We start from the raw sequence: 129,376 nt of genomic DNA on the forward strand, positions 1-129,376 counted from the left end.
CACTCATGCAGAGTTAATTAGAATTTGTCCATATAGGGAAAAAACCCCTGGGAAAATTCGATAACACTTTTCATGGGCAGTAAACACTAGTAGGTGTTAGTCATTTGAGAAAATTATTCTTAACAGACTATGCAAACTCTATAGTTAGAAGTGTTGCCTGAAAAGGGGTGTATTAGCACGTGGCTAGATCCACTGCAGGAATAGATTTTATTGACTAAGGAACTGTATCCTTCTGTACCATAACCTCTCTTTCAGTTTTTTCTTTCCATTGAAGAAGAGAATATATTTTGATTCAGTGCTTGGCAATCCACGCTGGGTTATTGAAAATAATATTCACTTGGAATGTGCTGAGTGTAAAATGATATTTTTAGAGTAGTTACTTTTATACAGTATTGCAAACAGACATCTTTAGTTTCCCACGTGTAGTACAGAACTAGTTTGTAAAGAGTCTTTAGACTTCTTCTTCTCCCAGGTAAGCGGCAAATAACTAGTTGTCACTGACACATAGGGCAACAAATGGATAAAACAAGCATGGATTCTGAGATCTATAATTTTTAATAATTTTTAAACTAGCTACAAAATGTCAATCACTTCACAAACTGACAGGAGACATAAGGAATTTCATATTACATGCTGTAAATTATATTTATCTCACAGTTTATCTAGAGTTCATTCATTTAGGTTTTTTTATTATTTTTTAATTAAGTCAGCTACTAAACATCTCAGCGATTTGGTGTGCATAGCTCTAGGTAAGCAACAGAGAACTGTACCGATAACAAACCACATGGGGATAGCGACTAGTAAGAGAGAGCCTTATAAAAATTAAATTTCTTTGCACCATTTCATATGGTAGTCGTTTCCTCCAAAAGATAGTCTTCAAAAGCAGCAGACAAACCCAATATATTACACTTATTTCATTTTGTCTTTGACATAGTTTCAGCCAAGCTTTTATTTTGCTGGCAATGGCTAAATGGTGAGTGCCAAAACCCTCTTTTTTCATAATTAAAAAAAAAATGATCATGATTAATAACTATATATATATCAACAAGAAAAAAGTGGCACAACTGCAAACTTGCTGGTATAACATAGTCCCAAAAGAGTCCGAATACTGAGCATGCTTTTGTTGTCATTGTTGGTGTGCTACTGCCATGGGAAAGTTCTTGTTTAAGTAGGAGTCTAAAAGTCTATTTATTCCTCATGCATAAATGCATAAATCACATCACTTTTTAGTGCAATGCTTGTTATAGTAATATAATTTCACATTGTCTAATCATGAAATCATAACAACAGATAATGGCAATGAAGAACTGAAGACAGCAGGTTTAAGTGCTTAAACATCATGATACCCAAAGACAGGAGCATGGCAGTAGCTCTGTGGAATGTCACAGTTTTACAAGAACAATACTGTATATTTAAAGGTTAACAGCACGTTTAGCATTCCAACAGTGTTGTCATTCAGCAAACATCATTAAAAAAAAAAAAAAAATGAGGAGAGGGGAAAAAAGGAAAGGAATCCAAAACAGAAACAAGGAAAGGAAAAATCCCAAAAAAACATCATAGTGAGCTATAGCCATCAAATCAGCACTATGTACAACCTTTGGAAAGAAAGATATCTAGAAAAAAATAATTACAAGTATCATTTTTGGAAAGCTGACAAACTACACAGGACAACATTTACAATGGGGCTGATATGTGCATGTGTGCAAACCTAGTAGGTAAATACCATGATAAAAGCATGAAGGTACTGTCTTGTTGGACAGCATTAAAAGGAAATGCACTTCACTGCATTTAACCACTGCCCAGCATCTTTGTTGCACGCTGGTTGGCTTCATCAATCCTGGTTTTGTTGGAATCAGCCTAGGGAAACACAAAGGAAAGAAAAAGATTAATGCGGGGCAGAAAGAGAACATCCACAATGTGTTGTGGACACTTCTCTAGTTTCAGTTAGGTCAGGGAAAAAAAAAAAAAAAAAAAATTCAGCTTGAAAATACCGGAGAGCTGTTTTTTATAGTGGTATTAGGGACCCACAAGGAAATTACAAATTTGCTGGTTTTGTGACACTTCGGGTAGCCTTTGAGTAGAGCTTTTATGTTTGTGTTCAGCTTCACTGAACTCATGTGCCAGATCTGTAGCTGGTGCTATCGGTAGTGCTAGTGGTATTGGTGGTAATGGATGACAGGATGAGAACTGATGGCGTGCACATGGATTTCACTGGGGAAAAGCTTCAGTGCCCTCTGAAATTCAGTGGACCTGGGCTCTGTTCTAATTTAGATCACCAGGCATGCAGGCAAAACTAAAGTTGTGGTCAGTGTAGAGAATCACTGGAGCAGGGAAGCTAGCTCATCTGATGTGGGGGATGCTGGCAAAGATAAATTTATTTGAAAATACATCAGTCTGGATCTCTTTGCTCTACATGTGAAAGGAAGGGAATAGATAGGAGTGATGCCATTATTCCTTTCTCTCAACAAAGTTCACCAGTGTAGTTGCAAGAGAGAGTAACCTCTCGCATTGGGCAGCAGCATGAACAGGAATTATGAAAAGGCGGCGATTCTACTGTTGTTCAAAGCAATCAAACTGGACTTTAGTCCAGCATAGGCTGAACTGTTAACTTCACTGTCTTCCACGGAGTAACACTTGCCATGATTATAAAATGACACCACTTGGGAGGTTGAGGAGTTCTCTTTGAGTGGCAAGACCCTTTGATCACGGCTTTCTGTAGCTCTGCAGAAGTTAGTTTTGGAGACCAAAGACATTGTTTTAGCTGACAAAAATTGGCAAAGCTCCATTCAAGCCCATGTTGCTATGCCGACTTATGCTAGCAGAGGGACTAAATAGAAAATGTTTTCAATTTTTTAAAACAGACCTGTGGGAAAGGTGAGAATTGCGTTACTGCTTTAAAAGCATGAACTCAAATAGCAAACTCTTTTCTGTGGTTTGACAGCTGCGTTTTGTTAGCTTTGGTGATTGTTCCCACATCTCTGAGGTGTATCCAAATTGTACAGCTTTATTTTAAATCTTCAATTTGCAAAGATGGAATGGTGAAGCAACTTTCCCACATACATTTAAAAATCTTTTAAAAATGGTTATACTGATATGCAATAAATCATTCTTAAATATCTTGGGCTTTTCTCCAGAATTGTTTGGCAAATGCTATGTAGATGTGTATTTTTAGTACAGTAGCATGTGCCAGATCCTCAACAAGCATAAAACAGTATAACTACTCGTTATAAACCACACTCCTTTATTTTAGCCATGAGCTTGACCTTGTCTACCACAGTACAGTTTTGTGTGCTTTTGCCAAAAGGCTACCTAAAAAGAGAGTTAATGATTTTGGAAGCAGTTAGTTTTGTCACGAAACACATGAGTATTGATCGAATATTGATGAAGCATAATGTTCCTAAATAGGAATGCTAAGGTCTAAATCTGGTGGATGAATTTGCATCGAAGTCAGTGGGAATCTTTGTACAGACGTTCCCACCTAGGTCAAGACAGAATGCTTTGAGCCCTTCCTACTTTCCTCCCAGCATCCTATTTATGGTTCATTTTAGGGCCAGGGTCTTCTGGTTATGATGTCTGGGCCACTTGACCTACTCATCACATTATCATTTCAATTGCTGTCCCTTTCTCTTAGATCTGTGGGAAGGATAAAGCGTTTTATTCATTGCTATCCTGATTACCGTGGATAGATCAGATTATATCACTGAATTATGAGATTCTCTGGTTTGGATGCATGCATCCAGTTTAACATAAATGCTTTAGGAGCATTTGGGTTAGCTTGGTGATGCACCTCAGCTTTTGCAATGTGTGCCAGCCAAGAGTCTTTCTAATTATCATAATTGATCAAAAGCACAGTGCTCCAGCTGGTCAGGAAAAGAAAACAACTCCAGCAATGCTATACGCCCACCGCTAGCTAGGGACTATGGTCTCTTGACATATTTTATTGCAAAATGGATATGTATGCATTTGTGGTTTCAGTATTATCCAGCTAACCGTCATTTCTGTCTTTTGTAGAGGGTTTTCCTAATATGTTGTGTTTCTTTTTCTAGTATCTCATTACTGCATGTCCTTACTCTTGAGAAATTTGGCAGATTTTGACTAAGACTGAAGACTGTCTTGTTTTTGTGCTGCTTTTATGACGACTCCTCTGTGTACACTGCAAGTCCATCTTTCAGAAACGTGTCACTGTTCTTTAGCCAAGGGCTCTGCCTGACGAGGCATGCCTGTGAGGCTGGATTTAATGAATCACGTTAGCAGGCAATGTTGGTTTTCTACGGCTGTATGAAATGCCTAACTCCATAAGAAGACTGCATAGATGTGGAGGGCCAGTCCCTCGGTTAGCCAGCTGCAATCAGCGCGCACTGCCTAGAGATTTGACCCACGTGCTTCATGTGCACAAAGGGCCTCGTCAATGTTTTCAAAATCCAGATGTTTGCAAGCCTGAACTGATTAGGAGAACAGTGTCTTGTGAGGCTTGCTGTAGTTTGCGATAGTATCCTGCAGGCATGGATAGGATGCAGCTGAATTCCATCCACAGAGCATGTTTCCTGCCACTACGTTATGTCATGAGTAGGGCAGCTGGTAATATGTAATAGTGCATGTCTTCATACTTGCTCTGAGAAAATGACCTATGTCCTAGACTTCTTATTTAAAGGTAGTTATGATGTAGGCTCTATAATCTTCTAGTCCCTTCTCGCAATGTAGATAGATGTGCTGCTTTCTAGTGCTTTTCATATGAATAACAGTATTAGATCCTTCCACCCCATGCTCCTAATATTCCCCAAAAAAACAAAATGCTGCGCAGTGGCATCACAAGAAATACCGTGCATTTTCCAATACAGTCAGACTAGCAGATGCTGCTTTATAAACCAAAACTATTGACTGATGGAAAGCCATGTGCTCTATTGTGTTATGTGACTGTCTCTCTGTTGGAGACAAACTTCTCACCCTTAAGACAATGTATACTGCACCCAGTTCTCTGTGGAATCAAGCTCCAATAAGGAAATCTATCTGAGAGTCCCTCAGTGCAGAATTTTTGTTAATTTTTTCACTAGGTTCTGATGTAGTTAATTGTCGTAAAAAATAGGCATGTGCATCCTGCTCATGTGAGAAGGCTTGCACATTTAAAACAGCTCAAGGGTATAAGCTCTACCACTTAAGGTCAGCATTAACTCTAAGCAGCACACATAAGTCCTTGGGTTAGATCCTCAGGTTGTGTAAATCTCAGCTGAAGTTGAATGTTGTATTGATTTTACACCAGATGAAGATCTAGCCTCTGATGTCACTTCAGCCTGCCTGGGCCTGTGCCTGGAGCTCTGCCAGCGCGAATGCAGATGGCTTGCAGATCTTGGGATCTGAGGATGGCAGTGAGTTCCCAGCCAGGTTTGGAGGGTGCTGCTATCTGATTCAGAAATCTGCAATGCAGGTCTGGCACTGGGACGGTGCTCTCTGCCTTTTTAGATGGTGATTTCGCAAGAGTAACGCTAAGCCTGTTATATATATATATATATATATATATATATATATATATATATATATATACACACACACATGCACACACACACACCGAGAGAGCTGGTAGATCTCTGTCCTAATGTGGTTATAAACAGGCAGCATGACAAGACTGTCTGCACTGTTACCATTTAGCAAATCCTTGCTTAACAAATCTCTATCCTCTTTTTTGGACTGGTCCTCCAAACATGCGATCCAATTCCCAATTGTTCATGGAACTTCCAAGAGAAGGAAAGTCCAGGAAAGCTTAAAACTTGCCAGGAAGTGCCAGGACATTCAGACCCAAGCCCTGCAGTTCTGCACTGCTTAGGGTGTTTCTCCTTTCCCAAGGCGGTTGCAGAGGGAGCCTTGATTTGTGCTAAGGGGTCACCTCACCAGCCTTTGTCTTGCAAACCCAACAGTGTGGGTTCCACCCGACCTGCATCAAACGTTTATGAAGACCCACAGCAGCAAGCTCTGCTTTGGCCCAGTGGTTTGGAAGGAGAAGAACAAGGAGCTTTAGCAGCTATTTCTGTCCCTTGTCCTCTGAGCTGAAAAAAAACTTCAGCGTGCACAGCCTCCGCTTGCAGATGGGGAAACCCAGCCCCTTTTGGGGTCCTCATAGAAATGTCATCTCTTACCTTCTCCATGATCCTGTCAATCTGGCGATTCTGTGTGTCGATCTCGTTGCCCATGTCCAGGGCCATGTGACGTAAGTTGCCAATGATGCCGCTGACCTGCTCGAGGTTCTCATCCATTTCATTTTCCCGGGCATCATTTGTTACCCTGGGAGAAAAAAAAAAAAAAACAATTTTTTGAAGCAGAGGCAGAGGAGGTTCCCTCTGAAACTCTGATTCACCCCAAATGTCCCCTGCATCCTCCTTCACTTGTCACATGAGGAGCGTGCTGCTGTGCTCAGCTTTGAAGAAAAGGGATGAATAAGTAGCTAGCCTTAAAAAATTTGCATGCTTATGTTTTGGTTGTTGGGATTAATTGCCTGGGTTCAACACTGCTCCATTTATACTGCTTGTGTCTGCTGCTCCTAGAAGTGTTGCTGTCTGAGCTTGTCTGTACCACGCACTGCATCTCTCTGCTAGTGATGGTCCTTCTCAAATGAAGAATGAAAGGGGGCTTCATTTGGACCCATGTGCCATTAGAGTGCCTGGGAAATGCCGGAGGGAGGTGGAATTGAAGCTATACCCGTTCCCCTCCTTGAACTACACATAGCTAATGGACACTGTCCAGTCCTCATACCATTGGGGCTCAGTGAAGGACAGGGGAAGAGCTGCTTCAGCTGTGAAAATCCTGCCCTAACAGCCTATTTAGTAAAATATGTTCCCGGTAAATGACAGAAGCAGCTTCTCTCAGATTTACTGGCTTTCGTAAAGATCCTTTGTCTTTCATTCTTAGCACCGTCTTTTTCAGTCGTTTGGTTTTCAGAAGAAATAGCTTGTGCTTGAGCCAAGGCCCGGTTCAATGCTCCAGTGACTGGAGGGGCATGTGGCGACTCACACTGGGAAGAGCAAGGTCCGTGGGTCCCACTCAGGAAACCGCTACTTTGAGCCTTGTGTGCAATTTGTGTTCATGTAGGTGCCAAAAGGGAGCTACGGGCCATTTGCAGAATTGTGATGGTGTAGCATAACTTCCTTTGCTGCTATTCTGTTACCATGCCCCAGACATCGTTTTGGTGGGGCTGCCATCCAGAAATTAAAAAAAAAAAAAAAAAAAGAAAAAAAAAGTGAATGGCAGACCCAGCAAACTTAAATGGCAGCTCCATCCCACGCTCCAGATTGCATGACAGCATTGTTTCTCTCACACTGATTTCCCTTTATCCCAGCAGCCAAAAAAGTAAGTGGATAATAGTTTTTGGAAAGATAATTACTTATTAATCCAGTGTCCTTAATCTTCAGAGATCAAAGCTTTGCCTACTGGTATGCCTTTATCCATTCAGCTGATAGCATTGTCATCTAAATACATGCTCTAGAAGCACTGTAATCAGTACGCGCTTATTGCTGGATCCCTATGTATTGCTGAAAGTTTGCAGTTTGGTTGCCGTTAGTACAGCTCTGTCTTTCAAACTGGCTTTCATTTGAGTGCACAGGGGTTGTCACTAAAGCATCAATGTTTCTCCACAGCTGTGGCTCTGCAGCAGCTGAGGACTGGGGCATCATTCCCTGTTCGGTGAGGTTTTCTGGATAGTCACAAGCAGGGAAGTGGTGTACCTCGAGTTAAAAGTGTGCTTCTAGTTCTGCGCTTGGCTCGGTGCTTTGGCAGGGAGCCTGAGGCTTTTTTCTTTTTGAAAAGAAAGGAAGGGTTGCTGGATGCCTTGGTACATCTTCTGGCAAGGATGGATAATGAGCACTATGTATCTTGAGACATAATAATAATAAACTAGTATTTATCGGACGCTTCATTTCTGGGGCATTTGACGACTGTCATTAACGAGACCCATAATAAGGCCCTCAGGAAAAGTGTATAGTTCATGCCAGGGAGCTGGAGTGCAGAGGACAGTGCTGACTGGCTGTTACAGTCTGCAACCTCACATTGCTGCTGTGAAGTACATAAATAAATATTATTTCTATTTTATTATTGCCCAAATCCGGGCGGTCTCAAGGAGGAAGGTTTAGGGCCACGTTTTCAAGCATCTTCTGGTTCTCAGGGCTAAGACCCCTCATTTCTAGCATTGCCAGCAATGTAACCATCCTTTGCACCAGCTCAGGCAAGCGCACCCAGGGCCAGGGGAAGTGAGTGGAGACAGTAAAGCCTTTAGTACCTGTCTTAATCGCTGTCAACCTAAATCTGAGCACCCACCATTCTGTGGAAAATACTGGCTCCATCGCATTACCCAGCACAACTGAAGGAGTTAATGAGCATCACAGAACTCATGACCATATGGAAGAAATCTAAATATATCAGTGATGAGGAGAATAGAGAGAAAACAGTGGATAAAAAGGCTCACCTGCGGATAAAGCCACCACTGATGGCCATCTGCTCCCGTTCATCTACGACACGTGCCGGCTGGCTGGCTACAACACCATCCTGATTATTGCCCCAGGCTTTTTTGTAAGCATCGCTTGATTTAAGCCTATGCAAAAAAGATGATGAGTAACAAAGCATCAAGTGGACAAGGACAAACGCAAAACTCTTTACTTCTCCAAGCTAGAAGCTGAATCAAGCAAATGAGTTTTCAGATAGAGGGTCACTGATTGTATACCGATATATCATAACCCTGAATAAAAGGAGGGGCTTGGGTTTTTTACTTTACTGCCACAACAACTGTGATGGTCAGAAGTTTTGTTTCCAATAGGGTGGATTGCAATTGTCAAGTCTACAACACTGCACACAGGTTTTTGGATGTTGACTTAGTTTCCAGAAAGAAGGCAAAAAAAAAAAAAAAAAAAAAAAAAAAGGAAAAAAGAAAAAGGAAAAAGAAGAAGAGAAGAAATACAGATAAGTAGAAAACATTGTTTCATTTCAGTGACACATATGTTTTGACATCAAACACAGAGAACGTACTGGCAGACAGACATAAAAACAGAACTGCCAAGTATAGTGTGTACATCACATCACAGCAACACACCCTCTTAGAGAAAGACGGATTTGGCTAGACTTTAATGTTTTACCATGCAGAAGATTGGGCTTCTGTTGATATTTTTTTAACATGTATGTGGCATAATAGGCATTTAAAGCCACTAACCCTTCCCAAGGTGATTTGGGGATGATTTTATCATAAACTTTATAGGGTTCGTTAGATTTTTCAAATAATATATCGGTACTTGAAAATAGTAATCATACATCGACAGTTGATGTACAAACCTTTGTCCACAGAGACAAAAAGTAAAATAGGCAGAAGTGAAATGAGTGCAGGAGAAAAGAAAAGATACGAGCAATCTAGCATCAGAAAGGGAAATTTTTCTACATTTTTCTTCATGCACCAGCTACAGGCATGAATAAGAAGTGAAGCATTCTCACTAAGCACAGTTGCCCCAATAGTTCATCATACTCTTAATGCATCAGCAGTAACAGCCTTCACAATAAGCAAGACACAGGCAAAAATGGATCATCACTTCCTTCAGGAGGTTTAAACCACAGGACTTTAAAATAGCCTAGCAACTTGTTATATTTCATGTTTATGACAGTTCCATTTGCTTTCAGAGAGCCATTTTTGACTGAGCTGCCGTGGATAGAAAATTAAAATCCAGGCATACCTTTAGTGGCAGATTAGCATGTGCAGCGTGTTTAGGGTTGCTGTCACTGGGGTCATCAGATGAGATTGAGCACTTCAACAGGAGAATGTGAGTGTTTGGGGTCTGTAGGTATAAGTTTTTGATTTTATTCTGTAAATGGAGCAGTTTCCAACAAAGCTATCAGGAACTGCAAATCTCTGTGGTTTCCCTGTTCTTCCACGAGTTCCAATCAGTCATAGAAACAGCCCTGTGGCTTGGATGTTAGGGGAGAAACTGAACATGCTTCTGCAGGATTTGGAGAGGACACAACAAACCCATCCCTAATGTTATGTTCTCTCCATGCCCCATGAAGCAGTTCAGCTTCTATTGAGCCTGCAGATGTATTGCATGCTCCAATATAGAGTTAAAATGTAGATGAAAAAAGGACCTTTCCTACTCATCTGTTTTGTTGATTATTTCCCATTAAAGTTTGTGAAGACTTAAAAAGATGATGGTTGGCTCTCCGTTCTCTGAAACTATACATCAGCTTTGGCATTTCTAGAAATGAGTGAAAGTAGTGCTCCTGCTGCACATACAGGTTTTTGCCTGTTCTTTAAACAGAGTGCAGAGTGAGACAGTCTCTGTGTTTGAGGTGAATGATTTTATACACTCAGAACTCTCTTTTCTTGTGGACTTCTCATTAAAGTCATCAGGTGAAGCCTGGGTCTGCTCATGGTCAATAGCAGTTGTTCTTCTGAATGCAGTCTGGTCAAAGTTTCATACCGTGGGCATTTTGGGTCTCCTAAGAATGTAGCATCAAGCCTTGTTGTGTTTACCCTTTATATCAACATATAGTTATGTGTGAAATGGTTAATCTTTTTAAAATATATGCCATTAATCTACCACCAGTCAGAAGAGCATTTAGGGGATCATGGTGATACTGATGCCCAGAACTGTATGGATTTCTCTCCCTCCTACACTCCACTTCTCGGAATATTATCTTAAGCGTAGCAGTTGAGTCCTGGCGTAATGATTCAAGGAACAGTCTCTAAAAGCATTATTCATCCATACCCTGTTTCTGAACACACTGACTGATCAGCAATGCTAGTTTATGAAATCTGGCTGCAGACTGGGAAGGTCAGAATGCTGCCTTAAGGCAGGAAAGGCACCTTTAAAAATGGCCATCCCCCACCTTGAATGCATGCAGTGTCTTTCTGTTCTCGCATCTATTGATTTCATGACACCGCAATCATAGTGAACGTTTTAAGGCCATGTGTCAGGTGCTAAACCCGTCTATGCCACAGGTCTGGCTGTCAGTTCTGAGCAGCTTTTCCTACAGTACAGAATATTAAAGCTGCTCTAAAAAATGACGATTCCTGCAAATTCCTGTGCACACCAAAGCAATACTACACAGATTCGGGGCAAAATGTTTACTCCAGCAAAGTATTTGTGGCTTGTTGCACAGGAGCAAAATGGATTTTTTTAAAGCTGAGGCAGTATCTGCATTGTGTCCCAAGGGAATTAACTTCATACTAAACGGTGACTGATGAGGCAGAAACCCAGTCCTACCAGTCCGATTTCGGGCAAAATACCCACTGAACTCCATGACAGCTCTCTTTCCTTTAGGCTTGATACTCATGGTAGGATCAGGCCCTGGCTGTGTGCAAAGTACCTGTGCCACACAGAAAGCCAGGATTATATTCTAATACTGCAGAACCACTGCACTCTGCTTTGTTTCCTGCACAATTTCTGGCCAACCATTTCTGATTATTTTCACTGTAACCCGGTTGCATGCCTAGTCACTGCCTGATGGATTTGCCATTCCTCAAGGACTTCTGGTTGGTCCACTTTGTCCCCAATTTCCTACACCCGCATAACCGCACATCACATTTTCATTTGGCATTTAAAACAAGCTTTGCATTACTTTGAGGACGGTTTCGTTCAAGTGTGATGGCATGCAAGCAAATCCAATGCATTTCAACATTTCTGCTTAGTGTACATGCTACCCAAACGAGAGAAATTTGGTGTGTTCAGGTTTTCTCAAATTTGTTGCCTATGGCAGGATGAAAACCATTCCAAGTTGGGTTCCAATTGTGAAATGTCATGTCTGTTTCAAGATCTCATCGAGGACTATTTCTGTTGAACAATGAAAAAGGGTGTGATTTTCATCCAGAATTTTGAGTACTGTTTATTATGACCCCGTCTGCATTTTTTCAGCTGTTTTGTTTTGTTCATTAAGCTTGTTTGTGAAAATATATTTCAAAATTTAGGGTCTTCAGGAATAAGGTAGCCCCAGTGTTTTTGTTCGCTGGAAAATGGAACCGCTCAGTACACTTTGTGTAAAATGTTGAAACTTTTACCATTAGAAGGTGTCAACAGTGAAGCTTTCACTGCAGTATGCCTGATTTTAATGCATCTACAGTAATTCCCAGTCAGTTGTCTATGCTATGAGATGAATGCATTTGAACCAGAATCGTTCTTTCTGCATGCCACATGCTCATCCTGTCCATGTGCCTAGCAAGGATGAGCTTCACAAGGCCTTTGGGATCAGCCTTAAGTGCTCAAAGAGATGAGGCAGGCAGCACCTACTTGTTACATGGACAGACACAAAGACCACAGAATTTTCCTAGGTCCGTCAAATTCTTTTCTGCTTCTTTCATGTCCTTATTGATTTGGTCCATTCCCTCTTCGATGCGTTCCAGTTGTTCTGATTAAACACAAGTATTTTATCCCCACAGAATGAAGCAGATGGAAAAGGACAAAGAAAAAAAAGACAAAAACTTCAGACATTCACTGTGACAAAAAACTGGACACCACATAGCAGAGCCGGTACCCAGTACCTACTTGTTACAAGGACATATGAAAAGGCCACAGCATTTCCCTAAATCTTTTAAATTTTTCTCGGCCTCCTTCATGTCTTGGTTGATATGGTTCATGCCTTCTTCAACACGATCGAGTTGTTCTGGTCAGGACAAAGGGATGACAGTGTGGAATGAATTGTTTTTTTGTTTGTTTGCTTTTGTCTTCAACAGAACATGAAAAATGACCATGTAGAACTGAATTAATAATGACATTACAATGCATTAATCTGAGCTGATGCATTGTGGAAAGGATGTATGCCGCACTGGATGCCGAAGATGATTGTCACTAATATGGGAAGAGTAAAACAAAGGAGGAGGATGTTTGAAATATATTAATTTAAACAAGATGTAATGATGTAGAAAGGAAGGGTTATAAAGTTCAAGATCCGGAAACATAATACAATACATCCACTTACTAAGACACCAATGACATCCAAGAGAAAGAAAGATAGTGTTATTATTTTGCATTTATGTACATTAATACAAGAGAAAAGTTGTCCTTCCACGGAAAACACTTCAGTTACTTACGCTTACAAATGTCTTGGCATTAAGTGATTTGGTGCAGCATAATTGCTTTGATTAGTGAGCGAGAGAGCTGGTGGTTACGGTACCAGAGATGGAGCGAGCTGTTAAGAGCCATGTCCAAGTACTCCTTTTTCCAGAGGCTGAGGAAACTGAGACCCGCCACTTTGATTTGCATTGGATATTAATCTCTAATTGGAGTATGGCCTCAGGGCTGGTTTTCTTTCTGGTATGGATGCTGCAAATCAGGAGTAACCCCAGTAAAAACAGAGCAATTACAACCACTCCAGGAGCCTGATGCTCACTGAAAGAGGACCACTGGCTGTGACATCCCTTGCCTTCTGTCCCCAAGGGATCTTATGAAAACAAGCATTGGGTGAAGACTCACGTTTTCAGTGGGCTCACTTCTGCTTTGCTCCAGGGCACGTTAGGAAGCACCAAGCCCAGTAACTAGCCACGTATAGGCACTGTCTCTCTGCCGGCATCAAACAGCATTTGGCTTATTTTCACCTAAGTCTGATGAGGATGTAGGGTTTTCTTAGTGACTTGGTAGCTCAGAATAATTTAATGTGTTAATTCCTTCACTACTGAAGCTGGGAAAAATGGCCTCGAGGAACAGAATGTCACAATGTAAAACTGAAGGAATGAATCCTCTGCTGATGTAAACAGGTATGGATCCAGTGGGATCAGGGGTCTTACCTGGAGTCTGTGGTAGCAACAGTGTTTTATAAGCCTCACCATTTGTTTCATGAAGGATATACCCAAATAAGTATTACACGGGATGAGAAAGTTACTTGGAGTGGTATTTCAATCCATTAAAAATTGTAACTTTACCTAAAGAGGTAAAGTAAAGCAATCAGAGTAAAACATAGATGCATCCCTATTCCCCATATTGAATACAAAAAAAATATAAACACAGAATTAGACCTGAGAGGAAAGGAACTAAGAGAGCACTGGTTATAGCAGGAGTTTAATGTCATCCCTGATGTTAACGGAGTCCAATCCAGAAGGAAGAAAAAAAAAAAAAAAAAAACAATAAAAAAGAAGGTATTTTAGACGAAAAATCATGTGAATATTGACGTCAGTAAAGAACTCCTCTTGACTTCTTTGGGAACATGAATAGGCCTAATTTATTACTTGGGTTTCTAATAATGTTTGAGGTTTAGATTTTCAAAGCTTTCTAGGGGATTTGGATACCCAATTCCCATTAAAATTAATTAAATAAAATTAATTTTAATGGGAAATGGGCATCTCACCCCTAGAGGGCCTTGAAAATCCTGGCCTAAATTATTCAAACTGAAATAATTGGAATATTGAACTTGTGCTCTTTGTTTAATTCTTGCATGAGGCTGGGCTTTGAGAAAAGAGGTGCCATGTCAGTCTTGTGAGCTGCATCTGCTTTTCAGCTATCAGTTTTCATTATCCTCAGCTGGACGTGCCTGTCTCTTGATACCGTGGGAGTTACTGATCCCAAATCCAAGGATACATTTAGAGGATCAGAGTTCCCTGGCACTGTCCTCTAAAAGGGGCACATATAAAGTGAGCAAAGGATCGAGAAACTAATAAGGAAACCTGAGAGACACCGCACAAGTTCTGCCAGATAAACTGCTGAGCCAAGAGCCAGAATTACAAGGTTGAATTGTTCTAATGCATATTGTAACTTTACGTTTTGGCTGGGAGGCTTTAGCAGGAGCCTTGGTTCACAGTTGTAGCCACTGATTGCCAGTCTCATCAGAAATGTGAGTATGCGGTAGAAGGCGATGCTCCTCTCAGTGCTCCTGCTCCTCGCTATCGCAGAGCCCTGCCTGGTGGGGCAACATTTGCTCTCGCTCTGGGCAGCAGCTGCTGGAGCGTGAGCTGGTTTCTATGCTGGTTGGTGCAGCAGGATGGGAATTGCTACATTTATGTCACAGATTCCCACCTCCTACTTGCAAGCGCTGTGTTTGCAAAGCCCGGCCAGTTTTCAGGGCTCTCACTTAAACAACGGCTATTCCCACATGTGTATTTTGACACTGGGAGGGAGAAGAGGTACTGACCTTTCTTCCACTGATTTTGCTGCCTATATTTCTCTAACCTTGGCTGACCAGTAGAAAATGCCAGGTAGACTGCAGGGATCAGTCCTAGATCTGGTACCATGGGTGACTTTGCGACTAAGCATGTTTTCTTGCTCAGATGCATGTGCTCTGAAGCTGGGTATGTAGTAGGGCCTTCTGAGCCTTCTTTCTCTGTTTCCTATTCTGCCTAAATCGATGAGTGCTAATTGAAGAGTATATTTGACATGACTCAAAGACTTGCATTTAAATTATAGCGCTCTCCAGGAACCTGACTTAATTTATCCTGCTTCAGGATTTGAGTGTGATGCCTATGCTATTTCTGAATGGAAAAGGGACCCACAACTAATTTGTCTTCCATTAAAGGAAACCTCATCAGTGTAAAAAGCCCATATTTGTAGCCTAGAAGTCTAGACAGCTGGCTGCTGGTCCTAAAACCATTTGCTAGTTGTTAATGTCATGGGCTGGATTGTTGACTGGTTTAAATCAGTGTAGTTATGCCGGCTTCCTGGAGCAACACCCATTTATACCTGTCAAAGGTCTGATCCCACAGGAAAGGAAATAGATTCGTTAGTCTAACCACATTTACCAAGGCATAAATATTATAGAGGAACTAACTTAATGGGGTCACTCTGGATTTGTTTTGGTGTAGCTGATACTAAAATCTGGCCCAGGATGAACCACTGCCGGTAAGAAATCAGATGGTGATCAAAAGGTTAATTTAATAACTGTTTTCATAGCTCTTCCCTATTCCAACTTTGCGTATTGTATTCTAGGTTTTAGGGAAGAGAGTCTGCTGGCATATACTGCCATGAACCTATGAAAATTCACACCAACAAAAGATCATGTCCTTTACCATTTAGAGAAGCATTTCAAGGTCTGAGTTTAAACATCTTTTGATAGTTTGCTGCAGTATTCTTTGAATATACTTCATCTATATATAGGTTTGTATATCATATATGGTATATAAGAGAACTGGCATTGTCTGGAAGCAGAATACACATTAGAGGTATGTTTCACTGAGATTTCCTTCTTTTTTTTTTTTTTTTTTCTGGGAAGCTCTACTAATTATTAGCCCTTTTGGCATATCAATACCCTCTTATGTCCAAGAAAGTCACTTTGATTCAAACATAGTGTCTGTATATCTTCTTCCAGATATTACAGCAAATTAATATCATATCTTAGGATACAAACAAGGATACGTTATTACCTGCATTGTTATACTTATGAATTACTTCTGTATTAAAACCATAGGCAACTGAGGGACCATAAGTTAGTCCTGTTTACCATAGTGTGGTGGCCCTTTGCCGCTGGGTCTTTGCCAGGATCTTCCATAAGGCAAATCCCTGTTCTGTGACTGATCTGGGGAAGTGGCTGGGAGAGGGAAGCTGTAGCAAGGGCATCCCTCAGCTGCTCCTGGGGTGTCTTGAGCAAACGCTGCTGCAAAAGCATCTCAACACGGTGTTGGATGTCGGACCAGGACAGGGCAAATGTGGGGTTGCTCCACCTTTGCATCCCCACCTCTAATTTATGACAACAGTTCCTTGACTGGTGTCCAGGATCTGGGGCCTGTGCTTGAATGTCAATTAAATGCCTGTGGAGAAGGGAACTTGCTCCTTTGCCTGGAGTATGGTGCAATGAAGCAATAGCCAAAAGGGACAATTTTAGTTAGAGAGAAAAAAAAAAAAAAAAAAAAAAAAGACAAAAAAGACATCTAAGAACACATTGTAATCATAATTGCATACAACAAGGCTGAATTTGAAAGAGAGTCAGCAGATTAACTATTTCCAATGATATTCAGTGATCCCATTTTCCATAAAGGAGAATCATGTCTGGGCACGGTACGTTTCTAGGACAGCCTTTTCAGAAATCCAAAGTCTTGACCTAGCTCTGCTCCGAAAGGCATTGCTGAGCACGAATGAAGAAAGTGGCGGGGAGTGCTCGTGAGCCCACGTGTAGCTGGGCTAAAAATAGCAGTAGACAAGGCACAACCTGCTTTTGTGGGGAGTTCATTTGTCTTCTGTTCTGCACTACACTTTCAACATAATTAATACCATTTTCCCTGTAAAATCTGGAATAGTTGATAGTTACCGTTTTTTTTTTTCGCTAATTAGCAAACCCTTTCTGACTGATCAGCTCAGCTCATAGGTGCTGTTGGAGCACCTCTAGCAACTCTGGTTTTGGCATCTCACTGCCTATCAAGTTTTGTGGTAGCTGCTAAAGATGAGATAAGGTGGGGAAGGTGCCTGCGCAAGGGGCCGTAATTTTGCTCTCTGGAAAGGAATAGTAATTATCTTTGTATTTACTGCAGTTGTTTCTCCAGTGCCGTAGAAACAGGTCAGCCATAACTCATACAAAACTAAAACTCACAGCTCCTGCAAAAACAGTAGAGGTCAGCTAGCACAGATACCATCACAGGGTGCCAACACTTTTGCTTGAGGGGTCGTCCAGTTATTCCAAGGTTGTATCTCCAAACTCCAGTTTGATCTGGAGTACAGATCTGCTGGGTAGAATAAGCTGCTGACCGTGTTCACTGGCATTGCTGGTTGTGCATTTGTTGTTGCTGTGGTGCAGGGAGAAAATGTCAATTGCATTGACATTTTCTTTGTGGCTTATCATAGTTGTGGCTATTCCTTTATCTTATCTTGGATGAAAAATGGCTGTGCTGCTACTGTTGTTATTGGAAGAGTTTCTCCCTTGCATCACATTTTGAATACAAGAACAAAATTCTTTTGTAATAAACTGCATGAGGACATCATCATACAAAGATGTCCTTGAAGGTCCAAGTCTCTCTCTCTGCTGATACTCCCAGGTGATGAGAGTTTACTTTGGATGAAGAGAGCTACCACTCTGGGACCCTTCCTGTGTCAGCAATTTTAGGTTTATCTTCATATCCCCACTTTGTACTATTAGCTTCATTTCTATGATCTGCTTTGAACCAACATGCATCCAAATATTAACGTTTTTCTAAGTTAGCATGTTTCAAAGACATATTTAGTGAGGCAGACCAATTGCCACAGCTCAATAATCCTTTGCAGCATGACATTTTTAGTTTAAAGTGGAAATATTTTAGTTTAGAGTGTTATGTACATATTTATATTTAAATAATTCATTTAAGGGAGCTTGACTCAAGGCCAGGTTTAAAAAAAAAATGCAAATATTATGGATGCACATAGGGTCTGGGAAAGACCTTCTCACTGATGGAAAAGAATCTCAACAAGGAGAATCTAACCTCCTAGCTCCTTCCTCCCCAGGGGAAGAACTGTGTTGGACTGGTTTGGGTGATGATACCAGTCTCAAAAAATAATAGCTCTTGTTATTGCAAAGGGACTACTCCAAAAGCCCCCTCAGATTCCCAGTGACTTCAAAGGGCACTGGAGCAGGTCTCTGGTTTTTATGGCAGCCCCATTCTCTGTGAAACAGGAGTAATGAAAGCTCTCGTGAAGCTCCACATCTCTGTAGGGTCCTAACAGACTCTGTGCTCCGCTGCGCGGCCAGCTGTGCTAAACGTTTAGGCAACAGGAGCTAGCCAGACTGGCTTTATTGTATAAATACCTAGTATTGTAAAATGACGTTGACTTGTTTCCTTTTATGATCCCAAGGACTTCTGCTTATTGATATCACAAAATGAGTTCTGCTTTGCGTTATTTAGATTGAGATCAGCTCAAAGAAGTTTTCCTTGTAAGGTCTCTTTAACTTCAAAGCAAGCAATTTTGTAAGGAAACCTAGAAATAGAGCTTCAAGCAACTGCAGAGATTAGATATTCTGCTTGCCGCCCACTGGAAAAATCGATGTCATGTTTTTTGTATATTTAACACCTAATAATCTTAAGTGACTTGTGCAGTCAGCTGAAAGGAGATCACATGGCAGTGTTAGCAAATTATTTCCTGAATCTGATAATCTGCTGAGACATCCATGAGTTGTACATATTGAACTAATTATAGAGGGTTCAAAGTCATCATTATTGTATTTTGCCCAATAATATAACGTCTTTTATCACTAAAATGAAAAAAATGAAAAATCAGGAATAATTACCCCTACATATGGCTAAAATGGACGAAACGTAATTAAACATTTAGCATAGTACAGCGGTTACAATATTCCCAGGGTTTGTAGTACTGTTACACCATTTTCCTTGAGAACCCCCTGCTGTAGTAACAGGCTAAATTTACTGCACCACTTAAGGCATGAACATAACCAGTTTAAAGAGGCTTTTAAATTACCTAATTCTTTCCTGTAAGTATCGACTAACTGCATCTCTGGCCATACAATATACATTTCAGGTTTCACTGTCAATAAGAGTTTAATACTGAGTTCCCTGGACTCCAAAGAGGTCTCAGGTCCAGCCTCAGTCCCTTGGCTCACACAGACCATTCTTCCTAGCAAGACTAGAGAGTTGGCCGAACAACTTTTGCATACAGGGGTTTAGCAATAGTAGAACTCCAAAGTAAAAAAACAAAATTCAGGGTTAAAACCAAAATAAAGCCACCTAGCAATCTGTAGAAAAATAACAATTAAAGAACAGAAACATACTTTCCCAAGACTAAACACAAGGGAAGTTACAGGAACCACTAAAGTTTCTGCTGATCTGCCTGTGAATTACATTGCAAGACACACCTAGGTATTTATGGACTTCCTCTGACAATATTTGTGATTTATTTTAACTGTATAATTCACTTCTGAAACAAACCACATTATTTAGACAGGTGCCATATCTGCTTCAATAGAAGTAATTTCTGGTTTTCTGTATTCAGTGATAGTTCTTTTACTGCTGCTATTCAGAAAAAAATTTTTGAAGACAACAAAATATTCTCTGTAATATTTTTCTTCTCAAGAGACATTGATACAACAAAATGTGGTTAGGTTAAATTCTTTTCCCTAAAGGGGGAGGAGGGGGTGTGTGTGGGGGGGGAAGCAATGAGACATACATCAAAAAGCAAATAGGAGAAAATACTTTCTGCTTAGGTCCTGTTATTACTTTTTATTCATTTTAGTGCCAGAGAGGCAGGGACATTACGGATGAAAAGGGCCTGTCAGGTTCTGCAGTCCTTTTCCCCACAATGCCATACCATTGCTTATAGTCATTGTCTGGGCTTGATGAGCAACACAGCATTACCTCTGTAGAAAACATTATACGGTTTTGTATCACGCCACATAGTAAATAATGACAAGGGCTTTTGGGGGGCTGGCTTGATGTAGAGTAGCAGAAATTTATACTTTGGTGATTTAACTTCTGTTTGGAGATGCCATTTTGCTGGTGCTGTGCGTCTGCAGCAAATGAAGATTTATTAGTTTGGGGGGGGAGAAGGGGGGAGCTGCCTACTTCTTTGTAGTATTACGAAGGGAAAAAATGTGATTTCCTGGAATGTATTGAATATATCTAGCTCTGTCTTTGTCACTGTCACCTACAGACAGGGACTTGTCTAAGCTTGAAAGCTCCTATATGGTCAATTGTAATGAGCTGATCGTGTCATAGCTTCTAATGTTAAATTCCTGTTATCCTCACTGACATTTCCATACAAAAAGCAACTGAATTTTACACAAACAAGACCCGGTTTACCTTCCCTTGAGATGCATTTATTGCATGCCTTTCACTTGTGGCTAAAAGAAGTGAGAAAATTACATAGCACCTGCATAAATAATGTTGGATTTTACACTTAAGGAGGCAAATCTTCTCATCATGTAGCTGGATCTCGACCCAAAGCTTGCTGAAAAAAATGGTAATTTGGATGCGTTCAGCCTGAAGCTCGCTTTGACATTAATGGGAAATAGATCAGAAGAAGCACAGACTTATGCAGTTATTGTACATTCCTCTGTCAGACAATGAAGCTAAAGACAAAGAGGTTTTGGGGTTCTCATGCACAACCACACATATTTTATGGCCCTCATTTTCAGGATTGAACACAGTTAGTACAGTACGTTGAGAATGGTTATACTTCCTTACTGAAGCAATCTGAACTTACCTCCTTGCTCATCCAACATAACCAAAGTCCTGATACCAGCATCTTTACTCTACATCCCAATAGTGGTAGCAAGGTAAGGAGGGAGAGGGGAGAAGAAAGAGAGAGAGAGAGAAAGAGAGATCAGTGAGGGAACACTCAGCCCTAGGTACGGGACATAGGAAGACAAAAGAAAAACAGTGAAAGGAATGACAAGGTCATAAGGGGCTGGTGGCACAGTCCAAAGACCTTGTGTGCCTGGACACTGTATAAGGAACCAGGTACTCTAGATTGTGACCTCGATCCTTCACGATTCACTGGGATACTGAACCACTGCAGAAAACAGAAGGTCCCGGACCTCGAGATTAAAATAATCACTTTACACAACAGTAATTTCTAAAATGAGAGGGTTCATCTCCAAGTTCTCTGAAGCAGGAGAAGGGAAGGAGGGGGTGTTGACGTTGCAGGTATATGTTCATCCCACGGGAGAAATTTCCAAGGAAAATAGATACAACACAAACATGTTTGGGAAGGAGACATGGTGATTTGTGCACAGCCCTTGCAACACAGAAGTCAGAAATCTTACCTACTTAGGAAATCCATTTTAGAGCAGGCTAATATTTAAAAGGGTTAAGCAATACTTTTTGGCTCAGAGATCTAATAGATATAGGTTTGAGCCAAGTTTTGATTCAGTCAACAGACACCTTTAGCATCACTAGACTTTGGATTGAGCTTTAAAGCATCTACATGCTGAATGCGGCCCTGCTCCCACAGGTTAGTGAGAATCTTACCACCAACTTTGCTGGATACAGGGTTTGAGCAAAGCCAAGCAATTCGGAGGTCCAACCTGCCTAAACCAGCAGCAAGGCACTTTTCACAAGTACAATTTTTGCATGCATTATCATCACCCTGGGATGAGATCAGGTGTCTCGGGTTTCTGGGTGCTGTGATACTAAGCTATATCACAGATCAGATTAACTCCTTTTTAATTACGAAGGGGAAACTAGCTCCATTCTGCTTGGAGCAGTGATAACATCTGTGAATAATTAATAGCCTGAACAATCTCCTGACTGTTGCATTTCAATAACAGATGAAGTAAGTCCTCTGCAGCCTGACACCTTGCCATTGGAGTTACCTGGACATGTGCAGCAGTAATTTAGGTGCTTCCATGAACATAAAGCCAACCATACCCCTGTGAAGCAGATGAAGTTGGTGATGTCGATTTTGCAGAGGGCGGGGGAGATGCCCACAGTTGCATGGGAATGCAAGGGGCAGAAACCTGGAGTCCTGAGAGTCCCTCGTGCTTTTCAGGCCATCTTCCCCCTCCTTGAGGCAAAGTAAGGACTTCATCTTATCCTTCCTCCCAACTGGCCTGCTCGCTGCCATTGTTCACCTCTTTTTCTGGGAGAAGTGAAGTGTCTCTGGGCATCAGCTGCCCAGTCCGTGCTTGCAGGGCAGGCCAGCAGCATGCTGCCCACATTGGCTGGGCTACCAGCCCGACTCTCTGCCACACTCAAGGGCTGTCTGGCTGGTGCAGCTGGTGCTTCTCAGCTTTGCTTCAAGAGGATCCTGCTCGGCTCATGAGGGATGTGAGATGCCTCTTGCTGCACTCTCGTCTGCCTCTCTCTGCACTCCCATGCTTGGCTTTAATGTCTACGTCACTGTAGAAACTGGGAAAAACATCAGATGTGTGTAGCCTGGTTTGCTCTCTGTTTTTTAAAAATCCCTGCGTGTGTTGCCAGGTGGAGAGAAAAAGCCTCCTGCCTCTCCCCACGGTCCGCTGCACCCTGCTGCCCTTGGGTCAGCTATCTACCAGGTACCTGCTGCTGCTCTCTCCCTTCAAGCTCACACTGCATTTACTTGAATCCCAGCCAGCTCTTATTTTTGCAGCCTTTAGAAACTTAGGGACCAAGGGTCATCTTAGATTTGCCTATTTAGAGTAAGGAAGGTGCCTTTAATTATCTTACGTTTTTCTGTAGGGCAGGTGTCAGATCTGATAAGCACTGGATGTGCAATAGCTTTTTACTGTGCTCTTTCTACGCTCTTGGTATGCAAGGATGTCTTCCCCAAAAGATTTATATGTATTTTAAAAAACATACCTCATGAAAACACAAGAAGGCTGCTTGAGTCGTGAGTCATCTTGTGTTTGAGTAAATATGGTGCAGTCTGACATGGGACCCTTCTAAATGTTGGACTCAGAAACCTGCAATTGGTGGTGTGATAGTTGTCGGCTTTCAGTGAGTCAAACATAGTCAGGCTGAGAAATGTTACTGATCCTTAGCTCTCTGACCTTATTTTCCTGCTGTTTTTAACATCTGAGCAAACTGCCTTTATTCAGCTAAGATGTCCAGTGACCTGAATAAGACCTATGCTGAGAGATGAACTCAGCATTTAGATCTTATGGTTTGTATCTCATATTAAATCTTTTCACAGAGTGAAAGACGTGCAATTTTCTTTTACTTGGCCATAAGTGCCATTTAATTTTATCAGGCAATAGCGTGTCTCTTAAGAGCAGCCTGCCACAGCATTAATACTAATGTGAAAATATGAAAGGGTGTGCATTGAATATACTTGTCTGCATCTGAGGTCTAATCCAAAGCATATTGAAGCTAATAAAAAGATGGTTACTGACAAAGATGAGAGGTGATCCGGACATCAAATGACAACCTCCTCCTGTTCCAATTTTCTATTAAGCATTAATCTTCAGCCTTTTCACAAAAAATTAGCCGTGTCAAGTCAATTAAAAAAAAATTTAAAAATTACATCTGTGCATTTAAAACAGATCCAGACTTTCCTAAAAGTTCAGTATTTCCATTGTGACTGATCTTTTAGATAGCTTGAAACCAAACATGTCTGTAAGACAGAACTGTTCTAAAAATGTGCTCATCATCCAGATGTCTGAGCAGGAGAGAAACACTCGGTAACTGGTCCTCAGTGACAACAGACTGAGGCATCTCTGGAAACTACACAACCTCTTCATTTAAAGGAATATTGAGGAAGAAATGTGCCAGACAAGTGTGTTTGGGGCCCAAACACAGGCGATGTTGGCATTTTCTGCACTAAAAGTATCACAGAAACTCCCCTTGGTCTCAGTGGGAGCAGATGTCAGCAGACACACTCAAACTGGTTGCTTAGAGAGTGTGTAACAGGAGGTGACAAAAGCTGTGTTTGTCAAGTGCCAGCCCAGAAGAATATGTTTTACAACCGATCATAAATCCTGGGTAACAGGCTCCCAGAAGAGCCACGGTCTCGGCAGGGGCCCTGTGACCATGCTTTGATTTGTCTGCTCCTGAGGGCTCAGGAGGGGTTCCCACCCACATCCAGTGCTCACCAACAACCATGAGATCCTACATGGGAAGTCATGAATGGGTAGAACTAGTGAGGTCCATCTTGCTATGAAAATGTGTGCTAATGCTACCCTTTCCCCAAGATGAGAGCCTTTCTTTCTTCCTGTGCAATGGAGGAATTTCTTAAGACCCTCCAGTCCTTGCACAGGCAATCCTCTGTTTAATTTGTGGCAAAATAAGGATTCTCAAAAAATGGGATGCTTAGGGTAGTTCAGATCAGAGAGAAGAAAAATGCATCTTTCATAGGATCCTACACAGTCCACAGAGCATGTGCTCTCTTAATCCAGCTCTTAAGTCTATAACAGCCTTCTCTCTCCAGAGTTACTTCTCACTCTCCTTGTCTTCTTGTTGCACTTGAGAGGAGAATTTGGACTGCTGGCTTTTGCCGTGGTACAGCAAACATCTCACACTCCTTTCCTTTAGAAGAAAATGGCACAGCATGAATTGCTGTAGTTGAGGAATTAAACTGACAACTCTGGAATTCCTCTGTTTATCCATAAAGCCAGTATATTGCAGACCGTAAAATATATAATCTTTCCCACTGAGCCCTGACTCTAGGAATTGAGCGGGTTGATTGGTGTGTCCTCCCAGACTTTGATTTCCATGGAGACTGCTGTGGGTTGCCAACCATTTTTCTGCAAAGATCTGCCCAATTTCACACACAAGATGACCCCTCAGAGCAGGAGGCCATCACTTTTGACTTAAAAATGAATCACATTAGGTGAAACAGCATCATGAATATAGACCCCATAAAGTTCATGAAAGTCAGTGTCCTTCAGCCTTTAAGTAGTGCTAAGCTCTACTGTTTCGATAAAAACAAACCAACAAGAAGCACTGGTTTGGGTTCAGCGTGCTTTCTGTGAAGCACATGCCGAGGTTCTCCACTGGACCACTGGCTAAGCTCCTGATCAGAAAGCCAGAATATATGATTTCAAAACTCTGGGCTTAACTCCGCTCTTAGTCTGTCAATACTTCAGTGAAGCCAGTTTAACAGCATGACTGGGAACCTTTTTGGAGGCTTTAATATACATTATCCTCAATCTTCTGTAAGAGCTTTTTAAAACTTTTTTTTATGAGGGTCTCACTCAGAGCAAGTCAGTGACAAAATGTTCAATTAAATTTGCCCAGCACTTTGGAGGGGAAACGCGTTGCTGTATCATTTCATGTTATTGCTGTTATGTCACTTAATTTCCCAAAGTGGGACTAAAACTAGGAAGAGAATTGGGATGACTTCTCAAAGGGCCTGTCAGTCCCTCCAGGAACACAGTGTGTTATGTTCCATCCATGCCTGCTACAAAAGGCAGCTACTCCACCTGGTTTAGTCTGAGGGGTGATTTTCATAACAATATAAGGGAATGATATATCAGATAGCGAATCCAAATTCTAGAAATCGCTTTCTTTGCATCTCAGGAGATACTCTGAAAAACAGGTGTACACTCTCAGTTATGTGAAGAACACATAAACTTCCACTTCAATGAACAATTTTGCTTTAATCGATGTGGATTATGGAGTTTGTTTTGAAAAAATTAATACAGACGATTATGATCCAGGACAGGCTGACATTGCTAGCACTTCCCAGACACTGAAGAGAAGTGTCAACACCCTGGAGACAAAAATGTGGTCAAAGAAACGTAGTAATGCGTTTCCTCAGCTCCTGCTCTAAGTTCACTATCACCCTGTTAATGCTAAAGTCTCTTCACGCCTGATTAAAGAGACATGTTACTTCTCAGCCTGTTAATTCACCCTGTGGTTCAGATCCTCAGCCGATACAAATCTGTGACTTTGCCCTTGAATCCTGTGTGCCTGGTTTTTGTCTAGTGCAATGTCCCTGACTCCAGTGCTATTCTGCTGGTTTACAGAGACAAAGGGGTCTAATCCTGCATAGGAAAAACTAAGATGAGAATTTTGAATCGCATTCCCCTGTGCCAGATACGTATTTGTGTGGAATTACACACATTAAAACACTTTTCTGAGTAGAACTGTTCCAATAGCTAATGATGTCAAAGGGATTTTTCAAGTTAGCTTTGACAAATTTTGGACCAAACTCTAAAGTAATAGAATAAGTTATTCTTTCAGTCTTCAGGCTAAAGAACACTTGATTATGATACTAATGTCAGGGGAAGCTCGCTTCCAAATCATGAATGAAGGAAATTAGTAAAATGGCATACTGTGTGTCCAGTGTCCTGCGTAGAACTGCATCATGAGGTTATTAAACATTTATAGCTTACCATTTCAGCTTTGATATGTTAGCAAACCTGACTCAAACCCCCCAGCATATGAGAAGAGAAGATAGTCCTCTCTGGATTCACATGTACAAAACAAACCTTTTGTCTATATGTGTTGCTAAGTGCTTTCTTGCTGGGCCTTCTACCATACCAATCCTATCAATATTTTTTTCCCCTGCTGCATCATATCTAGAAACAAGGGGTTTTTTTCATCCTACCATGATTAATTTTCTTTAAAGGCCATAGTGGTTCCAGTGGAATATGGTAGTAGACTCAGCTTTTCCCCTTGCACGTGTTATTCTGCATTTCATAAAGTTGGCTCAGAGATAAAAAGCTTGAACAAGAAAATAAGAAGGTCAGCTACAAACTGTGTATTTAGTCTCACTTCTGCCTCAGTTCATTTGTATTTTATATTTTGGCCCAAATATTGTGCAGCGTCATCATAAAACACAGATATTTATAGCACTGTGTAGCCGAGTAGCTCAAATGAACACTGGTCAGCATAGAGGTAACTGTGTTGCGTGGGTATGCTGGGCATCACAGAGCAAACTGATTTTTGTAATCTGCCATCCCAGTACGTAGCTGCCTCGGGGCAAAGCAGCGGCTACTTCGCAACAGCCGGTCACCACTTCTTCTTGCTTCCCCCGTTGCGCTAGGACTGACACAATCAGCTCCTTGCAAAGCTGGGTTATAAAAATAAGAAGCAGTAACAGATTTGGTTTTCCTTGCTGACGTTCCCTGGGAGCAGCACCAGGCTTAGTCTCCAAACACAGCCTATTCTTCTTGGGCGAGGAGGGCACGGGCCTTTGGGGACATCGGTTTTGTCCCCCAGGCTATGACCTACATTTCAGCATAATGATGCCTTGTACTGCTATAGGGCTTCCCTGGGTGGACAGCACTCTTCTATCTCTGGAGTGGAGCTAGGTCAGTCTGTTTACTCTGAATTTTCCTAGTATCTAACAGAGCAGAGCCAACCGTGACAGGATTCCATCCATATATATATAGTGATAATGTTTAAGCATGGAGGCATCCTCTTCCTGAGTAAGGAATAACAGATTTTCCATATCAAGAGAATAGAGTAAAAAGCATTCTCTTACTGAGAAAGGACACTTTCTCTTTCTTCCAACTAGACAGGTTCTGCTAAGCAAGGGAGTCTAATTGGATTTTGGGGGGTTTATTAAATCAGAGCACTGCGAGTTCAATTTCAGAGACACTCATCATTTGTCTTTTCAGTATAAAATCTCTCACTCCCTAAATGCTGAATTCTTTTAAAAAGTACCTAGGAAATGGGGTTGGAGTAATCAACCAACTGTTTAGACCACAGAAAAATTTTGAAGGTCCTTTGTAGTCACATTAGTGAAAATAATATTCAGCTCATGCTAGAAAAATTCCCTTGACTACTCAGTGCCAGTTTTAGATACTTCTCTATTTGGACAGGAAGATATTGTATCATCTGAATAAAAGCCAGGTCCAGAGAGATGCTGAGCACTTTCAAAAAGCGCTAGAGTCCTATCTAAATTCACTGGTAAATTCAGCAGTCCCAGTTCTCCTCCCACTTTGCCATTTGCTGTGATTTAATACTGAAATTCCAGTGGCATTCACAATATGCTGGTTCAATATGTTAGGAAGACTCAAGCAGTGCATAGGTCACACGAATACGGCTCAGGAGAGACAGGGCTGATATTTACTGATGGCTTGGCCCTGATCAAATCACTTCCCTTTCCTGCGCCTCTCTTTCTGCCCACTCATCATCTGCCTTGTCTGTTTGGATCACGGGCACTTTGGGGCAGCAGGCTCTCCTGCCTTGCATTTGTGGAGGTGCCCATGTGAGACTCTTCCACGTTGCTGAACTGATTTCAGCAGGAGCTGCATCCAGCACAGAGCTGACATAAAGTGACAGTTAGAAATGGCACGTCCAGGGAATTGAGCAGCAAAAAAGGGACAGATTGCTCACGGGACAAGAGCATGTTTCAGCTGCAAGGGCCCCAGATCTGAAGCGTTTGTGGATGAGAAGCAATGGTGTCTATGCTCAGTGACCCATCTGTCTGTCTGTCTGTACATGGAAATTTAATTTTGCCTGCACTGGACTCCATTGATGTCCACAATCGTGACTGATTTCATGGCCATGAAGCCTATGGCTGGGCTTGTGCCTGTTGCTGAACGTGGGACCTGATCTAATTTTCTTTCCGTTGCCTGTGCTGGAGACTCCTCTGGTTGTCAGGAGCACTGGAACTGTCAGTGCTGATGACCCTGATTAAAAATGTCACCAGCTCCAGAGCCAAGGCTCGCATGGTGTCTGAAAATAATACATCCTGTCAGGCGAGAGCAAAGATTTCCCCCACCTGGTGGCTGAACACTCTAAACTAAACTGAGTTTGGGAATTTCCAACTTTTAAACCCCTTTGTTACGAAGAGGGTGAAACGAAGCCTGACTGAAATGGGTTTTCCCTTCTGGCAGTAACACCTCCAGGCAGGTATAAGTCATATTAGCCATGAGGGCTGAGCCCAGGTCCTCTTCCTTAGCACCGTAGAAAATCAGAGAACCTCCTTTTCCAAAGCTGTCAGTCTAGGACATCTCATGAGCCTTGAAATCCTAATAAATGTTTCAGAGATACATAAAGAAGTGGCATTTAAATGCTGTGGTGACTGATGCTCCATAAATAGCTACAAGCATTAATGCAGGGGGAGGTATTAAGAGACAACAGGGCAAACACGCCGAGGGCCTTCCTCACTTTCCCCACTCGCAGTGTTATGGCAGGGATGTCCAAGTGGTGCCTGCACAAGGCTCCAGGAGCTCTTCAGCCAACTCAGCCACTTGTCCCTGACTCCAGGTCACCTTCAGAGGCTGTTTCCTTGGTTTATCTCGAGTAGCCCGTCTCAGTGGATGCTCAGGTATGGCAAAACGGCGCCTCTGCAGCTGGTCTGCAGGGTGACGCTTGGTAACTAGGGCACAGCATCTTGGACGACCCTCGTAAGGAGTAAGAATAAGGAGGGATGGAGCGGCGCATAAAGCCACGGCCATGCCCTAGCAGTGCGCGTTAAAAAATAAACCATTTCCAGTGTCAGACTCCCCATCACTTTTGCTCACAACAGAAATGTAGATAAAATGCAAGTCCTTACCTCTTCAACAAGCTGCAGCATTCGACGGGTGCTCTCAAGGGACTGAGAAAAACAGAGGAAAAAACACTTAGATTTGGCAAGATACAGTTTCCAAGGCTAATGTGCAGGCTCATGCTGACAGTATCTTTTTCCTACACTCTTTGCCTTCCCTCAAAATCAGGCCATCAGCAGGGTACTGGTGATCTCTTCATCTCCAGCTCTCTGTTACAGCTTGCTAATGCAGCAGTTCCCTCCACATCCCAAGGCAGCTGCAGTCTCTAAGGCTCGTGCTCCCCTTGCTCATGCGTTGCGGTGGTGGTGCTTGGAACAGCTGGCGTTCCGCTTTAAAAATAACGTCTGTGGTTTTCAGCTAAGACTTTTTAGAGACCTAATTGGTGACTTTTAACATCTAACAGGTTTGGCAAATTGAAGGAATCCTCAGAAAACATAAAATTGCTGCTTTTTGCTCTGAGGCCAGTCAAATTGATGCGGACTCTAATACCTAAACCAAACTCACAATCAATAAATGCCTTAATCTAGACAAAACATGACATTAAATTTCACCCCAGCTCATTTCTTTTCCAAATCTGTTTTCAGCTTAAAGCTGACAGAAGACAGCATCAGCCCTAGAAATCCTCTGCCGGCGCAGCTCATATTTCTGGATGTGTCTCTCATGCTAACCCCAACCCCAAGTTTCCAGTTTAGCTATCGGTCTCACTTCATCAGCAAGCTGGTCGGCACGCCGCTGCATTTCTTCCAACTCATTGCGCATATCAGCGTCTTCCGCCATTTTAGCTGTGGGTGTGTTTGTGGAAGCTTCAGGCCAAGGATTTGCTCTCAGCTGCTTGTGAGCCTGGAAGACAGCGAAAAGGAAAAGAAACAGTGTGGTTAGGCTCCCTGACTCACTGGATTATGCTTAAATGTCAGTCCCACAAAAGTGCTTTTATTACGTGAGTGCCCTCACCCAAACTCTTTTGTTCTGGATAGCAATTACTATACAGCAGAGAGCACACAGGATTGTTCAAGGTGGTGCTTTATTCCTGTATTATTAATCGCTCTCAAAGAACAAGGATGTATCCTTGTCATGTTCTTGGAGGAAAATCCTTTTTTCTTAACCTTTCAAATGCTATTCATATAGAAGCTAGAGACTCAGGAGGTGTTAATTGCTACCACCACCAGTCTTGAGACCCATTCTTTCTGCTCTAGAATTAAAAGCCTTAACATGAAGGAGGTCAAGGTCAAGTTTGTGCCCCTCATGTCCTATATTTCAACTGCATCACTTGGAGGGCTGGACGCTCAGCTAATACATCTGCAAAGACAATGGAACTTTGCAGATTTTTATCAGCTAATGACTTGTCCGCCATGCTATAGTTCAGACTCTAAAATAATATTTACAGCTAGACTGGGAGAAGCTGTTTACCTGGGACAATCCTTCATTTCAGGGGAAGAGACAGCAGAACCCAACGTATTTTCAACTTCTCCCCAGAGTGGGTCAGATCTTGATCTTTGTTATCTTTCTCAATACAGAACAACGCCACTGAGCTCATCCCAACCAGAGACCAGGATGCAGCCCATTAATCCTTATTTGGGTAGGGTTTCTTTTTTGTTATAAATTTGAGCTAGTTCTGATTACTGAGCATGACTTGATTAAGAAAGGCGGGTCCTCCTACCATCTGTCAGGTCTTTATATCAACAACACTGGCTTATTTCTTTGCTTGATTCAAGCATGGCACATTGCAAATTACTGCTCACTGAATGTTAGATTTGTTCATTGCAGGAAAACCTAATCCCAGGTGCAGTGGAGGTGGGGAAGTTGTGGGGGACTGCAAATAAACGGCCATAAAGCACATGCCATCGTGCTCAATTATAGAAAGGGGACGAAAGCAGCCCCTTTCAGCAAAGCTGCTCTAAGAAGGCAAAACCCAGGGGCTATTTTCTGTCCCGTCTGTGATACGTGGCAGCCTTTATGAAACAAGGTAAGTCAGGGCAGAGCTTGTCTCTAAAATTTTAACAATAATAACTCTGTTTAAACAGAAGTTATTATCTATTGGAGTCCATCACTTTGACAGTGCTCTCCATCAGGACATCGGAAGTATGGGCTGAACAGGTACAGCTGGGTGGCAGGGCTGTTTCCTGGATCACACCCTCTGTGCTTAGAAATGTATAAGGCAAGCAGACAGCTCCTTGCATTTCCTTTGCAGCTTCAGCAACAGATTTGCTGGTTTTCTTACCTAAGAGGGAATATGCGACCTTCATGTTTTCGCGTTAGCTGTGCCCTCACCCATGGTTGCTTCTCCTCTTTGAAGCTAAAGCAGGAAGAAATCCATCTCAAAGAGTCAGCCCTGCAGCTACTGGCACGGCATCCTCCGTTCAGCACTGAGCACATCACCATATCCTTGTCAGAGGGAGACTGACATTTTGTGATGGGTGACACAACGTTTAGGAGCCCAAATTGTATGCTGGAGGAGAAGTCCACCTGGTTCTGCCAGCTGCATGGTCACAGTGGTGCAAAGGACCACGCTTAAGCAACTCATCTGCAGCCCTGGCTGATGCAAACTCAGAGCTTAATTTCACGGCTAATATTGAGACTGATATCAGAGACTTCAAGGATGCTCACATACAGCGGTAAATAAGCTTTACAAAAAACGGCACACTCTGAGGTTTAGGAGGAAAAGATGAACCAGGAGTTGGTCTCCTGCCGAAGGGCATGTGAAAGTGTGGGGATTCTCTCAGGGCCACCCCAACCTTCCCACCCTGCTGCTGCACTCGTGATGCTCTTTGTAGCATGTCACGCCGTTTCAGGAAGGCACTGCTTCTGATTAGCAAATGGAGCACACTCAGCTGGGGTAAAAAGAAGTTATTTCAATAAAGAACTTCTCTCTGAGCTCCCGTCCCAGGCTGGCTCTAGCACTGGTCACTGCTTCACAAACTGTGTTTTTTTTCCCAGATTGAGGCAAAACTCAGCATTTAAATATTTCTGACACAGGCTTTGTGACAGAATACCAGGATTAAGTCTGTGAACCTAGTTTTAGAATATCTAGTTAAAATATCCTCCTCTGACTGAATCCCTCGCTACACCAGTGCTGGCAGAATAGCAGCACTGAGCTTTAGCAAAAATCAGGACAATTTAAACATGACTTGGGGACCGATCTAATCGGTATATACATCTAGCTATGAGGGGCAGGAAACCAGTTCTGTGTTATGTCTGTCTGGTAGCATCTTACTAGCTGTGAAGTGGGAGGTGATGCATCAGTGAGAGGATGTGATGCTAACAGGGGATTTGGTTCAGTCTCTAAGCATATCCAGTGTGAGCAGAATGATTACAGAGCTGTGAGTGAGCGAAGGAGAGATGAGTGCTTCTACTGACAATAACGAATAATAACAGCCTGTTTGCCAGTCGCTGCAAGGAATAAAAATTGCACAGAAAATTCAACTCTCAAGTAGATTCCAGCCTGACTTCAGATCTTTTACTTCCTAATTTTTGATCATGAGCCAGTGATGGTGTTGGGTGGGGCAAAAAAGAAACAAAGTGGAGAAACTTTGTCGTTTTTCTTTAGAGTTATCCTTCTCAGTTAGTTAGAACCATCAGTTGGCATCTTAGTGACGGACACGTCCTATTTTGCATCAAGCTGAAAAAAATGTCAGAGGTTGTAACCAGAGAGATGTTTTGTAGCAAGTGATTGCACTTGACAGGTTTATTGAGGTTGTTTGCTATTTGTAAAGCACTTAGAATGGATTGAGAAATAGGAAAAAGCATTCTTTCAGACAAGTCATTTTACATCCAGTTTTAGTCATAAATAAAAGTGCCCCGCAGCAGTGCTGATTCAACTTTATTTAATAGAAAACTGTGCACAAGAATCAATAAAGGTTACTAGTTTGCACACAGTATGATAAACTACATATATTTTGCAGATGGCTGGGAAGGGGGTTAATTTTTTTTTGCAGATTTTGCAGTTTAAAATGTGGAATAGGACAGGTTAGAGCTAGGATTTTCCTTCAAAAGCCCCATTTAGGCTGAAATTCCATTCCGGTGTCATGAATTTCCAACAACAAACCCTGTTATCAATAAAATCCTGCAGAGAGCAGATTTATGTTTTAAAGGGAACTATTTCTCTACCATACAAATTAAGAGTTTTCCCTCTATGGTGTTTCTTAGGAACACCTATATGTAGTCCTCTTGATGTATTAGAACATTGTAACGGAATGATTACATAACGGATTTGCTCACTGATTACTGGACAGACTGTCAGAAGTTTATGGTATCAGTCTGTCTTGGGCCCACTGAAACCTGCTCTTGTTTTAGTAGAACAGGCCAAAGCTACTACTGAGGCTTTGGGATAATAAATTCCTTGAGGGATTTATATTTTTGATAATAGCTGATATTTTGCATTCTATTCTCATTCGAGTTGATTTGAACCAAGTATCAAAATCCTATAATTGCCTTAGGAGCCTCTAATATAACTGGAAATAAACTCTTCAAAATGTACTCTCTACTTTCAATGTAAACTACATTTTATTTTGTCTACAGTCACTGCAGAGATGACAGATCAGAAAGCCAGTGTTGTGATATTATATATTAAGCTCTTTAGATCTAAAACTTTGATTAAATAAAAAAGTTGCTACAGAAATTACAGCCACTTGCAGACACTCAGTCAATTTGTGTTTATACCTGCAACAATTGTGTATACAAACGCAAGCTCAAAATTTCATGAGGACCTTGGTTTTTCCATTTCAGAAAAGGGAAGGGAAATCCTCTGAGCTCACACACACACGTATGTGGTGCTCTCTTAAATGGAGACGAATGTCCAAATGTTGCTACAAAAAACTGTGTGTCATGTACCAAGCTGTACACTGTGTCTTCTAGACAACACAAGTAACTTCAGGGACTTGGGTGATTTACATTAAATCCTCTGTGAGCCAGTCTCCTCTGTTACACCAGTGTTTGTACGGAAGCACAACACACTAAGGGTTAAAGAAAAATACAAAGAGAGACTGGCTAATGGAAATGCATTGCCTATTATACTTTGAATTCTGCATCTGCTATTTCAGTAGTGCTCGGATGCAATAAAGAATCTCATAGCGAGATCATTATATATCCTTATGGAATTATAGTGAAGTCTAAGAGAGACCTACATATATCCCCAGAGGAAAAGAGATACAATGAGTGACCTTTGAAAGCAAATATTTGCTTCACAGTGATAGAAACACTCAATGCAATAAATACAGGAAAATGCTGCAATTCACTGTGATGACGGCAACACTGCAATAAAATGTTCTTTTTTAAGCACTCTCCCTGTTATTAAAGGCCACATCTATTCTTCCCGTGGATATTTGTAGCCAGAGGATGACTGCATTGGCGTATTCTACTAAAAAAGTCAGAGTTGGTCAATACCACACTTTATGCTTCCTTCTTGTAGGATTGAAAGAGCATTACCGCAGTGTTGTGGCATTAGTAGAGCCACAGAAAACCCGAAGAGAGACTCTGGATCAAGCCTCTCAGGATGGACGTTGAGCCATTTAAAGCTGGAAGTCGGGTTGCAGTTGTTCGCCTTTGATTTTTAATCTGGGCGCTGGTAGAAGGAGAAACACGGGCTGTCAAGGGGGGAGATGAAGTTCAGCTACAGATGAAGGGGGGTCATCCTTGCTCCCCGGTGTTGCCCGTTCAGGTGGCTCCCCGACAGCTGTGCAAGGCATGTTCTGCCACAGCAGGGCCAGGCACGAGGCAGCTCTGGGGCTGTATAGGATCCTCCTGTCAAGGTGCACATCCTCGTCCCTGCGGCACCTCCCCGCCAGCTATCACCACCGAGCTGGGACCTATCTGGAGCTCAGCTGCTCAGCACCTTGGCCATGTCTTTCACCACCTTCACCAGCCTTCCCTACACGGGCTTTTTGCAGCTGGGTTATAAGGAATCCAGTGGCATTAACCCCAAAGCTCAGTCTAGACCAGAAACTGCCTACTACCACCAGTAGCGAATGAAATTATGTCAAAAGTGAGAACCTGCTGCAAAAGGATGCTTAGATACCAATACCTCTGTGTGCTGCTGACGCCAGCAGGTTCCCCCTGAAACCCTGTTGAGGATGTACTTACTGTTCAAAGGCAGATCCCAACAGAAAGCCAGGGGAGGCATGTGTCTGCTGCCCACAGTCAGTGTGACAAACAGCTGGTGAGAAATTATTTAAGGGAGTTAGGAGCATAGCTTCTATAGATCATAGACTCTCAGCAATGGCCCTCAAGAGCTCTAACTCTTCTGGGTTTCGACTTCTGTCATCTCCATTTCACCCAGAGCTCCTGACAATTAATACTGTCTATAACAGAAACATTTCCTGCTTTTGCTCTTACTGTGTTTTAATTGATCTGAAAGCACTCGGAGAACAAATAAGCCAATTTTGTAATGAAAAATCCTATTTAAAGGTTTTATGTTATTGCATAAAATGTAGCAATGAAAAATTACTCAAATTTGTTATTTAGATTTAAATTTTAAATAGCTCTGAAAAAAAATCTTGAGGAAAGTCTGCTTTTTATATCAATTCTGCAGCACAGCCTATTGCCTGGATGTAATTTATTCAGGAGATTTTCAGCAAACTTCTCATTTCCAGAGAAACACCTTTGTTATGTTGCTGTTACTGATTAAGTCAGAAGGCTGCCTCTGTTTCCGTAGGGGATGTTAGTGTTAACCTGGGACACAGACACCTCCCCTCCCTTCTGTTCTTGTCCCACAGTGTGCTGCTTACAAGCCTTTGGCCCCAGCTCCGCAGCCCAGGCTGGTGGAGTACAGTGATGACTGATTTCGCTCTGCTTTTTGCTTGATATTCAGTAAAGAATAATACCCACTGGTGGGGGCTGCTCGGGGAGTGACTTTGGCAAAGACAGGCACTGAGATCTTGCACATCTGAATTCAGGAGGAGCAGGCAATTCCTCTTTTGTCGCTGTCTTCCTGCATTGCCTTAGACAACTTATTTTACTCTCAGGGCTTGCTTGCATTGCCTGAAGGTAGGTGTCCAGAGCTATGTGAGATGCGGTAGGTATTTGGTTTCCTGCTGCTGGCTGTACCTGTCAGCGTTGTGCAGATGTTTTGGATACCCTCTGATGGGACTGTTTGTCTGTGTTTAACAAGGGAATCTCTCTCCCATCTACAGAATACGGATAAAAATCTTCTTTTCCTTCCTATCTTGTCCCTTTTTTTTTTTTTTCCCCTACGTAAATTGCAGGTGTTTCAGGGCATGGACTGGCACTCGGTTTGGGGATATATGTGGTGCAGGACAGCAGAGGCTTTTGGATAAATGCTAGCGAGTGTGACGTCATGTTCTCACCCTGCATCTCTGTGTCAGAACCGATACCTGGCTGGAATGAGAACTCTCCAGTCAGAGGCCAAAATAAAGATGCTGAAGTCTAATTAGACAAAATTATGACTCCTGACTATTTACTGAATGCATTGGAAAAAATATTTGGAAAGCAGTTTTCCTACGGGCTTGCATTGCTATAATGTCAAAAAGCTCAATAAAACGATTTCTTAGTGTGAATACAATTATACAATTATGCAATTATGCAACATAAATGTGCTACCAGGGGAATTACTTCTTGTAAATGCAGGCACCTCAACCCCTGGCCATTAGCAGGGAAAGGAGTGTGATTGTGTGTATGCACAGTTGCAGTGCAGCAGACAAGTTGTGTCGACACAACCGCTCCGTGCCTCTGGTTTCTGCAAACAGGGGGTTGATGAGCAACACATCCCACACCTCCCCCCAGGCGCTGCAGCCAGGGGCGATGGCAGGTGGAAAAAGTTGCCGTTGAGATCTGGGAGAAAACCAGGCAATCATAAAAGAAATGCCTGGAGCCGCCCCATCCCAATACAAAGCAAGTCATTGTTGTCCTGCCGGCTGTCAGACAACACTGCTGTTTTATGAGGCTCCAACGTGTGCATGTCGCTTTATCAGGCTCCTGCACTGCAAAAAAATAAAAGCACAGAGCAGCCATTTTGTAACAATTTCACTTCAGCATAATAACAACTTGACTTTCTATCCATTTTGCTGCTAACAAAACCGCTTTAGAAAATAAACCTTTCATTGTGTTATCTCTTTGTAGTCATTTCTACAGCTATGTACCCACACGTTTTTCCTTTTTTTTTTTTTTTTTTCTTGCCTTTCCGACAGCAACAGAAAAACACCGTGGGCAAAAATATTTGTTTTGTTCGTCTGGGAGGGCAACCAGTCAGAGTGGTGGAGGGTGAAGAAAGAAATGCTCTTACCAGGAGTGGGCACCTCATCTGGAGCGAGATGCCTGCAGCGCCGAGGGCACCGAGCAGAGACCCGGGCTGAACAGGCTGCTGGGAGTCTAACTCCCTGCTATTACAGGTAGTTGCCTCATATAGATTCATTTATAATTTAGCAAGCTATGTCCTATGATTCCCTAAGTTTATTGTGTCCCCACTAGTTCTGAGTCCAGACCCTCCCTTCTCCAGCATCCAGAAAATATTTCACTTCTAGCAGAAATTAATTAATTCACAGACAGAAAATAGCAGCTTATTCCTGTGCCGGTATTGTTCTGTTGCTTAAATAGTTTCTCTCCTTCCCTGCTCTCTCCTCCTCTCTCTCCGAGGTGTATAAACAGCAGTCACAAGCTTTCTCAGCGTTTCTTATGACATGAAAGATCAAACCCTGTTAGTCCTTTCTCAGTAGATGGACTGTTTGCTGCCCAGATCATCCTAGCAGCTGTTGGCGATGCTGCTTCCAGTTTGAATTAGTCTTCTCTGGGAAAGGGTGGCTGGCATTTCACAGGGTATTTTAAATGATTATATAGGCTTTGCTCAAAGAGCTTAGGGCTTCCCCATCCCTCCAGGAGATACCTGCTCCAAAATATCCTACAATCTCACTTGCCATTTGTATAGCTGGATCTTGGTGGCTCAGGACAAGAAATCCAGGTATTAGTAGAGAGGATTAAACAAAATGTCTTGACTCGTGACAAAGTTATTTACATTGTGTGGCTAGAATCTGGGGGGAATAAAAAAAATAAAAATAAAAAAAAAAAAAAAAAAGCAAAAGCATCTGCTTGGCTGGAGGATGAGATTTCTGACTGTGTCATGATTTTCAGTGAAACTCACACCCTGAATTCATCCAGGTCTTCCTCAAAATACTCACTCACCATCACTGCAGCAATGCCAAGCAGCCAGACTCTCTTCTTTTTGATTATATTCCATCCTGGGCTTCTTTACGCTGCTCCTTAGGCACTAAATCTGATTAATGGCCAATTTTAGAAGCTAGGGGTGAAAGTCACACCCCATTTCAAATTGGAGAGCAAGTTTCACCGCTGCCATTAGTGGGGTCAGGCTTGCAGGTGGGGCTACCAGCCAGCAACATGCTGGCAGATGCCAGCTGTGTGTGGAGGGTGAACGGTGGAGTGTGATGGGGGGTGTCTGTGTGCCAACATAAAACAGGAGTGCTTGGCATCTTAAATGCTCTTGTGCCAGATTTTCCTGGGGCTCTACCTGCCCCCTTCAGTTTCTCTTAGATGAATAGGTGGATGGATGGATGGGTAGATAGATAAATGGATAGATAGATAGAATATAAATATAAATATCAATATCAATATAAAATGGAATTATTGCAAGACATTTATTGAGGGATTCAGGAAACCACATGGAATAAGAAAACTGCACGGCAGATTTTTGTGGAGAGCATAAAGGGCATTCCCACCAGGCTGCATGAGGCCTGTTGCATTTGCTGCTCCTAGGTTTCTTGAAAGAGACTGTTCCCTCTGCGCAGACTTTTCAGGAGTGCACAGACCTCCTGGTCCAGCCCCCTGCCTCCATACACACAGCCAAGACTCTTCCACATCTCCTGGTTTAAGTTAATCATCACCTTTACTCAGCATCCCAAACCAAAATGATCTTTTGGGTTGAGGGCAAGAGGCAAACCTGGGCAGTGAGAGGGAAACCAGTGTGGGGCAAAAGCAGGCACAGATTTCCCAGAAAGCTGACTGGGATCTGCATCCACCCTTGGGTGTTCAGTGCCCATCTGCACCAGAGTTTTGGCTCCTTTTCCTCGCTGTTTAAGAGCTGCTCGGGGACCACGACTGCGAAGTGCTGAGGTTTTGCAGGTGGTATGGGACACCCACTTTCAGGGGGCTCCAGGAAAGGGGTCTGTCACAGCCTGGGAAGTCAGTGGGCAGTGGGCAACAGCCTTTTTGCTCACCTCTCTCCCACAGAGGCTGGGTCAATCTGATTCCACCTTATAAAGTCACTGTGATACAAAAGATGAACCATGCCTGTGCCGATTAACTGCCGCCCGGTGCTGCAGTGAGTGTCTGTGAGTCGGGAGCACTTCAGCTACACAACAGGTAATGCAGCATGAGAAAATCACAGTAACAGCCCTGCCTGCTCATTCTTTTGCTCTTAGTCCTGCCAGTGCCACACATCACTGTGGTGGCAACCGACTGGCTGCTGTTGGTTTGTGTTCATGGGTGAAGGGTCTCCTTCTGTACCTGCATAAATCCAGAGGAGCAGACCCGGTGGCAACAGAGGAAGCGAGTTGAGCTTCTGCAAGAGAGCATTAAACCTGAGTAGTTGTTCAAAATGTCTCACTCCACATTGCCTCAACCCTTTCTAAGTCTTCTCTGCCTTGGCAAAGTCAGTGCAAAATGGCACTGTGTCAGAAGAGTCACACGCATTTACATTACACGCAGATCAAATCAATGGCAGAAAATGCAAGCTGGTAGAGACCATCCTCAAACTTCTTATGATGATCTAAGAAAGATGACAGACAACTGAGGACTTTTTTATGTTAAATGAAAGATGAAAAGGAAACCCACAAACTGGAGAAAGATATTTTTTTAGGCTAAATGGATGGTAGAAAGGAAACCCACAAGTGTTACAGGAAGAAAAGAGCACATTTGCATTGGCCTCTGTCACAAAGTAGAGCTAATTTCTGCTGCATTTTGTGGAAGTCTGCAAGTTAAGGGGAAATTTTGTGGTAACTTCGTTTAATTTTAAAGTGATTTTTTAAAATTCATTTAATGGAACAATTAATAACTCAGTCATTAAAACAGCCATGAAATTCTTCATTGGTATGTTAAAAATTGGTGCTATCCCTTCTCTACTAATCCTGATGCTTTTAGGTGTGGATGAGGCAAGATGTGAGTGATACTAGCACTTTCACAAGCTTAGTATGGAATGGCTGATGAGTTTGGTAGATGGGAAAACATAGAAAAAGATTTTGTGGCGAAAGAACAATAACTCAATATTTTAGTTTATAAGATTGGCAGTGCCATAGTTAATACCATCAGCATCGATGTTCTTTTAGCTTTGATTTCAAAGCGAGAGACAGGAACAAGGTGTTCCCCTGATGGTGTTTGTTGCAGGCTGTTAGCAGACTCAGGCAGACAGCATTTAATTTCTTTCTGTGTGGTCTGCATCTGCAAGGTTTCTTTGAAGTTGAGGACTCACCATGCCCCTGAACTGTATTACACCAGTAAGGACTTACTTTTCCAACGCTGAACGGCACTTGACAACTGTATATTTGTTGAATTAAGCGGTGCACAAGCCCCACTCCTTCACTCCTTCTCAGCACCCAGCCGGAGTTATGCTCCCTTTACCTACTGACACTGTAAGTGCAGCGTTGCTTTGCCAGCGGAGCAGCACGCCCTTGGTTCCTGGACCGAAGGGTTGCGGCTTCACGGCGGCTTTTGTGAGTCGGTTTCACGGGCTTTCGGCGCGTTTGCGTGGGCACTGAGGCAAACGTGCAATGCCAAAGGACACCTTCTTCCATCATGAGTTGGTGGTGTAGACTCTGGCATATGCAGCTGTGACCTTAACTTTGACAGAAATGAATGAAAGACAGTTAATGAAGCTATTGCTACATATAAACATTTTAATAGGGGAGTAAAAATCTATACGCTGTGATCATGAGGGTATAAGGAATGTAAATAGACAACTTTCCTCTATTGACATGTAATTGTGGTAAACAAAGCAATTCATTATGTTTATAATCTTCATAATGTTCATCCTTGCCTTTCATTTCTGCCTGCTGATAAAAGTATGGCCATGTTTCAACCAATGGACTGATACATTTTTAGCAGAAATCTTTTTTAACTAAGTCATCGGCAAATCAGCAGCTGACAAAATATAAGCATTATGAAACTGGGTAGAATGGGATTTTTAACTGAAGAAGGGCAATATTTTTCAGCTATGGGGGTCAGCAAAAAAGAAAGAGGGTCAGCAAGAAAAGATCTCATTGTCTTTGAGAGTCTTGATTATCACTGATTATTCACGTTCTTTCCTTTTTCAAATGAAAGAGCCTTGTCTTTAAAGAAACAATTTCATTATCCATATATCCATATATCATCAACCTGTCTGTTTGTCCATCCTTCTCTCCATCATATCATACAGCATTTGAAACAAGTCACAAGGAAGAAGGGAAACCAACTTGAGGTTTTCCCCTTGTGCATGCAGCCATTTATGGTGAGGGCACTGCCATGTGGAAATACAACACTGGAAGTAAAACAGAAAAGGCACAAAAGATTACAGGCCTGAGTCAAAGCCCCGTCACCTCAAGGAACTGCTGTCCAAAATGTGTCTGAAAGATGGTCAGGAGACCATCTGCACCTCCCCACTACTGCCAATGCACTTTCTCTAGGGCAAATGAGCTTTAATAATGGACAAGCAAAAAAAAAAAAAAAAAAAAAAAAAAAAATTGGAGAATAAGGCTGACTTTGTATTTTGCAGAGCAACAGCCACACCGTGGGTCGGGGCTCGCTTGCTGCCACGTCCAGGGCAGCCCAGCCCTACCCCCGGCTCCGCTCTCCTTTCCTTGGTGCTGTAGACTGCACTGAGAACTTGAACTGTGGAAGTAGAACTTAAAGCTGAAGAAAGTCCATGAGCTTTGAAAATCTTACTTCCTTTCAAGAAATAGAAGGAAATAACTACCACCACGTTATAAAAATAAAGGACCTAACTTAGTTTTTACCTACCCTCATTCGCTGTTTTTATGTAGGTGATACTCAGATAGACATGCAAGTACATGAAATGCAGCTCGCACAATTTAATGACACAGCAGAGTATATTTTTTAAATGCAGTTTATATGGCAAAAAGGCCCAGGAACCCAATTTTAAATGAATAAACCTTTTACAGATCTAAATTGTATTATTTCAAGGCTCTTTTATAGACTCACAATGACAAAAAATTCTGCTGCTGTTAAACAGCTCATCTCCCTGAAGTGAAGCTGGACCCTTGACCAGCCCAGACCCAATCCCAAAACCCTGCAGTATCTCAGAGGTCATTCAGACAAGACAGAGGATCTGGCTGCTCCCTTCACTGGGCACAACTGGGAGATTAAATGGGAATATCCTAGTGTCATATCCACTGTTCATTCCTGGTGAATATTTATACCAAAACCAATAAATTGGGAGTGACTGTTTAAGATGTGTACTTACAACACGCTTACTTTTGTACAAGTCAAACATTGAAAGCAGCTGACATTTCTAGGCTAAGTAACAAATTATATTAGCCACAGGAATGCATAATAGCACCCCATGGATATGCAAAACTTACTCACTCGTTTTGAAAGGCCACTGCTGCTTTCTGATTCACACCTACCACTAATTCCTGGCTGCTACTCGTTTCCCAGGAATCGGTAATATAAATTCGAAGAGGCCAAGGGCACATAAACACACTGGCTTTCCCTGGTGCAGGGTATGAGAACTCTTCATTATTTATTACGGACTCATGAGGCTGATTTAGAAACCTCTCTTTCTTCTGAAGTCCATTTTAGCCTTCACAGGCTGATGAAAAAAAACCCAGCACACTCCTTCAGTGAAGATTACCCAGACTTGCAGGCGAGGCTTTATCTGTATTAATACAAGAGCACGACTTCCATTCTTATTTTTTCTCCTTTCTTTTTTTGTTGACCAATCAATTCAACAACAGGCTAGCTAGTGCCTCAAGGGCATCGCTTTCAACCACGTGATCAGCAGATTAACAGAGAGGCTGCAAAATCCTTTCTGCTCAAACTGTTTTAACAGATGATCAAAATCTTTCTCTCTGCATGGGGATTTTATTTAGATAGTTCTTTTTATTCAGTTTGTACATGTTTGTGAGGGACTTAAGGCCTGCAAGGGCAAGTAAGATGGAGTGGTTTGATTTCTAACCTCTTCCTTTCAATTTCTGTTTGGGAGTAAAAAGTTTTCCAGTTTCTTGTGGGAACGTTGTCCCTTCCCTGGGTCTTACAGTTGCATTATTATTATCTGAATCTCATCAACCCACAGATGATGGCCCTGAAAGGTCAGAACTTAAAACATTTTGCAAAAGCTCCTCCTTTTCCCTGCTGCAGTTCATGTTCTTGTTAAGGGAGATGGATATATTGAAATAGGCTGTGATAAAATCTGTAGGGGAAAGGTTCGGAAAAGACATGAGCTGGGTGGGTCCTGTGGGTTTTACATGAGTTTTACAGAGCTCTGCTGAATGATGAAACATGAAATTAAATTTGATCACATAAATAAAATAAACGACAACTGTCTGATTCTTGGCCCCAGCAGCCTGGCTACGGGGAAGCTGATGTGCTGAGCAGATGCAACACAGAGGTATATGGGGATGGATTCCTGCTGAAACCCTCTACATCTAATGCCCAGATCTCTGAGGTATGCAGGTACAACTACTACTGACAGCGAGGGTACACTCAGTGTTGTAGAACAGGAGTGTTTTTACTGGAGAAAACAAGCCTGAAAAAAACTAAAACAAACGCAGAAAACCAGACTGCCTTATATTAATTTAGGGCACAGAAGCACACCTGGAGCTACGTAGTTTGAAGATCACATGTGAAGATCTACACACAGCATAGCCAAGAGGTTTCTTTGGCTACAGCATGTGTTGAAACAAAACTAACCCACTCGCTCAGCTGCTGGACTATGAACCACAGCAGTGAGCTGGGACGAGAGCAATTCACATACTACCGACGGAAACGGCAAGAATAAACTCAGCAAAAAAAAAAAAAAAAAAAAAAATTAATAGCTGACATTTGAAAGCAACCACAGTCTGGTCACGAACAAGTCACAGAATTCAGCAAATAGAGGATTTCCCCAGCACTGTGCTTGGCTATTCCCATAGTGTCACTGTTGATATCCTACAGCTTCAGCTTTCAAGCTGGGGAGCAGCGTGTGTGCTACACAGCTGAGGGCAGAGGGGTTTTGCCTCATTGCCTGGCAATGAAAGCTCCAATTCTTTTTCTCATTTAAATCCTTAAACCTTTTTCTGCCATCATGGGACCTACACAGGGTGACTTTGGGCCTTTAAGACCAGAGGCTTTATAAAAAGCCATGCCAAAATGAAGGAATAAAATATTTCTTGCAGCAGATGAATAGTGACAGCCAATCTGATTCTTCTAAACATTAAAATGGTACTTGTTTTACATCAGAAAAACAGAATTTGCCTTCCAACCTCTGCCTTCATAAGACTCTCATTTATTTAGGCACATCTGCATTCATTCACCTGAGCATAAATCCAGAGAAATTCTGGGTTTCAGCTGAGACAGTCTGCTTTTCTAGTCCTTTATATGAGAGCACAGCTTGTCCCAAGGACAAGCGATGATCAGCAGTATTGCCTCCAGAGCCTCGCAGAGATGACTCACCCAGACTCAGCCCCCAGCAGACCAGGAGCAAGAGCCACCATCGCTTGGGAAGCTGCAGCATGGCCAGGACCAGAGGGCAAAGCCCGTGATGAGACCAAGCTGGGGGTGTACAACTCGTAACGCTGAGCGCATCAGGCCCAGCATGGACTATGACACAGAGGAAATGTCTGAATAAAAGGAACGAGAGCAGACGTCCTCCTAAAAGGCATGTTCAGCAGTGGTAGGTGGCTTCTGGTGATGTCCCTGAATGGGAGGTTAGGAGTTGGTACACTGTGAAGCCTGTTGCAAAATAAAGAAACTGTACCCTGCAAGGTGCTTTTACACTTTTAAGTGGCCGAGAGCGGTCAGTGTTCAAGGCTAGGTGTCTTAAGCAGATGGTGCACCCAAGGATTTTGCTGGAGCTGTTCAGGAAGCAGTAAATGTGTCTCACCTCTAAGACCCCCCAGTTGAGACCCGTCTTTTCAGGTTTTGGTAGAAATGCTGTGGTCTTTCAGTATCAGCCAAAACCCCTTTATTTTTTCAGCTGGTTTTAGCTTGGAGAGCTCTATTTTCACTCCCATCCCTCCTGTAAATGTGTGTTCGAGGATTTTCAGAAATGGAATATTTTGAAGACAGGAACAATACTTGCTAATGAAGTCAGTCGTTAGTAATATAAGTTCCAATCAAGACTATGACATGCTTCACTCTATATTTATAAATACTGCTCCTGTAAGTAAAGAAAGCAGGATGGGGCATGAAATTCACTTGAATATAACCCAATTTAAATCTAAAGCAATCATTGTTTTCTTGTGTATTTTATGTAATCTAAATTCCTGTATGTAGAACCAGCAAGTCTTCATTCTTGACCTAAGAATAATGTGGGAACAACTCTATGTCTGAATGTGTCTATGTGTCTAGAACTATCTACTCTGATACAGAGCCTGCTTTCTGTAAGCAATGTTGCCCAGTTCAGGTATTTCAGACCGAACTGCTTTCATGGTGATGACACTTATTTCTCAATAAGTGAATAAAAAGAGGGAGAGGACTCCTTCCTTTGTAAAACCTCAGTGACACATAGAGCAGAAAATCCATGTGGTGTAAGAGATCTTGTAGTGCAGCTGCTGCCTTCACACTTAACCCAAGGGTAAACTGAAGACCACACGTTTAAATGAAGTTACCCTCTTAAGCTTTGAAAATGCATCTAAAGAACGTATCTTGAGGGCATATAACCTAGACCCATCTGGTAGACTAAAAGTCCCTTGTTCAAGCAAATTAAAAAAAAAAAAAAAAAGCCATTGTTGAGGGGAAAAAAAATAGTATTTATGTAATTTAAATCAGTTAATGGCTTAAGGGAGCCTTGTAAGTGTATTTCAGCCCCTGTAAGCACGGGGCTCTCTGACTGACAGCCAAACTGTTGTCTGAAATGCCCCAGGCTGAGCCCAGAAGTGTGATGACCAAAGATAGCAAGCAGGTCTGTGGTTACAGACCTCAGGCTCTCTGGTCTCCTCCCTCATGTAGTGAAATACCAACGCACCAGTGAAAAGCCGCCCTTCCAGGTGACCTTGAGCTGAAGAGAATAGGGGCAAGAGATTTATTTAAGGCACTTGGGGGGGGTGGGGGGGGGGGGCATGCTCTATTTTTAAAGAACAATAATCCATTTGGGGAGTTTATTAGACTTTGGACCTGGGTGGCTGCCAGAGAAAAAGGAGCGCCCTCCTCCTCAGAGGGACACGTTGCAAACCCGTCATGAGCCTTCATGTTTTCTGCAGCACCTGCCTGTCCTCACTGAGCTCTTCTGCGCCGGAGCAGCCCCATCAGCAGTGGGATGCCTTTCCCTATCTCCCACCGCTCGCAGCCAGACCCTCAAATCCTCCTTTCCCAGGGTGTCTCCTCCTTGCCCTCAGCAACATCCCCCCCGGCTGCTGCAAGCGAGGGCACTGCAGACTGCGCAGTGAGTCACGCTGCTGCAAGTGCCGCTTCCAAGGTCGCAGTGAAGGGGCTGAGAAGGAGGTTTCCGGGGTGTTAAATTCGGGCAGGAGCAGAGCAGGGAGGCCATGCTGCAGTATCTATTTTAATATTTGATGCAGTGAAGCCCTTCTGCCTCGGGGAGTTGCTGTCAGCCGCTGCAGCGCGCGCAGTCTGCTGCAGGATCTGGCGCTGGAGCCCTGCAGGAACCAGAGCTGAGCGTGTGTCCCCGGGGCAGAGGGTCTAGCGGGCGGTGGGCAAGGTCAGGTCCAGCAGCTCCTAGCAAGGCTTCGTCCTCTGTCCTGCTTTTGCTCAAACCCCAGGTGAAGGCGGGCACAACGACAACCTGACAAATTATTTATGTTCTTCCCTTTTCCCTACATTTCCCTTTCCTCACCATGAGGCTGCCTCGAATCCAGGTTAAGTAATGCAGGACGGCAGAGTCACAAAAAAAAGAGTGATTATTTCCTCAGGTTTCATTAGATGTTGAGGGTAATTGCTGGCTGCAACTTCAGACAGGCCCTGGCTGAACGTGAACGATCATCAGCGCCCAGCAGACAGCTGGCAGCAGTCTGTGAAGCAAACTTAGCTTCAGTCTGAATTTTAGGCAACCCAGAAATACAGGCCATGATTTAAAACTTTGTCCTGGCATATGGAAATCATTGTAGCTGTGGCTGAGACTGGCAAATGTGGAAAATTAATTTTAGATTAATTCTGTATTTAAGAAAAAAAACGCCAGCTTGTGAGGAAGGTCTCTGCACGCCTCTTTTTCTTTACTGCAGGAAAGCAGTGGAGTGCCTTGGGCTGGGTGAACTGAACTATTGCTGGGTTCACTGAAGGAAGGATTTAAAATCTGTCTCCTCTGAGGACGAGGACTTGGCCTAAGAGCCTGGAACAGGTCTCTCTCTTTAATGGACCATTATAAAGATCCTTCTCCCTGTCAGGCTAAGGTGAGAAAGAAACTTCTACATAATTTTTCTCAGAGGGGTTCATCTCACTTCTACTGAAGCAATGAAGTCTTCCTTTTGAACCCAGTGACTTTAGCTCATAAGGCTAATGTCATAGTAGCTCGTATTGACTACCCTGTCTAACTGTAGATATATATTCATAATGAAAAATCAATATTTATTCATATTTAATAATTGTTCTTTGAAAGCAGATATTTCCCCTACTTATCAATATCAGGTAATACCCCCCTCTGGTAAAAGAAAGTTCTCTGTTACTGACATGTGGCACTTCCTATGCTGCATCGCAGTATGAGTCTACTCAGTCCCGCCACCTGTCTCCTTCATAATCTGTGCCATCTTCATCCAAGAAATGTATAAAATTCCCCGAGATGGAAAACAATAGAGCAACCCATCAGTCCTCAGTTAGAAGTTGATGAACGTCAAGAGTGATCAGACACTAGGAAATTTCTCACAGTTATTTTATGTGTCTGAGCCAAGAAAGCAAAATTTTTCATGACATAGGAATCAAGCTTTGTTGCTTCAAATCTCCTCTGACTTAAAACAGGAACAAGAATTTTAAAAATCTACCCCAAAGCTTAACGAGTCATTTCTACTTCCAGGACATTTCAATAGGCCTTAAGCTAAGCACTAATATATGCTCACAAATAATACAGGCACAGCAAACGCTATGTTTTACGACACAAATAAGGAGAACAGAATAGAAGCCACATATCTGCACCTCATTGTGTCTCAGGGCAACAATAAAATTCATATGAAAGCTCATTCCTAGAATTAATAAACACATTGAACTGTAGCACTGGGAGCATTAGGTCAGGAGCAAATTAATGTCATTGAGCCAGTGAAGCTTGACTAGGTGAGGCATGTGCCATGTTTGGGCTGCTGAGGAGGCTCCTTCGTTCCACTTGCCCTTGGTTAGCAGATGTAGCGATGGTAAAATGTGAAGATGGCCTGTCAAAGCGGTCTGCCTCCTGAGTCAGCCATGAAACTGTCAACGGAGCCCTTAGGGATCCCTGCCCAAGAAGTTACCGAACCCAGAACAAAATCCAAAACCAGTGTTGTGTCACTTATACCCAAGAGGAAAAGCAATGAGTCATTAAGTGCCCTCTCCGCTTCCCCCTCCCTCGGAGTAGAGGTTTGACCACTAGGATTTACTGCCTTAGCTCCTCGGGACATACAGGCGGTAACCACTGAGGAGCGGTAGCAGTGACACGCTAAAGGTCTGCGGGCAAATCGCCAGAAGCTTGCGGCACAAACGACTGCTTGCCGAGACCCAGGAGTGAAAGTGGGTGCCAGACCTCTGCCCCTCAGTAGTCATCCACTCCCGGGCTAAAGGCAATCTCCAAACACGGGTAATTCAAAAGCTACACAGAAGGAGATCACAAAACACGAGCCTCTCCGATATCCCCAAAATCACCTCCCAGCAAACGCCTTGGCAATCTTCCCTGGCTGACAGGTAGCCTCACACCCCGGGCAGCCCCATCCAGGGCCGCTAAGGAACAGCACTGCCCATCAGCTTGTTTTCTTTTAGGACACCCCAAAGCCCACAGGCAGAAGAGGCACGGAGCGTGTGGAAAGCCAGGGAAAGGAGAACCGTGTTAAGCTTTTCCAGCTGTTGTGATGGGTGATTTCAACCCATGAGAGCCTAAGATTTGAGCAGGTGCCCAAAAGGCACCATAAGGGATCAATTACAAGTGTATGCCGTGATACAAGTACAGTACAGAATTCAATAGGACACCAGGATTAAAATATGACTTCTCCAGCTATTTGTGTTATTCTTTTTTTTTTTTTTTTTTTTTTTTTTAAAAAAAAAAATGCTTCTTTCTGAAATATGGCACAGTATTTGCTATTCCAGACAAGGTAAGTTTCAAGGCCATACACTTGATGCTTAATGCTATTTCCAGAAGAGACAGGAACCTGCATTACAGGCTGCCAACCACAGCTTCCATATTACCCCAGACATCTGATGCATCGTCTCCAGAAATGGCTCAGCCATTGGGAGCCCAATCAGTCTTCATCTGCTTCATCTCATCCAAAAACGAGAGGTAAACATTTCCCACTTTCACTACGTTTCTGTTGCCAAAGTTATGAGGCTAGAACAGCTTTTTTAACATCTCCAAAGCACAAGCAAAAAAATCTTTGTCCCCTTCTCTCTCCAATTCTGATTGTATATCAGTATTTCTTGGCTCTGAAGTCTATAATCAGTCTAAATGCGTTAGGGGGTTTTGGACTAAACAACAGTACAAATGTCATTCATCAATATAGACTCTGGCAGGAGTTGAACAAGACTCATCCCAGACACATAGATAGACAGAAGTAAGCAGAGAAACAGAAAAAAGTTTGCCATTTCATTAGAAATGTGCAATATACTGATTTTATAGACGAATCAAATAATGATCACAAAGTTTACCAAGAAGATTAAAACTCTTACAGAAAGGGAAGCTTTGCAGAAAATGATAGAAGTGCAAGTAGTATTTCTAAAAATTACTCTTATCCTTTTCAAAGCTTTGACAAAAATGATTCATTTTCTTTCTGCTAGCAAATCAAAGGTCCATTTTCACTGCCTAGGGATCTGACTACTTTATCACTCATTCTATACCCATACTTTGTTAACCAGGTACTAAAAGAAATGCAATGCGTTATGTTACTTCTGGAGGGAAGTACTGTTCTCTTTGGTATCGGAATAGGTAGAAAGTGGATAACATTTCTTATTTAAAATACTGAATTTCCCCCAATATTTCACATTCTGAGCTTTCAGATTTTACCAAATAATTGAAATGTCCTCATGGGAGAAATACTAAGTAGTTTCAGCAGTAATGGAGACATTTATACAGTGAGGTGGTTTAATTCTGAAATAAATTAATTTCAACAGCATTGATTAAACAATGTTTCTATATTCTTTGCTGGTCTGATTTATTAAGTAAACAATTTGTCTCTCAGTGACCCACAGTTAACACCCGTACCCAGGTATCATTCAACAGGACACAACAACAGCACAGATGAATAAACTTTCCTGGTAGTTTACTCCAAAATCTAATTCATCACAAGCAATAGTAATTGTATCGGCTGAAACAAATGTTTACATTTTCACATGCGCAAAATTGGCAATATTGGTTTTCACAGTGACAACAAATAGTTGCAACTCTTTTCTTCAGTTTATCTTTTTGAGTGTTAGCAAACCTCATCCTTTAACAACTTCCTTAGTTCATTGTTAATCTCTATAAAGTTATTTTTTCACATGGTTTTACAATGTGCTCCGCATAAAAACGGTACTTGTCCGTTGCTTTTTTATGAGTTCTAGGCAGAAAACTTCAAGAAAAGTCAGAGATGTTTGCAGTAACGGTCAACTAAGCTGTCATCTGACCTAGAAATGGAACTTCTTGAATCACAAGCAGAAGTGAATGGCTTAATTTCCTATGACATCTGCAGTTACATCTGGACATTTCCCTTTGGTCCATCTGTATTTGGCAGTCCAGCAGTGTGTATAATTTGCTCAAAGAAAGCCAGATTGCTGCTGACCCTTACAAATCCACATGCATACGTCTTCTCTTCCTTTGAAGAGAGACAGGTCCTGGCAGTTCTGTTAAGAAATTTTAAATAGTGGACATGTTTCTATCTCAGCTCAAAATAAATCACCCCTTGCTTGAGATGGACATTTTTTGCATCTCATGCGTCTTGTTTGCCGTGTCCCATCTTAGAGCAACCACTGGGCCATGAGTTTGTGAAAATGAGACTGTCACCCAGGCAACAAAAACTTTTTACACCTCACTGGTTCAAAGCCAGTTTTGTGGATCTTCCCATATTAAAACATATGGCAGCAGAGAAAGGGATTTTCTAAAATTCAGGTTTAATAATCTTGTTCCAGCATTCCCAACAACTTGCTTAGAATTTTTCAAACAACTGTAGTATGCTATATTAGCCTTCCTGCAATTGCTATTTGTTCCTCTATTTAACTTACGGCAGACCTGAATAGCCTGTCACCTTCCTTTAGGAGGCTTTTTAACAATGTTAAAGCATCTGTGAGGAACATAATAATCCAGACAAGCTAAATCACTGTCCTAGATATTCTTCTTTGCTTGATGTGATTCTCTGGGGGCTGCATCTCTTGTGACTGTTGCTAGTGACAGTTGCTATTTCTGCAGAGGTGAAGATGACAGCTCAGCTGAGAAAATGTGACCAACGTATATCCATCTGCAAGTCTCCATTTTTAATAGCATCCTCCTGGTGCCTCAAAATAATATTATTTCACATGTGTCTGTTACATTTCTTATAAAAAACCTTGTGAACAAAATTACTGGAAATAATGCTTGCCAAAGCATCCATTTTTGAAATGTTTAATCAAGAATATTCATGGAGAACAAATTCTGGGTTTGAAACACAAGCTTTTCACTCTACCCACATCTGTAGTCCTTGCACACTCAGTAAGGGAGCAGAAAGCCTTCTGTACAAAATGGAAGGAATGCAGTATACATGGAGCTTCACATGTGTGCCATGAGCAGTCTGAAGCTCTAGAAATTATTTTCTCAGAAAAGATTCATCAAATCATTTCAGATGAAGAGGAAGTCAAGAAAAAAATCAAAATTTGTGGTGAGTATTCCCAAAACATAGACAAATTATGGGGAATTCACTATATAATTGATTTGCTGCAAATTGTTCCCTTGCTCCTTCAACTGAGTCATACCTGGAAAGTATCTCAGCCATGTTACTACCAGGGTGCTGAGGAGCCGCTTTTCCCAGCCTTGCCCCTGCTTTGGACTTCAAGAACTGATTCAGTAGAGGTGAGTCAGTTCTGCTCTGCTGTGCAGGAGAGAGAACTTGACCAAGATCTCCATTAGACATATGATGATGATTCACAGAAAAATTCTCATTATGCTTAACTGATTAAGGGTTTCATAGAATAGGCTACGTTACTCCTTGTATAAACCACGGTATGTTTATACGTATGTATCTTTCTGCCTAGTTTCTCAGTCAGTGAATTAAATTATTATTCACTCTGAGATTGAGGCAGGGGTTGTGCTGTTGGTTCTTTGTGGCGTGCACAGGACCACAAGGGGAGCCCCTGTTTGCTGGGGGCACATGAAGGATGGCATTCAGTGCTTCCTGAGCCTCCGTCCTGCACTGTGCACTCTATTGTGCGCTGCACTTCCCTTGCAAAGGAGGAGCAACTCCACAGCTTGTCTTCTGCATAATGCAGCTATGCATTATTAAAGTGCTTGCACTTAAGATGTTTGCTTTTTGAATAGGCTCCTTTGTTAGTCTCCAGAGAGTTAAAAAGTGCTTAATTACTGCCAAAAAGACCTTTCTCTTCCTCTTAAAGTGTGTTCTTAAGTCAGTTGTTGTTACAGTCTCCATGTGGTGTCAATCAGGTTTGCTCTTCTGACTGCAGTGGTGCTGTACTGATTTACCCCAGCAAAGCATCTGGGACTAAATACTCAGTTGAAAGCAGAAGCATCTTGCCACTGCAACAGCTTCATTTTCTTGTATCTGTTGTTGTGGTTATTTCAGCTCTGTAGGATGTCTTATTACCGGCACAGTGTGTCAGCTGAAGAAGGGCTACCTCTGGCTGGCAGGACCTGCCCATGGCAGGTTCCTAACCATCCTGTTGCTAATAGTTTGCACCAGTGCTTCTGGCACATAACTATAGGCCTTTACGCGTCAGGACACCCCTAGTCCAAGTGCTGGTTTAAAAGACTGTCGTGGTTTGAGCTCAGAGGGCAACTGAGCACCACGCAGCTGCTCACACATCCCTTCTCTCCCAGCGGTGAGAAGGGACAAATAAGCCAGGCTTGGGATTTGAGATAGGACCGGGAGGGGCAGATCACCCATTACCGTCATGAGCAAAAGGCAGACTCGTTAGGGGGAAGGAAAAAAAAGAACATACATTTATTACAGACACTAACAACACATAACAGAGTAGGACAGTGAGAAGCATTGCCACATCTTCAGAACACCTTCCCCCCACCCCTCCTTCCTTCATGGGCTCAGCTCTGCTCCCGATATCTCTACCTCCTCCCCCAGCAGCGCAGGGGCAGGGAATGGGGGGTGCAGTCAGTGCTGCCACTTCTGCTACCTGCGGTGGGGGGAGCTCCTGGAACTTCTTCCCCCTGCTCCATCGTGGTCCCCCTCTCACAGGAGACAGTCCTCCACAAACTTTTTCCAACGTGAGTCCCTCCCACGGGCCGCAGCGTTCCCCACACTGCTCCATCATGGGTCACTAACTTCCTCCGACTGGATTCCCTCCCACAGCTGCAGCCCTTCCCAAGCTGCTCCGGCGTGGGAGACCCCCACATGCTGCAATCCTCCCAGCACTGAATTACAGCAGCGGGGCTGCCTTTTCCCACAAGACCCCGGCCTTCTTCGGGCACAGCACCTTGATCAACCATGCGAAACATAGGCCATAAATCAGTGTCTGCTCCACCGTAGATCTCCATGGGTGGCAGGGGGGGCCGCCCTGCCGTCTCCCCACAGGATACAGGGGGGTCTCTGCTCCGGCACACCTCCCCCCTCCTTTCTTCCTCCGTTCCTCCACTGACCTTGGTGTTCATGCAGCTGCAGCAACTCCTCCTCACAAGTCCGACTGCCCGTCACCACGTCCCTTCTTAAATACATTATCGCAGAGGTGCAGCTGATGGGCTCAGTTTTCCAAACAGAAGTGGAGCTGACTTGGAGCTGGGGGAGCTTCGAGAAGCTTCTCACAGGGAGCCACCCCGATAGCCCCCTCCCCTGCCACCAAAAAACCCCATCGCTCACTCAAACCCAGGACAAAGACTTTGCAAAAATGTTCTTACTTGGTTTCTTGGGATGTCCCATTTTGGCCAAGGACTGAGAACTTAAACATTTTTCTATAGTTCTTCCTCATTTTTTATCCTGCCCTATTCATAATTAGCAAAAGTGTTTGTTTACTTTCTCTTTACCCACTGAAAGTGGGGATGAGACAGGAAGAAATATTCTTCCTACCCAAGTGAAACATAACTGAAATGTTTTGAGAAATACCTATATTAAAGAATTGCTTCCTTAATATAAGAAGTGCCATTTTTCAGTAACACCACCGTTAAACCTGAAATAATCTCTGCTCCGGTGCCTGGAGCACCTCCTCCCCCTCCTTCTTCACTGACCTGGATGTCTGCAAAGTTGTTTTTCTCACATATTCTCACTCCTTCCTGTGCCTGCGGTTGCGCAGAGTCTTTTTTTCCCCTTCTTAAAAATGTTATCCCAGAAGCACTGTCACTATCGTTGATGGGCTCGACCTTGGCCAGCAGCGGCTCCATCTTGGAGCCACTGGCATTGGCTCTATTGGGCATGGGGGAAGCTTCTAGCACCTTCTCACGGAAGCCACCCCTGTATCCCCCTCTGGCTACCAAAACCTTGCCACGCAAACCCAATACACAGCCACATTCATTTTACTGCTCCTGTGAGCTCCCCTGTTGTGGCAGCTGTGTGCCAGCCCACGAGACAAAGCTCTATGATATTTAATTGTAGCTTGTGCTGCTGGACAGCTTGTCCTGAGCAAAGCAGTAAACTATGAGACATGATCTTCAGAATGACTGTGACTTTTTTCCTTTCTCTCCCTCGCTCTGGCCCATAAAACCATTCATCTGAGCAACTGCGTACAAGCACGAGCACAGCATTCACAAATCCCACCCCGCAGTGGGATCTCATCACTTCTGGTGATACCCTTTTTATAGTCTACCACTTTCATTCTGTCTCATGTCTTCAGCTGTGAGGCAGTAATTTAACCCCCCATCTGGCGCTATTAATTTGCACTGATAACTTCATGTCTCTTCTAAAATAGGCTTCTATTTCTAACACACTCAAAAAGAGTGCCTTTTTTAGGTTTTCCAGCTAAAAGAAAAACGTCTGGGTTCTACCTTGTGATATAACAAACACTGGTTTGCTTTTATTTTCAATATAAGTGCTGCAGAGCAAGTGTGTGTCTCAAATACCAGAGAGTAAATAGCAGTTGTTAACATTTTGCTCAGCTATTTGTCTCTGAAACACTAAGTACAGGGGAACAGTTCTCACAAATACTGCCATTTGGTGTGTTGGTGTCTGTATATGCATCTAGAAGACTTCATTGTGGCTAAACTCTGGCTGGTTCTTAATTTCCAGCTTTTCTAGCATGGTCTGGTTCATAATTTTCCCCTTTTCTATTAACTTGCTGCCACCCTTAAGAGTAGCATAGCTTGAAAGCTCGAAGAACATGTATTGCCTGCACAAAACGACGTTGTAATGTGTCTGTGTTGCCCCTAGATGTGATGCCAAGTTGTAGGCCTGCATGTGAATGCCACCCCTCTGCTTCCCTCCCTAGGGTCTGCTCTTCCTCTGTCCGGCAGCAGGACAGAGGAGGAAGAGGAGGCCACCCTGCAGCCAGGTCTTTCCCCTCCCCGTCTCTGCCCGCACCTGGCAGTGCAGAGAACTTGAGTCAAGAATCAGACTTGGGGTTATTAAGCAGCCTAACACTCCAGGGCACTTTTAAGATGCTTCAACCAAAAACTCGAGTATTTAAATTTACTTTTTAAGCCTAGGTAATTGTCATTGGCATGCTGATAGAGAAAGACCAGCAAGAAAGAGAACTAATCAAAAAGCCCATCCTGTCCTTTCTCTTATTTTAGTTTGCCTGGATTTTGTCTTTTTGTTTGGTTGGTTCATTTCTGTTTGGGTTTTTTTGTTGGTTTTGATTTGTGGGGTTTTTTTCCACCATTCCCCTAGTAATTTTCTTCTATTTTTTATTCTCTTGTCCCCTTCTTCAGCCTTATTGGTACAATGGACTATTGTTTGGTTAAGATACAAGTAGCTCTTCTAATGCCAGGATTTGGCCTACCGTATTTGATAACAGAGGAAAGGCTGGTTAGATTTTGAAGGGTCTCTGACTTTGTAAAGGAAGTAGATTGTTTTGAGAAATAGATTCTGGCTTCAGACATGAATGGAAGAGCTCTTTGTCTGGAGAACAGCTGAGTGTACAACACATTTCTTGGAAATGTCAGCAGAAAAGCAGGCTAGACCACGAAGAGAAGGTAAAGCAACTGAAATCTGTAAACAGCTCTGGAGTCTCACATTCTGTGCTTGAAGGTCTAATCTCCAGCATCACGAAGTATGTCCTGGCTGTTGGATCAGTGTCTTATCTCTTCACCTGCCAGGCTGGGGGATCTTTTAAGAGCTTTGTGAGTAATCTCCTAAGTGCAAGAAAAGGCTTTCTGGGGGCAAAGAAGGAACAGAAATATAATGGGATCCTGACTGGGAAAGATTGGAACTCTCAAGAATATGAATGTTAAAGAGGAAAGCAAGTGTTACTCCATAGAGGAGTAGGACTTACCATGGGAAAATCACAGTAGGGTTGTAGTATGGTTGCGGCCACAATAAAAAAATTATTGGATTTCACTGATCAGTTAAAAACCATATATTGTCACATTCTCCACCATGGGAAATTCTGAAATCAAGACTAGAGAACTGTACTGCTGGAGAAGCAGTGAAGACAGAGAAGCCCGATAGCCTGTGGGATGCTCTGTTTTATAGGGGATTCAGCTTGCTGATGGATAACCTCCCTGGCCTCTTACTCAATGAACCAAAGGAGAGGGAAGCACTGGGGGCCTCATAGCTGAGGGTGCTCATGTAGCCAGGAGCTAAGGTAGCTCTTCATCTCCTCCCGCACTGTGTTCCTGTGGTTCTGTTCTATCCCCATTTGTCCCTTTGTGTTCCGGGTGGCCCATTGCATGTAACGCCTCCTCTGTCCATACCAGCACACTGACACCCCTGTCCTGAATGGGGCTGAAATGAGTCTCTCCTTCCATCTCCTTCTCTTGGGAGGGGGGTTTCCCTCAGAGCATTTGGGGAATATGAGGAGAGCTGAAAGCTGAGGCTGGACAGGGCGAGGTGGGACTGGGAGAAGACACCAAATTCCAAGAGACAAAGAGGCAGCATAGTTACTGAGGCCTCCGGAGGATAAGAGGTGCTGCTAGGCTCTTCTGTCATGTACTACCATCTATTCAGCCTGCTTTATACAGTAACATTAAGTACCCTGGGAACTGGGATACTACAGCAGCTAACACATTTTTAGTGACATCTGCAGCTCTCTGGCATTCTTTGCCAACTTGTCAGAAATGCACACCAGTTCTAGTTTACCAGGCTTAGAAAATTATCCTCAGACCTTAAGGGTGCTCCAGGAGCAACTATTTTGTACTATTTAGGCCAGCTAATTAAGAAAAATGGACCTAGACAATGCAACAATTTAAAAATGCCTTGCTAATATTGAAAATTTGACACCTGCAGATGGCCCTCCTGTTGTGTTACAAAAGTGGTTTAGAGCATTTTCAGTTATACTTAGTGCATTTCTGGCGCCTCGAGGGTTTTTTCCACTGTCTCTTCCTTGACGTGTTCATCTCTAAAATGAACTAAACTGACAGGCCTCTAGCACAGTAGAGAGCCATCCAGGCCTTTTTTTTTCTCATCTCTTTTCTTTACTTAAATAAGAAAAACCTCTTAGGAAAATCAGACTTGAAGAGACTTGCTGCCTTATCAAGTCTAGTCTCTTGTGACCACCAACAGCTATGTTGTATAATCCCCTTCATGAACTCATCAAGGGCCATCTTAAAACCCTTTGCTTCTATTGGCCTTCCTGTCTCTTGCTCCCCTTGTTGGTACAATAAAACACATATAATTTCAGGAATTGCAAAAACAGGTACCATATCCCAAGAACATGTTTTTGATGGGAAAAACCCTGTAGGAAATCCTTCAAAAGGCTAGGCAACCATGTATGTCTCCGTACAGCTGAGCAAATAAAACAAATGCTTCTCTGGGGAGAACGGCTGTTAGAAGTCATCGGTGAATTCCAATTTAATTGGGTTCGCATACCTTAGTTTGTTTCTGGAGGGCTTTTCGCATACTTGAGTGTCACTTAGGTGAATACTCTCTGGAAAAGCAAATGTTTGGCTGAAATACTCAAATATTCACAAAAAGTATCTGGATTGTATGTTCAGCTGTCATGTTACAGGTTTGGAACCGGTGGTGTTGAAGAGAGAGGGCTCAGTCCCACTCTCCCCTTGCAGCTTAGTGCAGCTCTGGCAAAACGCACAGCTCTGGCAAACTCATTTTCTTGTGTTATTCCTGGCCACGAGAGTACGAGCAAATGTGTGAACGTTTCCTCTACCTTCTGGTCAGAGATCCCTTCCTTCTCTTGCCATCGTGAATGTAATACCAAGAATCTGGGTTTCTATGGCACCTTCCAGTCAAACCTTTTACAAACCTGAAGGGGACAATCACGTGTAACACCCCCTCAAATTCTAAGTAAATGATAATCACCTATATGTTGGAAGGATGTTGCATTTTAGGGGTATCAATTTTTAGGTCACCAACCCCAGGCAGTGAAGACTGCTGTGATTTAATGTACATAAAAATATATTTCCAAAGGTACAGGATACTTGTCCTGCATCTGAAGCTGAAGAATGCAAACGAGAAGTTGTTTTAATCTCAGTTCTTTCTTCTGTGGAAGGAGGTAATTGAGACACTTGACAAAGGTTACATTTATTTAGTGTGTGATACTTGCATCTGAATCCAGATATTCTGGGTGCAGCCCCTGCGCTTTAATCACTAAACCACAATATCTGAAGCTAAAGTGACTGTTACCAAACATCTCTAGTCCAATGAATTGCAATAGCTTTCTTACTGTTTCCTGCAAGAACAAATTATCCCTAAGCGATGTCTGTGCCTAATAAATAGAGAACAGAAATTTCTCTCCTAACAGTGTCAGTCACCTACAGGGTCAGGGCTGTTCAGCCCAGGCAGCCCCGAGCTCGGAGCGGTGTGCGTCCGTGTGTGCAGACGCGGTGCAGAGGCGTACCGGGCAGGAGCAGCACCGGCCTCAATCAAACAGCAATTCCCTCAGGTCTGCAGAAACACAAGCTTGTCCAAATCCTTTTGAGGCAAATGGTGAGGTGTCTAAGGATGTGAATGAGGACCGGACTGCACCAAAAAATACTAACGCAGGGGGGAGAAAGAGAAATTTAATTTGCATCTAAAGCATGGTGAAGCTAATTTTAGTGCCTTTTCTTTTAAAAGATGCTTAAATATGCATGGAAGACTTCTGCTCCTGTTTTTTTTAAAAAAAAAATCAGTGAATGGTAACGCTATTTTGACAGATAAGCTCTTCTGAAGAAGTGTACTTTTGTTTCGTGACATTTTTTAGAGTAGCTGGAGGAAATATATTTACCTCTGTAGAGCAGATCAATGAACTGGCATCTACACAGTTCCACTGTGAGCTATAACTTCCAGGAGAGGGGAAGGAACCAAAGGAACAGTTGGCACATCTTCCAAATAACTGGTTTATATGAAAGAAAAACTAAATTACTTCTTCTGATACAACCCAGAAACAGAATTCCTCTCCTCTGGGTAGAGAGTAATTATAACTAATAAATACATCATGACAAACAGCATAGCTGTGATGTGATCAGAGCCTTTAGTTTCCAACCCACTAGTATTCTAGTTTCTTCTACAGGCTAGTGACTGTGAAAGCCCTTGGAGATTTGCACCCTGGGATGCAAAGTAAGTGTCTGCTACTGGGAAAACGTGGGAGATGGAAGCGATCAATGTAAAATTACAAACGTGCCCTACCAAGCACTCTGCACTGCCTTTGTATGTGCACCTCTCTTAACTGGTAGGTTTTGAGGAAGAAATAGCAAATCTTGCATTAATTTCAAAACTCACATACAAGAAGCATCCTTTTGTAATGTCTAGGATATACATTTTAGTTATTAGCACTGACAAAGCCTATGATAACTATCATTTTGCTCACAGATTCTACCAGTAAACTCTGGCGCAATATATTTTTCATATTAAAAGCACAAGGAAAACTATAGTTATAGTAAAAATGTGTAAGAACAGCTCATCTTTTCCTGTTTTATAGATGTGTCCAGTGAGCCTTGACTTTGCCTTTGTTCTTTTATACTTCTACTCTACCAGTAATATGTCTGAGCATGCTGCCAGTAATATGTCTGTAGGAAAATATTTAAAATATTTCCTCAAAAAACTTGGTGGGAGAAGGATAATTTTCCTGTGTATTTATTGGAATGCAGGAAAACTTCCTGCTACATCCCAATTTGGAAGAAAAATGAACGGCTCCTGCCAGGAGGTGCAGTCTGTGAAATCAAACTGTGCCTGGAAGTGCAGGTTTCGTTTTGTTCCACATCCACTTACACAGTTCTGACTTCTTTTTTTTTTTTTTTTTTTTTTTTGCACACAAATGTGCCTCTAGGAAAAAAAAAAAAAAAAAATAACAAAAGTCAGCGGTGTCCTGGGTTTTTTACAACGTTTACAAAGTTCTGCTGGTGTTACGTACCAGCAGAGTGCAGCAGAACCCAACCTGCAATACAGCCATAACGTGCTGTATTCCTCCTCCGCTGCTTCATCATTGCTTGCTGTCACCATTTCTGAGGCAGACTAACGGCGTGAACCTTGTCTGTGAGAATCTGCGACAATGAAACCAGGCTGGTACAGAACTGGGGCTGGGGGGGGGGGGGGGGGAGCGGGGAGGGATTGAGACGGCATTTCAAGTTACTTCTGTTTGTAGAAAAACCCGCTCCTTCAGCAAGCGTACCCATTTTTGGTTTAAAACATGAATGATGAGCCCCAGCTCGGGAGCTCATCAGCCTGTGGTGTAGCACAGCACTCAGCTATGCTAATTCACATCAGTTGACAATGTGGCCCAGTAATAAGTTAAATCTTATTTTTAAAATGAAATAAAGCATTGTTAGCTCTTAAAAAAAAAAAAAAATAAATAAAAATTTTTCTTTTAAATAGACAGACAGAACACAGATTGGTCAGCATTAACTTCCAGCTTTCAAAGGCCAGAAACAGACGTGATTAATTACTTAGTATTTCCTTCTTCGCCTCCCTGTGCTTGTATTACAGTTTTGCCTTCTCCAGTGGGTAAGATAAGATACCACATAGCTCATTATTAAAAAAAAAAAAAAAAAAAAAAAAAAAAGAAAAAGAAAATAACAAGGTGATAATGCAGTGATTGAATTCTCTTTAGAATTACAGCGTGGCAGTATATTTCAGAGGGGACATGTATGCAGCACTTGTTTCCTTTGAAAAACCTAAACTGCTAAGTGTTATACACCCCACAAAATGATGTGCAGGATTTCCTCCTGGACTGCAGGGCTGATCAATACGCCCCCACTGCTGGGAGCAGAAAGCTTTCCATACCCTGCGTTCACCTCTAGCAGCACACAGCCTGACTGGTGAACTTATTCAGAGCCTTATGCAAAGTCTACCTCAGAAGTGGAAGCCTTAGCCTCCTTGGAATAATCAAAATCAGGAGTTCACGCTCATCTCCCTTCACTTCAGGGATCCTAATGCTTTGCCCAAGTTTGTGTTTCTTTCATCAAGGTGCTCTTCAGTGGTAGTGAAAAGAGGATTGTAGGTGAGCATGAAGATGAGGTAAGTGATGATGATATAGCAAGTGAACCCGATAAAAGATGTAAAGGCAAAGCTAAATTTCCTTCTAAAATAACAGGGCAAGTGGTCCAAACACTTTCTCTAGGCCACTCAAACCACTCTTGAATCTCACAACATCAGTCACAGAGCCATCATAAAACAGGAAAAAGCAATTTTGAGCCAACCTATCAGGCTGACTTGTCTTCACGCTTGGTGGAAAGGAAAGTCCTAGAAAATTCAGTGGGATGTGGGACAGTATATTGAAAATGATCATCTGCTGAAAGGCAGATTTTGCTGGTGGGAGTGCGTATCTAGTATTTGTGGAGGGAATAACAAAGGGGTGATAGACAAGAACTAGCAATATAACTTGTGTGTTTTGGAGAAGTGCTCACTGCAATACGATGCAGCAAGATAAATCTGCAAGGCCAGTAGGGAAGAAAACCAGAGCTTATTGAAGCACAAATACCAGTTAAGGCTCAAAAACAATGAGCTAAAAAGAAATAGACTGTTCTTCAACTAATGGCTTTGACAAACTCTATCCAGCACGCCCAGGAGCAGATATGTGAGCCCTGGTGCCCGCTCTAAAGTCCAGCTTCCTAGAGGTAATCGTGATCTGCCCGAGATCTGCATCCTGCTGCAGCTCGCAAGCAACACAGTATTCTTCTCTCTGTCAGATGCTCTGAAACACTGGAACAAGGCTACTGTTACAGATTGCCTGGCACTCGCCCAGCCCAGAGGTGACTGCATTGGTAGTGGTGGATGGAACTTCCCAGATAGAAAAATGCACTCTTCCCAATGAAGGCTGCAACCCCAGGCTACATTTCTTGTGGTTTTACCCAGCTTATACCCCTATAAATCTCTGTAGTGAGTACATGTGTGTATAAATATGTACAGGTGAAATTACCATGCTTATATTATAAAGAGTTATGACAGAGATCTGGGAAAAAAATGCCAGAGAAGAGTAGTTATATGACAGCAAGCCAAGACAAAGGTAAACCAGTTTCTTCTATTCCTAGGCTTCCCTACATTCCTGAGAGAAGAAATCATTAACAAAGTGAGCCCTACACTGTGCCATATACTTTCTATTTTTCCCCAAGGGTTGCTACATATGCAGAAGCTGTAGCCTCATGACACATAGGCATAAAAATTGCTGAAGTCGTTCATACTGACAGGAAAGTACTTTCTTTCGTTACTTTGCTCAGTTAAAGCAATGCAAGCATTGCTTTATTTGCCTTAGCAATTAAATCTTGCTATTTGTTGCCATGTCTAAAGTATACGGAGACAAATGAAAAGCTTTCTGTTGACCTGAAAAGCAGCTCCCACCTCCAGTGCAATAAATCTGCAAATTGGAGCTGTGTCTCATTAGATGTATTTTGAGGGGTCACTACTGGCTGGATTCTGCTGTTCTTTCTTTCACTGCCCCCATGAGTTCAATGGACACTGAGCCTGGTCCTGAGTGCTCTTGGAAATGCCACTCTAATTTTCTAGCTAGTTGTAGAAAGAAAGTTAAGCTGTATTTATTTGGGGGTTGCCATTTAGCTGCATTTTGTTTCATAACATGCTGAGTTTCTGCAACTCCTCTTGACTTCAGAGGCAGCCTCAAGCTCTCGGTTTTGCAAATCAGGCCTGCTTGCACCTTTGGTTTGGTCACCCCTGTTGTCTTTTTGGCACTCATCCTAGGTATCAAACTCTTCAGTGGTCACCTCCTGGCTGACCCCTTCCACACTACGCAGAAGCAACGGAAAACCACTGCTGCTTTTTCCTAGCCGGGCATCTTTGCCTGTGCTGCAGGGAGATGGGGGGCCCAGGAGAGAGTCGCTTCCCCCAGCTGTACCCCGGGAGCACTCATCTCCCAGACGGCCCCATCCCTTCCCTTGCCCCCCCAGGGATGGCTGTCCCACACTGTCCTCGTGTTGCCACGGTCGATGGGAGAGCTGTTCCATGCCCAGAGCTAGGACGGGCTGGGAGGTGCGGGACAGGCACGTCCCTGCGGATGCTGCAGCCGGGGCTGGCAGCAGCCAGGTGTGGGTTGTGGGGCTGCTCCGCCACCCCCGGGCTGCGCCGCAGACCAGCCCCCTCTTCCCCCCCCCTTCGCCTGGGAACGAAACCAGCAGCAATTATTCAAGCCAAGCACATAAATCTGGCAGATCCCGCGGCCCTGATTTGACGCAGCTACGCAGCGCAGTGTCTGGACGCGCAGCCCGATCCCCCCTTTTCTCCCCTTGTTTATTTGCCCCACAGACAGCAGCGAAGTTACCAACTTTGCCAGCGAGGGCTTTGGGGAGACTGGGGTGCTGGCGAGCGGAAAGGACGACCCTGGGAGGGAAGGACCGTCAGGGATGGGGGGGCCGGGGCCAGGCATGCGGGGTGGCTTTGCCGTCACCCCCCGCACCAGCCAGGACGTGACGGGGCAGCCCGGGCGGCTCGTTACATAAGGCGGGCGGGCACCGCATCGCTCCGCAGCGCGGCCGCGGACGGCGGGGGACGGACGGATGGACGGACGGGCGGACAGACACGAGACAGAGCTCAGCCCCTTCCATTTCACGGCTTGGGGACACCTCCCCCACCCCGGCACCGGAGCCCGCGGCATGCCGTGACCGAGGCACCGGAGGGGTAGCGGCGCTGCTCGGCGCGAAGGGGTGGGCGCCGAGGACCCGGAGCCCGGAGCCTCCGCGGGCGCGGGGAAGCTCTGGCGGGGCTGCTGCTGGTCCCCGCGGGCAATGCCCTGCCCCGGAGGGACCCCGCGGGCTGGGCGTTACGTAACCCCCCGTTTCCCTTACACAAACACCTCTCCACCCGCAGAAGGGAAGCAAGAAAAGCCAAAGTGCTAAACGCCGATTAATTTTAGGAACTGAAGCTGTTTGCCTCTTTGTGGTTTTTTTCTTTTCTTTGTTTTTTTTTTTTTTTGTTTGTTTGTTTGGTTTTTTTTTTTTCCGTTCCTCTTCTCTCCCTGTTCTCATCCTGAGCTGCCGCAGGAACCGCGTCCAACCACAACAGTTTCTGCCCGCGGTCCTATCCTGGAACGAGCACCTCCGCTTCCCGGCCGCTTCCCGTACCTCCTGGCCGGGGTCTGGCCGGGGAGGGCAGCCCGTTTTTTGGAGGGGCTTGGGGGGGGGGGGCAGGGGGGGGCGGGGGTTGGGGGCTGTGTGTGGAGGCGCGGAGCTGCAGGGCGCTGCAGCGCGCCCGCCCCCGCGGCCGCGCAGGGAGGCCCGCGGCGCTCTCCGCGGTGCTGAACCCCAGCCCCGCCTCGGCTTGCGCGGAGCGGCCCGGCCGCTGTCCGCGGTGCTGAACCCCAGCCCCGCCTCGGCTTGCGCGGAGCGGCCCGGCCGCTGTCCGCGGTGCTGAACCCCAGCCCCGCCTCGGCTTGCGCGGAGCGGCCCGGCCGCTGTCCGCGGTGCTGACTTCGCCCCCCCCCCCGCCTCCTTCCCTCCCCCGCCTCTGTCCGCGGTGCTGAAGCGGCGCCGCAGCCCGGCGCGGTGCGGCGCGGTGCGGTGCGGTGCGGGCGCTGCAGTGCCCCGGGCGGCAGCAGCCCCGGCCGGCCGAGCAGGGCAAGGCGCCCTCAGATCCTTCTTCCCGCTCTAGGAGAGGCGGGGAATGGAGCTGGTTTCCCTTCTCCTCCGACCTCCCCCGGGCTTCCCTTTCTCCTCCGGCCTCCTGCCACCCGCAAGCGAGCCCGGCACGGCGGAGGGGCAGAGCCCGGCTTCTTCCTATGGCTCCAGCCGGCGATGAGGCTGGCGGAGAATTTCCACCCCTCTCCCTGCCTTCCTCCAACCCCGGAGCAGTCCAGAGGCTGGATACAAAAAGCCGAGCAGGTCCATCTTTAAACATGCCCTCCTTTTCATTAATACCTCTCCCTCCCCCCCCTTCCCCCCCCCCCCCCCCCGCCCCGCCTTGCGCAGCCAGTCCCGCCGGTGGTCTCCCACCCTTACCTCGGCTTAGGGAGCGCTGCTCCGGGCCGCGGGGTCGGTGCCGCAGCTGGGAGGCAAGGGACAGCCACAGCCACCGCCGCCACCGCCGCCGCTGCCGCCGCTGCTGCCGCCGCTGCTGCTGCTGCTGACCTCCCCGGGTCTCCTTCTTCAATGGACCGGGAGCCGTGCCCTCATCAAAGATGGCCGTCCGCTCCTACGTCAGCAGCTTTTAATAGCCCTCCCCGGCGCGGGAGGGGGGGGGGGGGAGGCGGGAGCGGGAATGGGGGTGAGCAGAGCGGGCCGGGCGGGTTTGAGTCATCGCCGCCGCCGCCGCCGCCCCGCTCCGCCCCGCTCCGCCCCGCTCCGCGCACCGCGCTCCGCGCACCGCCGGCCCCGCCGGCCCCGCCGGCCTCTCCGCAACCCGCCCCTCCCGCCGCCTCCCTCGGCGCGGTGCGGGGCGCGGGCCGGGGGCCGGGGGCGCTGAGCGCGGCTGCGGGTGAACCGCCCGGGGAGGGGGGGGGGAGGAAAGGGGGAAGGGGGAAGGGGCCCCCCTGCATCAGCGATTTCCTCCGCCAAAGGGGTGGTCCGAAGAGGGTATCCCTCTGAAGTCCCCGGTACTCCATATATGGCCAATCTACGTGGGCTGCTATTTTTATGTGTGAATTCTTCCTTCTCTCCCTCTTCTTATTCCTCAGAACATCCTGCCGGGGGTCTGGGTGTCTTAATCTGATTATTCCCCCTCCCCCGCCTCCTGCTAAGTAAGGGCAGTCAAACACACGGAAATCCATGGTTAAGGACGTGTGTTGTAGCTGATCATTTGAGGGATGGGTTCAAGAAAGAGAGAGAGAAATTAAAAACAAAAGCCTGGGCATGTACATGCATACACACACAGCAGAGTGAGCACGTCCCACTGCTGCCGAGGAGGAAAACTGTAACTCTGTTTTAGGAAAGAGCCTGGCTTGTTTATCATGGATTAATTAAAAAATTCATTCAGAGCATAACTAATTTGGAGCAAATGGAGCTGTCTCCGGTGTGATTTCTAATGGGGTAGGAACCCTTTCATTTCACACAATATGATTTTTTTTGCAGAATTTATCTCTTAATGGGCATTTTAATGAAGGATGAGGATTGCATCTGAAGTGCAACGCTCTCTTTCGTAACCTCAGACATCCCTTCCTTTTCAATCCACAAGCCTTCGTGTGTTCGTTTATGGAACCATCCAGACCTACAGACGAGTGGCAGTGCCTCCCTCTTCCCTTCCCTGCCCGAGCCTCTCTCGTGAGCAGTAACCCGGCACTGGCTATGTTTAACTCTGACACCACGCGTACAGGCTTTTCTAAATAGTCTGCGGATGACACAGAGTGAAAACATCAGTCCCACATTAGTGAGAATTCTATCCTCATTGTCTTTTTCCTCCCCCCCCCCCCCCCCTTTTGCCATGGCAAGGAAAACCAGAAGAGAGGGAAGGCAATGCAGCTGTATTTTGGAGTGCGTTCATCTCTTGTTATGGTTGTATGGGGGTGGGGGAGAGAAGGGGAGGGAAGGCGCGGGGGAGAAGGAGAGATAACTGCGGGTGATTCCTCCTCCCCTGCTCTGTAGTTCCCCACAGAAAAACGTGACTGTAGATCGTGCTTTGCGATTCTCACCCTCTCCTACGAAAACATGTCCTTCAGTCTCATTTGGAAGGAAGCAGTCAAAAGTTTGCTAAATATATGACAAAGGAATTCTCAGGCAAGAGGGGCTCCCTGCTGCATCGGAGTAGCTAATGAGCCGTGCACATGAAAACTGCAGGGAACGAGAGAACCTCTCAGGTTTCAGGGCTGTAAATACAGACTAACAGTATAAGATGAACATTGTGCGGGCCCCCCTGCGCCCCCCCAGGTGAGGGATCTGGAACAGCAGCCTGATTAGGAAACAGGTTTAGCGTCATAGACGGCAGTTTGGGAAAGCAAACATCTTCTGGCCAGCTCCTGAATGGGTTAATAGCAGCCGGCACTTCAGTTCGGTATGCACTGCAGATGGCAAGAGGAATCCCAGAGTGAGTCTTGCTCTGAAATCCAGGCTGTCCGTGCGCACGCACTGTGCTTTGCAAGTTCCTAGCACACACGGAAAGTTAAAAAGAAATTTTCAGACGGCTTGTCTGATAGGTGGTTTTGAAGTGAAGTATGATTTTCAGGAGAGCAATACGAGTACTTATTAATAATTCATATTAACATTAGATAAGGGAAGCAAAAGAGAAATTATAAACTGTTGTTTTGACTAAGCCACCAGCACTGCAAAATGCTGGCTGGGTTTGGATTCAGCCCAATAACGCCTTTGAGAAGAATTTCAGTCCGTTGCAGGGATGAATTTGGCTCCTTGTATCAAAAGCCAGGGAGAAAAATGCAGTGCAGGCAAAGTAAAATGCAGCATAATTTCAGGAAAGGGGGGTAAGGGATGGTGAAAGGAAGAGAGGAGAGGGAAGGAGTGGGAGGAGGATGAAAGGTAGGTTTCCAGTGAGAAAACTGGGTTCAATCTAAGAATCGTTTTCAAGCTCAGCTTCAGCAGAAATCTCGTATTTTAATAAAACAACATAGGGCAGAGTCATTAAATAGATCACGAACATTGCCTGTTAAGCTTAGTAGGAACAACTACCTTTCTTACAGCTATTCGTAAAATGAGCAAGGGAGGGGATGTGTTCTGTGCCATTCAGGAACGCGGATGCCTCTATCCCGGGAGACGCAGAGGGGGGCAGCCTTTTGCACCGCAGCACTAGGATTTCTGTCGCAATAAGTGCTACTAAGCAATTATAGCTGATTCTCTAGCATCTTTTGAGGATGCTTTTTTTTTTAAAAAAAAAAAAAAAAAGCACATGGGGAGTTTATTGACTCTATCTGATAGTATTTAAACACTCATTTCGCACTGTGTACAGGGAGCTGTGAGAAGTGAAGCCTAAAAATGAAGTAGGGGGAGAGAGAGAACTGGAATTTGGTCTAAGAATGATTCAGCTCCCTCCTAATTATTCAGGCAAATATTCAGCGAGCTGAACAACCAGTACCTGTGGGCACAGCCCATGAATAATGAGACAGGGAACATGCTTTCCTGTATGTGAGCGGAATGATGTGGGTTCCCGCGTTACCAGCCAGGAGCCGGCGAAGGGGCAGAGCAGGCAGAGCCTGCGGCAGGATAGCAGGGAGGAAACGGCAGCTCTTGTTTTGTCCACGATTCGAGGTCTGGTGGCGGGCAGGGAAAGCTTCCCGGCTGCTCACAGAATCACCTGCAGCCCCCGGCAAGCACGCCTGCATGCTGCAAAGCTGGGCTGAGAGGCAGCTGAGCGACTGCCACCACCTCCTGGATGTTAATTCCTGGGCTCTCCTGGTGTCAGTTGTAACACAAAATTCTCAATTACCTCCACCTTCCTCAGACATTTCCTTTTTTGGTTTTGGCTTGGGTTTTGTTGTGTTTTTTTTTTTTTTTTTTTTTTTCAGCAGAGAGGGAAATACCCTGTTTATCCAAATGCTGCTCATCCATGCCTCAAGTATGTGGCTGGGAAATAAACTGAACTAGGGCAGAGAGAACAAAAAAGAGAGAGGAAAAACATACCTGCTTTGGCACTTAACATTTCACAGCCTCTCTGACTTCTGCATTTTCCTAGGCTTAGATGCCAAGGCATGCCCCAGTCTGTCAAGGGCTGTGTGATCAGAACAGTTTGAGGATTGAGCCCTTTATGCTGAACTCCTAATTATTTTGTGTCATTCACTGATGTTTATGTAACTACAGAATTTTGGCCATCAGTGTCACTTGCATCTATGTGCCCCAGGCTGCTTCTGATTAAATTTGAGGAAATAGCTAGGCCTAAATTTAATTTTTTTCCTTGCATTTTCAGGATCTCTAGATACACAGTTAAGCTGCGGGCTTTTTTAAGGACCTGTCTATGATAGGGTGCTCCAGTTCAAGCCAAGCCAAGATTCCTCCGAGGCTTATGTTCAAAAATAGAGAGATTTAAAATATGATTTTAGCATAAACCCTCAGAGATAAGTCCCCACCAATTTCCTGATTACTCTCCTAGATATGCAGAACCAAATCCCCAAAGGTGTTTTGGTAGCTGATTCCCAACTCTTTCCCTTGTTAAAGAGCAATGAGGATTTAAATATCCAGGGAATGTAGGTCTCCACTGCTGACCCCAGCTCCCCCTGCCTTGGCTGGGTGCCTTCCCACAGCTACGCGGTCCGGTTTGACTGTGTCATTGCCAGCAATGCCAGATTTTAGCATCTATTATTATCCAATGTGTAAAGAAGAAGTAGTTACAACACAGTCAAATCTCTAGGGATTATAATCTGGCATGGAGGTGTGACTGGCCTGAGGTCTCCAGGAGCCTTGCCAATGGGAGCTTTAGGCCAAGCTCAGCTGCCACAAGAAGGCAGCTCTGCTCAAGTCTCATTAGGCACAGAGAGAGTCACAAAAGTATTGGCCACGGGGGAAGGAGGAATAGGACCATTTGGTCTGTATTTTATGGAGGAAAGGGGATATAGACACAGGTCTGCCTGTGTGCCTGTGTCAGAGACAGCAGGTAAGGGTTAAACTCTATTTTCCATTGAAAACAATCTCTTCTTTAATAAAACAAACCATCATCAGATTTGAATTCTCCTCCTGTGCACGCGACCTTAACTTGGGAGCCATTTCAAAAACTTGTCTGAAAGCTGATTTGAAGAAAGGACAGAAGTGCCAAGAAGCAGGACGCGGGCTGACCTGAGAGGTGTGAACATCAAGCCACAGGTGAAATTCCTTCTGGCTGCTGCGCAAACCTGATGGCACCTAAAGGCACCGGGCATTTCTGTTTGACCTCAAAATACCCAGCGGTCCATCCGCTGCATTTCTGGGCATTGCTGGCACTGGCTGGGTAAGACCTGGCCGGGAAAAGCTGATGCCAGCTGGGAGTTATGCTCACGCCTGGGAAAAGGAGGGAGATGCCAGGCTCTCGGAGCCCAGCTCGGGCTGTCTCAGGCCATGGGCTGCAGAGCTCAGCCTCCCAAAACTCAGCCAGCTCCACTGCGAGCGAGCAAGGGGCTGGAGCAGGGACACCCGAGCTCCTGCCAGCCGCAGCGAGTCGGGGCTCCGGGAAGGCACGTTGCAGGCATTTTCTGCCTGTAGACAACGCGACAAAAGATGTGGGATAATAGCTTGAAAATTCAATCTTCAAATTTGTCCTTTTAAGGCTCCTTTAATGTCCCACCACTGTTAAATTTTACAGCGTACTGAGTAAAATTGATGGTTGTTTGGTGCTGCAGTCTCCAGTTTCTTCTGCCTAATGTTTCTATGAGCATGAAAACACAGTAGTGCACGCCAATATATTAGCACACGATGTAATATATTTGCAGTTTCCTGTATAATTTCAGCCACATACTCTGACCACTAAGCTTTAAGTAAGTGCAAATTAGCGTGCTGGTTTAATCCACACTTAGAATGAGGTTATGCTTTTGGGGGATATTGCTTGTTTACAGGAAACACAGGCTATTTAAAACTGTGAGGAGACTTTTGGAATTGAGAAGTGCAATTCTCTCTGCAGGCTTTGAAATTGGTCGAGCTGTGATGAGTTCAACAAGCTGGCTTGTGTTTTTTAATAATTCACCTGGAGATGAGGGTATGGCTAGTCCTTCCTTCATGGTTATAATTGCCACCCACATAATACATGTACTTATTACATTATTTATTTCACCATTTTTGATTGGTGTGAAGTGGTGCAGGAGTACTAATTTCATTCCAGTTGTGCCTGATTATACCGAGTGAGGTAAATACGATTTAAGGAATGAAATGGAAACCCCACGAATCCTGGAACAAAAGACAAAAATGTAAAGCAAACCAGAACACCCCTTCTTCTCCCAGATACTGGTTTCTGTCTAGAAGACAGACAGCTCTTGGGCTCCCCTACAGAGTTATCAATTCAGCGCCATCCGTTGTCACAGCAAATGGTGAAAGCCACAGCAGATGAAGATACTGGCCCAAATCAATATGAAGGGGTAGAGCTGCCATGTCAGATCATGCCATCAGAGTGATTTCCTCTGACATTAGCACATGTGATGCCATTTGTTGGGTCTTTTACAAGGAGAAGGATTGGCCAGTTTCCCTGGGGTCTCAGTGTGGCTCCCACCCCTCGCCTGTGAGGGAGCCTCAGCTACTGCAAACTGCCTGGGCTCTTTTGACCTTCATTTTTAACACCTGGGCCCAGATTTGCTCCATCCCAACCAGGATGCCTTCTGCTGCTCTGCCCCTCCCTTGCACAGGAGAAAGGACTGGTGGGAGATCCTCTCCTGTTTTGCTGTGGGGCTTCCCCTCCACAAGCTTTGTCTGGGAGGAAGGAGTTTATAGCACAAAGAAGTGCTGTAAGCACTGAGTTTGTTCCTTTCCTTTGCTGTTTCCTTTCCTTAAAGTGTGTGGGAAGGTGTTGACTGTTAGTAGGTCTAGTTCCTGCTCTTCCTTTAAACTGGGTCATTGCAATTTACCCTCCTACCTTCTGTAAAGGTTCTTTTTTTTTTCCTTCTCTCTTCCCTTTGATATTATTCTTCTGCAACTCTCCTTCTCCTCCCCTTCTTCCACTTCCTCTTCCCTCTGGTTTCTCCTTACACCAAACAAGAGGAAAGTGGGTCACTTCATAATTGCTCTTCTCTGTATCAGGTAAACCCAGAGGCATAAAAAGGAACAAACAGGTAAGTGTCACCAATTCAGGGGAGCTTTAAAGATGTTTTCCTCTTGGCTGTCCCCTGGGCTTGCTTCACCTCCTCCTTTCCCTTTGCTTCCAAACCCCTGATGTAATAGCTAGTGCTGCTGTCTGATTGTGTAGTTAAAATTCAAGTTGAGGCTAAGTGACTTGGGAAGATGAAAGTAAGGTTGTTAGATAGCTGGTGGCTTTTCCTCTCCTTTTGGTATTTTTTGGTTCAATAGAATGACAACATTTTGTAAGGGGGATGGGTCGTATTTAGATACGCAACTGAGAGAGTGATTCAGTGTTGATGCAATAGTTTGTAATAATCTCAGGCACCCACAGAAATGATCCAGAAAAAGAAGGAAAGATTTCCTCACTTATTAACTGTCTTTACCTGGGAGCTGTCTGCTACACAACAGGACTTTAGATCATCTTCATGTCAGCGCTGTCTCAGCCTTTATCTGCTACTTTCAGTGAAAAACTTGATGTTAAGCTGAGTCCCTCTCTGAGGAGAGAGTTGGAGTCTGCTCCAAGTGTCGTGTTAGAGGCCTTCCAGGGTTAGGACATTCGAAAGCTGAGCGTGCTGGCTTTGACAGATGGGAATAATTTTTTTTTTTTTTTTTGAGATTTAGGTTTTTTTTTTTTTTTGAGATCTAGGGTTTACAGATCCTAGGAATGTACTGCTCAATATTAGCAGTTACTCCAGATCAATTAGCTGTTATATATGTCAGGCAGACTGGTTTACTGTTCCTTACAGAGCCCACAGGTGTTTATTGCCCATCAGAAGGAGCTTATTATACATACTCAGCTGTGACTTTCAGGTAACTCCTCTTGTGCAAATTTTCACTGTCCTGTGCAATAAATGGTTCGTTCTTCTTGGCAAATTCTCTGGCTATTTGCTGTGTAGAGTGGTGGAAGAGACCAGGCCCTAGAAGAAGGGCAGGGACCTGGGTTTTGCTCCTAGCCTGGCTACTGAACAGCTGTACCACTCTGGGAAAAGTCACTTCTACCTTGAAATTCAGTGTTCTGGGCTCGAGGTACAAAAGTGTTAGTCGCTGGCAGGCACAGTCATTGGTGGTGTTTTACAGAACATGCTGCTTTGATGCAGCTGCATGTTTCTCTTCCTCTATTTAGATCGGGGCTGAATCTGTCTCAGCCTCTGTTCCTCTCGCTTTCTCTTCCCCCCCCCCCCCCCCTCCATTAAGGTTGTAAATATTTTCATCCTCACTTATTGTTTACTGCATATCTGCCCAGTGGGACTTGGTGCTGCCTCTGTAATTTACCTCTCCAAGGAGAGCCTGGAAAGCCAACAGGGCAACTGCCTGGAGGGGAGGTTTCTATTTGCTAGGTGAAGGGAAGACATAAGCTTGCTGATCCTTTATTGGACTTATTTCTGTCACTAAGGACTCTTGAGAAAGCCTGGCGTGTTTCTTTAATCTCTGCCCCAAAGGGGACTACATCAGACAGGGAACCTACTCAAGGGGAAATGGCAAGTGCTCCCCTGGGCCATGATGTCAACTTTTTGTCATGTCAATGTGCATCTGGAATAATTCAGGTGACTCAAAGGAGGCCAGGTTTACTCTATATGACAAAATGGATGTGTTTTAAGGTAGACCAGCCAGATATTTAGCCCAAGGTGTTAACCCTTGTGTTCCTCAGCTTTTATATACATAGTAGTAGGCTTAAAATTACTCCTGGCAGTGTTCCCAAGCCTGGCTTGATGCAAAAAGGACATGCATCATCAGTCTAACAGGAAGACCATCTCTGTGGATCTATGGGTCAATGTCTTAATATATCTCTTAAATGGGAGTGAAAACTGTCCAGGAAACTCCCTGAGAACTATTTTAATTTCTCCTCCTCCGTTCTAGTGTTCTGCAAATAATTGTGGTTTGGGTTTGTTTTTTTTTTTTTTTTTAATGGAGAAACTTGTTGAAAATTACCAGTGAGGGAAGCTAAACTGTCAAGAACTCCCCAACTTCTGAATGAGGAATATTTTTTTCCTCTTCTCTCCTGACAAACTAATAAACATGCAAAATATTTTGAAGAACTGGAGCTCAGCTGAGGAAAACTGTACTTCTCTCAAACGAATTCTTACCACAAGTGTTTTAAGGAGTGTTCCTTGACATGCCTGTTTCTAAAATGTGCACAATATGGAATATGGACTCATCTTGAGTAGTAAGCCTTGCTCTCACATGAGCTATGTGAATAAAATGAAACTGAATCTGAGGATGTCAGCTTAACTGCCTCATCTACATTTTTCGTGCAAGTACCAAATGCTTGAGTGCGACACCACTTGACAACCTGCGCTACTGTGGAGCCCAGAGGGTGTTAATGATCAGGTTTGGGTGTGTTAGCATGTTGAGGAGAAAGCTTTCGTGTTGCCTGATCAAAGTGTGCTCTTGCAGTGTAAGAAAACAAGAAAAGTCTTGGAGAAAGTAGAGGCCTGATCCAAAATCCAAGGGAGTTTTCCTGTGGACTTCAGTGCGGGTCTATGGACAGCTTTGGACTGAGGGATGATATGGATTGCTGTAGGATCACTTAAAAATAGTTCCTTAGAGATTGTTTCCTAAGCAGGAAAAAAACCTCATTACTTGAAGACTGTCTGAGCAACCACCCACAAGTCAGACTGCAGCTCTCACACTTGCCAAAAAAAGAGACCCTTTATTAATAGGAGTCTCTTAGAATCTGCACAAACCAGAGATGAACACCCCCAGGTGAACATGATGCCTGCTGTGTGACCCCTATTAAGCACGTTACAGCCCTTATCAGGCTCAGCTGCCTTCCCAGCTCCCATCGGTACCTACAGTGGTGCTGCCTCTCTTGATGTTGGCCTGGGAGCAGGCCTGTGGCATGTCTGTCTCTGACTCGTGTCAAAAATGCTTGTGAAAGATGTTCAGAGACTCCCAGCACCTTTCCAAAGCAAAGGGATGGAGTCCAAAGGTAACTAGAGAAATAATAATATATTTGAATTATGTGTTTGTCTTGGTACTTTCATGTTGCTCCTACAGCTGAAGCAATGGTTCCTAAGCCATGGCTCATGACTGATATGTTCCTCATGACCAGGATGATCCAGATAACAGGGAGATCAAACTAGGCTGTTGCCTCTGGCACTTCTCTTGTTGTTACGGGCTCAAGGGATGCTGTTAGTTACGGGCTCAAGGGATGCTGTTAGTTACGGGCTCAAGGGATGCTGTTACGGGCTGGGGACTACTCTGCTAGGAACTAGGCTGTTACTTTGACTCTGCAGCTGAGTAGAGCAGATGGGGACTCCTCGTGCCCATGTGCAAGCAACGTGAGTCTTGGTGGAAGAAATGACACAAGGTAAATGGAGCTGATATCTCCTCTGTGGTAGCTTGCTTAGCAAAGGGACCGTGGCCCTTCGCTGGTGACCTGGGAAGTAAGAGGGGTGCTGTGGGCCTTGGAGGTGCTCCAAGGCACAGAGATCTGCAGAGCAGTTTCTTTCCCACATCTGACCCGATCATGATCTAGATTTACAGTTTGCTATTTGACTTTTCCTCCATCTGGAGGATGGAGGTTAAGCCTTTGCAGTATGTCTGTTGACAAGTTATTTTTTCCGCTCCTAAAGGGAAGCCAAAAATGAAGGGTTTAATGTATAGGCTGACTCTTAGCTGCTGGGTGATAGACTGCTTCTCTGCTGCTGTCTGACTTGTCTGCTCAGCGTAACAGGCTGAGGGTGAGATTTGGTGTGCAGGGGAGCATTTAAGAAAAGGCAGGGAGAGATGAAGAATAGAGGATGGAAGAGAGCGCTGAACAAGTAGCTGTGAGTTGAAGCTGCAAGGTCTGTCTGATCGTAAAAAGGAGAGCTAATGAGAGACAAATTGTTTTGGTCTTTACAACAGCACAGTGTTTGGGGCGGGGGGTGGGGGGGTGGGTGTTGTCTGCTCAGGGGCTTAACCCTGGAGTGCTAATGCTGCCTCCACTTCTCAGCACTGCCTACAAGCCACCGTGGGACTGTCACTCAGTACCTGACATGCTTCAGTGTTGGCTTTTGTCCTGTCCTTACTCCAGACTTTCTGAATGCTTACTCATCAGGGGATCCAAAGTAGACATGGGAATTGCTTGTGGGAGTGACTTATTCCTGTGGAATTTTCAATCACACAGCACCCGTGCAAACAAGATTAAGATGTGATGAGGTTTATGTCTGACTCTAGTTTGTAATAGCTCAAGGAGGAGAACAGGAGAAGCTTCTGCCTGTCCCCAAAGCAGGTGAGACATTCAGCTGCGCAGTGCCTGAAGTCAGATCTCCGCTTTTCTGCAAGAAGAGTCTGGACATGAAAATAGTTTTGTTGCAGCCCGTCTTTCTCCCCTTTTAAGCCAGAATGCTCCTCCTGCCTCTCCAGCCATGCCCGAGTGAGGTGCAGAGCCCCCGGGGCCAGCAGGACGAGGCTGCTGTGCTGCAGCAGGGAGCTGAGCTGCTCTTGGGCCCAGTGGGCAGGACCCTTCGAAGGCAGCGAGCCTTCCTTGAGTATGAAAGGTGTGCAGGGAAGGCCCAGACGGAGTGGTGAAGCTCTTTTATTTGGGTTCTGAGTGTCCCCTTGTTCTTGTGAGTCACCTGGCACGTGGCCCTGGTGCCTTGCTATGTGCATTGCTTTCTGTCCTAGCACTGGAGTCTCTCTGCAGAACGTACCCTTCAGCTGATCCGAGATCTTCTGCACAAAAAAAAACCAGCAGGTTTGCAGAATCGATCATGCTAAGGCAGAAATAGCTTTGTGCTGGAGCCAAGGTCCTTTCAAGGCAGGAATCATTCATTTGGGAGATTTTAGCAGCACTGGGCTTGTTAGTAATCTCAGCTATTTGAATTCATTGGGAGTCCAGCCCCAAATACACAGTACTCAAAAATTAAAAATGATCCCTTCGGAGCACGCTCTTTGCTTTCTAGCTTTCAGCTATTTAAAAGCTGTGCTTCCAGCACTTACACCTCCAGCCACAGGGGGTAGAAAATGGACCGAAGATTGCAATAGCACAGAGCCTGCCAGAGTACGAGCTGCCCTATTGGTGTCGGGGGAGCTGGCTAATATGCTGGGCTTCCTGCCTGATTAGGTTTGTGGGCTCCTCCCAGGAATTTTTCTTGGCTTCTCCATTTCTTTCCCAACTCCGAACGTAACTGTGCTGCTAATTGGAGCCAGGATGTGACCCTGCATGGGTAGGGCAACATTGCTGTGCATTCTTGTGTTGGCATAGGGGCTGTCCAAGAGGTCCAACTGCTACTACTTTATTGAATAGGTCATCATTCCTTGCAGAGCCTTATTTGTATTAAAAGCTGAAGAAATTTCTGGGTGTGAGTAAAGGTATTGGAATTTGACTCTTTAAATTGATCTGCTTGGTGATATTGATTGGTTATGTTGAGGGGGGGGAGAGTCAAGCTCTGTACAATTTGCTGATTTTATCTTCCTCCATAACAAACAGAAAACAACATAGCATAGGCTGAAGGGAGAAGCAGCCTGTGTGTATTTATCTGGCATGACTTTTCTCTTTTCCTTGTAGAAAAAGAGATGTCTTCGGTTTACCTGTATGAAGAATTAGCACTGGCACTGCTTTCTTCCTGCATAGAGGTTGGGACTGCTGCCACCCTATGCACCAGTCCCACTGCTTATTTGGCAATAAGCTAGTGAAGCCTTGCATGAGGCTGGGTACGAATCCACAGTAGGGAGGAATTCTCCCACACACTGCCAGAGAACAGATTTATTGCCACATATGCACACAAGGTACTGAATTCACCTAAGTATCTTCTAATGTTCTATTTTAATTGCTCAACTCAGCCAGCTAATAATAAATCACTGCTAAATTTGCAGTAGGGGTTTGGGGGGGTAGAGATTTTATTCATATTATTGCAAAAGGTCTTTTCTATCTTTTCTGGGTAACTGAATTCTATCCTTTTGGTTGTATTAAAGACTTTTCAAAACCAATCTGCTAGCAGCCCACTCTGCACACTCTGAGCAATCACTGTGCAGACTGCTGTATCCCTAGCCAGCAAAATGCTGCATGCTGGCTGGAGCCCTCAGCTCCACCTGCCTGCACTAAAAATCAGAATGCAGGGAAGAACAAGAGACTTCCAGCGCAGTTGGGTTTTGTTGCAAACCATCCTACAGAACTAAACTGTGGTTTTGCAACAGTAAGTGCTTACAGCACAACATCTAAAGAGTAACAGAAAAAAAAAACAAAACAAAACAAAAAAAAAAAAAAAACAAACAAAAAAAAAAACAGTGTGTGAAGCAGTTGTCCCTCTCTTTCAACGGAGGAGCATTCAGCAGGCCATAATCTGAATCTTGGAGTTACAGTTCAGCTATTGAGTTTTAGAAGTTGTGGGTTTTTTTAATGCTTTATAGAAGTCCTGTATTTTTCTTTCCTGGTATATAGCACTTTCCAAGAGAGGTAGCACTGGAGCTTCTGGAAGAGGTGGGTGTATCATCATTTGACAATAACACTGCCATTACAAATAATTAACATGACAGCAGTGCCCAAAGCAAGATCAAGCACAGCTTCTCTTGTGCCACATGCAAATATAATGACAGAGATACTCTATGCCCCAATGAGTTTGCAGTCTAAAATAGGTAAAACTGGCAAAAGACGGTAGAAAATAGCTATTTCTGTTCTATGGTTTTCTGCTTTCAGTAGCCTTTCCCTGTATGCTGAGAACTCCAAGGCTGTACAAGGTAATAGTTATTTTTAACCCAAGAGACCTGGGAAGTATTTAAACTAATATGCTTCAGGTCATAACTCAACCTCCCTGAAGAAGAAATTGTTTCCTGATCTTGATTTTTTTTTTTTTTTTCCTAGAGGTAGTCTTGTAAATGGCTAATTGGGGAGATGATGGGATGACAAACCAGTTCACCATGTCTTCTCTTTACTGTTCCTACTTGGCATATTAGGCTAGACTGCCACCCGTGTGGTACATATGCTGTTGTATACAGACCCCATAGGGTGCATTCTGTGATAGGCATGCTTGGCAGAACAGTGTAGTCACTGCCTTGCTAAATGGCCATGAAAACACAGCGCAGAAACCGGACAGCCCGCTGGGTAAAGATGCTCACCCAGTATCCTGTAGGCTGCTAGCATCTCACTCTGAGGTGTGTGTTCTATGCAAAATGCAACTGCACTTAAGAATAAGACTTCAACTAGCAAAGCCTCCTCATATTAGAAGTACGGTGGTGGTCAGGAATGCTTGGGAAGCTTTCAATGGCCACTGAACCTAAAATGTCAGATTTAAGGAAGACGGAGTCAGTGGCTTCAGGACCTGAACCTTTGGCATGCTAGTGCTCCGCTGTGGCAACTCTGAGCCAATGTGCAGATTTGGAGGCCTGGTCCGAGAGTCGTTATCAGTTTTGCTATTGCCTTTGGTGCTACAAAAGGCTGCTTACATGGATCGTTGGGGTTTAGCTCTCTGTAGATATGTATGTGCAATTGAAGTATCAATAGCTTGTTTCAGATGAGGGAAAGGAAGGAAAGACTATACAAGCTAGGCGAGCTTTTTATGTAGTAAAAGCCCATGCCCATAAAGGCATGAGCTTCATTCACAGTTCTCAAACTATTTGCATAAACCTGGTTTGGCAGGACAAAGCCTGTGATTCATTAATGTAACATTCTTTCCTAATTTAAAATATTTTTCACTGTTAGGTCTGGCATTGTTTTACACGAGCCTACTTAGGTATCAGTAATCAAACAATGTCAGTGAAACCCTGAATTCTCAATGCTTATTGAGGCTGACAAGGTGCAAATTCTCCTTCTGATGGCTCCCTTCCCGGGGCAGTGCATCAGGTCAAGACTGGGTTCAAAACTACTTTCATTCTCTGTGGAAGCTGTGAGGAGATGGGAGGAAGGAGATCATGATATTCCTGTTCTGCTGCAATAAGCTTTGCAGGTAAATCGGTCTATCTGCAAATTTCCTTTTGTCATCTGAGAAATGGGGATTAGATTTCTCTTGAGACCTCAAGTCTTTGCTCTCATCGTGCTGCACATCTTGGCTGGAAGATGAAGTACCTGATCATTGTGTGCAAGTGCAATTCAGAGCTCTGTTTTGGGGATTCCACCTATGTACTGAAAAGCTCCAAATTTTGTTCTCCCGGGACTACTGGTTATGGTTCAGTAGCCACAGCAATTATTTTCCTTTAATTTTTAAGAATTGAGCTAGTTTCTCTGCTTGTTCAGTTTCTATTTTGTACAGTGAAAGGTGAGGGCTCTTGAGGACTTCCCAAGGTATTAGGCAGGGTAGAGCAAGGTGGAGAATAAAAATGTGTCACAAAAGGTGAAATATTAAGTGAAACTTTGGGTGGGGAGAGCTAGTCACACTTGTGACAGAATAGCTTCTAGTTTCTCTGAGCATGAAGCTGGATATTCACATCTGGTTATTTTTGTACAGGAAAATACCAGAGTCGGGGAGGGGAGACCAGGTAAAGCAGGAACACACTCAATTTTGTCTGCTTAGCGTTGTAGAAGTCAAGCAAGAAATATATCATGATATTGTGGAATCACCTTCAGATCTAAAGAAGAAACACCAAGGATGCGTGCATGGAGGGAAAGACTTTGGAGGATGGGGGAGCACTCAGATTTTATCCCTCAAAAGTGGAGGCAGAGATCAGCTAGAACAATTGGCTGTTAGCTTTGCTTGGTGATCCATTAAAAAGTAGGTAAAAATCACTGCTTTGGCCTCTAGAGGAAGGCAGCAACCCATGAGGGGGGTTTTTGCCATCTGAACTAGCTACTTATTTTGAGCGTGACCTGGGATTAATTTATGCCTTTGTCTTCTACCAGTTGAATTAACTTTTGAGACAAAGAGAAGCCAGTAAGAGAGGAGTTGGCTGAGCTGCCTTATCTGGCCAGATAGTGATGGGGATGGTCCTGCTTGGGCAGAGGTTGCAATGTACCCCTTGCAAAGGAGAAGCTGTGGGATAATGCTCTTGCTCACCTTGATGGGAGGGTGGAGGGAATCACAAGGATGTATTTGTGGTGAGTTGTTACAGCCACTCCTCTACTGTGAGGCACAGCATGGTTAAAGAGCAAAATATTGCATCACCTGGTACTGGTGTTGTCTTTCCATGCAGAAGGCTTTGATGCATGGTGTTTTATAGGGACTACAGGATATTTCCTACAGTGCTTCAGTCAAAAGTGAGACCAGAGGTTGCTTGGTGGCTGGTTTCTTGTTTTCGGGTGGTATAGTTTGCCCATCCATGAGTCAAAATGAACTAGGAATATTAAATTGAAAATATCTTGAAGCCTGCTGTAAGGAACACTCTGACTTCTTCATAAGATACAAGGGTGGTCTAATGAGAAGTATTATCAACAGTAGATAACAGGATAAAAATCGTAGGTGGAAATCAACTAAATAAAACCTTAACTTGCCTAATTATCCTCTCTTCATTTCCAAGGCATGAATTATCTGATGGAAGAAGTGCCAGTGCATTATGTGTGCCATTCTTGGAGCACATGGTCCAAGACTAGTTTGTTGACTTGTGCTGAGGGAAGGGGTTGACTTTAGTGTAACCTGTGTTTGTAGCAGCATGGCCTAACCAGCATCAAAACTCTGGCCAGAAGAAATAGGATCGTGTGTACAATGTGACCCTGCTGTCCTTGTCACTTTGTTGAGACGAAAGTACTTTTCAGAAGCCTGGTGAAAACAAATAATAAAAAAGAGTACTGAGATCAAGAAAAATAAAATTATCTGTCCTGACATTTTCATCTAGGGATATTTGAAATATCACAAGAATCTGAAACCCACTGGGGGAAATGAGTCTGAAATGACAAGGGTGTGCAGGAATTGTTCTGAGAACTGGAAGAAGACAGAGCTAAAAATAAAGCAAAAAAAAAAAAGCCAAAGCAAGGGAAGATGCTACAGTAACTTATCCCACTCTCTGTATTGTTTTTGTATAGGTGTGGGGGAGATGGCAGGAAGCAGCTGGCTGCTTCAGAAAGCCTATTTTTATTAAGTCTTGCAAGTATTCAGAAGACAACAATTTCAAAAAGCTACGCCAGTCAATATTAGGTGAAAAACCTTTAAGATCTCTTCTTCTGATGGTGGAGCATGTATTTTTCCTTTCCCTCTTCCCTTGCACTTCCTGCCCCAACAGGAAAGGACACGACACAATTTTTCTCAAGTCCTCTTTGGCTCTCGGTGTACACAACATGTTTCTGAGTCTCCCCTTCCGCTGGGAGAAACCAATTAGAGCTCTGACCCTGAATGAATTCTTAATTGCAGGTTTCAGTCTAGTATGGAGGGGACTGCTGTCGTTATTTATTTAGCCAGGAAGGGAAAAGCACTAGTACTGGCACCAGCTTGTAATGTCAGTTCTCTGCAATGGTGACAGCTAGCTTTCCCAGGAAGAGTGGGCGACCACAAGGCTTTTAATGAGGGGCAGGTGGCTGCTTGCTGTGTGCAAACCCAACCGCATTGGTTTGACTGTAGTAGACTACACGGGATGCCACATACATATTTGTCTGCTGTCCCTTTTTTAAGGGCTCTGTGGCTCTTAGCTGTGATCCCACACCAGCTGTAGGAAGGTGATGCAAAGGGGGGAAAAAAAAGTGCTTCATGCTCTCCTTGTCCCCACAGCAGACTTGTGTGAAGATCTGCTGGAAATAGAGTCTACATGAGCTTTTAGGAAAACCCACTGGCAGTTACTAACTGGTGTCGGGACAAGATTACTGTTTAGCTTTCTGGGGAAAATCCATCATGACAGTACCTATTTCTGTGACCCCTATTTTTGGCAGTTTATTTACTTATGTTCATCTCGGAAGCGCTCTCAGTCTAGCTAACAGAGGTGTCAGAGGTGTCTTAGTGTTCCCTGTGGCTCAGTAGAGCAGATCACACAGATCACTTGCGGAGTCCTCAGAAGCAGCATGGTTTGAACAAGCCCATTGTTTTGTTCCCTGTTAGAGCAAGCGAAGTCCTTTAATCCTCAGGAGATGTTCCAAAGCGCACAGCGTATCGTTGGGGGTTGGTATATAGACAGACTGGGGAAAAGATGCCCGGGAAGGGGATAATCTATCTCTCAAGGGAGGGATGTGTTGTTGGTTCCTTTGTCATCATTCTCTGCCAGCATGTCTTATCCTTGTGTTTCTCAGTCCGTACAGCAAAGAGAGTTCACTTCTTGCACCCATTTAGTATTTGGCCTCTTCCATGGACAGCCAAGGAGGCAGCCAAGGCAGGTAACAAATATTTCTGTGGTGTGAATGTCTTTCCTCTCAGTCATCTCTAGATAATCTCATCAGTTACCTCAATGACCTTGAACAGATCAATGTATTGTCACAGGTGAAAGATCCCAGTCCCATTACCAACTTCCTTCAACAGTTGTTTCCTTTACAGAACACCCCCGTATTACAACTATATGCAATATTAATGTCCAATTGAACAAGAATGGTTTCTCTGCTGGCTTAAAAGGAGCTGTACAGCTGACATTGGAGGTGGGCTATATTGTGTCCTGTGGGGGAAGAGACTTGGTGGATTGGCTCCTTGTCTGTGTGAAAGCCCTTGTGCTGTGTAGGGTACCAGGGCTGTGTATTTGTTTACATACAGGTTAGCTGAACTGGCCCAAACTCCTTTTGCCGAGCCAGATCTTAACTTACAGGCCAGGTCATCTGGCAAACAAAAACCAGTCTCGGCTACCAGCAGGGTGATAATATCAAGGCTTGACATCTGTTCCTTTCAGAGAAGATTGGTAGAGCTGGAGCTAGCCTGGACCCGTGGCAAGTCAAATCCCTGGGCACAGCAGACCAGTGAGGCTGAGCTTTCCAGCTAGCCTAGAGGCTTAAACCTTCAAGTTGGCTGAATCTGTTCTTGGGTCTAGTTTGGTAGAGGACTTCAAAGTGTCGGTACATGTATATAAAGGTAACTGTTGTTTCCTCTTCTGAAGTAATACAAATTCTGGGGGTCTGTGACTCTCCTGTAGAAAGCACAGTGCCAAAGGCTATTCTGATAACCAGTTCCTTAAGTGGGCTACAAGATGACTTACCAAAGCAACCTCATCCTGCTCCAAGTAATGGTTTGGGATGAAGCTCAGCAGTGCCTCTTACTGCTCACCTGGACGCAGGTAAATCATGAGTGTGGCAGGTGAACACACTAGGCTACAAGTGCACCTATCTAGCAGTCTTTCTCTTTTGCCTTTTTAATAGTTGTATGTGCCCTGTAAAATGGGTGGGAGCAGGTATAGTATTTTTTCATTCTTTTGCACCCTTATTCATCTCATTCCATGTGTTGGAGCAGCTGTCCTGTAGGGTGGTGAGAAAGTATGCAGGTAAATATTGATAATCTCTTTCTTTGTAGTAATTCAGCAGAGACATTTCTCTACTTTTCACCTGGATTGCATCCCTTCTCTCAAATGAAATAGTTACTGAGGAGTATCCTTAGGAGATAAATCCTTACATTTGTGAATGAAACAGGCCTTTAAAATAGATACAGAATTTCTAAGTGATCCCCAGAGTCCTATAACCATTTTGCTGTCTTCATTAGTGCCTAAACAACAGGGGATGTCGTGTAGGGAAAGGAAAAGGAGGTGGGAGGCAGCTGATGAGAGGAGTGATGTACCCTGCTAACAAAATAACTTGTTTGAACTGATACATCCAGGACCTCTGTGTTTCCTTTCAAATGGCTCATTCTGAGCAACCATGTTAAGAAAAGGAAAACTAAAGCTGTACTAAACAGAGCCCCATGGGAAAACAAGACACACATCAGTAGAGCTGGTGCTGCTATCGATGGGAAACCCACGTGGCACCGGGATCGTCGCGTTGCTGCCATGTGGTAGCACTGACTTGCTGCAGCCCTGGCTTGGCACACGTGCCAGTGCTCCTTTGCACTGTCTTTCCTTTGTTCCAGCCCAGTGTTCAGCAGCAAGCACTTGATTTTTTTTTTTTTTTTTTTTTTTTTTCTTCCTAGTGCTGAGAAAAATAAACACAGCTGGAGGAGGACAGCCAGTGGAGGAGGAGGACCCTGCCTGAGATACCAGGTACGGGGAGAGGTATGTGTCGGGTATGTTGCATTCATGGGAGAGGCCCAAGAAGGTTGCTACCCGTCCTTAGGGATTTTCTTATTCTCTCCAAAGTGCAGCACTTCCTCGTGAAGGAGCTAATCCTAGCAGACACCGAGGGCCACCACGGCACTGATGTGTGAGTGTGCTTTGAGGCCAGCAGTGCAGCATGGTTCAACAGAGCCTCAACCCTCTCCCCCTCCCCTTCTACCCTGTCCAAGTTGAGGCTGCACTCAAGTGCCTGCAGCACTGCCCTGCTGGCAGCTGAATCTCCACTGCTTGACACAACCGAAGTCTATCATCTGAGGATGCAGTAGTTTAGTAAGTTTGAGCTTCTGCAAAGCAACTGTGGGAGTCCCTCAGACCTCTAGTGCTGCTTATTCCTCCCCCGGGGCCCAAGGGAGCAGATGCAGTGGCTATATAAAGGACTCTGAGGACAGCAGTGTAAAAGCAGCTCATGCAGTGGTCAACAGTCTTCAGTTTGGTTGGAAACTGCCTGGTCCTGCATCAAATATCAGTGTAGGGGAGATGAATCTTTCAAACCAGGAAAGGCCAGGAGAAACACTTTCTGTCTTGTGAAGGAAGTGGGCATGAGGAGAAGACCAGGGATCTCTTTCTGAATGAAAATCAACCAAAATAGGGATACAGTTTTAACCTAGGTCTCTGTTGACTACTCCCCACGACAGTGATTCTTCCTCATCAAGGTTCTCCATCAGTCAGTTCTCTACTGCAACCTTGTCTTCAGGAAGAAGACATCCTCTTTATCCTTGTGATGGAAGTTGTGCTCTTTGCTCCCTGGGGATGGTTTCCCCTGGGATTGAGCACTAATTCCCTGCTTCCCTAAGGATGGCCTTTGCCTGCTGCTTGTTTTTTTCCCCGAATGCCTGTTTCCAGGTGGAAAAGCTGGGTTATGCTCCACTCTTGCCAAAGCCCTGGTGAGGGCTGTCAGAATCCTTCCCAAACCATCTGCTGATGTGGATTGCAGGCAGTGACTGCTGCTTACACTGTTTTGTTGCTGCTCCTGGAAGCCCCACACTGTTCTGCAAACTCCAGCAGAACATAAACTACATGTTGAAGTAATCAGCATCCTTGATGTTCTCCATTGAGACCCAGAAGTTAGTTTATTTGCACCCAGTTGTGGCAAAAGTACAAAGCTGTGAAGAAAACAAATATGCAAGGTTCTTATTTAATGGACTCTGGTAATTAATAATGAATGCATCATTTTAAGTGGTTCTTCAGTCTCTTACAGAGCACTGTCCTGAGATATGAGTCTCAGGTAATATGAAGGAGGACAGCCATTTGATTTCTGAATTAACAGATCACAGGATGAATGGAAGAGCTAATTGTTTCTTGAAGCAAACTTTTTAGACCTTTGTGTGTCTAAGAAGAAAACTTGGTGGTGTGCTGAACCTTAATTTCTAAACACAGTGAAAAATGGGCTTGAATTACAGTTGCTTTGAATTGGTGTGATGCCATCGACTTCAACAGAGAATTTACAGCAGTCACATATCAGCTCCATGGCGATGTGCTGGAACTGCAATGAGAAATGAAAGACTAAGCAAGGTTTTGCAGCAAGATTCCAATTTTGTGGAAGATCCTGTGGTGACAGAAAAATAGAATATATGACTGACTTAAAGTGATTTGTTACATGTCTTGTGTTAAACACATTAAGTATCTTGGCCATGATGTCTGAGTTTAGGCTTTATTTAAAAAACAAGAAAGCTGCTTGGGACCTTCACCTATTGGGAGGCTAGTTCACATTTCAAATAAGTCATACAGCATTTCTTCCTAGACCTGAAAGATTATTACAGGTTGGTCTTCAATTATTGCTTATATCTCAAAAGGTTTTTAGGCTAGCTATTCATTTTGGGTTTGGTCTTCCTTAGAGTCCTCAGTGGATAGACTCATGATAGTGAATGCACTTTATGGATAGATGACTCAAGAAGTGTTTCCTTTTTAGAGTGTCTTTAAAATAACTTCCTTCAAATTACAGAATCTAAAGGATTCTATAAAAATATTTGTGTATAAAAGTATGGCATGTGTGTGGAAATGAACAGATAAAAAAGGCCAACTTAACAATCCAGGAAAATTAGACTCTTAGAGTTCCTACAGCAAAAGTGGAGTATTTTCAAGTTATTGACAAGGAGATAATGTGCAAGCAGCCAGCAGCTCAGCCTTATCAAAGGGACTATTTATTGGAAAGGTATCTTTTTAATCTGTGACTTGCAGACTTGTCAGGGGACTGAAGTGAAGGTGGTGATGACTGGTGGTGGTCTAGGAGCCCCTGTGAGGATCAGAGAGTGCTGCCCAGGTTAGTCTGTATCGGCCTTTCTGCCCCACCCTCGTGGCACTATGCCTGATGCCCGTGATGTGATAGCTGTGTCCCTGGAGCTTTGACAGGCAGTTTCCTATAGGAAAAGAGGTTGTTTTCCATTTCCACTCAAAGCAGGCACTGGTTAGATGGTGTGGAAGTAGGCACCTCTTGTAGGGCTCCCTGCCAAGATTCCTGGGAGCCAGATGTTAGCGGCAAATGAATTTGCCTAAAATAAGCCCTTTACTGAAGCGCATGTGATGTGAAGGAAGTTTAACTTCCACTTGCTGTCACCCTTGAGAGCCTCTTACAAACTAATAAACTCTGGCGTAACATGTGGTTGTTATTGTCATGTGTGTAAGACATAGATGTGGTCAATAACCTTCCTTTCACATCAATGTTTGCATCTTGTTTCAAGGTCAAGTCTGTCTGTTTTTCTTACATCACTCTGATTATTCTTGTAATCCTTTTCCTCAGCCTAAAAATCAAGGATTAAATTTGTGTATTGTTACATGTAAATACAGAGGAATTTAATTTTTAGAATATGTCAGACATCTATTTGAAATTGGGAGCTAGGTCCCTAAATATCTTTCAAAATCTGGAGCTGTGCACCAGATGGAGAATCAGCATTTAAAGCGTAATTTCACAAAGGAAGCAGAGCATCTTAGTGAAATTATTTCCTTTAGCAAATAGTTGCACAGCATGAAGAAAGAAAGCAGAGCCAGCATCTTGCACAGGGAAATCATGCTTACTCTCCCTGTCCTCAGGCCTCTCTTCTAGTCTTTTTTTTGCATCAAGCCCACATCATGGCTCTACGCACAGAACAAACCAAAATAGGTGTCAGTTGGTCTCTTGTTGGCACCACGGAGCAGACTGAACACTTTGGTGTGTCCCATGAAAGGCTGAACCCTTTTTATGTCCTTAAGTGATTTTAATGTAGATATGTCATAAATACATCGAACAAGAATTACTGGCCTGCAGAATTAGTCCAAGATAATGTCAGAGGCTCTTGAAAGCAGATGGTTAACATATGTCAGGCTCATGTAACTGGATGTTGAGCCATGCTATCTATATATGCACCTGAGGATATGTGCAAATAGAGGGGCTGCAGCTGGGGTCAATACGCCAGGAAATGGACAGGGAAAATCCTGTCAGCTACTGATGTCTGAGAGTCAAAGATTGGGAGGGAAAATTCAATCCCTGATCATCTTTCAAGACAATGGTGACACTGCAGAATGTGGGTGATGTCAGGCATTAGTGACAGTCTAGAACAAACCTCCATAGTTTCCTTATCCTGGATACTGGGAACATGTGCAATGTGCAAACAAGTTTGCAGTGTCTGGGAGGGAAAGGAAACTTTCCAGACAGGTGGAACTCATCAGTTTTCAAAAAAAAAAAAAAACGTAGCTTCTGCTTAGAGATCAAACAACTGCCATATGGTGCTGTTTTTCCTATAGCACCAACGTATTTAGCTCTGCCAGGGGAAGTCTGGGGAACTGGCTCTCAGTGGCCATGTAGAATAGGGCTATAATTGGAGTAAAACAGTACCAAAGCACATAACAGCTTTGGAGAAAGGAGGCTGAATAGTAAGTGTGGGAGGGAGCAATGCAGTGGGTTGCTTAGGGAAGGAGGTACTACTGAATCTGACCTCTGAGTTTTAGTTTATAAAAGCTTGACAGCTGCAAAGATACAGGTGTAAAAAAAAAAAAAAAAAAATGGTAGAACTCTTTATATAACTAGACTCCTCTACCAAGCTCTGAATTGACATTTCAGTTAAAAAAAAACAAAACAAAAACCAAAAAATAATTGCATGTTACTGCTCTGATTCTCAGCTATAAGACCAAATCTCATTAGAAGATGCAATAACATCACATCTAGCTGAGAGCAAAATTTGGCTCAGAACCCTTTCACTTCTGCAACACCCACTTTTCATTTGTGCTTAAAGTTGCTGCAAAATATGTTTCTGAAAATTAGCTATTAACTACACACTGTAGTAATTTTTCTAGTGGCAATCATGGCATAGTACATCTGCACTGTAATAAACTTTTTGTGGTACCTTAAATTTGTCTTGTTGTTGTCTATCAAGTCTTGTTAATGCTAATCTTGTTCCAGTGCTGACTCAGTTGATGAGCATAATTTTGTGATGTAGGCAGCCCTAATTCGTGATCTTCTGGGGTTTCACAGAGTATCCAGAACCTTCCTCAAAAGCCATTTTGCAAGTGACTAAGACAGTCATGAAATATATTCAGGCTTAAGGTTGCTCTATAAATGCAAAGTAGCATTTATTATTTGGGCATTACAAATGCAGTTTTAATTTTGGCTTTATCAATACTTCATTAATGAAGTGAGCCACGCAGGAACCATTTGTTACTCCGTGCTCCTAAGTAGCTTACTGTGTCACATTAGGAAACAAAAAAAGCAAAGCCTGTAGCATTAAAGACTGACTGAAAAATATTTTTTTCCCTTTGTCTCCCTTCTGCCTTTCAGGCTTTCTGCTCCAGTAGCTCGTATTGTAGTCGTACTATACTTCGAGTGACTTAAAAGCATCTGTAATGCTGCATCCCTGGCACTGTAAGCAAATAGACTATTTTTGTGCAGCAATCTGTAAACTGCACTTCAAGAAACATTTCCTCCTCTGCTGACAGACACTCAGGAAGGCTCAGCAAGGATTGAGCAAAGAAGGCACTGGCAGAGTGAAGGAAACTTGCCTCATCTTCCTCAATGCATTAAATTCAAAACAACTGGAGGAGGGGTCTAATGGCAACGGGTTTTCCCTGTCTGGCCATCAGCACTTTGAGAGTGAATGATTCTGCTGCTGTACTGAGCCACCACTGTCTGCCGCTCATATTTGGGGTGTTTGGGAAGAAACGAGCCACAGAGAAGTGCATGCAAGAGGAGCAGGGGAAAGCAGCAGCTATGCAGGATGGCTGGTACCCATGGCTAACACAACCTGCTGAAGTCTGTGAAATGGGATGCCGGGGGATGGCACCTTGAAAAATAACTTCATACAGATTCCCCAAGCTTTGCTTGGTTTTCAGTAAGTCCTGTTCCAAATTTCCTCATTTAACAAGTTAGGAGATAATTTTGTCTTAATGTAGTCAAGCTTTGACCTGAAGAATAAGTTGCTTCCTCTCTGCCTCTTGTACCATCTCTGGCAATGAACCTTCACGGACTTGCTGAGAATAATGCAGTCAGCTGAGGGCTGGCAGCAACTGGCTCATGCCCCCGGAGTGACTTGGCACTAAGATTAACAGCACAGGGGATGTTAGACACCTGCAAGATGTAACCAAAGGCAGGGTGAGCTTTCACATAGCTGGTTTGTCTTGTCCTTAGATCTGGTTCATCACAGGAGCAGAGCAGGGTCTTCAGAAGGCAAGTTCACTGAACTGATGTTAAAGCTGGCTTCACTGGGACCTACAGGGAATTGATACCTGCAGCATCTTGCAGCATAAGGCATGGGCAGCAATCGGAGGTCTGGTGTCCCAGTTAGCTCCAGTTAATGTATGAGAATGGCAGTACTGTTATCTAGGATAAACCTACCCTGCATCCCATAAAAAACCCAGCAACACTCCCTCAGATGAGGAAAAGCCAGTTTAGGCTGAGATCTTTTTAATACTCATGTTATACTGACTGCAGGTTCTTGGAACTGGTTTGCACTGCAGCCTAGGGAAGAGCCTGGAGGTGGAGGAGATCCACTCTTCCTCCCAGCATGGTCTGGCCTGGGGTGGAATTAACCTCTTTGTTCAGTGTGGAGGAAAAAAAAATTTCAAAGCGGGTTAGGCTTGACCTACATTTGATCCTTGCAACATGCAAGTTCTGCTTCTGCGCTTCTTCTTGTGGTGACCTTTTGTTCCTAGGAGGTAGGCAAGAATGACTTTGAGGCATCGCTGTATGTTTTGTAAAGCAAAACTTTCTTTCCAACAGGAAAAGATAATTTGAAGATTGTTATTTCGGTTCCAGGAAATCCCAAAGTCAAATTAAAAAAAGGAAACTTGTTCTTGTGAAGTCTTCAAATATCATGCGATTAAATCTCTCTTTAGGTTCTGACATTATGGATGGGATGATTGCCACTGATATCTCATATGTGCCGTATGCTTCAGAATAGGACGTTTTGTCAAAGCTTCTCCTGCTACCAATCAAATCTCAGTGAGTGGGGAAAGAAACATGGTCTGCATCAAATCTGGCAGGGTGAGGGAAGGCCAGGGTGCTGGTGTTTGAAATGTCAGATGTTATGGCTGAGAAAAGTATGGAAAATTTCTTCCAGTATTTTGATTGCCACATGTGAGAAAGCAGCAAACAGAAATTGATTATTCAGAGGGCAAGAGAGGAGATTCAGAGTAGCATATGGTAGTCCGAGGCAAAGATGTGCCAGTGCAATTTTTTTTTTTCCCTTCTCCCTACCTTCTGTTTTCTGGATGAATGAAGGGATGGGTGAGGGACGATTAGAGGAAAGCTGTTTGGGGTTGAACAGGACATCTGACTTGAAATACAATATCTGCATTTATCAAATAGGGAACAGAGCCTTAAAGAAATAGGGCTTGCGAATGGCTCTCCCAAGTGATGACTGGCTCCCTTGCATGCTCCCACCCTTTTCTTAGCTTCCACTTACCCCCAAGCTGCTTTGAGTCTTTAGTTGATGGTAATAAGGGTCTGAAAGGACCCTTACTTAAGGGGAGCACAGGCAGCTGCCCAGGGCCACGGGCCTCTTCCAACATCACTGTAGCTGGTAGTGCTGTTTGATTTACTCCAACACACAGTACCTCTTGCACAGCTCATACGAGAGGAGTCACTGGCATGGCTTATGGACAACATTAGGGCTTTTCAAGGATGTGATCCACCAAGCAGTGACTAGGCCTCTTGGTGCTCCTCTTCTGTGAGTCAACACGAGAGAAGGACGTGCCATGTTGCTCTGTAATTACATGTCCAAGAATGTGGTTTTGTTTTACTTTCTCAACGGAGAAGGGGCAGGTGAAGATGGGCAGAAGTGGCTATTCCTATCAGCTTGCCTGCTGCAAAATCAGCTACCTCCGCGGTGGCACAGCGTACGTGCACTAGCTGGTGCATCATGGTGTTTGCAAACGTTATTCGTCACAGCTGACGCACTGCAGGGGGAAGCAAAAGTATTATGTGCATAAACCCAAGATGTCTGCAGGCAGCAGCATCTTCAGAAGGTTTCATCTGTAGCAGGACTCGGCCATAAAGCTGAGCTGACCTATTTTACCTTGCTGGCTCCTGACACACGCAAAATGCTATCCAGTCACAAATTATTTTTTGCAAGGGCACTCAATGTCTTTTCAGTGGGTTTTGTCAGCCAGGCCTTTTTCCCTTCTGATATGTCGTCTACCTAGGTCAACTCATCTGAGCAGCAGTAAATACCTTGGGCAGAGAACAGCTTGACCTTATCAGTGGTTCTGCTCATTTTATTGGAAGGATATTAAGGTTACCAAGTCAAAGCTAGGAGATGGCAGACGGCATTTACTGGAGCAAAACATCAGCTCCTGCCACGTTGCTCCTCCTGCACAGCAAAGTGAGGGAGGGAGCCGCGACTAAGACAAGGATGCAACAGTACAACTGAAGGTTTTGCTTAACTGAATGTTAAGAGGTCTGAGTTAAAGTTACCTGTGCACCCTTGCTTCTGGCGCATCCCAGCTTCTGAGAGCTTAACTGCTAGGTTTCCATGTCTTTTCTGTGTGATTCTCTGAAAAGGGAAGGATGGGAGGGAAGTAGAAATCAATAAACCTCATTGAGTGGCATTGCATTTAACACCCATGAGAGGCTGAGACCTTTTGATTAGCTTTGCTTGCAATTATGGACTAGTAGAGCATTAAACTCTTGAATACTTGGGCCAGGAATGAGAGGGCAGAGAGTCTTTACCAACAGGTTTTGTGCTTACAGGGTGATTTTTTTTTTTTTGCCAGCCTCTGTTTCCACTCCAGGACCTAATGTCATCCTGCAGGTTAATGGTCCTTCATAACTGATCCCTCTGGGACCAGCTTTTTCCCAGAGTCTGCTCCAGTACTGCTGCTTTCCCCCCTTCTTTTAATTTCCCCTCTTGCTGCTTGTCCCATCCCAGACTTCCACTCCTGCTGGTCCCACAAAAGTGGCCCTGAAAAGGTTCCCTTCATTTTACGCTCTGGCCCTGTTTAGTTTTCTTTTTTTCTCCATAATACCTCATGCTTCTGATCATCTATGCTTGGACCTTGCACAGTGCCCTTCCTTGTGTCCAACTTCTGCTGGATCGTGAGCAGTCAGCACAAGTTATTTGTTGTGAAATATAACTTGTCAGCAGATTTTTCTCCTTTAACATGAAAAGGCTGAATCTAACGCGGACAGTACTGCCACTAAACATTGTGCTATAAAGTCTCCCAAGCAGTGATTTGCACTTGCAAATTATTTCCCTTTGTCCCTCTCCAGTGGCCAGTACGCGAACGGAGATTTATGAACTTCTATCACCAAAACAGTTTTCAAAGTAGTTGGGCTTGCTATCAAATGTTGTGATCGCCCCTTGATGATAATAATCCAATGTGGAATATTAAGTTATGGCTGCAGAGCGAGTCAGAGCTTCCGTTGATATCAGTCTCTGCAATCCCACTGAAGGCAACACAGCTACACCATTTCACACCACACATGGTGTGTGCCAGTCTTTATCCGGCATCTATAGCTCTAATAGGAACATACGCTTTGCTAAATTAAGAAGGAATATTTCTGTGCTTTAGTACAAGCATACTAACAATTCTGGCTTATTTTAAGGATGTATCTTAAAAGCATTAAAAGGGGCATAAAAGAATAATATATGTAATTTACCACTGTGGAGACTGTCAAGTGTTGTCATGCTACTGCACTGTATTTAATACATGGGCTGCCAAGAGGCATCACTAAATAGAATTTGCATTATTATACACAGCTTCTTTAAAAATTAATTAGCCAAAGTAGAGCATCATGTGCTGAGACTCTCAAACAGGAGAGAAACATTGAAGCAGTAGTGAAATAAGTAGTCTCAAAGCTGCTTGGGAAGCTGAGGGCAGCTAGAAATAATGCCATTCCCTCCTGCCCGTTGCATCACGATGTGGATGCAGACATAAACTGACAGCGTGAAGCATTGCCGTGGAAAATTCTGAAGGAAATTGTAGATTTGGACTGGGCCCGGAGGCTGTTGTGCAGCTGCTGAAGGCTGTTGTGGTGCAACTGTAAGCTGGAAAAGCTGCAAAGAAATACAAGGAACCTGTTAAGTCACTAAAAGAAAATGTGATCTTTTATAACATTTTCCTAGATGCTGGGAGGCACCAGCGCTTTGCAACTTATGCAACACGTGTTAAGTGTGGGTCACACATTTATGTGTGAGCATGCACTGAAGATGAATATGTTGCAGAAGATTTGCACAGGTTGAAATGTCCAATGGCAACAGCGAGATGTCGTGGAGCTGATCAAGGAAATGTGTGATAACCTTCACCCCAAAGTCAGTCCAGTCCCTTATTTTTGTATTCTTTCGTCAGCCTGCAAATGCAATGGCAGATGGACTCGGGAGGCTGTTTACTTGTCTGATTTAATAAATCGGCAGCAGACATGTACCTTCAGTTTCTTAATGTGTTAGAAATGGCTGGAGGTGCATTTGGCCACTCTATATGGAGGAGAAAAAGCAAACTTTTACTGGTCACACGTATTGGATACCTTTTGTCAGAAGCAGAACAATGTTCACGGTATTTCTGCCAACACTTTGGGAAGTTGTGGCCTGCTCTTCTTTTGTACTTTAGCCCCACTGGGTTATAAGTCTGAGCCGTGGTGTGGCCACGAGGGATCCGAGCTCGTTGCCCACGGGCACCCTTTATATCAGCCAGGTGAGGGGGAACAGTGCCAGCGGTGCGGTGCCGTACCTGGGCTGGGCAGAGCACTGTTAGCCAGGAGTTCCTCTCATTGCTGAGCTCTTCCCAGCTTTACAACTTTCCTACCAAGAACTTCCCCCAGCTATAGATATTTTCCTCCCTTACTACCTCTAGGTGAATTTTCTCTCTCTAACTCTCCGTTAAAATTATGAATAATTCCCAGCCTTCTCATGTACCATCACCTCGAAGATATTTAAAAGCCGTGATCCTTTTGAGTCAAGGCAGTGCCATTGTTTCTGCTGCAGTCACAAATGTCTCATCGTCCAATTCCAGGGTTCATAACTCAGCAGCGCAAGTTCTGTCTGGGCTGGAATTTGGAAAGTGGAGTTTCAGACTGGGAGCAATTAACAAAAATCAAATACAGCTATTAACTGTTACATACTTATGGAAGAGCAAGGGAGAGGAACTTTTTTAGCTGCAGCCTTCCTGCTTTTGGTAAGTTAGTTTTTCTAAGTCTAATGTGTTTCAAGCAGCGCAACATTTCTGCTTTTGCTGCAGCTGCCACCACCCCCCAGCATCCCCATCTGCACGGTGCAGGGGTGCAGCCACAGAAGGGGAGCTCACGTTCAGATCCTGCAGCAGTCTTGGTGAGCAGCCAGCTCTGGGCCAAAATACTGTAGACTAAAATATAACTGAAGACCGTAAAATCTGCCTCTTTCAGGACAAATCCTAGAGTTTCTCTGGATCCATCTGTGGTCAGTACTTGTAGGCTCTTCTGCTCTCCATGGATGGAGAGGAATGCCAAGCACAGACTCCAAGAATGTTTTGGTTTTGTTTTTGTTTTTTTTTTTTTGTTTTTTGTTTTTTTGTTTTACAGGAGGTTGCTACCGTGAGATCTGACGTATTTAATGAGCGCTTGTTTTTCTGATTCATCATTTTGGATCCGTGCACATTCATAGAGCGGTTTGGGATACCTTCCCTCTCCACTCCCCAGGAAATCATGTTATTAGTGATAAAGGCTGAGACTGCCAGTAGTGTCTGAGGATTCACTGCACAGAGCAAGCTCAGGGGATATGAGTGTCCCCTCGGGAGTGCTGAGGGGGTGGCTGGCAATGAGAAAACACCTACACTCAGTTCTGCAGCAAAATGAGACAGAAATCAAATGTTTTCTTACCAAGAGGAGAAACTCAAAGGGCTCCTTTGCTGACCAGATGTGCTGAGTAGCAGAAGGGGAAGTCAGACTGGGGGGAGTATGTCAAGGGGTCCATTGATTTTCATCTAATATGGGATGAACTGGTAGCTGGGACATGATTAGAAGCCATAAAAAAATTGAGGGATATTGAAGATGGGTTGAGCTGGACTCCAGCTCTCAAAGACAGCCTGGAAGTGCTGGGGTAGGTCCGAGGAGTGACATGTGTCAAGAAGCTCTAAATCAAGGAAGGTTTTGTTTTTACATCAGAATTAAAATAGATCCTTTTCCTTCCTTTCTCTGCCTACACTGGTGGGAATGCCACTCTGGTGACTGCCCTGAGGACCTGCCCTCACTGTATTATTTCATGGCCACACTGCAGTCCTGGTCCCCTGGCCAGCATCACTCAGGGCAAAATGGGATGAAGGAGGGCTGGCTCTCCAAGCTCCTTGCTCCACAGGTGGGAACTGGGGCTACAGCTAGGGTTTGGGGTTTGCTGTTGTTCCCAGTTTTTGGTGGGGGACTTCCCTGGGTCACTGCTCAGACTATCCTGTGCATCTTCCAAAGTCAAGATCCAGAAAGTGCAGATAAGGTGCTGGCAACATTGGGCAATTTCTACCTAGAGGATGATGGACCTGTCAAGATCTGAGGACGGTGTATTTTGGAGGACTGCAGTGAAACAGGCAACCGAAAACATCCGGATACATTGTAAGAGGGTGAAGGAGAGGGCTGAGACTGAGATGCTGGGGAAGGCAGGACAGTTTCTCTGAGAGCGAGAGAGATTAGGCTCTCGGGACAGGTTTGCACATCCTCAGTTGCTCAGTGCAATTCACCGAGGATTAGCAATGTTATGGAAAGGGTGCCGCATGCGAAGCAGCCTCTCTGTGCTTAACACTGAGGATATTTGTCTTGTCGGTGCCTCGCCGGCTTCGATTTCCCCAGAAACAAAGTGAATCCCGTAGGGCATTTTTCTTCCTCCCCTTCCTCCTGAAACGTGATTATTTGAAGGGATTCAGGAATCATGTAGTTTAGGAAAAGCTTCCTAGGGAAAGCAGCTTGCAGAGCTGGGCACGCCAGCTTCTGTTTCCTACGTGCTGCACCCCGAGACCGCGTCAGGATCGCACTGGGAAATATTGATCTGATGCTGCGGCGAGTGCTTGCAGCTCCATGGTAGTCCACAGGGATTTAATTCATCCGAGGGGCTGAAGCAGCGCCAAAACATGGTAGCAGAGGACTGAGGGTGTAGCTCATGAGAGGTAAAGGTTCGCCTTCCCCTCTGTTTCCAGCAGCATCAGTTGTTTCAGCCTCAGATTTTCCTGCTCCTGGGTCCTACGTTCAGCCAAGCTGGGGGACAGACCCGGCCTCCCGGCAGGAAGGGGATTGTGAATCCGATCCAGGCCTCACCCTACATCTGGATGGAGCGACCCTACATCTGGATGGAGCGACCCTACATCTGGATGGAGCAAAGCTGCTGCTGCTGATCCCGGGGAGCTCCCTGCGCCGGGGCGGCCAGGCCCCACGCTGCGGGGCTGGTGCAGTGTGAGGGATTTGGCAGCGTGACGAGCAGGAGAGAGATGGGGTTGATGGAGCAGGGGCGTACCCCTGAATTATAACTTGGTCCTTAGTTATATTAAGGAAAAAAAATGGAAGTCGAGTATTTTCATTTTCATCTTTTTTATTCTTTCCCCCAGGTCTTAGTAATGCTCTGCTGCTTCTCATCCAGGTGGCCGGGGGCTGCGTGACCCTGGCTGTCCCCGGCCCTCCTGTCCTTAGGAGCTGGCAGCAGGCTTTGCAGCTGGGACTTCAGTCCATGTGCAAGCCAAAACCCTAATAACACTTCCCTTTGAGTCAGCATCTCTGTGGGAGCGTTCTCCAATATAACTTTGGTACTGTAAATGCTAGAGATATTTACCTTCTGTTTCAGGGGAGCGAGGGCTTTGGTATTCCAACATGATATTTATTTCCTTAGCTCGGCTTAGCCTTTATCGGCGCCGGGTTGTTGGACAGGGGGGAAGGGGAGCGGCAGTGGATTTCTGCTCGTTTTCTCCGAGGTATGCGAGGTATCACCCACGCAAGCAGATGGCTTCGGAGGAGACAGCCTCCGAGGAGCACTGCTGGCATTGGATGTGGCAGAAGTCACAGCGCAGAGATATTAGCAGCCAAATCACATTGCAGATGTTATCCTCAACGTGCCATCCATTTCCTCCCTCCAGAAAGGCCACTCTGATTAATTCTTGTAGCATAAGAAAGACAATAGGACGTGGATCTTCTAAGCAGAGACTTTGTCAAATGCACACACTGCCCTTGAGACATACGTTGACCCAGGGGCTTTTGTGGCTGTTTGCAGAGTGACGGTCCACAGCTCTCGTAGGCCAGCACAGATCTGGAGGTGCTTAGACAGCCAGGGGATTGTCCCAGCTGGGGGAAGGGCCCGAGGAAGGGCCTAGAAATCTCCAGATTTCTCATGGCCTTTAAAATTATTTATTTTCTTTTTTTTTTTTTTTTTTTACAAAATGCGGTCATCGAAATTTTTCCATTTTCTATAGCAACACATTTTCAGAGGTCACCAAATAATGTATGGATCTCTGCAAATTAAATACAGTTTTTTTAATCAAAACCCAGATGTATCTATCACCTCCCCTCCCTTCCTAGTTTCCTGTTAGAAATGCAGAATACTTGGAACAGAAACTAAACATACCACTAGATTATGAATTTTGTTTAAAAAGGTCATTTGTTTGTTTTGAAGGGTTACTTTTCATTGTTATTTAGAAACAGTTGCCCAAAGCAGAGCGCAAAGCTTAAGCTTGGCCTGCCCACACAACATATTACCGTGCTGATCTTCGATTAGCCCTGACCACTCGTGGCTTCTCGTGTGGCCACGGAGGGTGGGCGCAGGCTCAGCGCCACGCAGCCGCCTGTGATGGGGACGTGCCTGGATGCCACTGACTTTCTCATCCTGCCCTGCCCCCTGAAAATCTCTCCTGAAGCACCCGGCTGAAGCAAGAAGGGCTCTGGGGTGAGGTGTTGCACAGACACGGGGTGATTTACCTGCTCGTGCAGGGAGCCAGCGGCAGTGCCAGAAAGTGAGTCAGGTCTCCTCTGCTCCTTAAATTTAGACTTGTCAGCCTTCATCTCTCTCTGGAGCTTTGTGAAGCGTAACAGGATCCAAGGTAGTTACAAAACAATGTCAAAGGTGTTAAAATGATTACCATAAAAATACATCTGTGTTCTGCAGTAATGCCTTGAAATGCTACAGAGCTCTTGGAAACCAGAAGGGTAGCACCCGGCTGCTGGAGCATGTCTTGTGTGGACTCGGAGAAGAGAAGTCTGTTGAAATGGTAGGATTTTCTTTCCTTTTCAAATCATTATTGTAGGCAGTTTGAAAAAAAGCAATTCTATTTCCCATGTGATGCAGGTCTCAATCTAGCTTCTAAATCCCTCTAACCTGATTAAGGCCTTAAGAATTTCGACTATTGAAAAATGAGTTTTTTCATATGAATATCTTTGATTAATGTCCCCAGTGCAGTGAACAAAATTCGGTGCCTAAGTCTTATCTTGAGATATTCAAATAGCTCAGCCTGTAGGGATCATTCAACCCTACCAAAGGCTTTAATGTATGTATGTAAATATAGTTTACATATATAAAGCTTACATACATATATGTAAATGTAGCTTATGTATATGAGAGTTTACAGCCTATCTTGAGAAGGAATTTTCTTTTTACCTTTTTATGATGTGTAGTTGGGCAAACAGAGCCTGATCTAACCCAGGCAGTTTTGAGATGTCTGTTATCTTTGTCATCCTTTGGATCACACCTTCGTTAAAGGGAGGTGAAGCTCAGGGAGGTGAAGCTCTGGCATATGGATGGTGATTGCAGAGATGCGTCTTCATCTATGATAACATTTACTTTATAACACATACAGGAAAGGGTGTTAGCATAGAAGAATAGAGATCCAGGACCCTGATAAATGCACGTGGTGTGTGTTTTCCCTTGGGAGGGGGTGTTGCAATTTCCAGCTAAAGTTACTGTGCTTCTGAGGCTTGCCAAGTCCCTGTGCGCAGTTTGCCATACTCTGCTTTCTCGGAGCCACATGGCAATGGGATATGTCCACCTCAGCTTCTCACCTGCACTGTGCTGGCCACGGAGGAGGTCACTTGAGCTCCTGGAGCTGTGTGTCCGCTTGTGGTAGGGACCAAGTGGAGACAGATCTTGGCAGTGCCACCTGCCGTGAGCAGGAGTGTCCAAATCTGGCCAGCTTTGAGCCCTGTGATGGATCTGGCCTGGCCCTGAGGACCACGGACCTTGGGGAGCCACCACCTCCACCAAGGAGAGGGGAGCATTGAGCTTCCTTGGAAGCAGGAGACCATGATCATCTCACTCTTGTACTGCTTCTTCACTGCCCCTGGGGATACAGCCCCAGGGTTTGGTCTTGGAGTGTATCCAACACGTCTGCAGAGCACGGTCAAAGCCAGAGCAGGGGAGAGGAGCAGCCCGGGGCGAAATGGATGTAGCACCAGCACAAGCAGTGATGGGTGGTCTCGTTGCTCTCCGTGCTTTCCCTTCCCTGCCTCCCAACACTTCGTGGAGCTGTAAAGGTCAGAGCACTTAAACTCACTGAGGGAAATGCGGTGTGTAGTGTTTGACTTTTCAGAAGTACAGCGTGGTGGCGATTGTTAAACCTGCTTCCTTTCATGCACCAACAGCCCCTGCAAAATAACATGTTAACAGAATATATTTAGAAGCAGATGGCGAAGCAGCAAGCGAGCGCCGGAGAGCGGCTGAGTGCCGTGCCGGGAGCGCCGTGGGCAGGGCTCTGCAAAGCTGGAGGCGAGCGGCCAGGGCTGACCTGCAGCCTTGGGACAGGGCGCGTGGACAGGGCACGGGGGGTGTCTGCAGGCAGGGAGGGGAAGGAGGGTGAGAAGGGGGTGACAGCTCTGGTTGGGGGTGTGTCTGCAGGGTCGCTTGTGCCGCCTGTCCCCCCCCCATGCCTGCCCCCACCTCCCCGGCGAGGCGTTGGCCAGCCCAGGCAGCGCTCCCTGAAACCAGCCATGGGGAATTCGATAGCTTTGGGTTGGTTGGTGTTGACACAACCTCCAGGTACATCCTACTGATCTGATCTGAAGACGCGACCCCAACAGACTCCTGTTACGATGTACGAAGTGAGCAACAGCAGTCAGTCACACCTCTGGATTATTTCAAGAGTTGGAGTTACTCGTATGTTTTCAGCTGGCTCACAATGGCAGCACAAATGCAAATTGTAATCCTGCCAAGGAGACAAATCTTTGCATGTGCCCCGGAGCACTGAAAAGTACAATTTTCCTCGAGACATTCCTGGTTGCAACTGCAAGATAATCAATAACTTTTTTGAAAGTCACAAGATGCTGGATGATTTGTCTTTTCCTATGGAAAAATACTAGGATATATGATCTCGGTATGTGGTGGTAGCAATGGAGGAGCTATCGACAGAAATAGAGAATACTCTTGAGGATGCTTGCTAGCTGGCAGCTGAAAACTTGCCGTCTGAGCTCCCTTTTGGGTAATCGAAGGAGACTGGCTGTTAGCAATGGGAATTCGAAACCGTACCCAAGAACTGCGCTGAGCGTTCTTCCTCCAGGGTGGGAATACCAACTGGCTGCCTGTTTTGGCGCAAGGAGGGCCAAAAAAATAGACAACCATGGGGAGGAAGAGGCAGATGCAGGAGGGAGAAGCATACGGCGCTGGAAGTGATGTAGCGGAAACACTGCTGAGAGCGGAGGAGAAAACCAGATCGGTGCCTGTCCTGGGAAGGGAATGGGAAGCCAGCACGAGGTGCAGCCCAGGAGGGGGAGAGGGATGGATGCAGCAGAGAAGTGGAGCAAGGCAGGCCCCGTGGGTCTCAGGTGTTGCAATGGGGCAGGGGGGGCATGAGGGATAAAGCAATGCCAAAGGAGAGGTAACGGCAGGCAGCAGAAACTGAGCAAGCCTGTTCTCCAGCAAAAATTACAGCAGGAGTAGGCCACTGTGGTTTTGCCATCCAGCTATGCTAGGTGATTCAGAGAGAGACCCTCTTGGATGTAATTTGGTTGACCTGAAATCTCAAGATTATTCACAAGTATCTTGAAATGCTGGGGCTGAGCATGGGGGGTTGGTTTTGTTAAGACTCTCTCATTTCTCATACTGTCTTCACATCTGTGATATTTATGGGTAAAAATAATGCAGGACAAATATAGTTGTCTCTGTCTTTAAGAAATTAAAGTTGTTGTGATGCCTGGGGCTGTGACAGAGAGAGAGAGAGAGTTAGAGAAGTACAAGCAGAAAGCTGATGCTGTAGGGAGGCAAAGAGATCTGGAGTTAAATAAAGAAACCGGCTCCAGCATCATACTTCCACCCAGCCCCTCTCTGCTGGGCTCGCAGTCAATCAGCACGTGCTTCCCACAGCCCCTTCTGATATATTAATTAGCGCAGCACCCTAACAGGGAATGCGGAGAATCGTGTTTCGGCGGCGATAAGCTGAGCCTTTCTCTTTGTTTCAAAGCAGGCTGCCTCGTCCCGAGCTTTCAGCCACTGTCGCAGTAAGGGATGGAAGGAAAGCCAGAGAAGCTCTGATCTCTCGGTGGAGAGACAGGAGGCTGGAAAGGTGCTCCCTGCATGCTGGCAAAGTGGAGCGAGACAGAACTCGGAGACATCCCCCAGCAGAGCAGCAGCAGCAGCGAGCTCTCCAGAGAATTCCTGCAACAGCTTACTGCTTTTTAAATCTGGTCAATAAACATTAGATGAAATGGATGTTTCTTTGTCAATGCGTTTGTCTGAACTTCAGTTACACCAGGCACTAGCCGGGAGCCATAAAATGTCTTGTGCTGGCTTATTGAAGAGGAACTTTAATTACCTTATTAAGAATTGACCATTCTCTCCCAGTACAGAAAAATCAAAATCTGTCAGTGCAGTTCAATGATGATTTCTTGCATCCTGAAGAGCAAAGGGCCCAGCACTGCTGCTGAGATGTTCCAGTGTACACAAACTCCTGTCACAGTGAGAGTGTTTTCCTATCTCCTGTCTGCAGACACTGTCTGTCCAGTGTCGTTTTGTGAATGGTATTCAGAGTAAAACAAACGTGCTTGACCAAAACCCCAGGTTTGGGGTTTGGAAGTGGAGCACCGAGCTCCCGTTTGGGGTTTGTTTGGGGTTTAAAAGCAACTGTAGGATAGGGTGATGTGTTTGCGGGCAGCTTGCCGGCTCTGCCGGGATTAGGAAATGGAGAATCCTGCAGCATTGCCTCCCAGCTTAACCAGCCTAATTGAGATGTGGGGGACCAGGGAGGCAAGGCACAGGCACTGCTGTGACCCTGAACTTGTGCTGTTTCATACCAGACCATCAACTGGCAGTTCAGCTACTTGATGGGAGACTCGGTTTTGTGACTGGGCCCAAATGACAACTGCATAAACAAAGCAGAAATGCTGCCGAGCGGTTTGATGGTTTAGCTGGGCTTCCTGAGACCTTTCTCTCGAGTGATTCAGGCTCTCGTCCTTCACATGCTCAGAAACACATGCACACAAAGGATGTGCAGGCAATCTGCTTGTGGCAAGTTTGCTTGCTTTTTTTTTTTTTTTTTTTTTGTTATTTGTTATTAATCCCACTAAACCAAACGGTTATTTGTTATTAATCCCATTAAGCCAAATTTTACTGAAGGGGGGAAAATCGCTTGTTGCTATCCAAGCAATGCAATCTAATAAAGTCTCGGAGTCAGAAGGTGTATTTACCAGCTATTTACCTACCTCCTCGCCTAATCCCAAACACTGTAACCTGAACAAGACACCTCTCTTTGCCCTGCAGCCCAGAGGATTAGAATAACTCCTTCTGAAGGATCAAAATTTGCATCAGCTTGGAGAAACCCTCCACTGCACAACCCACCAGCCCTTTCCTGGGGACCGCAGAGCGCTGCGGAGCAGCACAGGACAGCAGAGTTTGACAAAGGGTGTTGAACTGTCCGCAAGTCATACGAGCAACAGGAATGATGAGGAATGACCTGCTTTAGGGGCTACCGTCACCTGTTATTTTTCGCAGAGCTCATCAGAGGAGGATATTTCATCCTCTCAGGTACCACAGGAGTTAAATACGGCATTGGTGGTTCTGTTTTTCACTTGTTGCAAGCAGCAGTCCAAGGGGGGTGGTACAAAAAGAAAGAAACAAGCTGGGATTCAAGATCTAATTTAGACTGTAGAGCCTCTGGTGATCACGGTTCCTCTCTCTGTGCAGCTGTGAGTGCTGGGGTCCTTCTCCAGAAACACAAGGTCCAGAAGCTACTGAAGGGCCGGTGTTAGTTAACCGGTAATAGCAGCAGGAGCCATAGAGTCTGCGAAGCAAAATCAATGGAGTAGGATCTAAAAGCTGTACTAAATAACTCCTCAATAATCATAAATCTTGTTATCAACAGCTCTCAAGCTGCTTTACGGTGGAAACGATGCCCTCGCTTTGCGGAGGCGGAAATTCAAGCGTCGAGAAATGAAGCGATCTGTTCCTAGACATGTAGGAGAGAAAAAAGGGTCTGGATTTCTGGGTCGGCGTGTTAGCTACGGGGCTACGTTGCCTCCCTCCCGTGACGCAGCGAATCGGCGTGGGAATAGCCTGCTGGCATTTTTCAGCTCTCTGGCAGGTGCTTTGGGGAAGCATTTCCCTCTGGGCCCCGCTGAGCAGGGACATCGGCCAGGACGGTGCCGGGTGGCACCGGAGGAGCAGGTTGGACACAGGGCTCGCGGTCTGCCTCTTCAGCCAGGAGCCTGCCTAATGGGGTCTGTCTCCTCTAAACTGGTCTCCGCGCACGCGGGAGAAGCAGAGCAGTCCACACACGGTTTAAAGATCTGCTTTGCAGCAGGTGATGGGAACAGCGGAGCTTGGGGAAAAAAAAACGGTGCCCGTTACACACACGCAGCAGTCCGACTCCATCCCTCCTCACTTCCCACGGCGTTTACCTCAAGAAAAAAGACAGCTTTTGTCTTAATTTATTTAAAAAGGACATCAGGCAGGGGTTAGAGAATATTCCCTGCTCCGCTTTTCCCCAGAGCCCTGCACAGGGTCTGGCTGAGCCCCTGCAACAATCAGCCTCTTCCCCGGGTTACTGATGGGAAACATACACCTGGTCTAAATGTGGGGTTCTAAGCAGCAGTGGATGGGTCAGGGCTAGGTTTCCCAGAATGACTTCTGGTGCAGCAAGAAATTCAAGTGGAAAATCATATATACAGGGACTCAGTTTTAAGTCAGAGCCTTTAACCACTGTCTTACCCTTTTTTTAACTTCTTTTTTTTTTTTTCCCCCTTTTTTTTTTTTTTTTTTTCCAATATTGAAGTCTATAAATTGATTAAACCAGTATTTACCTAATAGGAGGTAATGAGGACAAATCTCCTAAATCACTGTGGTGTGATTAAACAAGAAATCTTTCCCCAGGTGACATGCCTTATGGCTTCAGAGCTTGTGCTGGGGACAAAGAATAGGAAGCCACAGGCTGTGACTGTGCCAGTGTTTTAATGAGGATGAGAGTGAGCTTTTGCAGCAAAAAACCTGGGGCTTCGGCTCATGGCAGGGGTTCTCCTCTCTGCCGTGGCTTTGCATCAGCAGAGGGCAGCAGAGATTGGAAGAAAACATTGCTGTGAAAATTCTGCAGCAGTGGCCAGAAAGGGGGTGAAAAATATTCCTGCTGTACATTCGCATGAGCAACCTGTGTGTGCAAGGGCGGGGGGGCAGGGGTGGGTGTGCATTGCCCCCCCCGGTCCCTCGCCAGCCGAGAAGCACCGGCAAGGGCTCGCCAAGGGCTCGTCCCTGCGCCGCTGATGCGCTTTGAAGGAGTGCAAATGTATTTCTGTTCTTCTGGCCTATGCTTTGCGCCAGGATCTCACTCCTGTCAGCTGGCTGGCAGGAGGAAAATACCGCAGTTAAAGATTTGTAAGGAAGGCGAGAAGCAGTGTTCAGAAGGACTTCTGAGCCCTGGGTCTTGCTCTGGGCTGCGAAGAAAATAGAGCATGCAAAATGCTCAGTCCCTCTCGCCCAGCCGAGGCAAAAGGCTCGTGGAGGGACCTTTCCCCTGACAGTGATTTTTATTCACGGCGTGTTGGCAAGCTGCCCCTTTCCCTCCTTCTGCTGCAGCCGCCGCCGTGCCCCCAGCCCCCGGGAGCAGGCCCTGGCTGCCCCCACGACAGCAAACTTGTCTTTCTGCCTCCGACATTACCAGCGGCTTTCTCTCTGCGTTCCTCGTTCTCCTTACGCCTCCCCCTCCACGATTAAAGCCCGCGGGTTGCAAAACCAGCAAAGGGACAGCGTGAGCCCCCGCAGGCACCAGGTTCCTGCCAAACCCTGGCCCTGTGCTCTCCTGCCTGCCCTGGGCTCACCAGCAGCACCAAACGCCTGACCAAGGTGGTGCCAGGAAGCTTTACGTTGCCTCCTTAGAGCGAGCTGGGGCAACTTTGCGATTGAGGGCCAAATTTTCACAGCAGGGTTAAACACGTAGCAACGGGGAGTGCCAAAGCACATCACCATCGGCCCGTTTCTCAGGCTGCTGCGGAGAAATGGACTCTGCGCCCAGCAGAACAGTCTGGTTTTACCAGAAACCAAAATGAAGGGGCTGGGTAGAGAGTGCCCGCAGCTCCGCTCCGCCAGCTGACTGCTACCGCAAACACGGGGGAATTCCTCATGAAATAATTCAGCTTCATGGATGGGGAAAGCTACTGGCTGGACCGTGGCTCCCCGAAACAGGATTACAAGGGAGCCAATTATTCCTGTTGTATTGCAATTATTACAATTAACGTAAATAATTATAACTTGTTATTATGAGAAGTTCCGGCGGAAGGAAAGCGCTAACACTTGCTTTTCTTTAGAGTGAACCTCTCACTGAAGCAAAGCTGGCTGCTGAGGACTTGCAGGTATATAATTGGCATATATTTGAAGGATTAAACAGTCTAAAATATCCACCAGGCTGCTGACTGCTTTGGCACGGTGTCTTGCCTGTTCAGATGTGACTTTCAATTGTGCCTTTCACTTGTGCCTTATTATTTTCGCTTAGTTTTTTGCTTCCAGGAAGATTTCTGACTGTTGTCAGTACTCCAGGCAGAAAACCCGGTGAAAAAATACTGATGTCTCAGCTGCTGTGGCATAAGCCTTTTTAAATTATAAGGTATTTTTTACCAAAAAAGGAAGGAGCAGGGTGTTTCTTGCCTCGCTGGGATGGTGTATAGCAGGGCAGCACCCTTCCTCCTCTCCCATGCTCACCAGGAGGCCTTTGCACTGGTCCTGATTACATGCAGCCCATCGAAGCATGAAGGAAAATCAGGTGATTGGATGTGGTGCTAATGCATGCTGGCTTCATGCTCACTTGCATGAATTTAATTTTTTTTTTTTTTTTTTTTTTTTTTTTTTTTTTTTTGTAGTGCCTCTTTAGTGCAAGCCTCACAAGCAGTTGCTAGATGCGGACCTCCGCACAAGAAGTGGGCTCAGCACCATCTTTACCACAGTTTCTTGCTGCAGCTGAGTTTCAGACTGAAAATGTTGGCAGCCAAAGATATACTGAAGACAGGGGTGCTGGAGTTTCTCAGGCAGGTACAGAAGTACATGGTGCCAAGTGAGGCCCCCAGGTACAGAGCGTGAGGTAAGTGACCTGCTCTGCTAGGCGGGGAGGCACAATGGTGCTTACTGACATCTTTGAAAATTTTTTGTAGATTTGAGGCAGGTTTTTAAATCCAGGAGTGTAGAGGCAGGTTTTTAAATCTAGGGGTGTAGCAAGGGTCTTGCTTTACATCTCTTCCAGCACATGTCAGCGGTGGAATCCTGCACCAAGGCTCCCCAGGTAGCACCAGCACCAAACCCACCAGAGCTCATCAGCGTGGAGTTACACACAAACCCACCCTTCTGCCGTGGGCTCGGTCATCGCCCGGAGGGACCCGACCTCTCCCAGGCACCCCAGACTGCTGCAAACACTCCCTGTGAATAATCCATGGTGTCGTGGTTTAGGCCTGGTCGGCAGCCAACCACAGTGCAGCAGCTCTCTCTCCCTTCCCCTCTGGCAATGAGAAGGGACAGAGAGCCAGGCCTGGGTTTCGAGATAGGACTGGGATGGGGAAAAATTCCCCTTTATGATCACGAGCAAAAGGCAGACTCGTTAGGGGAAGAAAAAAAAAAGAACATACATTTATTACAGACACTAACAACACATAACGGAGTAAGACAGTGAGAAGCATTGCCATATCTTGAGAACACCTTCCCCCCACCCCTCCCTTCTTCCCGGGCTCAGCTCTGCTCCCGATATCTCTACCTCCTCCCCCAGTGGTGCAGGGGCAGGGAATGGGGGGTGCAGTCAGTGCTGCCACTTTCTTCATCTTCGGTGAGGGGAGTGTTTGGAACTTGTTCCCCCCTGCTCCATCGTGGTCCCCTTCTCACAGCAGACAGTCCTCCACAAACTTTCTCCTACTTGAATTCCTCCCACGGGCCGCAGCGTTCCCCACACTGCTCCGTCATGGGGCACTAACTTCCTCCGACTGGATTCCCTCCCACGGCTGCAGCCCTTCCCGAGCTGCTCCGGCGTGGGACTCCCCCGCATGCTGCAATCCTCCCAGCGCTGAATTACAGCAGCGGGGCTGCCTTTTCCCATGAGACCCCGGCCTTCTTCGGGCACAGAACTTTGATTATTCCGAGCAGGAGCCACAGGCCATAAATCAGTGTCTGCTCCACCGTAGATCTCCATGGGTGGCAGGGGGGGCCGCCCTGCCGTCTCCCCACAGGATACAGGGGGGTCTCTGCTCCAGCACACCTCCCCCCTCCTTTCTTCCTCCGTTCCTCCACTGACCTTGGTGTTCACGCAGCTGCAGCAACTCCTCCTCACCAGTCCCACTGCTCCTCACTACGTCCCTTCTTAAATACGTTATCGCAGAGGCGCAGCTGATGGGCTCAATTTCCCAAACAGAAGTGGAGCTGGCTTGGAGCTGGGGGAGCTTTGAGAAGCTTCTCACAGGGGGCCGCCCCGATAGCCCCCTCCCCTGCCACCAAAAAACTCCACCACTCAACCCAGGACACATGGTTAACGTTCAGCTTTGCAACTGGGGCCTTCAATGGTGACGTATCAGACCTGTCATGAGCAATTGTTTGTCTTCCTTGACTATATAAGCATTCAAATAGAGTCAAGTGAACAGAACTGTCCAAAGCCCACAGATTTTTTTGTTATTTATTTTAGTGAAAACTATTGATGGCAATTCTGAAAAGTCTGTTAGAACAGAGACATTACAGATGGAGTTTCTTTTCTTTTCCTTTTTTTTTTTTTTTATTTACAGCCCTGTCTGGAGCTTGAAGGAAAATGGTCAGTCTTGAAGTTTTGGTTACAAGCTTCATCAAAATTTTATTTAAGAGGAAAATATTTCAACATTTTTCAGTGCTGCCCCAGCAGTTCTTTCTGTGAATGCTCAAGGCTCATTTTAAAATTGGTTTCTGTAAGCAAAGCAACATGCATCTCTGAAATTCATTTTCGCTGAATATTTTTATATTCAGGAAAAGTTCCCTCCCACAGTTGTTCACCGAAAGCACACTGCACAAGGTTAGGAGCCTGGCCTCAGCAAATTAATTTTTAAGAAGATGCAAATCGGTGTTTCAAGTGCGGATGGCGCCTTTTAGTACACAGAAAGATTTCACTGTCAGGAGGCGGATATTCCTTGTTTACTGAGAAATTAAAGTCCATTCTCCCAGGTAGGCTTTAAGAGTCACAAAGTGACTAGGAGAAACCACTGAACCATGGGGCTGGTAAGGGAAAGCCCCAGCTATTAGCAATTAACAGCCAATTCAAGTCAGCTGGGAGAGGGAGGGACCTGCCCCTGTGTAACCCTGGTCCCTCAGCTGGGCCAGGGAAAACGGTGGGGGAAGAAGCAAAGGGCCAAGAGGTTCAAGCAGGCTGGGAGGGAAGGGCTGCCAGGAGGAATAAGGTGTTGTGAAGGGAGGCTAAAAGGCATGAGGGGAAGAAAGTCACGATGAAGGGATTCTTTAGCTATTTCTTTCAAGCAATAGTTATATTTCATTTCTTCTTTTTCTCTTTAGTAGATGCCGGGTCGCTCTGGCCCATCAGATAATAACTGCTGACAGGCATTCAGAATTAATAGGCAATTTGAAGCTACTTTTGGCTCATGTGAATGCTTCTGGTTGTCCTTCTGTAATGGTGGTACAGCTCAACAGCAATTCCCTATGATATGCTGGGTTTCTTTTTTCTTTAGTCACCGGGTAGGAGGTGGATTGCACAAGGCTTATAGTGACAACATACCGTGACAGCCTGGTCCCTGTCAACTCCATTTGGGCGGGGAGGGAAGAAGAAAGTGAAGCCCTTACTTGGGGATGAGGAAATTCTCCTTTCTCCAGCCCCTTAAAGCCAAATCAATTCCTCTTGCTGGAACTCTCCCCTGATTTATTACTACACACGAGATATTCCTTGGAGCTATGGCAAGGGATTTGTAGCAGTAGTAAGGATAAATTAAATTTCCTGGGGTTCAATCTCAAACAATTGAGAAGCTGGGCTATTCAGGAGCCATTCAAAGGTCCTAAGATGTAATGATATTTATTACCTTCACTGCAATTACAGCAGCTCAAGAATTCCACTTTGTATTGTCTGTTTTATATCAACATAAGAGCATAGATTGCTGTGACTAGAGCAATATTTGTGTTACAGTCTGCCTTCCAAAAAAATCCCAGTTGTGAATGGTAAATGCATTAAAAATAGGGAGATTTTTCTGCATGTTCTTATGTTTCAGTTGTAAATATTCATTTCATGAAACATATGGTAAATTGGGGAAAAAAATACATGTGCTGGATGTAGGAAGCCTGTAAAATAATCTGAGGACAGAGGAGAGAGGACTTCTTGTCAATTGTATCTTATTTTGTGGCCTTTACTGAAGTTGTTGTCATATCAAAGTGATGATTTGTTGTACTGTTTGCTTAGCATAACTCCAATCATGTTTTCCTCCTAGATTAACAGTGACAGTAGAGGCAAACTGGTGAAACTATATAGTAGCTTAGCAAAGTCTCGGGGACAGAGGAGCTGCACAAAGGGACGCATCATGCATGTTGGCATTTTGGGTGGAATTACCTGGGTTGCTGAGGTGGGGGGGTGTGGATGAAATGGGGAATTCATTGTGTGTAAACCCAGGTGCCCCATGCAAAAAGAAAGGAGCACAAGGGTGAGGTGCTTTTCAGTTCAAGATAAGCCTGAAGCAGTTGATCATTTTTTGAGGTCTTGTCCATCAAATAGCTCTCTATGTACAGTTCACTATCATGTCCTATAGTATGTGACGCATTCAGAGTGTGTTATTCAGGACTGGGGCTTCCTATGTAATGAGGAGCCTTTGAAAAACACTCTGGAGTTAAAGCACTGAGTTTTGAGCACATAAATGTGTGCCAATGATACCTACAACAGCAATACCCAGCCCTAACTGAATTCATGTGTTTTGGAAGTGAATTTAAAATAGTACATGTTGGAAATCGGGGGGGTGTAATCGCCTGTGCTTCTCAGTGGAGTGGTACATGAAGCACTTTGGGTGTCAACAGCAGGTACTCGCATTAGTTTGAAACAATACTTGAAAACTTCACAAGCACCTTGAACTTTAAAGGAAAATCACAAAGGGTGATTAAGGTTAGATTACAGCCTGATGGTGAACCAAAACTAGTATACAACTTGCCCAGTCTTAGGTTGTGTACATGTGCAGAGTTCATCTTTCCTCTTCCTTTCACTGTTACTGCCCTCTGTCTGCTTATTTTTTTCTGCATTTACTTCTCCCTTTGATTTATTTTTCACTTGTGCTCCCTGTCTCAAGAGACTGAGTCACAGTTGTAATCTGTTTGGACTCCCACCTGCAAATTTCCTTGTTCTCAGTACGTATCTTGACATACAACTGAATCCATTTTTCCGAAGGTGCTCTTGCCTGGGAGAGTGGTGCTTTGCTCTGTTACCGAGATCTCCCTCTCACTTGGCACCCTTTAACACCCTCCACCACATCATCACGCAGCTTTTCCGTGACCAGTCCATTAGCACAGTCTCCTTCCCTCCCTCACAGCTTGCTCCCAGCTCTTTACTCAGTACCCTTCCTTCTGCTGATATCAACTCTGGAGCTTTATCCCTTGACTCTCCTCGTGACATCTGCTTTCACATCCTTGAAAACTTCCTACCCTGCTGTTGCTGCTTCATGCTTCAAACTCTGCTACTCCGCTTCTGGTGTGCGAGGGGGGTCTCCAAACCCCCACACATCACCACGCCTTAGGCAGACAGCAGTCTTGAAAGGTGCTTCTTCCCTCCGATCCAACCCCTCACGTTGCCCTGATGCCGCTCTGTGCCGCCGGGACCGGAGTCAGTTGATTATTCATGCAAAAATGGTTTTTGAGCACTGGATTTTTTGATTAGGTGTTAGCTATCAAACCAGTGCTAAAGTCCATGTTAGGTGGTGCTTATACTCAGTTCTTGGAAAATGCCACAAGGTTGTTATTTTTTCAATATGTAAATAAACACAGAAATGCCACTGCCTTTCTCTCATTAAAATGATTAGGGGAACTGTAGGGAAGACTCAGACATACAATAGTGACACCATTTGTTGTTTGATACCCTCCATGGACAGCACTGAGGCCGCTCGGTTGATGAGATATTAATACTGGGACAGACTTTGAAAGCCCTAAAGAATACCATAGCTCCCTAATAGCTGCAAAAAGCACTAACCAATCTGGCCTGAGAAAACAACGGGAGGTGGGGACGGAAATCCCTGGGACAGGTAGTCATGTCCCTCGTCACACAGGTGGTCTTCCTAACTGCAGGGGATTGAGCAGCTGACCTCAAGTTGTGAGTGATGACGCTTTGCCTCGTCTCTTCTGTCACTTTGTGCCCTGCTCCTGCAGAGCCGGCCCCGGGCTGAGGGCTGGATGGAGGGGGGGGCAGCTGCTGGGACAAGTCAGCCAACTCTATGGAGAAGATCTGGGAGCTACAGAGAAGCCAGCAGGCCAAAGGAGCACCAAGGGTTCTTTCTAGTCAGCCGTCGTGTGTACAGCTGAGGCACGGCTATTCCGGCTGGGATGCAAAAGCACGTGGACGAGGCTCACAGGGTTTCTTACAGGAGCAGACAACGGCCCCCTCTCGGTGCACTCTTCCAAAAAACCTTTTCAGAGGCTACTCTCCAGCAAGCCTAATTCTACAACGCGGTCCAAACTGATGCAGGAGACAGCCCCTTCTGCTGGCCGGGATGGCTTGGTCCCTTTGCATTCAAGCTCTTGTCGGTTTGCTCGCAGTTGCCCCAGTGAACAGGGCAGCAGGACACGGGCCGTACCCCACGCGGCAGGAGTCCCCCCGGGGAGGAGCGCTGCTGTGGTACTCCCAGAGAGCAGCGCTGAGCCACCGGCCCCAACAGCAGGGAGCTCTCCCAGCTAAGCTCCATGGCACAGCTCTGCCAGAAACACAGTTCTACCTTACAGGATCGATTGGGAGTTTCTGACTGTGCTGCTTGGTTTTTATTTTGATGGCTACTGTTTAGCAAATCGATCCCATGCCTCTCCTTTTAGAGATTACAACTGTTCATGGGCATCCTGCTCCTTGCCTGCACTGCTTTCTATGACTGACTCTGACACTATTATTTTTGTTACTTACAACCATCTGCAGCCGGAAGTTTAATGTTGACAGGCAAAGATTATATGCTAATATTAAGAATTCCAAGACAGCTGATATTTGAAGTGGTATCTCACTCACCCCTGGACTCTTTCTTTATACTGAACTAATAAAATGCTGAACATAAAAGGATATTTTCTCAGTGTAAGCAACTTGCCATAAGCTACTCGTGCACAACCATGTTCATACAAATAATACGTTCAGTAGTGGCATTTGAAAATAGTATCTCACTAGATAGATCTACTTGCTTTGCATTTGTCTTGGTTACCTACTAAATATCACATCTACATTTGGATGTGCAGCCAGAGTTAAAAAGGGATCACTGTGTGCAGCGTCAGGCGGGCAGCAGTGGTGAGCAGGCTTTCCCCAATCTTGCACTCTTCATACCTAGGCAAGTCCAGGCATGGAAATGCTGTATCACACGCATGGACAAGGGCAAAACTTGGTTCTCATTACAAGAAATGGTGAACCAGAAGGAAAGAACCCAGTTTGAACCTCAGATTCCGGAGTTCAAGACTTGCAGTTAAAAAACAGGAGAGTATGTTTGAAAACAAATTTTCAAAAGTAGCTGTACTCTTGAACCAGACAGCTCCTGAAGTCTCATAATGTTAAAAAAAAAAAAAAAAAAAAAAAAGTTAAAGAATGGGTACTATCAAATGAGAAGCTGATTTATTTTCCAGTGTCTGTCTAGGCCAGTGCCTTGTTTGCTGCTAAGGGACACACACATCACCGCACTGGATAATTGGGGAGTGAACTGCATTGCTAGAAAACTTTATCATGTGTCAACGGTAATTTGCTGAGGTCCTGAAACACAGGGGATTTTACCCCTCATGCATTAGCTAACTAGACTCTTCTCACAACCTATGTAAGTTGTTAATTTTTTTTTTTTTAAAGTTTCCAAGGATAATTGGGCAAGAGGGTTCCATGGGCTATTTGCATGTTTTAGAGTATTCAATATCTGTGTGCTGCTTTCTCTTATTTTCTGAAAGAATATATGGGAGGTTTCAGTTCACTTCCCCACACTTTTTGCTGCTTTAGATATATTTTTATGGTATTTCTTCCCACTTCTTTCCTCCCTCAGCTAAACGTTCCCAGTATTTCCAGCCTCTGCTTACCTCAGACTTACCACTTCACTGCCTTTTTGAAGCTCCAAACTGGGCTCGCTTTTGTGCTGCCAACTGTTTTGCAGACATACTGAACAGAATTCAAGAGGCACGGAGTCCCCCAGCAGAACCCGTGCTGCTTTGGCCTGGGCCTGTCACATGAATCTTGAGATTATACACTTCCTAAAATGATCTTTCAGTACCTATTTTTCATACTAAATTAACGCAGCCTGGTCAGTTCACTTCTAAGACACCAATTCCTTCCCAAACAACTTATTAAAATGACAGGGACAGTATCTGTTGACTTCACTGTTGAGGGGACAAGCACTGATTTGGATTAGCTGTGGCTGTAGCTGCTTATACAAGAACCTGCATTCACAAGATCTCTAAATGTTTTTCAAGTTTGCTGAAAATATCTCAAGTTCTTGGTAACAGCTTTGCAACACTGCAGTTGGGGAACACATCCTCAGTGAGTGCAGAGAAAGGTTTGTGCACTCTTGCAAGTGTATGGGACAGCATGAAAGCAGTACACTAGACAGTAGTAGTCCTGGTTGTAAATTCTGTACTTTGTTGCCACTGCATATAACCAAGAATGTGGTTTTAAATAATTTCTGAATGCTATCTTCATTCTTCTAGCTGGTATGCTTATTCCGTAAATTTTCTGTCAAAGGGGGTTGTGAAGCTTTCTGAGTGGCCATCAAGAGTAAGGCGTTCACGAAGCAATTCTTGCTTTCTTACCAACTCCTCTGTTGCAGCTTCAGGGGCCCAAATCTACAAAATAAAGGTATTTCTAGTTAATTTGGATGCGACTTCTTCAACTGAAGCATTAAGAAGATACTGTTAGCCAAATAGAGCCATGTTTTAGCGCTCCTTTCTATCCTGAGACACAAAAAAAAAAAAAACAGTGTAGCCTCCCAGCAGAAGATACCATAACAATTTGTGTATATATAAGCTGAGCACTCTCTTGTCACTTCCAATCTATAACATGCTATGGGCTTGGATTAGGGATAATGCGGGAAAGAAGATCCAAAACTAATTGTTTAGAATGACTGATTCAGGCCCAAGATCCTTACAGCGGAAAATAGTAATTAGCTGTAGAGTCACTGGTTTGTAGCCTTATTCCCCTGAGACCACTGCAGAAACTAGCATAAATTGAGGTCAGGAAGGTGGTAAACAAACTCCAAACAAAACCTCTTAGTCAGCAACAGTATTCTCTTCCTTTTTAAGGAGAAAAAAGTAAAAAAATTCTGTGATCATCTTCTGTTTCTCAGTTATTTGCGAATGAGTATTAGCAAGTCCCTGATACAAAAATTATACTTCCAGTATTCTAACTCTAGGAAGTAAATATTTAGTGTAAATATTTAGTTCCATAACTGTCACTGACATAAGTAATCATGTCATAACTAATTGAGAAGACAAGTTAGAAGTTGGTGCTGGTCCCATGCACAAAGGCCTTTTATCCTTCAAGTGTAGGAATGTAAAAATCCATACCATTAATGTAGTTGCATTTACATTTTACTGCAGGTCCACTTTAATCCTACCGTAAAATCTGACAATAGCTTGATTTCCATTATGATATAATTATATAAATATATGTATATGTATATAATCCATATACACAAATTATATATAAACTCTTTCATTTACTGTTGGTTTGTGGCAATCTCTCTAGCCTGTGTCACGTCGTCTATAAGCTAGTTGAATTGTGAAGTCATTTAATCAGATTGTTCTGGTTTTTGATCTACAGCAAGATCTGCCTTTAAATTAATGTAAAACCGTGCTCATGTTTTGCTACTGTACATACTTTTCTGGGTTTGAATGAGATGTCATCTTTCTTGGTAGCACCACTTGTTATCAAAGAGTTCAGATAAATAACACTGTCCTTAAGGGAACCTGTTGTCTTTTCAAGAGTGGATTTTTCTACAACTGGCAGAGATATCTGTGAAGGCTGAAAAAGAAGTAGTTATCAGTTATACAAATACACGGTGTTTGGAAGCAAGGCACACATCCTGCATCTTCTGGTGCTTCTTTTGCTATCTATTTACTGCGGGTGTATTTTTCTTAATCTGTTTTTCTTAAAGCTCCTGGTTTTTTTTAATAACCAAAAACTGAGAGAAAACCTTTAAAAGGTAGGGGATTACCCTCCTTCTTGGACATTAAAACATTAATTGCTCTTTAAGACTCCCAAAACAATCACCTAGTACCACTGGTGATCCCATCCTGTGCCAGGTGGTGAATTAAAGAAGCTCCTAAGGTTGTCGTTCTCCTGCCTATGAAAGTCCTATACTGTCCCTGACAAATTCAAAACATTTGTGAAAGGGGGAAACCAACACTTTGGCTACGGGAACATACTCGCTGCACCAGCCGGTCGGGGCTGCCGAAGCACTTCCAACAGCACAGATACAATTGCATTTTCTCTCTATATAGCATCCTGGGTCTGACTAACAAGTACCACTGGTAAATCGGGAAGATCTCATCCACAATCGGACAACCAGGATGTGGTCACAGAGGCTGATGTTAGCTTGGGAACTAGGGCGATGGCAGGGCAATGGTAAGGTACTCAAGAGCCCCAGGGGCGCAGCAGAGGCGTGCAGAAGTACAACAGCCAAACATCAGTGTGGGATTGGAGAAACAGGACGTGGGCCAACAGTAGATAAGAGACAAGATGGGAAAAGAGAAGTCAGCAAGCCTGGTATCGCCTCAGTGAGTTCAATTATCAGAATAAAAAGACCTTTCTACTACTTTGGAGGGCTTCGGCCTTATCCTGTCAAGAAACAGGTGCTCCCTTTAAGAAACAATGGTTACTGATGTTCAGTGTTTACCACATCAGAGCTGGATGGTCATAAACTTCAGAAGGAGAGGGAGAAGAAGAGGAAGTATTTTTCTGCGCCTCGTCAGTGATATAGGACATAATTATTCAGTGAGACTGGGGAAGACAGGAAGTTCATATAATTACCAAGTCAAAATTTCAACTAATGAACAAGCACTAGCACTGGCTTCTGAAAATACTAACTTTCGTAAAACTGCCTGATTTATAGCTTGAGAGACATGGATGGCAAATAAATGAAAGATAGAAGCACTCAACTATTAGTAAATCAAACCTTGTTACCATCTCTCATACCTCTTTTTTCATAGCTTGTACCTCTACAGGCTTTTGTGTAGAAGGTGACTTTGGCTTCACAACTTTTTCTTTCTCTGCTTGTTTTTTTTCTGGTACTTCTGGCAAATTTTCCATTTCATTTTGGAGCAGATCAATTATTCTAGAATCTGCAAATACCTTAGCAATATCAAGAGCATTCTTTCCTGTATTAAAAAAAAAAAAAAAAAAGAAATACCTATATAAGCCATTGAAATTAAGCAGTTCTTATTGCAACTGGAAAATGACACTACAGTCAACTGAATTTAATTAGGTCTCTACTTTATTAACCATTCAGTATGCCAGCAGCATGCCTGGCATTGCTGTGAGAACTGGCAGTCATCAGCACTGCTTGCAGAGATAAGGGCCTGCAGAAATGCCCTTGAAACCAAATATTGCAGAAATTCTTGGAGCGGTTGCTTTGCTCTTAATGTCCCAACATTTGCAGCTTAATATACTGGTCCTGCAGGTTGTAGTTTCGATTTTTGAGAGCTGAGATCATTTAGCACTTGGATATGGCTAGCATAGTACAAGGGTAGGAATGCAGACCAAGTTATTGTAGGTATTTACCTCTTCCAGTACTTGCTCTGTGGCTGGCAAGGAGTGAAGGGAAAGCCCTGTGGTTTAAGTGAGGCTGAACACCTTCAGCGCTTAATAAAGGAAAAACTCTCCTGGACCTTTTGAGATGAGATCCTGTGGCTGTAAAGCAGTTGCAAGACTAAACTGCTGTGTGAATTGGAACTTCACACGGTAGCAGAAATGGAGAATACACATCCCTTCTATAAGCAGTGGCTTGTCTACTGGGCATTTTGGCAAGGAAAGTCTCATTATATAGCAACGTTGCTTCCTACGTTAGAGCAAAGGCTTAAAAAGTGATCAATGTTAACTGTTTAAATTACTTTGAAAATAGAGGAAATACTGAATGAGAGATCTGCTGTGAGAAGGTAACACTTCAGTATCAGTTCAGATTTAGTTTTCCGTTAAGTATTTTTTTCTCAGGAAGTAATATTTACACACTGAGTGGCATTTTTTTTTTTTTAACCAGTGCTGCCTGTGCATAAAAAAAAATAAATGATTTAAATGGGTGGCAGAGTACACACTGGCCACAACTAAAATCTAATTTTCAATCAAATAATATTAATAACTAGATAGAATTTTTTTCATTAAAGCCACTTAAAACTGTATCTATCTTGTGAGGAGCAACAGCCTCCTCAGTCATGTAATTAATCACATTATTTTCTAAATGCATAAAACCCAGGAAATCTGACTACTTGCAAGAGTGATTCCACACTGTAGAAAACTACCTGAACCTAACTCTTACCTTTATCCAGACCCTGATAGCAATCATGAATTCAGAGAACCTAGGTGTTTTAGTAAAATGTGTATACAAGTAAGGAAAAACAGGCCTTTTGGAGGGACATTGATATTTACCATTGCTGTTTGTAATTTGGATGTCAGCACCTGCACTGATTAAAAAATAGACTATATCCAATCTGCAGATCTCAATGGCTCTCATTAGCGGGGTTGCATTGCCTATTGCAGGTGCGTCCACGGCTGCTCCAGCCTTCACCAGCAGTTCAGCAATATCTGGGTGTCCGTTATAGCAAGCGTGATGGAGAGGAGTCCACATGAAATTGTCTGTTGCGTTCACATCAGCCCTACAAAAGAATAAGAGAAGTTGTGGCAGATGAAGCTAGCTATCAGATACAGCAATGCCCACAGCTCCAGGTACAATTACTGTTAACTCCCCACTGCAATGGCATATTCAGTGTAAATAAGTATTTTCACATTGCTCCTGCTACTCTGAAACCATTTTAATATCTGATATACAGCTTGTCATGGGGTAGTAATTGTAAGAGTGTGCCTGGGTGGTGATCATAGCCCCTTCTAGGCCAACACAATGGAGGTTTTCACAGGTACAGAGGAAAACCAGGCATTCAAACAGCTTCCTCCTGTAAAATGCTGCTAGAGTTTGTGCGCCAGCTTCCCTGAGAATGGCAAAAAGCAGATTAAGGAATTGAAAAAAGAATGCTTCTGGGCCAAGAACGGGTGCTTTAAAACATGTGGCAAAATTGCTAACTGTCCAATTTACAAATGAGTTAGAGGTCTGTCTCAGAAAAATCTGAGGATTTAAAATTTTTTCAGCCACTGTGTTGCTGGACTAGTTCTGTTTCTGCTCCCAGGTTAAAGCTGGCATGTTCTGGAGGATGCAAGGACTAGTTTAGGGGAGATATTTGCTATGCGCTGCCTTTGGCTGGAGCTAAGAGGAAAAGCATTATCAACTCTTTAGCAAACGGCTGTCTTGGGAGCTCTTGGGCTGGGGTCATGCAAAAGCAAGGCTTGGGGAACAAGAGCCATGAGAGCCGCTTAATGCTATTAAAAGGGAAGAAATATGGTTCCCCCCTAGCTTTGAAGAAAGCACAGTCCATGACCATGCCCAGATCTGTGATCTCCCGTATGTTCCATGCGTGGGTTCAGAAGAAGTCAAAACCTCATAAAGGGCTTCCCCAGTACTCAAGCAGAGTGCATTATTTTGGACTGTATTTAAGACAGCCTACAGGTTCTGGACCAAATTAAAGCCAGTGTCCCATTTACTCTAGGGACAAAGAGATGATGTCTTCCCCAAAAACGCGGAGGGAGGGTGAATGAAGAAAAATTATGAAGGAAGCTGCTTCTAGGCATAGCTTTTTGCTCTTCAGGTCAGATGGTTAATATTTAATGCTAGATCAAAAGACCAGCTTCATCTGTTCCTGTTTAAATTGTTAATCTTTCTCACAATTCTACCTTTGGTGAGATCTTATCACAGTAAATTCCGACCTACCAGTTTTACCTTTGCTATCTTTCAGTTGCTTAGCCACTTATTCATATGCAGTTTTCATTTCCTTTATTTTTCTCATTAAAATAAGCGGTTCCAGTTATTCCACTTTCTCTCTCAACCCAAACTCCATGCCTGTACTGATACTCTGTCTGTCCCTGAATCCTTTTTGCTAACTTCATTCTATCAGAAACAAACTGATCAAAGGGAACAGGAGCAACACAGCAGTGACTGAAAAATTCTTCACCTGATCAAGCACTGAATTTGCCCTTAGCCCAAATTTAATTTACTTCTGAGTCTTTCTGAACAAGACAGAAGGTAGATACTACCAATTTATGTTTAAACCTCAGCATTTTCTATAGCTCTGGATAAATGTTTTGTTTTCTATTCGATATGGATTTGTGATACTGTACTGAAAAGTTTGTATTGTTAAAAGTATTTGAACTCCCATGCCAATCTGAAAGTATCTGAAAGTCCACACTGCTGAAAGATGCAAAGCTAATCACCGTATTGATAACTTTCCTCTCCATTTTCTGATGGAAAAATTTAAAAATCTCAGAATTGGTACTATTTTTTTAAAACTAAGTTATTACATTTCTATGTCTAACCGTTAAATATGATGAGATGTGACTCCAGTGCTGTCTAGTGAGGCTTGATGAAAGCAGTGGAGATTCATTTGCTAGATTAATTTGCTAACTCTTGCATCCTTATCTTTGGAAGACCTGAATATACAGAGATACACAAGTTTCTATATGCTGCAGGAATGTCAGTGTAATACCAGGGTGTGTAAAGATCCATGTGCTGTTAAATCTTTGCAGGAACTGGAGCAATGACTACAGCCACTTACCCTGAGGAGTTAACATTAAAATAAATTCCAGCTATAGGTAGAGAACAAAGCTAATGTAAATATCTTTGAAAAATGTTCATTTAAGCGCTTATGTGAATGACTGTAGGACTACAGCAGTTTGACCACAAAAAAGAAGAGACTATGCGATTACACAAGTAGGATTGAATCTTTCTTAAATTGCTTTCATTTTTAAGCTATCGTTGAGATTTTTCACAAGTGTGTCTGTAGGCTACAAAACTGCTGAAGCACTTCTAAAGTGAGGAGTGGACTAAATAGCAGCACGCACCTCTGGTGTAAACCCTGCTGCCTCAGCCTGCTGAGACTGCACAAGAAAGCGATTATAAGGCTTATCCCCTTAAACCTTTTGCATGCAGATGCCCTGGCATGTGGAACAGGGAAGTCCAGGATTGTCGTGATGATTTCAGGCAAGTCACTTGAGCCAGATTTCCCCGAAGCCATTTATCTGATTTTGAGAGTTCAGTTTTGATGATACACTGTTTGAGACATGGGTGTGAACTAACTGCAGTTCCAGTAGACTGGATTTGTAGGCACTCTGCATCTGAGCAAAATGCCAACAGCCCAGGGACCAAAAATTTCACACCTGGGGAACTTACCTCTTGGGTGTTTCTATTTCTCTGTTACTAAAATGTGAAATATAATACACTAACCCCCTGTAACTCAGGATCTTATGGAATTAATACTAAACATTACGTAAATAAAAAACAAGCCATAGTCTGTTGCATCCATATATTTACCGGAAATTTATGCTTCTGGAAGCCCTTCCAAAATATCAGTTTAAAAAAAAAAAAAAAAATTCTGAAATGATCTTACCCCTTTTCCAGTAGATACTGCACAACATCTATATTCCCACTTGCACATGCAGCCATCAAAGGTGTTTTGTAATATTTATCTTTTATGTCTACTGGCACACCCTCCTCAAATGCTTTCTGTAGAGACAGAAAGTCTCCTGCTCTGACAAGGTAGTTAATATTCATGTACGTTTTCCTTGGTTCATCTATATACCAGGCACGGTCATCGTGCACGGGATGGGCAGATGGGTGGTCTTGGTTAAAATGGCAGCCATCAGCAAAGTCCTGGATAGCCTCGACCATGTACATGGGGAGGCCGTCTTCCCTACACGGACACGCGCTCTTCGGAACAACACAAATTGGCACGGGGATGGCGATGCCTCTCTTGCCTCTTCGTTTCTTCCCTTTCTTCCCTTTGGGTCCAAAGGACGTTATAAGACAGCTTTTCTGCAAGTATTTAGAGCCTTTAAAGAATTCTTCTATTTTGATTCCCTCGGGGTGAGATCTTTCATGAATTTCAGCAATAGTTTGTATTTGTTCGACATCTACAAAGGCACACTGCTTCTGAATAACTGATATAAAATCATCTTTAGCTACTGTCCCATCTCCTTGGTCGACGGCCTCAAACGCCTTGCGGAGGGCAGCCTGGTGCTCTAAGGACCAGTCGTACAGCCTCAGTGCCCAGCGGGGGTTGTCCTCCTTAGCCTCAGCCTTGGACTGCTTTTTAAAGGTATTTTCAATTTTACGCAATTCTGCTACTGCTGCTTTAAAACCACCTTCCTTGGCAACGGCTCTGGGGGTTTTTGATAGTAAGTTTGTCCATGTAGGATCACAGCCTAAAAAGAGGGACATAATTTTGCTGATAATGCAGTGGAATTCCTAATTACATAATATAAGAGACTTGTAATACACATGCAACTAATTGCCATAGGTCTACAATTTTATACTGTCTTAACTAGAAATAGTGATAGTAGATGGAACCACATCATTGATCCCAAGCTGGAAGGTTAGCCACGTGTCCATATTTGTTTCCCAAAGGGAGATTCATTGGGCAACCCATGCTCTACTTGTCTGTCCACTCATGAATATGTATAGAAAGGCAAATGTTCGGTGTAAACTTTACAGTTTTACTTGAAGTGGTGAACAAGGCTAAGAAGAAACAAACTACGAGTAAAATATCGCTCAATGTTTTGTACCCCAGCCTTGCAGTTTGGCAATGGATCACTGGTTAAATGTTTGAATCACAAGAACAGAACACGGGATTTTGCATGGTCCTCTTGAACCAAAGCTTGAAGTGCTATGACCATCTGATTAAGTTAGAAAATGATCACAGATGCTTTGGAGTATGTTTCAATACCCATGGGCATGAAGTTTTCCCCATGACTACACAGAGATCTTTTTTAAAATGATCAGCAAACCAAAAATTTATTTTCTACTGGAAATTTCAATGCAATACACCTAAAAAAAACCCTAAAACTGGAAAGCACTTAATACAGTCCCATTCTAAGTTATACAAACCCATGATGCTTCTGCTGCTTTCTTTGAGAAACTTTTTCTCAGCGATAGGAGTAGAAATAAATCATAATAGCCTATGTTAGGCAGTTCTTAATGAGAATTACATTTGCCACATGATATCCAAGGGTCAAATCCTTCATAGATGCCCAAATGAAATCTTTACTTCAGCACAGAAATACATGTGATAGTTGCAAAGTAACTTATTTTTAATGTACCTCTTTGTCCTATAAACTTGCAGCAATTTGCAAATCCTCCCTCTGCAGCGTAATGAAGCGGTGTGTTACCATTCATAGCAATCAGGCCCAAGTCTCCATTATAGGCTGAAATAATCCTCAGAATCTAGAAAAACAAAGACAGTTCCACCAAAAATTTTGTCTGTTTCTTAAGATGGGGAAGTGTGAGAATGATTTACAAATCAATGCAGTATCATATACTCCCTGTTGATATAGCAACCTTCTCTCCCATGCCCAGCTGGTTGATGTGCACATAACGTTCATGTTTTCCATAGTACTGTGCTTACTTAACTGAGGAGACAGAAACCTTGTTCAGTTGTAGACATCAAGGACAATCTTCATTCCTGCCAGCCTACTGCAGGCCACTGTCTTAAAGTAACTGACATTGCATGCACAATCAAAACTGCACAGTTTTATATACTTTGAAGATGATATGGGGAATAAGGAAGAAGATGTTTACCTGCAGCTATTTGCATTTGCCCTGCTTATAAGGGTAATGTTTCATCCACATTACATAGCTGTGACATGCTACACTTTGAGAGAAACAAGCTCTCCAATGGAGCTGTTCACACCAGACAGCTACACTAGCACACGCACTCAGCGGTACCTTGGTAAAAAAGGCTCTGCAATTATGGGAGAGATTCTATCACTGCTGAATTCCCTTTGATACTTCAGAATAAGCTGCTTTTGATTACTGATTATAATGCTTTGATCAGATGAGGTACTGGACTCAAAAGAAAAACCCCAAATGAAAACGCCCAACCCCCCAAAAAACAACAGAAAACCACCCCAGGTTTGGCTTTGCAGCAATCCTTTAGCAGCACAAATTATGATACCTCGAAAAAGCCTCCTCTGGCTGCGAAATGTGCAGCACTGTGTCTCTCAAGGTCAAATAGGTTAACATCTACTCCTCTCTCAAGTAGAGCACGCACCAGCTCGAGAACACCTTCTCTTGCAGCTTCCATTAAGGCTGTGCGACCCGTTGCCTACAAGGAAGCCAGAAAACAATACAGAATTTGTTTCATGTGCCAATTCATGTTGGAAAAATATGATCTGATTTTTGCAAGGTGGCCTAAAACTGAAGGTCTCCTTTTAGGTATTATTGAAAAGAGGAGACGAGTCTAATAGTTTCAAAGATACTTGTAGGTAAACTTTAAGAATCTCGTCATAATGCTGCTAAAATATGTGTAGTCAAATCCCAGTGACTCAAGTACATTAGTAACTTGAGTCCCTTGAATAGTCCCCATGAAAATCAATTCCTTAGTTAAGGAAATCTTTATTCTGTGTGCATACCCTCATTTACGTTTACAAAATTTAACACAAAATACCACTTCTATAGTGAGAGAGCATAAGGAGCTGTAGCTGGAGGAGTGCTATGGTGAAGGTAGAGCAATTGGGGAATTTCACTGTTGTTCTGTCTGACAGGAAAAGTTCACTTTCCAAACATTAGTGCTGTCCCTTTCTCTAGTTAACAGTGTATGTTTGCGATTAGTAGTACCTCTTTGTAATGGCTGACTTTGGAAGATCTGGTGACCTTCCCAAGAACAGAGCACACCTGAGATCAGAGATCACCTGCTATTACATACTGGCCCACAGCAACACTTAGAATATCCAACTTGCCACTCTGCGGAGGGGCAAAGAGAGCAGTGAGCTGTGGATATTGCCCCACGGAACCATAATTTCTTCCCTGACATCTGTCTTTCTCTGGGCCCAGCAAATCATTCCCAGTACGTGCCCAGGTATATGCCCATCATATTTTAACAAAAATGTGGGTTTCTCATATTGCAGGTACACTGAATGCAGGTACAGATGAAGCAGGTATGTGCATGGGAGGATGGGATAAGGATGTCCAAACATTGGCCTTGCTATTGCTACAAGCTAGGAAGGATACTGCAAAAGCCATGGGTAGCTTTAAGGGAAAGCGTGAGCTCCTTGATTTGATCAAGAGCACAGAGCTTCACTCCTTCAGGTCTTTGTTAAGTTAAGGAAGTAAACAACTAATTAACTAAAGCATACAAAAGAGAGAAAAGAGTTTCTTATGCCTCATCCCTGCCTTGATTCCCCATCAGATTTTTCATGCTGGACTCATGTTTTAGTGTACATTATTTCAACCCCAAAAACCTTAGGGCACATCCAGGCAAAGTACAAATCAGCATTGCCTCACTGAAGTACAGTGAACTGCAATTCCTAAGAGCTGGCCCAGTTACATTTTGGTTTTGTAAAATATTTGTACTCTAATCCACAAAAATCTAAATAAGGATATGTGGTTCAAGCAGAAGGCTTAAATCCTTGTTCCTGCAAGAAAGGGCAATACAGAAGAAGGCAATAGGTGTGGCCACAGAGTTAAGCACTCGTCACTGTCTTGTGATTTTTATGTGAGGATTTGAGGTCATATATTCTAGTCTTCTGGTAACTATTCTATACTCCTGTATACACATTCTTAGTTACAGAAAAATTCATACTGGGTCTCTTGCATTGGGATTTGCGCCTCTTTCCAAGAAATTCAGACATATTTCTTTAATATCATGAGCTTGCTCACACGCTTGTAGAAATACAGGCTTCTCATCAGTAGTACAGTTGTTAACATCTGCACCATAATCCAAGGCAATTTGCATACAGCGGTAATGCCGTTTTGTAGGTAAAATGCAGTAAAACAAAACACCTGCAAAGAAAAACAGCAGGGATTATGGTGCAGTACTAAATTATTAGCAAGGTTACTGAGGCTGTAAGGTCCAGAGCTGAACGGACAAACTATTTCAGTAGAGATCCATTAAATTCTCTTAGGGTATATGTATGCAAAAAAAGACTTCTGGTTTAGGGGCTTTGAACTTACTTGGGGAGTACATCAGAATTCAACAGGTGACAGGTCATGGGAGGAACATGATTCTCCATAGCAAGTTATCTTTCAGCTATGTACTGGAGAGACCTATGATTTAAAGGCCTAGACTGTTCAGAGGGAATTATTTTCATTTCCATCAAAGCTCTTATGGCAAATAGCTTCTGTTGAGCTGTAAGAATTACCCTCAGCCACACTTCCCGCTCTACAGATTGGACACAACACACATAGCAGTATGTAACACAGTAAGGGGCCATATTACCCTATTTCTGGTCTGATAAGGTTCCCTTTTACTTACCTTTCCCCTCCTTATCCACAGCAGTCATGTCTGCTTTAGCTTTTGCTAATAAATCCAAAATCAACTCATGGCCTAGCTCAGCTGCCCTCATTGCTGGAGTACGTCCCATTTTGTCCTGGACATCTGGATGAGCTCCTTGTTCCAGCAAGAAGCTGCACATGTCAGTGTCATTCTTAATGCAGGCCAAATGAAGGGCACTGTATCCTTCCGCAGGCTCTGTGAAATTCAGGAGATTTGGGAACCCCTTCTGGACTAGCTTTTCTATTTGCTTCTTGTCTTTCTGGTGAACGCACTGAAGAAGTTTGTAGATCTGCAAGTTTAGAAGTCTGTTATCTACTGGTAACATCCTGGAATAAGAAAAAATGGCTTCTTTCAAGGAAGTAATTTCTGCATGGGGAGAGAAGAAAACATGTAAGCTCAGAGATGAGATTAAAATTGCATGCGAGGAAGAACAGGAATCAAACCATGTTCAAGGTATGAAAATATCCACTTTAACTTGACAGAGCACTAAGCTTTGAATGAATATATCTCATTTAGTATATACAGCATATATAAAGACTATATAAACACATGTAGAACCTTGCAAAATTGTTCCTTCTAGTCTTCAAACTGTTCTGAAGAAGTCTCA

At 44.2% G+C, this 129,376-nt stretch overlaps 2 protein-coding genes and 1 long non-coding RNA gene across 4 annotated transcripts; 1 reads left to right on the forward strand and 2 right to left on the reverse strand.

The window, feature by feature from the left end:
• Positions 1–536: 536 nt before the first annotated feature.
• SNAP25 (synaptosome associated protein 25) lies at positions 537–66,786 on the reverse strand. Of its 2 annotated transcripts, none has more exons than XM_042789468.1 (8): positions 66,575–66,786; positions 30,415–30,549; positions 29,718–29,759; positions 21,051–21,099; positions 12,498–12,615; positions 8,447–8,572; positions 6,129–6,273; positions 537–1,857 (listed from the first exon to the last, which is right to left on the reverse strand). In XM_042789468.1, exons 2-8 carry the CDS (start codon positions 30,484–30,486, stop codon positions 1,789–1,791), a joined length of 621 nt encoding a protein of 206 aa, XP_042645402.1. In that variant the 5' UTR covers positions 30,487–30,549; positions 66,575–66,786; the 3' UTR covers positions 537–1,788. The 2 variants fall into 2 exon arrangements, with proteins under 2 accessions (XP_042645402.1, XP_042645401.1); XM_042789467.1 differs by lacking the exon at positions 12,498–12,615 and adding an exon at positions 12,243–12,360 and having other exon boundaries at positions 66,575–66,772.
• A 33,753-nt stretch (positions 66,787–100,539) lies between these two features.
• On the forward strand, positions 100,540–104,193 carry LOC116960776. The gene is made up of 3 exons (XR_004406564.2): positions 100,540–100,609; positions 100,762–100,864; positions 104,045–104,193. It is a non-coding gene; the product is annotated as an uncharacterized LOC116960776 (long non-coding RNA).
• Positions 104,194–116,543: 12,350 nt separating this feature from the next.
• Positions 116,544–129,106, reverse strand: ANKEF1 (ankyrin repeat and EF-hand domain containing 1). The gene is made up of 9 exons (XM_032989215.2): positions 128,749–129,106; positions 128,077–128,276; positions 126,451–126,600; positions 125,597–125,720; positions 123,889–124,702; positions 120,827–121,053; positions 119,381–119,562; positions 118,064–118,207; positions 116,544–117,030 (listed from the first exon to the last, which is right to left on the reverse strand). Exons 1-9 carry the CDS (start codon positions 129,092–129,094, stop codon positions 116,905–116,907), a joined length of 2,313 nt encoding a protein of 770 aa, XP_032845106.2. The 5' UTR covers positions 129,095–129,106; the 3' UTR covers positions 116,544–116,904.
• Positions 129,107–129,376: the final 270 nt, after the last annotated feature.

This window comes from Tyto alba, unplaced genomic scaffold, assembly GCF_018691265.1.
Source record: "Tyto alba isolate M040663 unplaced genomic scaffold, T.alba_DEE_v4.0 Super-Scaffold_16, whole genome shotgun sequence".
Taxonomy (NCBI): Eukaryota; Metazoa; Chordata; class Aves; order Strigiformes; family Tytonidae; genus Tyto; species Tyto alba.

Bases quoted from the DNA above. Each gene is read 5' to 3' on its own strand.
- ANKEF1 (XM_032989215.2), bottom strand. From the start codon at position 129,094: ATGTTACCAGTAGATAACAGACTTCTAAACTTGCAGATCTACAAACTT. The intron at 121,054-123,888 runs GTAAGATCATTT...ATTCTTTTGTAG, and splicing joins CAGTATCTACTGGAAAAGGG to GGCTGATGTGAACGCAACAG. The intron at 119,563-120,826 runs GTAAATATCAAT...TTTTTAATACAG, and splicing joins CCAAATTACAAACAGCAATG to GAAAGAATGCTCTTGATATT.
- SNAP25 (XM_042789468.1), bottom strand. From the start codon at position 30,486: ATGGCGGAAGACGCTGATATGCGCAATGAGTTGGAAGAAATGCAGCGG. The intron at 12,616-21,050 runs GTAAGTTCAGAT...TGTCCTGACCAG, and splicing joins TATGTTGGATGAGCAAGGAG to AACAACTCGATCGTGTTGAA. The intron at 6,274-8,446 runs GTGAGCCTTTTT...TTTTTCTCCCAG, and splicing joins AGTGGTGGCTTTATCCGCAG to GGTAACAAATGATGCCCGGG.